Below are 117,017 nucleotides of genomic sequence, written 5' to 3'. Positions count from 1 at the left end.
AAAGTTTAAATCACTCAAATTATCAAAGTTAAACAGGATGACGATTCATTACAAAAAAGGCAATGCAAAAAACAATTTTATGTTGATATAAATAATTGATAAAGCTTTATTTTTAGTCTCTTCAAAGCTACCAAACTTTCTCCCAATCTATTTAGGCTTTAATAGCTTTTCATGACTTTTGAGGCTTATTGTCATCTCCGAAGTCCGTAATTGATGGGAAAGCGACATATGTTTGGAATCGTGATCTATTGCTTTCATCCCGGTCGACAGCTGGATCAAAAGATTGCTTCATAAAGTGTTTTGTAACTCTTTCTGTCTATGAATTAACAATATATTTAAAACTAAACTAACATTGTAAGTGACTTTATTTTACAATGTATGAAATTTAATTTGCATTGTGCCAAAGTTTTGTCATTTACTTAACTAAAAATTAGAAAAGGTACTTCTAATTTCACGTTATCTTTGAGCAAATCTTTCTGGAAATTGTGATGGGATGGGACAAGAAATATTAGCAGTTTCTCGGCATTATCCGTCTTTTGGGGTTATTAGTATATCAAAATTTTTTCCTTAAAATCCAAAAATCTACAAAATATCAGCCGTGCTGATCACAGCGGAAAAAGGACACATGGTCATTAAGTTTTAGGTACCTCAATGGTAGTACAATACAGAACGCAAATACGAAAACATAAGCATCGAATTTGTTAAATTTTATTCATAGGTGATGTGATTCTTCATGTAGCGACCACTATTTTGTTTAAAAAGGATATTACAAGCAATTAATAGCACAGGCAATTGAAAACTTTTTCAAACTACTTCCCTATTCGATGCTCTTTCCTTATTGTCTTTATTCTAGTTTTTTTTCTTTTGTGCAACAAAGCGATAAGATAGCATAAGGCGTTCAAAAGTTTTCGAAGCAAAAAATTTTCTCGTTTTTAATAAATCTGCATTAGAAACGGTCAATGTATGGGTAATAACACATTTGGCAGTCGTCTTTTCTTTGTATCTTAGATGTTTTGATGTCAAAACGACGGCATTGGATCAAGCAAAATTGCTTTGACAAATAATTTACATGCAGTTTTTTCTTAAGCTACCTAAAATCGTATGAATTGACTTGTATGTAGTTCGTAGCTAGAAAACATTCAGGTAGAAATGAATCCAAAAACAGTCAATAAAGAGGTTTTCGATAAATCTTTAAACCCTTTCTTTTTGCCTCGTTTTTCTTGAACTGTTTCACAGAACATGGATAATGTCTTTGTAGCAGGAAAACTGTTTGGAAATTCAGCCCACCATCCTTTCAATTAGTAATGTTATGTTAGGCAGGGGCGCTGGAAGCATTTTGAGGCGGCGGGGGCAGCAACTCAAAAAGGGCACATTGTCAATGACTAATATAAGAATAATTATAGAATATGACATTAAATATAATAGAATTCATATTAAATCAAAACTGAAATGTGACATAACGTAGTACTTTGGTACGGATAAAACGTTTCATTCAAAAGGTCTACAATTTTAGAAAATTTCGTCATTTAGATCTTGCAAAGAATTCACTGACAGCTTGCCTGCCATGTTTGACCTCATCCATGGCTTAACACGCTACATTGTGCTAAAGGCACGACCTGCAGTTGCAGATGAAAGTGCAAAAGCATTGTACAATTGCAATAACTTCTGTGGCTCTATCAGGCATTCTTGATGGCACTCCTCGAAGCAACGATTAAACAAATAGTTTCTACCTTTGTTAACTTTCCTTTTGGTTTAGCAACTTCTTTATTACAAATTTTGATGCACGTGGGGAGTGTAAGTTTTGATGTAAGTTTTTCTGACAAAGTAGGAAATTTGATGAGGTCGGAGATACAGGCCAACTTGTCCTTTATGACCCTTTTTTCATTTTTCATTTTAAAATATTTATACAGATTGTAGGTTTCATATCAAATTATGCTTTTCAAACTGCCCTGTTTTAACGAAAACACTTATCTAAGAACAAAGAAATTAATTTACCTATTTTACAATATAATATAATACAAAATCTATGAAAAAGAACGTAACAATGAAATTAAAGTTACAACCCCTTCTATAGTTCTTCTTTGAAGATTTTAAGGGAGGGTGCCAATTTTGTTTCTCGTTCTAGACTGTTCCAGAGCTTTGCACCGCGATGAGAAAAAGCCTTTTGGTCATTCATCGTTTTCAGTAACGGTATCCTAACATTAGTATCTGATTAGCGCAGAAACCGCTCCCTGTCATCTGAATATTTAAAGAATAATTTTCTCAAGTATTCAGGGGCAAGTGAATTCAGAGACTTGTATGTTAGCGTGGCAGTCTCTTTTCTCACAAGATTACTGATAGTTGACCAGCCAAGACTCCGAATTAGCGGGGCAGCTGAAGGATCGTATGGGATGTTTGTTACCATTCTTGCAGCTCTATTTTGGATTTTTTGCAGGATGCTAATTTTTGATTCACTCCAGCAGCCCCAAACAGAGCAACCGTAACTCAAATTGTGCTCAATAACTCCTCTATACATTTTATTGAAAACGTCAGATGGAAGATATTTCTTAGAATACTTAATAAGTTCAAGGGCTCGATTAGCCTTAGTTTTGACAGCATCGATATGTTTGTCCCATTTTAGTTGACTATCTATCTGAACACCAAAATACTTCGTATTGGTAATCATTTCAAATGATATTCTGTCATCCAAATGATATCATTTCAAATGATGTTCAAATGATAATATTTCCTTGATATTCTGTACGGCTAATCAAGCAATCATGCACTTTTTATGTTGATAAAATTTCTAACATCTTCCTGGTCAAGCAGTTCGTGATTACTTGGCTTATCGCAATGACCAATTTATAAAATTTCATGGGAAAACCATTCAGTTCACTGTAGTTTGACACAAAGTCTGCAAGGTGATTTGATGCTGTTCGCTTTCTCTTAGCAGCGCTTACTTTGTCAAGACCTTTTACAATTGGTAAACATGTGCACTTCCCTTACCTGGCGCTAAAACTCTTCATCTGAGCGAACTTCTTGCAGATCAATGCTGACGAGGGCTTGTTCTGCTGTCAGGGTTGAGCTCTGGAATAACTTTGAGTTTTTTTCAAGCAGTTCCTGCATAGCTACAAGGAAGAACATTTCTGAACAAGATTGTGTTTTTGCTAGCAACCCTCGTGCCCTTGCTTGCAAACAGTTCTCATCTTTTAAGTGAACGCTAGACTTAAAATAACAAACAATTGCTGCTGGTGCTCTGCTGATCCACCAAAATCCAGCAAAGAAATGAATACAGTATGATTTAACTAAATTGTACAAAAAACATCCTTGATATAAAAATCTACTTTTGCGCTGCAAACATGTCATAGTTTGGTTTCATTGACATGAGACATAAAACCCTTCAAAGGATTAAAGAAGAACATACCAAACCCCCGAAATTTCTTTCCTTCATTCGCATTATTGCAGATAAATCTATAAAAAGGCACTCAGTGATTTCGTTTTCATAACAGCAACATTGTTTTATTCTAGTCGCATAAATACAGTGAAATTCTCACAGGGGCACAGTGCTGCCCCCGCTGCCCCAGTGCTTCCGGCGCCCCTCATGTTAGGGATACCTTTCTTGAATAAAACCTTCGAAGAAAGGTAACAAAATAACTAAACAATGTAAATACAGAATAAAATTGCATCTGTTTACTGCAATACTTACTTATAACTGGATTTGCCTGCTGTGTTGACGTCATTTTTGCAATGAATCCTCAACTCCATCTATTGAATGAATAAAAATTGAGGTTTACTTGATAGTATTTATTTTCAACTTTTCAAAAAATTTTCAAGATAGTTGTATCTCGTATGCATGAAATCTAATTGAAACCTTCTGCTACAGTGAGCCAAAAATCTTTCGTATATTTCAATGCTGAGATCTCAATAAGGTGGCCTAGATAATTGTTTAATTGGTATGATGTAATCCATAAAAATTATCAAAAATATTTGCACCCCTGTTTAACAAGCCCAATGAAAACCGTCCACAGGGAAGTATTTCCGGGTCGGGGAGCCCCCTCTCGGAAAATCGAATGAATTTTCAGAGTTTTCATTTTTTAACTTTTGATAGAATGAAATTGCTACCAAGGTTATCAATGAAAATTTTATACGTTTATCTCAAATAAAAAAAACTTAAGAGGTATGCTAACAAAGTTTTTTTCGCTTTTCCGCTTGTTGGAAATAAAATATTTTTGTTTAATTTTCATCAATTTTTCAGCTGAAAAAACATGTTTCCAAACTTCAAAGCACATTTTTCGCAATAGAATTAAAAGATCTGGATCATTTCTTTCAGAGAGCAAAACAATTTCAGAGAAAGCACATTTCAGAATTATTGAATCTTGATTAAAAAAAATAGTTGGTTAAATGAAAATAGTAGTAGTGTTTACGTGGAATTGATCTGTATTTTTGCTCGGGCTTCCGTTAATAAAAGTTGCTTCCGGCTGTCACAGTATGACTGAAATTATGGACAAAATGAACTTCTCCATTGTTTGGAGTTGTCCTTGAATAGAAGATGTGAGTAAATTGAAATCTAAATGTGTGTTTAATACAGCATAATGTTGGCCACATAATAATTTCTTTCACAAGTTTTTATTTTTTCATTTCAGCAACCACGAATGATACATATCATTTATACACATCTTATCAAAATTTGAATGAAAACACAATCTTGTTGAACATTGATAAATTTGATCCCCAGACGACCAGTCTTTTTTGCTTCTTTTCTTTTTGTTTCAGTAATTTTACTATTTCTCACAGGCTTTAGGGAAAAATAGGATTATTATGTTGTTTGATATCAAACCGTGTTATGGGATTTAATTTCCCTGAACAAAAGGATTTCGATATGAAAGCTTGCTGTTCTTAAAACAGCTATCGAGTAATCTACGTAATTTCTAGCTATAAAAAACAGTTACAGAACAGCTGCCTTCGCTGGTAAAGGCTAATAGAGATGAACAGTGTGTCCAGTCTGGCCATCAATATTCTATTCTGCTCACATTTAAAGACTTTGAATACACATCATTTCCATTGTTTTGTGTGGGAACTCAACACTTGCTAGAGAGGGTTGTTCAAACATTGCCGTACATGTAATCATTAATTCCACTGTTATATGGTTTGTTTGACAAACTTGAATTTGTCCTCCAATTGCCGCTTCCGACAATGTAATAGCACATTGGAAAGGCATCAAATGTGTTCGGACAACATTCCTTGTGTTTCCAGCTTTCCGCACATCTACCTTCGAATTTGTTTCCATCAAGTCTGAACAAACATCAACTTAGCTTAACTCGAACTCATCAAGACCTGCTCTTGTTAGAATCAACAAAATCAAGTTCTTGATTCATTTTTTAATTCAAGAGATCCTAATAAAGTAAGGCTGACTTGATTTTAATTGAGATGGCGATTTGCAGTTTACTTATACATGGCTGTTCAACTTCTTTTGTCAACAATGAAAAAAAAAACCTCGATTTTATTTTACCATTTCCATGTTATGAAGTATCCATAGAAGATTTGATACAGAATATTTTTCCTATTCGCGCCAGACATAACAACTTTTCTGCATTCAAAATTAAATCCCTGTCGAAAGTGTATTAACTGTTGCTTTTTTTATTATAAAATATTAACTTATTTCTGCAGTCAATCAAGCAAGGGCTCGTTTTTGGCAAGGTTTGGTATAGTTTCAGCCTAGCTTTAATTCCATTCGAGGTAATTGAGACGAAAATTTATATTTGCTGCTGCTAAAAGCATTTAGTCATTCTGATAAAAAGTAAAGGGAATAATTTTAAATTTTGGCGTGTTTGGTATAAAAATCGAGAGCTTCTTGTTGATTGGCAGCCAATCATTGCTGTCATCACATGTTTGTTTAGGCCACGAAATTTGGTTTCCAAGAGAAAAGTCAAGAAAACTTTGTGAGTCCGTCTGAAAGATGCGTTAAACAATTCGAAAGCTTTGTTGATTGTTCCTGGACTTTCGACACGACAGCAATCGTGGAACCATTATGGAAGCTATCGATTGACCTTCTTTATTATAAGAACATGCTTAATAGAAGACTAAGACTCTAGGTTTAATGAAATGAAAACAACACACAAAAGCAAGATCAGCCTGAGATAAAAGAAATGAAGTAAATGCAGGGCCGTCGCGAGGAAAGCCTTGTTGGGTGGGGGGGGGGGTGTGGACTAGAAATTTACCTGATTAAAAAATTTTTGCCTGAAATTCTTTAGTTGCTGTCACAAACCTCTGCAATGCATTTTGTCAATCTAACTCTGTATATAACTCACAACTTTCATTTTAATTTGATAATAACGGAATTTTCCTAATAGTTTTGTCAAATCTCTATATCGGAACCGGCACAGATTGTCAATTTAGATCCCTCTTTCCATCTTAGCATGCCTTTTGAATGTTAAAAAAATCTGGAGCTCATAGTGAATTGCAGTTGACGCTTCTACCGAGAAAATTTAGGGGAAATGAACACAAGACACAATTTTACCTAAAAAGGGCCTGGATTTGTCGATCTAGTGCCAACAAGAAATCTTCAAATCTTCAAATCATTAGTTTGTTTACCTTCATTCATATCAAGCAATATCATATTTAACCAACGGAGTAACTACCTTTGCTTGATCCTTTATTGATTTTATGACATGAAGGTCTCTAAATTACCTAAAGCGTTTCTTCCACCGAGCGGATTTTACCTGAAATTTTCTATTGAGATACTATTGGGGGGTGTGACACCCCCCACACCCCCCCCGGTCGCGACGCCCCTGAGTAAATGCAATGTGTTTTTGACATTGATGCAACCATGTTACAAAAAATACAACTCACATTTGTAACTTAGTGGTTCTTGAAAAATCTATAGTATGTGAATGTAGAAAAATCATTGCTGAAATAAGCACAACATTCAAAACACCCAAGCGTCAGGTTTATCAAAAATAAGAACATTGAGCCGTGGCAAAATCATTCCGGTTCTTATAAAATGAGTGCAGCTAATGAGTCCAAATTACTTTTCAACGTATCAATCCGCCCCGTCTTAGTTTTCAAATATTCTTTACGCCACTGTCGAGAACGAGAGGATCATTAAGTATATGCAAAAAGGGGGAGTTTCAATATTATTTTTCGCGAATGTACCCTACTCGTGTCAGCAAAAACATTCTTATCATGTTAAATGAATCACTGACATCTCAGTTTTTCCATCCCAATTCATTTTTTTATGTAACGATTTACCGCACTAGAATAATGTGGCAAGAACTTTCACAATAGCATTTTTAGTGGTTTGCCCGCTTTTGAGAGCTGAAGATACCAACCATGTTACAATTGGATCTTGCGTCAAATTGATTGATCTCCTAGGCCAACTGGTGTTTCGTTGCACCCCATAACAAGCATTTTGAAAACCCTAAAACTTTTTGAGTTTTCTTTATGAACATATGTGACCAATTAAAATAAACAAGACTTATATCAGATGTTTTTATTGCACAATTAGTGATATCGCTTTTATTTATCTAAGTTGCGGTTTCATCTTGGTTGCCTTTCTCTAACCAATATGTTGTGCATCGAGACGCAACCGAATTCTCTGAACATATTCATCGAATTCTCTGTAACAGATTCTAAAACCCAATGACATAGAAACCTAATGAAACACCAGAAAATTTATAAGTTTGGTTCAAGTTGGAAAAGTCACTTTCCAACAAGATTGTTGCAAATACAAAAAAAAATTGTTCATCACACGCCCATTTTGAAATTACAGGATGTAGATCGTCACGAAATCAAGCCTTGAAGCTTTGCTTTTACTCATCGACTGTTTAATGCTCGGAAAGGACCTCTGAGGCATTTGAAATTTCAAAGAGGCTTTCACTATTAATGGCATGTGACAAAAGCCAAAAGTTCGGCAGTTCCAAAATGGTTTTCATGTAATGCACAAGTAATTCTTTTCTAAGCTTAAATTTGTCTGTATATTATATCCAAGTTTATGTTTTAACTGTAGCTACAGCGGCGTGATTGCGATACCTGCAGCAAAAATGCCTGTCCAGCACTGTCAAGGCTACAGGGGGACGATGATGCAGAATAACGAGAATTTAATTGATATAGCGCCACAGAATTCTGTGATAGCGCCGACTGGTTGACTAAAAACGCTTTTGTATCAATTATGTCTAGGAAGGCAGAGCTGTTGAGGCAAACAAGTAAATTTTGAATAAATTTAGACGGGTAAGGAATTCGTTTCCGGAACTCACTGGGAAACCATACCAACGAGTTCATCTCCACGCATTCTCACGGATTACAACCACTTGCTTCTTCGTATGAGTCTACAACAAATCCTTTTGTTTTAGACGATGAAACGTATCGTTGCAACAGATGCGAGACAATATGACCTTATCCATATAAATAAGCTTTAAATCATCGTTGGTGATCCAAAAGTTAGCGCGCAGTTGCACACAAAGCTTCGGTCTTTCATGTTCTGCCACTGGCCGCTGGTCTGGGTTTTACACGACGGGTAGCCGAGGTTGCTATGGCGTTTTACAGGGAAGCGAAAAGAGCAATCAATTTGTTTTTGGATAACAACTTAGGTTTTTAGCTGAAACACTGTGCACTGATTTTTACCGTTGCTAACAGGCTGCTTAAATGATGGAACAGGTCTGTATTCGACGTATTAAATTTATGTATAAGAGACAATATTTTGGATCTACTGCTTGCGCGCCAAATACAAAAGTTTCCTGCAGATAATGAATGGCCTAAAATAGCGATGTTACGTCGAACATTTTAACCACATTTTATCACTAACGTACCAGCCACCATATACACAGGTTTCAAAGGTAGTTGACTAACTAACCAAATGATATGATAAGTTTATCTTTGCCGCAAGTTTTTTTGCCTCACTCAGTGAAATCTCTTCCCTGTTGTGTGCTAATGTTTGTATAATATGTTAACATCTTTGTCATCAAACAAAGACAAGATAAAGTAAGGCGGGACAAGTTAAAAGTTCAAAATTATCTTATATGGTTCAACCATGATGTTTTATCACTATTTTTTTTAAGTAAAAAACTTCCCAAAATTTTAACTGATACTATCAGAATGGAGGATGGCTCAGTGGTTACGGATTGTGGACTTAAAATGCAATGTCTGTGGTTAAAGTCCATGACATGACCAAACTTTCCCTTAGAATGAGGAGAGTGCGGCCACATCAAGGGGAAGAACTGGGACACTGCCCAATAGGCATAGCTTTTCAGTATCCTTAAAACTACCTTTGAAACCTACAATCCCGAACAAAATAGTTGAGAATTTTCAAGAAAACTTTGTGTTTTCTCTTTCCTTTCAAAGATAGCTTCCCCCTCCCCAAATTAAACGTTGAATGAATGATTTTTGTAGCAAAAATGATAGAACTGCAAATTCAACATTGCTTTCGGGAAAAGGGGGGATTCACATTTACAGGGGCAAGGTAAAGTAGAAAATTACAAAAATTGCATTTTGTCTCAACATTTTTGTCCGGGATTGTAGGTAGTAACAGAGAACTGAGTGGTTGGCTGTTTTATTTTAAATACATTTCATTGCATTTTGTAATGTAGATCCCTATTTCACTTTATCTATTCAGGTTGTTGGTCTTAAAGTACACTCCACCATAGCATATTTTGTTAGGCTGGAACCTCCCCTTCATCAAATTTTTTTATGTTTTTCTTCATTACTGTTTCTTTCAACAAGAATGTCAAAATACTTCAAGACTGAATCCTAAGATAACTTCAAAGGCATTTTAGGGTTTGTGGGATCAGAGGTGTTCCATAATTTTGTACAAGTAATCTGGTTTATTTTTAAAAAAATATGAAATTTTAGAAATGTTTTTGCAATGAATAGGCTTAAATTGTGAGAGTTTGCAGATCTTCACTCCTGTACCCACCACAAGTCTTTTCTACCCCTGAGACCCCCAGAATTTAGCACCAACAGGGCTTAGTGCTATGTCTTTTGCATAACCTTTGCCTCCTATTACCATTCTCTGACCCCTTGAAATTCCTCCATGTAACTGAGGTTTGTAAAGCCGTATAGCTTTTAGAAAAGTGATAGATAATTTTTGAAGGGTTGCAGATTTTTGGAGTAAATGTACCTTCTGATTCTCTTTCCAAAATTAATCTTTCCGGATGAATTTCAGGTACTATACGTAGACACGTCCCTCTGTAGACTGCTGCAGTGGCATAATTCTTAGCCTTCGTCAACTGCTCGTCTTTGCCTGAGTAGAGTTGACACTTTTTTGTCATCCAAGTTTAGGAATACAATGGTATGATCACTTTCGGGAAAATTTTATATGAGTATCATAATGATATTTTAACTGTTAACATTTACTGTTAAGTTATTTTATTGGTTATTGTTAAGAAGTTTAATATTGTTTTGCTTGTTTTTCTTGTAAACATGCCTAACAACAGTTTGGATTTCAGCTCTAAAAATCTGTATTTGATTTATTCTTTTCAATTTGATTAACAATCTGCAATAGTGACACTGTTTAATGAATTATAGTTGCAAGATGTCTCTGCTTCAACAAAAATTTAAAAATCATTAATTTAACAGAATACAAGAAGGGAGTACAGTGATGTTACAGAAAATTTGCGGAGGTTGAGAGGGCTTTCAGAGGATGAAGTTTCTGAAGAAGGACTTCTTAGGTCAAGAATAGAACAACAATCAGAGTTGATTTGCATCCTAAAACAGAGAGCAGATGAATATCTCAAGAAATATATGGAAATAGAGAAGAGAACTGGTAACCAGCCGTTTTTGTAATGTTATCAGAAAGGTTTTCTGACAAATTCTGATTGTAAAATCAACAAAATATTCCAAATCGTTTTTGTAAATATGCAATGGTTGATACCAAAGACATGATTTTGCTGCTTTTTGGTGCAGATATTACTTTATTACTTAAAATATATGTTTGTGAATGGGGAAAGTGAACAAATGTATTTATTCAGAATGAGTTCCACATGCACCTGGTCAGGTTCCTTATTCATAGTTTGTTTTCAGGTGACTTGACCTTTCTACTCCCCTGGTAACTCTTTATATGCAAAAGGATGCCATGCAATTTTACGAGTGTGCCATAAACCATAAAATAGAAAATGCAGAAAGTGGATGAAGGTTAATAATAAGTGTAGGGAAGTTTCCTGAATACACTCACGTTGTCTGCCGAAATTTACCAATCTATCGATGGTATTTTGCTAATGATTTTTAATTTGATACTTCACATTTCAGAAAATGTTCGAAACGAAATCGCAGAGTCATTGAGCCGGTATGAAGCTGAGAAAAAAGACCATGAGATTTTAAAGAACAGATTCAACACTTTGGATCACAATCATGTTGAAATGATCAAATTGAAGGATGAGTACAAAAATGAGAACGCGAAGTTACGAAAAGAGAACATGAAACTGAAGCAGGACAATGAAAATATGTTCAGTGAAACGATTCGGGAGAAAGATCGTATTCTTGAAGAACTGAGCGTGGACGTGATAAGGTTCAAAAAAAGCTTAGAAGAAGCTGACGAAAAGGAAAGGTACGCTGAAAATAAGTCTTGAAATTCTTCCATGATTGCTTTGTTTTTGCTCAAATTTTAAAGCATTTTCTTTTCATAAATCTGTCGCTTGTATATTCCAAAGGCGCTCATCTAGAATGTTGTTTGAGAGTTTTACTCGGAGGGGGAGGGGGGGTTCTGAATTCTGGATAATGTTCGGCAGTTTGACGACGAATTTTCCAGAGCCACTTTGAGCTGAGATCAAAACTTCTACAGAGGGACACGAATGAATTAGTGCATTTCTTTTGGTTTGATATGTTTCTGTCCCACAAATTACACTCATCGCTTCATTTGGAAGCCGACTTTGTGATATTTTAAAATTTTCTAACTAAAGGGGGGTACAGCATGCCTGACCTTCTGAAGTGACCATCATGGCTCTCAGCGTGCCTGGCGACTAGAGTCAAAATTGATGATGACTTTTATGCTGTGCTGTATATGTGGTGGATATGGGGTATCGTATTGAATTTTTGCTAACAGTATGTAGTAACAGTATGTATTAAACTTTCAAAGTGCATTTTCTCAAATCTTGTTGGGCACTAACGTATTTCTCGAAACCTAGTCAGTCCAGTGCAACGAATGCCCTGCGTACTACGAAGAAGGGGGCGGTATTTGCGAGTGGCATGGCTTTGAGCTTTGATGTGAAAATGTTTCTGGGTAGCTCGATTACGGACGTACAGTGTCACTTTTCGTGGTTTTAAGTCCTCCCCTGGTTTGTCACTGGCTCACATTTTCTCTAAGTAAACTTTCAAAATTTAGTCCTAATGAATGAAATATAAAAACGTGTAAAGTAAGCTATTTCCAGTCGATTATTTCTCCTTATCTTCAAACTATTATGCAGTGTTGTCCTTGTATCTTGTGTTGGCTTTATGTCGCTAGTTGGTTAAACTTGCTAAGCATTTGACAGAATGTATGATTTTTACTCAGGGATCTCAAAGCCCAGCTTGATCAAATGAAAGAGCAAAACGAAAACCAACTTATCGAAATCAAAACTGCGCAAGATGATGAGCAATCTAATAACAAAGGTATGCTGTGATATTTATCAAAAGCCTGCGTGTTTAAATGAGTGCTTGATCATTTCGTTGCTGTGACCATTCATTATAATTTTGTAAAGATGGTCATGTGTACTTACATGATATACTGTTGTTGCTGTTGCCATTTTCTGTTGCTGTTGCTAAGGCTGGTTGCTAGGGAGAGTCTTTCTCAATGCCGATGGGAACAGCTCATTGCGCTTGGATTGTTCTCCTCCCACATAAGCATTAATACTTTGTATTTTAGAGACATTCAGACGACTTGAAGAGAAGTATTCAGCAGCTCAGAAACAGCTGACGTCACTACAAAGGCAGCTAGACGAATCCGACCAGCAAAAGACCGGGCTGCAAGATTTGCTGGAAGCTCAGCAGCTAGTTATCAAGGTATGTTTAATGCCTAGGCCTGGGGTTGCATTTCTGCCTCTTCGCTAAGCATAGATTCTTCAACTCTCTATTCTGAACGAAACCCAAATAACGAACGCAGAGCGATCTTTGCTTTTACGATTCCATGCCATCCTCGAAACGTATCAGATATATGGCACATCTTACCCGAAATCAACTTGAGTAAGTAAGATTCAACTTTCTTTCTTTGTTGTCAGCAGATGGCCCATGTTGTTTCAAAGTGGATATTCATTCATTAGTTTTTGTGAGAAATGCGAAGAAACTTAATCAAATTTAAGTAAGATTGGTTCAAATCAGGGATGCCAACTGTGATGATGTAGGAGGTGTCACACCGTCCCGTTAATTATTTGAAGTGGTTGATTCAAATTTATTCATGATAAAAGGGATTTGGCCATGATCCATGCTAGCGGTAGATTTTTGTCTCTATGCTTGCATTTATTCAGAAAATTGGTCCGCTCTCGTCAAAAGTTGGTTCCATTTGTGAACCCGCCTCCGGAATAAGTTTGGAACGATACTTAACTAAGTTTGATGTGACACTTGTTTAAATTATCCTAACTCCTAAGTGTGTTTAATATGATACTTAATGTTACCCTTTGGTCAGTTTTCAACAACTCCAAAGTTTGTGTAGTACGAAACTTGAGTAAATTCGGTGAGACACTTTATCCCCAACCGCTGCAAATTGTTCTGCATTTCATTTCTGCTCTTTCCAAACGCAGGAGAATGAGATAAAATTTAACGAGCTGCAAAGACTTCTAGAGGCTGAAAATGAAAAAGTGAGACATTTGGATCAAAGACTCAAGTAAGTGGATTTTACCTGAAATTTTGAATATTTTATCAATTGGAACCCTATCAAAATTATGCAAATTGAAAATGAATTTTTGGAAAGTTCAGTGTTAGTGTTTAAGGGCCAATGATATGCAGAAATATAAATTTTTGAGGGTGAATTTTCAAACTTAAGCGTAGAGCGCTCACGATTACGACTACTTGATTTTTTCATCTCAGAGATTTTTAAGCATGTTCAAAATGTAGCTTCCTATACTTTTTTGGGGAAGGCTCCTGCCCAAATTTTGCCTGAAGTCCCTCCAACCCAGGTAACAGGGCTTTCCGAGGACTTCAGTCAGTGATTATGACTGTATGCGATTTTGCTTTGCAGGAGATCTTAAAATGAAAAGCAGCAGTAGATAGTAATTGCTACTTCATAAAATTAATTGAATGTTTCTTATCTCTTTGATGCATTGGCTATTTTGATATAATTTCATTTTAGGAAAGAAAGCGAGTCCCTTTCTACTAATCAAACAATTCGGCGACTTAAGGTTGAAATAAACGAAGCAAAGCAGTCGAACACTCAATTACATAAGGTTGGTACCTTTAATAACCTATATTTTGGCAGAATTTTTAACATCACATGATACACAAAAAGAATTCGAATCTAAGGCTAATCTCCCCAATACTTATAATAAAATATTTTTTAAAATTTTTCGAATGCTTTTTCTCGAAATTTCCAATTTTTCAAAAAATACCAAACTTGAGTCAAGTTTTAAACTTCTCTAATGAAATCCGTTTGTTAAAGGAGTCAATTGTTATGACTTTTTGGCATTTTATTAAAAAATTCTGCAGCCCAATTTTAGAAACTGTACTAACTTCATGATGTGCTATTGTATTAGATACAGGTCTTTCATCGTCTGCTAAGCTATTCAAAATAGATAACAAGATTTAGATATAGCCTACAGTGGTAAACTGTATTCGCTTGTTAAAACACACTTCATTGAATAACGTACCTTTCCTTTTAGGAATTCGATGCCTATAAGAAACATACTTCAAATCTACTGAACAGGGAACGTGACCTAAATGTGAAGTTACGAAGACTAAACATTCCTTAAGCTTTAATGTTTCATTTACTTCCTGTCCTGTTGTCCTGCGTGTTAATATGTTTGCATCTACAGATAACAATTAACACTTTTTGCGAATCTGAAGTTGAAGTAGGCGTTCACGATGAAATGTTCATGTCTCACAATAAAGAGGCCTTCAGACCGTTAAGACGAAAACCGTTTCTGCAAAATACGCGAATAGCCAACACAATTATAGAACCATAGCATGGCAAAGAGCTGCTAAATGTACTAAGAATGTGTTCCAAGACTTTTTGCCAGTAATTGTATATTTTTCATATGCTTAGCTTTAAACGTTCCACAGATAACAAGACTCGTAGGAATCCACACATTTCCCGGGGGATTTTGGGGCCTAAAAAACTTTTTTGTGTCTTCAGTTTCAAAAGAAAAGAGAAAATCTTGAAAATTATTTGACTAATATATATCCTAACATAAAACATCTAAGCGTTTAGAATAAATTCATCTGGTTTTAAAGTCAAGAAGATTACCCTTGCCTTAACTGGATAGCAATTTTCTTGTTGAAATCAGAATCCCAAAAATAATAATTGCCTCCCTTGCAGTTTCACATACAAGTTTTAATTTTGTTTCATTTTGCTGACACATTTCACAATCGTTTGAGATTGAGTATACAATTAAGTTGGTTCAAATTGTCTATTTTGGTCCAGTAAGTTCATTTTAAATTTATTTGCAGTTTATTTTGTAATTAGGTTATAGGCCTTCTTGGCCTGTATACCTTTTTGTTTAAAGAAAACTAAATCCCTCCAAAAATTTCCCAATATGGTTTGTAAAATATCAATTTTGTATACTTTTGCTGGGTAAATGGCTGCTGGACGTAGTTTCGTTGGCTTCACAAAAACTGTTCGATTTTGATCAAACCCTTTAAGCTTTCTTTTTATAGACTTACTGAATTGATGGAATTTTGAAATGACTAGCTTTGGTCCGTTTTTGACAATAATATTCTGGTTTTATCACATGAATGTTTCATCAAATTTCTTGAAGCTGATCCAAATGATTTCAAATATGGATTATCCATAAATAATTTGCTACTTCCCTTTAACTTTAAGCTTGGGTGGTGTGGAGTTTAAATTTTGAATTTAGAAGGCGTCCGTTAGCCTGCTTTGAACTGTCGTGTCTTTAGTCACACATATTTTTCCCGCTATTTTGTGCCTATCTTTGTCGTAGAGCCCCGGTAAATATCGTTGCCATCGACTGTAAAGTTTGATAGAATTGTAAATTTATATCATTGCATTTTTGGAATGTCATGATTGGTGGATTGAATCAATGAATTTTTTTTGTTATCATAACTCTTCTTTTGGCATTTCAAATTATTTTTTTGTTGATTCTATAGTTTTAATTGCAATAAAGACCTCATAATTTCATCCTTTGCGAGATTTCGTTCTTGCAAAGGCTTGCTATTTTTGAAAATGTTATTATCACAAATTTATATAAATAGAAACTTGTAACGAATGAGAAACACAGTTAAAACAAGTGATTCTGCCTTCAGTCAACATCTTATAGACAACCCAGATTGTGCAAAACTCTAAAATGACGACATATTTCGGATAATTGGCAGAGCCCGGTCGTCCTTCCATCTACCAGTTTTGGAGTCTATCTACATAAAAACGAAAAAGCCGCCATTGTGTAGACAAAAGGAGTTCGTTTTCTCTCTTGGACTCCAGTAGTAATTTTTCTTTAGGCTCGCGGCACTGATTGGTCAACTATACCGGTCTTGTGCTTGCGTTTTTCTGATTGGCCTATTTCGATCCACAACTGGGTATATATTTTCCATCGTGTTCTTTTGGACCCTTATTCTGACGTTTATGCTCTGAGGAGTGTCAGACGAAAAAGCTTTTAGAATGTCGTAAAATGTTTGCTTTTCTCAAAGCCATTTTCAGATTCTGTAACGCAAAAAAATTGTTCACAGAAAATATATTGCTAGTTTCAACAAAATCGAAGTTATGGAATTGAATTTAATTATTACTAAAAATTTGTAATCATTTTTGTCGGAATAGTGACTAACATTCAGCTAGATGTTGAAGTCCTTATCTGTTGTTTTAGAAATGAAAACTTTTTGAAAAAGTAGGAAAGTAATTCAATAACAACTTTTGACACTATTCCTTTCTGAACTTTGCTTAATTGCTCAGCAGCGTGTTTCTTGTGATACTAGTTCGTATGTTTGTTGCAGTGACTGTGATGACATTGTATACTGTAACACTCCAGATTTGCAGAAAAAAGTATAAATTTGCAAAGTATAGATATCAACAGATTTCAGAGACTAAAGGAGAGGTTTTTAACAGAACTGCAAATAGGTTTAATTCGCACAGTAAAAGCAAGAGTCAGGTGTTGTTGCAGATTATTTTGGGGTTTTCCCCCATTTATTCTCGTTCATAGCAAACTACCCGACAAAAAACTGAAGCAAACATTTTTCTTCATTTTCGTTTTAAATCATTGAACAGGGTATACATAGTAATTAATTAAATGCATTGATTTTTTCAAAGTTGCCCTGTATAAAAAAACAAAACCTTATAATTTGCAATCCAAATATTAAATAAGTGATAAAAAAAGTAAAAGAAATAATTGGGCGTAAATTATAAGCTTGAAAATAATTGAGCGATCGGTAGGAATGAAACATGATTCTATCATGCTCTTGAGTTTTCAAGACGGAAACTTGATTGCTGCAGGTTTTTGATGAGTTTGAATTTGGGGAAAAACTCTTCCATAATTTCGCCACTCGAAAATAAAAGATTTTTTGGCCACATGTTGCTCGTGGATACGGGACACAAGTCTTTTCCTGGTGACATGGTAGCTTAATAAGCAGCAAATTGAAGCCAATAATTTAACAGAATTAAAGCTTAAATGACAACGTGTTAACTGTATTAATTGTTAAGTGGCTTAATTTACAACCATGTATGTTGATTGCTCACATGCTAGAATGCTTGGTGACAACGAATATTTTCATTGTCATCAAGGACACATCTTTTATCCCTTGATATAAAATTAAACATCAAATTTTCATGATTAGAACAGTCGTTTAAAGCAGCAAAAACCTTTTCATGTATCTTCCCCTTGGGTCCATTCGTTTCAGCATTCATCGAGAGGCTTAAGCAGCCATCATCTTTAGGGTAATTCCAGGGGCATTGAATACAGCCCTTACCTTATTCTTAGTTTATTTTGCTTAATACAAGGATTTTTTAGGTGCGAGGATGCAGTGATTAGGGTCACCGATTATAGATCCGAGGATCTCGAGTTTGAGTCCCTGCCAAACCATGCTTTCGTTTAAAGTAAGGAGATCTAGCAGCTCTCTGCAATTCCAGGCGTAGGAATTAGGATATGTGGCCACATCGAGAGGAAGGACCAGGACACTGCTCGATAAGCATAAGCTTCTCAGTGTCCTTAAAACTATCTTTGGATGCTAGGTAGTCACAAATACAAAGAAAAAATACAAAGAAAGCGAAATATGTCCATATTTCTTATTTCTTCGCAAATGTGCATAAAACAAAGGAATTTTAGATGATGCCATCAAGTGTGCCAGCAATAAAATACTTTTCAGTGAGAGGAAGACATTTCGAAGTTACTTTGGATTTAAAGAAGAAAACCTCTCAACAAATTTTTTATACACTTTATATTCTCAGTCTTTTTCGTTGTTAGTCACATTCAACGGCTTTTAGTGTCTATTTTTACAAATTTTGGTTTCTAATAAAAGTTTTATAAAATTGACTGAATTCTTGCGAATTGCTATGGGTTATTTTTCAATGTCTTTTGCATTTAAGAGATAGACACAGTATTCTAAAAATCATAGAGGTCATTTTCTCTATCAAAGAAAGTTCAGAAATTCTTCGCTTTGCAATAAATATATCATAGATACAAAGATATTATTTTCCGAAATTTCTGACAAATTTGGTAAAATGTGAAGGAAAGAAATATGTTTTGGAATAAAATATAGAGTGAGGCTATGTCTTTTTCAAAAACAGTATTATTGTAATTTAGCTTTGTTTAATCTCGAATTTTTTTAATGGAAGCAACCTGGTGATTGGAATGGACCTTATGATAACCCTACAGCTGGTCATCGACGAGACATCAACAACAACAACAAAACAAAAACTGTCGGAACAAGGTGCCCTTTTCTCACAAAGGTTTTCCAGGTTTTCCGCTTCATATTGTCGCAACGAAGGGCACCTGTCTAGAAGACAACATTTCTACACAGACTATTACTATCAGTTCCGTATGTTTTCGTTACATTGTGGCAGAAATTCCAAAAAAGACTTTATCTAGATTTAACTACACATTGGCTTATCAGCATTGTTAATGCGATTTCTAATCAGGTTTTTTGGAGACGGTTTTATCATGTCAATTGTCTTTTGTATTTATAGAATTCCAGGTTCTCTAATCATTAAAGTTTCTATTGAAACCCCCAAAAGGTCTGAAACCATAGCATCATCTGCACACACATACCCTCTCTCTCGCTGCTATCAGACTTTTTGTTGAGATAGGAACCTTCATTATTTTTTAAAATTTGTTTCAAATTGATGTGGTACAATTCATAAATGTCATCCAATAAATAATTATCATAAACATACTGTGGTTCAAAAAAAATATCTTCTTGGTGCAAAATTACTCGCCCTGCTTGGCAAATAAATATTATGACAAGTGACGCCTGACAAGTCAAATTTTTTAGGTCAGCTCTCTAGAGAAAGAGCTTAGAAATATTTGTCGAGCTTTAACAGCAGAGGCCCATAGCAACGCAGCTATATAGGACCGGTAATTTCGACCTCTCTAGTTAAAATTTTTGCAAAATTTTTGTCAAAGGCTATAGGGATGCATGCTTCAAATTTACTGTACAGAAAATTTTGTACCATTGACTTAACGTCAACCAAAGCACATTGGGCTTAGATTCAGTTGTTACGATGTCAGGTCTGGGCTTGTTTCTAACATTAACGCAAAGGAAGGCTGAAAGGTTTCTATTTAGCTACAGTTGCCCTACTTCAGTTGAAATGTAGTCCTGAATTCGACAGAAGAGCGACCATAAGCTAGGCCATTTTGATCCACAAGTGGGTATGTATATTTCTGAGCATAGAAACCTACGCTAAGTTTTTATACTCTTAAAAGTGTCAAATGGATGGCTTAAGTTTGTTTTAAAATATTTTTTCTTTTCCAGTACAATTTTTCAAACTTTACACCAGCAAAAATAAGTTGTTTAAAGGTATTCCTGCAAGAAAATCTGGAAGATTTCTCTTCTTAATTTTTGAGTTGGCACATTTCTGTAAATGACAAATTCAATAAAATAACAAATTCGTGCATTTTCTTTTGCTAATTGAGTATATTTTGAGCGTGATAGCTATTTTTCTGTAATATTTTTGTCTATTTTATAAAACTAGCAACAATTATCATTATTACATCGAAGAATTTCTATATTGCAACACGATCCAAGTGGAATTTAGAAAGTTAACAATTTAAATTAATTTAGATTATCATCAAAATTTCTCGACCTAGCGTCAACATTAGTTCACTGTTCACAAGCATCTAATAAACATATTTTACTTCGTGAATCGTGTGATATCTAAAAAATTTGTTTTTCTGCCGTTTCTTTATGTTTTCATGACCTGAAACTCATTGAAACTCAATATGAAATTTAATGCGAAGCATAACAAAAAAAGAAGGATGATATGAAATGATAAAACAGACACTACGACATTGTCTGTACCAATCACACTGACCACAAATTGTCTAGCATATTAGATAATTCAAAAAGGATTTTCGAAAATGGCGGCTTCCAGCACGGTTCTTGTTACTCTGTTTACTTTCGTGTTAAACTTGCAAGTTAAAAGAAGCTTATTCGTTAGCTCAGACTTTATTGGACTCACATTACTTAGAAATGAGATTGATGAAGTAAACCACAGAGAAATTTTTATCTATTCCAGTTTATTTCAAGTGAAAGGTGGCAAGTTTTGTTTTCGTATTCAAAGCTCGAAACAAAGTTTTTTCAACGTCCTTATCCTCATGTGCGGTGATGTGCAGCCATGCCCTGGCCCTGGGAACTGCACAAGGAACATACAGGAGTTGCATTCCCTAATCAAAACCAGAGGCATAGATATTTTCCATCAAAATGCGAGTGGTTTCAGTGGAAACTATGGTCATATTGCCGAATTGCTTCAAAGTTTTCCTGGTATCCATTTTCTGTCACTTAGTGAAACGCATATTGAGGCGAGAAGTAGCCAAGGGGGTGGGGTCTGTGATATTTCTGGTAACTCTTTCATTAGCCGCCCAAGGAAATCTGGAAAAGGCGGTGGGGTTGGAGCATACATTTTAGATAGAATCAGTTGGGATTGACGAGATGACCTGGAAAACGAAAATGTTGAAAAAATTCGGCTTGAATTTAGTTAGGCCCAGTCACTCGAATAGCTTTCAGTTGTGTATAAAGCCCTGGTCAAACGATCAAACATTTCACCCAACATTTCGCCCATCAAGATGTTACTGTCTACGGAGTTAGACAGCAACCCTGTTGTTAGATGAAATTCGGAACAATCTCGATCAAGGCAAACTGGTAGGCGCAACGTTTATAGATCTCACCAAAGCCTTCGATACCATTAGCCATTCAAACCTACTTCAAAAACTCCCTCAGTATGGTATCAATGAGGGTGAACTTTCTTGGTTCACAGATTATCTATTCCACCGTTCAGGAGCTGCAAGTTATGGCAGATCCTCATCAATGACAGCGAACATCCAAACAGGAGTACCTCAAGGCTCTATCTTGGGTCCGTTGCTATTTTTTCTAGTCTTCAATGATATCACTGATGTAATTGAGGGTGCCAGGATAGTCAAATATGCTGATGATACAGTGATCTACGTTGCTGATAAAGATTTGAACGTCATCAAAACCAAGCTCACAAAAGATATGGAGTCCATCGCTGATTGGTTTGATGAAAATGGTTTGATAATTAATTTGAAAAAGGCAAGACGGAATCTCTTCTTCTTGGAACTTCGCAAAGAATTTCAAAGCAAAGTGAGACACTTGATGTAATGTACCGAGGCTCTAAAATACTAAATACCAAGCAACACAAATATCTTGGTATTTAAATAGATAGTACACTAAGTATGAATACCCACTTTGAGAAGTGTTTCAAACGAGCATCATACCAGATTGCGATTATTTGCAAAGATAAAGGATTCCCTTGACCTGGACTCTGTAAAGGAGTGTATGACTCGATTATTCTACCAATCTTCACGTATTGCGGAGAACTGCTACTCAAGTTGACCTCAACTCAAGCAAAGAGACTCTCATCATTTCATGATCGCTGTTTGAAAATAACCAACGGAAACTCAAAAATCCCACAGCAACTCAATCAGTTACCAATGCCAAAAAGACCAGGGCATCTAAACTTGTGCGTAAATGTTTAGATAATGATATATGTGAGAGCTTTCAAGGTTATTTCGAGCTACAGCAGCACAAGACACGAACAAGAGACAGCGAATGTTTAATTAGGCTTTCAGGCATCAAAACAGAATATGCTAGGAAGTCGTTCCATTTTATGGGTGCAAAGCTGTACAACGAATTACCAATCGATCTTACAAAAACTGAATTTTTAAGCAAAACGATGGACTGTTAAAAAAACATTTTAGTTGAAAATTGTGATATTATAAGTATGGATCTTTTAAGTATTTTATTACTGCTAAGTTTTATAAAAGTTTATTTTTATAGGTTTCAATCTTTCTTTTCTTTTTTTACAGGACACATATTGATAACTGCATTTTTATGTTGAAATGTACATCCTGTATAAAGATTCGTTATATTATTATATAGTATATATCCCCTTTATTGTGTTTTAATGCATTCCCTTCATACTTTCATAAACAATAAGCAAAACATTTAGGTTAACATCCAGCGTGACAAACTATCTTAATTTTATCTCCTAATGCTGCAAAATGTGTTATAAATTCCCGCTGGGTCCACTCTCCTTGTCAAGTGTAAGCACCCGAGTCTTCAATATCTCTGAGAAAGGGGTTCAATTCTGCTATGTATCTAGGACATAGAACATAGAAAAAAGGCTGTTTGATATGGGAATCTTAACATAGTTTCTATTTTTTATTTGTTTGGCCTTATTGCAACTATTTAATTTCAGGAAAAGGAAATAAATTTTCTTTGGTTTCAAAGAAAAGGGGAATCAAATTGGAATCAAATATCAGAGATAAGGGTCAGTTTTCTAGACCCTCAGACACGACCCACCGTGTATAATTTCAACAATGATCTATACTCTAGTGTCTCTAATAGACGCCCCCCCCCCGTGTATTAATTCCACAAGAATTTGCCCTCCCCGCCGTCACTCATTAGCACAACCCCCCCTTCTGTTAAATTTTACAAATCAAGTCATTTGATTTTCATTATTCGTTGCTTTCCATAGTTTTTGTAAAACTCAACCGTACAAAGAAAACCGATGATTTTTGACTTGGAAGTTAAAAGCTGTGAATTTGATTTATCTTGGTATGATTGCAATTTTCTCTAAAAGTATGCAAGAAACTGAAACCAAATTTTGACAGTATATTCTAAAAGGTACTTCGATTTCAAAAAAGGATTGCCGACATGATCATCCTCTTCTATTAGCACCCCTTTCTTTTGAAAACTGGTCGACATGAACACCCCCTTCTATTGAAAATTGGTCGGAATGAACACCTCCCTTCTATTACCTCCCCCCTTCTATTAGAGACACTAGAGTAGGCCCCAGTGGCGCTCGGTTTGTTGCTGCGAAGGTGCATGACTGTTGTTGTTGTTAATTGCTTTTCTTGATCTTCGTCCTCTCCAAACTCGCCGGGTTTCAGTTGTTTGGAAACACGAAATGTGGTTTTTCTAGCAACAGGACACAAGTGGAACCGATGGTTTCAAAATACATTGAAGGCATAAAGATGGTAGCCGGCCATAATCAACGTTTAGCAGCCAAGGTAATGAAATGGCCGGCTGTTGCAGTGATTGCTGCTGCGAGCTCTTTGTACACCATGAATCATGCGAGAAACTGGTGGATGGATATAACTGATCGCCTGGGATTAACTGTTAATGCCCTTGATGGGTCGGGTATTTCTGAAGGAGGGACCAAGCAGCCTTGGTGGAAAAGCATTTTGGGTAGGGTGAAGGAAGAGATTCCTGCAATACCTGTCGAAGTTATGGACGAAGTTCTTAGAAAGGACGAGTTTTCTAAACCTATGAATGAAGGAATCGTTTCAGGATTTGATACAAATCAATATTCAGCCAACAGCCCAATTGAGGATCGTCATATAGAGTGCTTATTCAGTTCTTCCAAGTCGTTTATGTTTGGGGTATTCGATGGACACAGTGGTTATCACTGCTCGGAAACCCTGAGACAAAGAATGCCTCAATACATTTCTTGTGCTATAGCAAGTGATGATAAGGCTGAAAAAAAGATGGATAAAATTAAATCACGTAGTTATGATATTATAGGAAAAGAGCATGATGATAATCCTGTGATAGAACTTGCTAAAAACTTTGACAGGAAACAGAAAATGCTTCAGACTGGCTCTGATGAATTCTGTAACTTTTTGGATAAATCTGAAAATCGATTTTCTCAGAGTGAGTTGTTGAAGTTGGCTTTCTCCACACTTGATAGAGATATATGCAAAGAAGCAGTTCCAAGTGGGTTTGCAGATGAATCATTGCTAATTGGGTTGGCAGGATCATGTGCTATTGCTTCGGTTATCCAAGGAGATGATCTCTACATTGCTAATACAGGTATGAATAATTTGCTTCTGCACCTCAGATTTTAACATTAGGCCTGTCAACATAAAATTTTCAGAACCTGGAGATTTAGATTTTTCCAGGATGACCTGGCCAAAAACTATGATCACCTCAATTTGGTTGCATTGTATAAACAATTAGCAAAAAATATGATAGCAAAAAAATTAATGAAGGAAGTCTTTGTAATCATTTTTATTATAAGAATGTCTCGGGGAGAAAATTTGGAAAAACAGGGAGGGAATTTTAAAAAAACCAGCAAAACCTTAATTCTGCCAGTTAAACTTTGAGTGTTGAAGTGGCAAAGTACTACTCTTAGTAATGCATAGCTTGGAAATCAGAGTTATTTTGCATGAAATCACACAAGCTAATGTTGTGGCTGTTTAAAGTTGTTCCAACCATTTTAATTCTGCTATAATTGTGACCACACATTTGATCTTGCCCAAGTTTATGTTTTGTTGATGGATAAAATTAACTGTGATCTTGAGCAGTGGCAGACTGGCAGGGATGCTAGGTTGCGATCACAACCTGGGCCCTCTCAACTTCATAATAACCGGGCCCTCAAAAGATAAAACTGAGAAAATAACTCTGTTGATTTCAAAGATATCTATGTTCAAAAGAATACAAGTCACAGAAATGAAGATAAAATCCTTAGAAAGAAAACATTTCAGTATTGCTTACCAGGGGCTTGGGCCTAGGCCAGACACCCGGAAATTTCTCAGTGGGCCCCTTTCAAGTGAGTTTGTAAAACCCAGAAAAATATCTAATATGAACAAAATCTTTGGTGAGAAAATGCCTCAATTACATTTATACTCAAGTTAACTGTTCAGAATTAGAGGAGGTCAACATTTACAAACAGGCAACTGTGAAAGAGATGCGTGGAATATGAACAAGGCTTCCGAGAGGGGAACAAGAAAGGGCAAACTGTCCCAGGGCCTCGAGGTCTAGGGGTCCTCTTAAAGCAAGAAATTCCAATTTAAGAATTGAATTTTAACGAAACGCAAAAAAGTATGCCTAAAAATTTGTAAAACGAGGGAAACGACTGTAAAAACCATTCTGAAACGTGTTTAAAGCTAATTTAATGGGCAAGGCCAAAAAAATTTTCTGCTTCCTCCGCTCACAGTGCATATAAGTTTTCTGTTGCATTTTTGTTAGTATCAACTGTGCACTACAGCATTGGATTTGTTTCACATTTTTTGCAGTCTTAAAGAGACTATGGTTAGAGAAAAGGGGCTACACCCCAGCAAATATAGCAGATGAACCTTTGAAAATGATAAAAACTGGCATCTTTTTAAGATTTCATAGGTGCATGGTTTCCAGGTATATATCATTGGTGACTTGGGTTTGTGATTGGAGATATCATACACAAGCATGGGCCCCCTTATGATAATTTTCTCCCAGCCCTTTCCTAGGAGCCACAACGTCCCTGTTGCTTACATTATACGTAGTACGGGCCCCTTTTCTGTATATAGCAACCCGAGAGGTTTGCTGCCAGTCCGCCTCTGATCTTGAGCAAACATGGCAGACGCATACAGAAACAATTCAAAATTTATAAAGGTAATTGACAAAAGAATAGAAGCCTTTTATAGAGCTGTAAACTGTCCTCTATGTGAATGAAAATCAGAGTGCTTGATGAAGACCCTTTAAAATAATGACACAAATTGATGTGGCTAATGATTTAACTGAAAAGCCAAGATTAAACTTAAAGCCAGTGCAACAGAACTTTCAGTCAGGGTCTTTGCAATGTTGTAGGTGCTAAGGTACAGCTATGTCTAGTTGTACCCTTACTTTGAGTTAGAGTGAAGAGCAAGACAGAAATAGCATGCAACTCGTAATGAGAATATAAACTGACTGAAATCATTATCAATTGACTATAGATTATTTACAAGTGAAAGCGATATTAGCATAACATCGTGTGAAATACAGTTTTACTACAGCCCACTCCTTCTTACAAAAAAAAGCTTGTCTTCTTTTGTCGTTCTATGTGACATTACAGAGGGACATGAGTGTCTGGACTTTATCTAGTCCATGAAATAGATAATTTGATCGGATAGTCAGATTTCGGCATCAGGCTTTTAAAGATGGTTGTTTCCAAAGATGATGTCAGCAGAAAGGCGACAAAGACTGCCATTTGAAACTTGACAGTACCATTGTTCGCAAAAGTAATAAGAACAGGGATGGTTCCGTGAGGCATTGAAGTTGAGCCATCAGCATTCTTTAGAGTATACTTGCATGATTCCAATGGTTGAATGTCATTAGCATGCCAAAAAGATACTGGAGACAATGACAAACATGTTGCTATTGGCATCAAAAGTGATTTGTCTGCTGACACAGCAGGAAGTGCTAATAAGCCACCATTGGAGAAAAAAATAGCCAGTGTTTCTTGCTTGGTGAAAAGAAGTGTTTTCCCGTTGCTAGGTGTTGTAGGGACCTTGAGATATTTATCTTGTCAGTAATTTTTCTGTTTCTGATTTCAGTGAGAGGAAGGTTTCTGAGAGTTTATATATGGTTTCAACAATGTTCTGCAAAATTGTCACAGTTTTTCCAAATGGGCCTTTCATCAATTTGATGTGAAAGAAAGTCTTGCGAGTAGATTCTTTACAAAAGGTGCACAAGCCATTGACTTCACATTATAAATATTCAAATCTGTAAAAATCTTTACACACATCTTAAGCATCAGAAGTCTCTGTAAGACACTCCAGGCAAAATGCTATAAAATGGCCTTTGGCTTTACAGGGAGAACAATGGAACAAATCTTTGATCTTTAATCTTTGACCTATTACTTTGAGTAGACTTTAGAGCAAAGAGCAAGACAGAACAGCATGTAACTCATAGCGAGAATATAAACTGACTGAAATCATTATCAATTGACTGAAGGTTATTTACAAGTGAACCAGTGGCGGCTTACAGCGGTACTAGTGGTACCAATCAAGTACCATTTTATTTTTAAATCTTGAAATATTTTTGCTTTGTATGATTTTTCTTTTTTCTATGTTAATTGAATTAAGGCAAAAAAAGGGAAGAGCAGCTGAATACACCGATAATATACTCCTTATCTGAATTCTCCTTGAAAGACTGGCATTGAATAAGCCCTTTATGTACACCACAGTACTGGACCTCATTCACCCAGTGCTGCAGAAGTCTGTCCCATTATCATTTGTGACTCAATGATAGGTAAAATCGTTTGTCTTTTGACAATCCAACAATAAACAAATTGTTAGCAGTACTAGATTCCTCTTTTTAGTGATAAAATGCTGCTAGGCCCTTTAACCTTTGCAGCTGCCAATATCACGTGACATCAGACAAACCAAAGGTATTATATGAAAACTACTCACCCGCCATTAAAAGACAATTTGGCCATATTAGCTATGAAAACAAACATTTTTCAGGGATCAAGCCCCTATGCCACCCTCTCCTAGCTGTTTGGCTCTGCTAAAAAATTTGTTTGCTTTACTAGTACCATCTTATTTTCCCGCCAGCTGCCACTGAAGTAAACGCAAGGTTACCATGATTTCATGTGAAAAACAGTACTACACAGCACCCCCCCCCCCCCCCTAGGCCAAATCTCAGTCAGCAAATCAAGTAAAAAATTACATTCAGTTGGCAAATTGAGGCAGAACCTAGGCAATTCTCCTAGATAAGTCACAATCTGGTAATGCTTGTCATAAAACCGAGAAAAATGGTTTATTATCAAACCAAGGTGTATGCCAATTTAATCATAATTGGTACAAAATTCTAATAAGAGTGCCAATTTTTTCATAATTTGAACAATATGCCACAACATGTGTCAATTTTTCATAATTTGTACCATATTCTGTGTACCACCATTCTATAATTAAAGTAAAGTTCAATTTTACACCTTCCCCAGCCAGGAAAGCCAATGTACACCACTAGCTACAATACTAATGTCAGTCACGCTAAAATTTTCTCTAATAAAACCATATGAGGTCGTTTTTTCCTATAGTTTTTAATAGGTTCAGTGGTTAGGGTAACTACAGATTGGAAGGTCTTTGGTTTGAGACCCTGACATGACCAAACCTTTCACATAGAGTGAGGAAAGTTGCAAGCTCTCTGAATTCCTGGTCTAGAAAACACAAGTTGTGATCATAGGAAGAGGAAGGAGCAGGGCACTGCATCATTAACATAACTTCTCTGTGTCCAAGAAACTACCCTAGAATGTTAACTAAAAACAAATACAATTAAATGGCTTTGAAAAAAGCAAACATTTAGTAAACTAAAGCTTTTCGTCTGACACTCTTCAGAGTTTAAAACGTCGGAACATAGATCGAACATTCTACGCTAGGAAAAACTCCACGACGTTTTGAAAGCCAAATAACACAGGCCATTTCAAATTGTTACTTTGCGGTCAACCCACGTGTTGTTTATAGTACGAAAAAGGCCCTTCCGTCCATTCAAAAGGACTGCGTTCCTGCCAAACAAAAAAGTTCCGTCGTTTATGAATTTACGTGCCAGTGTGAGTCTTTTAAACTCTGAAGAGTGTCAGACGAAAAGCTTTAGTTTACTAAATGTTTGCTTTTTTCAAAGCCATTTACAAGTTTTGTACCACCAAAAGATTGTTTAAATACAATTAACAAGGTTATTCCCCTTAGCTAAAACTTTCCACTTTGATAATCATTTGTAGAATGCCCTACTTTTGTTGTCTTGCAGGAGACTGCAGAGCTGTGATTGGAAAGCATTCGTCATCCGGTAAGTGGATTGCCAACCAAATTACTCAGGATCAGACGGTTGAGAATATCAGTGAAGTTGAAAGAATAGAGCATGAACACCCAAATGAACAGAAAACTGTAATCCGCAACGGGCGTCTTTTAGGACAGCTGCAGCCATTGCGTTCTTTTGGTGATGTGCAATACAAATGGAGCAAGGAGCTGCACGAAAAAGTCATCAATGTAGTTTACGGTAGGCCTGTAGTTTCCCCTTTTAGTTACTTGACGCCGCCTTACCTCACAGCAGAGCCTGTTGTTAGTCATCGAAAGATAACAGACGAAGATAGGTTTCTTATAATTGCTACTGATGGACTTTGGGAAAAGGTTTCCAGTGAACAAGCAGTGAAGCTTGTTGGCTCGCATTTAGACAACATTAAGAAAAGTGAACAGGAAGAGAATGGCGCCACTTTGTTGATCAAATACGCGTTAGGAAAAGGAAGTTACAGTGCTCTAGCGAATATGATGTCATTACCTGTTGAATACAAACGTCATTTTCATGATGATATCACTGTCACAGTTGTTTATTTTAATAGCAATTTTAAGAATTCAAAACTTTAGATGATTTTATTGCCTAAATACGTATATACTATTTTTAGCAAGCTACTCGTCTATTGTGTGGTTTTAAAACTATATTTGCTATGTTCGCACACTTATTAAACTGATCTTATTTAAATGATAACTTAATATATGAGCTGTGTGTTTTTGTTATTTTTATATGTTTAGATTAAAGAATCAAATGAAGAGATATTGTTTTTGTTTTTCGTAAACGACTCACCAACCATGGCCTAGCAACAGTTGCACAGGTTCAATTATTGCTTTGGTTCTTAACATCTACCAAACAGGAATCCTTGTTTCTGTCGGAGGATTTATGTTAAACAAAACTCGTACAAAACTCTCGGACGCATTTTCTGTAATTTCGGAAACTGTACTTTCCGACAAGTAGTTTTTTCCTTATACAAAGATATTTGTTAAAGCTAACTGCAAATTTACGTTAATTTATCATGGCAAACATAAAACCTAACGAACCATTATCTTTGCACTGCATAAGAAGCACTGCACGGAAAAGAGCCTTGGAATTCTGATACAACGGAGTTTTGAATATATTGAAGCACCCAAAAACATTTTAAAAAGCTTATGTGCAATGTCTGAGAATTTCACAGAAATTGTTTTCGAAATTAGGTTTGCCATTAAAAATGTTAATTAACGTTGTCATGAACACCGTCCTGCCATGTAAAGGTAAGCGAATTTTGAACTTACCATGATATCGAAAACCTTTTAAATTGCTTACCCAATATCCAAAAACAATCCCATCATAATACGTTTCTTATACTATCTTATAAATGTAAATAATAGATCAGTTATGAGCAAAGGGGACCAAGACAAGATCCTTGAAGTACCCCCAATGTTTATAGCCTTGACATATCTATATATAAGAGAAGCCGAATGAATTCAATATTGTCGCGCCGCAATAATTCTATTTGCTTAGCAAGATTTAATGATCTAGTCAAGTTTCTTTTAACCGTTGAAAGCCACCACTGCATGACTAACAATCACTTTGCTGAAGCAGCAAAAGATAAAGTAAGCGCTTTACAGGCATCCTTCTATCCGCACCCACTCTAGTCCCCTCACCCATATTCTTAATGGAACAGCTGAGTGTCTAAATATTGCGTGAGATAGTGAAACAAAGAAGAATCTGCAAAAGTTTAGCGCTTTGGGTGATCACAAGAATCTCGTTAGTATCAGTAAAACCTTCTTAGAATGATAAATCAGCAGCCATTATCGAAACAAGTTTTTATGAATTATTTAATCGTGCATGTTTCATTTTACAGACAATTCTCCCGCTATTAAGTTGTTTCTTATGTTTTAATGCAACAGACAGTTGTCGCGTGGATTTGTGAAATTTTGTGTAGAAGCGATTGAAAATTTTGTGTGGAGCCGAATGAATGTTTTGACAGACTTTATCAATTGTCATTTTCTACGTCCTCTGTGGGAATGATGTTGTTTGTGCTATTTATGTAATAGCCCAGTGCTGCTAGCGTGCTTGTGCTTCTCCTTTGCCTGACTTCTATCACGATCAACATCTGTTTCCTAAGAAATCAATTCGACCAATTCAATGCAACGACATTTCAGCATGTAATATTGTCCTAAAGTAAGTGATAAAGATTCTAAACAAAAAGAGTTGTTCACTTTGCCATGTTTCAGCTATTTCCAGTCATCGTCAGATTTTGCAGTACCAGAAACATGTTTAGTTGAAACGAAGTAGTTTGATCTGCATGAAGTCGAACTCTGCTCCTATTGCATTATGGGAACTCTGTTCCTATTGGATTATGGGAACTCTGCTCCTATTGCATTTTTGTGAATGATAATCCTCGTCAAACCCCCTTCCCCCCCAAAGAAAGAGCCCGCTTTCATAAGATTTAATCAATTTCAATCTTATTTGCTCTTCGCTGTTCACAAATTTTTATAAGAATACCTTGATTATTTGCTGATCTTCGATATTTCTCAAAAAGTATTCTGAGCTTAAAATTTATTTTGAATTGTTCTAAAAGGGAATGTCCAAATCTTGGCTACTGGATTTCCTCATCACCAAAAATATTGTAGGAAATGAATACGTTTAAGCACGATAACAGCTTTATGTGTGTTCTTCAAGCTTTTTGTATGACACCTTTCCTTGCTTTACCCAAAATACACACGAATATTCAGGCCCAGAATCCTCCAATTTTCAAGATTTTTATAAGCAGATTGCTCAGCTCGCATAACCGTGTCTCATTTATCAGGAACTGCCTGTTTCACGATGTTCATAACAGGGAATTGCAGAACCGACATACCTCGTTTTTCCAAAAGCGTGGTTTTTTCTCAAGAGAAGACGATATCCCCCTGAAACTATGTATATCAGATTTGAAAAAATACTTCAAGAATAAAATCAGGCTTAAAACGAATGTCTTCAGAATATCAAGGCTGGAAAAAAGTTAAAGTATTCTTATAAAAAGATAAAAAGTCAATCTGTCTATTCAACCTGGTTATCATTCGGAATTGGCTCTTAAATCTAAAAAATGAAGACCTCAATATTATTTCAAAATTTCTTCTTATAAAAGACTGTGTATGCGATATGGTGATACGGGCACATGATTGTAAGCTGTGTTTTGCCGCGTGCAGTGTCTTACGGTTGAATACGCCAATTTGCTTTTTTGTATTTACTATTTGAGGCTAATTTAGAAACCTGCCGACACCAGACCTCTCAGCAGATCTGCATTCAATAAATTACAGGTCATTTGTTGTCCTCTGCTGTCTTGCTGACTTCAATTGCTATAATTTAACGAGATCTTGGCCGCTGTGTCATTTTTCTCGAGGTTTCCATCAGTTCATGTTATTGAATTTGATTGGCCTAAATCCTGCTGACGTCAAAGCTGAAATGACATACATCATTAAAATAAACTAAGAGCAAATTTAAAAGAGATTCCCAGTGAGAGCCGCAGGAGATACAGTCAAATTTTCGGGCAATTTAATTCAAGGTCGCTCTTTATTCCACTTGCCTCTTTTCCTCAGCCATCCCTGTGGGAAACCAAAGAGCTTTCGCTTCATCATCCGAAATTCTACTCTTGATTGCAGGCCCGTCGCTAGCTATTGTCCTCAAGGGGGGTCTCCAAGTTCCATTTGCCAACAAAGTGGGTGAGCCATCCTTTATTTGCCGATAGGTTTGAAAATTGCCAACTAAGCACCTCTAGATGGCAGCAACTCCTCGTTTTTCCAATGCAACTATTTTTCAATGCCCCGTGCACCTCCCTATAGCGACGGGCCTGCTTGAATGAGGTGTGTTACATAGAAGTAGCTATTATCATCAAAAATTTATACACTTCTCCATATTGTTCAGATGTTTTGAAATACATTAATATTTTCAAGAGAGTATCCGTGCTTTTATCATTTAAATAAATTGATTGCTCATAGCTTGCGTTACGTTGCAATTCCTTTTAAGTAAGAATGCGTTTGAAAACCAAATGAAGACCCTACAAAAAATAAAGACTGAAGAGTAAAGTCCAGAACTATTAAAGGTTAACAGGGTCCCTGAAAAAATCATCCATTTCTGGTATTATAGTTAAGCAATGTTTGCTAAAATCTTTCGAAGTAAACTTACAATTAAATCAGGACCAGCCTCAGCTGTAATATGAGATGAAGCCATGGCGGTGATGAGTTAGTAAAAGCAAATTCAGGTGAAAGTCCTACGGTGAAACCACTCCTGTGATGAGAGCACCCTTTTTAAGCATACACTCTTTTTTTATAAGAACAATTTTATAAGAACACGAGCCTCAAAACTGGTCAAAAGTTAAGAACAAAATAAGAACAAGCTGAGGCTGAGCTTCTGCAAAATGCAATTTTGAGCAACGTTTTTTCTCAAAATCGAGGATTTTTAGCGATGTGTGGGTGCTTTTTCGGTGAATATTCAAAATTTGTCAGCAAATTAAGGCTGTCTCACTCACTTTGTTGGCAAATGAGGCCTGAACACCTCCTTAGAGCGAAAAAGCTAGCAATAGCACTGCTTACACCCTCTTAATTTAAGAACAAATTAAGAACAATCCAGCCTCAGATTTTCGAAAAAATTAAGAACAGTCAGCCTGAACGTAAATTTACTGGTTCTTATAAAAAAGAGTGTTATCATGATTAAGAATGAGATATTAAAGTCATGTTTAAAAACTTTGTGCCGGGGAAAGCAAGAATAGTTTGGTTATATCCACAGAAGAGACAGTGAATACGTAGAAAAAAGGAAGCGAAGGGTGGATCTTGTAAGCAAAAGGAATGCAGGGAGTAAGAGGAGGCATGGGAACAAAGGAATGTATAAGGACGATCCACGCCTAGGGGTGCAGTTAACAGGAATTTAGAAGGTATGGCACCTCCAATATTCCATGAGTTTGTCAAGAAATCTTTTTTTGATCAATAAGATCATTAGTTTGTCGGTAAGATAAGTAAAATGAATTAAATCTGTTGCAGGTCGGCTGAGATATGACGATAGGCTCTTTCCCCTTCAATTCGCTGCAGTGTTGTCTCAGTTCACCTTTTTATACTGTGAATAACAGAATATTTCTAAAAAAACACTTTCTCTTTTTTTCTAGAGAGAGTCTTGTACTCAGGGAGTAAAAGCCTTGCATCAAGCCAGAGTTGAAATATCAAACTTTAGAAAACATTAAAAATATTCAAGATCGTTAGCTGATTTTGAATATTAAGATATATTTCATATTAGTCTTTTAGAATATGTAGTCAAAAGTAAGAAGTTCTAGAAATTTCTTTGTATGACGTCACATTTAAGCCAACAGAAGAAGAAGAAGGAAATCCTCTATAAAGCCAGCAGAAGAAGAAGCTGATTGCAACTTCGCAGATATGACATCTAGCCTTTGAAAACTGGTGACGATTGCTCGCTCCCAGACCCATGAGACCCCGACGAAAACTTGAAACAAAATTTAGAGGATGGAGATATGAGATGGAGCTGTAAAGGTCATGGCTCTTTCAGCCCAAAATGATACAGGACAAAGCGGAGCTGAAGAGCAAAAAATGGTCAAAAAGAATGCATTAAGTGCTGAAGTGAAGAGCAAGGTATGTTATTTGAGCCTAGCAGCGTATAAGGGCAGTTTTCAAGGGTTGTATTCAGGCCACCGGAAATTTTGGAGAACAGCTTTTTTGTGTTTACAACAACGTAATTGTTTTTCATTTGACTAAAAACCCTGGGTATTAAGTTGAACTCAATCATTAATTGACATTCTGTTAAAATATTGCTGCCATTTCTCAATCAAGCATCCGTTGTCCGTGTGATAGAAAGTAACCTGAGCAAGCGTTGTTGTCGATTCATGTTTTCCAAAACCAGAAGGCTTAGCGTAGGCCTATTTGATCTCTCGAAAAGCAGGCCATTTGTGTTCAAGGCCCGGGCTGTTGAAGCGATGAAGCTGCAACAAGAAATACTTGGGTGAATCATTTCCCTCAGTTGAAAGTAGTAAGTTGTTGGTTTTCTAGATACACTGCCAGTTGCTCTAGTTTTGTACATCAATGCTCTCCCTTATTGTTACAATGTTTTGGTCACTTTAATGATGAGAATTAGGTCCGGTGAACCAAATTTATTGTTAATTAATGTGTACCATACGAGGCTAAGAGCAGGCTTCAAGACATATAATTGTATCACATCTTTCACAATTTAATGGTTGTTACAACTTCAGTAAATGTATGCCAACCAAAAACTGCATGTTGCTAAGGAGGAATGGAAACATTTTTTTAAACAAAACAGTTCTTTGTAAAGAAGATTGAAATTTCTATTGTATAGGTTTTCTTTGCTGTGTTAATAAAGTTAATGTATGGATGTAATCTTATTTCAAAGGGAGTATCAATTAGCTTATAGATAGAAAATAAAAAATAGAATTTGCAATTCACCTGGTCTATTTTGATTTTAATATGTGGTTGAGGCTGTTCAAATTATCTCATGAAAAACTTAGCATTGTCTTTGCTGGAAACCTTTCTTTAGTTTGAAAGAAAAGCTGGACTGGGTATGAAAAACCTAAGGTACAGGATTGATTAAAAAAAGAAGGAATTCAGAGTAACAGGACCAGTTGATGGATTCTATATCTAATAAGGAAATCTTTCAAAAGAATGCGAATTCAAATCTTCATTATTGTTTGGTTAAGCAGGGATGATTATGAAGGAAAAGTATTTTTTCAAATAGGAAAAATGAATTATTAGGCAGGTGAGTGTTGAAAGTGGTTAGGGAGTTTTGAATTAAGATGAAGATAAAATAGTGTCTGTAACTAATTATTTTGAAGATTTAAAAACACCTTTTAAGACAGACATGTTACTAAATCATGGTAGTGTATTACATATATAACTTTACTGGGAATCAGTTTTATCAAAGGATTTTTATGTGGTCGGAGACCTCAATAGTTTGATGTTGTGTTGTCATAAGCTATTATGAATTGTAGTGACCAAATTTAACTCTGCACTCATAAAATTGTTGCAGAAGCTGCTATCAATGACTGAAATCTTGTGGATTTCTTAAACATTAAACATACTGTTCATAATATCACCAGTTATTGTTCTCGTTAACCAATCCACAAGAAGACAGATTGCCTTTAAGCCCTGTCTTGTAAAATCAATGTTTAAAGAGGCAGTTGCTTGGTAAACATGAGATAGGAAAAAGCTTGATGTTTGGCCCAAACATAAAAACACTTGGGTTGCAATTGAACAAATGTGTTCTTTTTTAAAAAAGTATGCTGTATATACATTATATTAACAAATAATAGGCAAAGAAATATAAAGCAGTTATCAGATTGTTAGCTTGGAGTGAATGTAAAAGTTATCATGCAAATTGATGTATTTATGGATGGAATTTTCAATAAGGAGAGACCATTAAACTGAGCTAGGCTGAATCAATAATATTTATAATGCCCTTAACACAGCAAATTGCCTGAAATCACTTTTGGCAAGGTTCTGATATGTTGAAAGCAAGGCTTATGATAGAATATTAATTTGAACCTCCATCATAATTTCTTTTAGCTTTAATGATAAAGATAAATGCCAATTTGTCACATCTATTTATTTGCCCTGGCACTCTTGATATTTCTTTAATGTTAAAAACCAGCTTTGTTACTATGAAACTATACTCATCAGATCACAGGTGATAATGTGATTTTTTGTCTTTGAGATAATATATCTTATTCAGAACCTCTTGCTTCCTTCAAAAATTTTAGACCTATATATACAGTCCTTACAGCAGCATTAATTTTCAGAAATTGACAAACAAATTCTTTTTTAATAAATTGTTTTCCATTAGATATCACTAAAAGAAACTCTGATCAATTGTACAGCAGAAAAATCTGTAGTCTTTGATTCAAAGGGATCTTTTCTAGCATTATGAACTTCTGTCTTGCTTGCATAATTCAGATTTTGTTATATTTCTGCTTGAGGATGTTGCATTTTGATGAAAATTTTTTGTGCACAGGATAAAAGTTAGTTATAGTTTGCTCTTGATAAAAATTTCATACCAAATACATAATTTATTCTTACCTTTGAGTGATAAAGCACAGAGACAAGATGTATGTCTCCCAACCCCTCTTAGATCATTTCAAGTAATGTATCCTTAACTTTTAATTTTCCTTAACCTTTTCATTAAGCCTTTTTTGAATTATCATAGTGAACATTGGCTTCATTTTTAAAAAAGGCCTTTGTCTAACTCTATTTTGAAATCATGCTTGTAATAAATCATGAATCTATGTAATTTTTCCCATTTTGAAATCATTTTGTACTTGGCATAATTTCTCCTTCTAAACACATAATTTCAATTTTTGTTTGATTATTTCCCTTTTTTCTTCACAAATTCTGCATTTCTATATTATCAAATTCTGTTATTTCTGTATTTTTCTATCATTTAGTTCCTATGATGCTACTAACTTAATTTTAGTTCCATTGTGTTCAAAAAATGAAGCCCTTAATTATTGCAATATGCCTGCAGCAAATGTTTTGGTAAAATCCTGTTCAGTCTTTCATGTACCAACAATTTCCTTCATTTCACTTCATCTTCTTTTAAATATGGTTACTCAAGCAATTATTATGTAAGGGGGGGGGGGGCCGCTAAGTATGGATCTTGCCAAAATATTGTAGCTTCATTGAGATAAAATTGTCTGAATGTTGTTGAAACTCAATAAATTTTGCCTGATTGGGGGACTGGTGCCCCTGCCCTATGACTATGTGCCAAAGTGTCACAAATCCTTGCCCCAAAGGGTCCGGTTTAACAGCAGCCTTTATTTTTATAAGTTATTCCTGTTTTCTTTGTCACATGCTTTCTCAGGTTGGGGGGGGGGGGGGTTATTTCTACTCTTCTGTTTCACCTTGCCCAGTTTTTATAAGATTCTCCTTAGCCACGAATGCCAACTACATTCATTTCAAGCATAAGGAACTATTTTTAAGAGCTATATTGTAAAACTCTGTAATGCAACATATTTGAGTCCTCTAGGCAGTGTCTACAGATTTAGAACATCCAGATGGTTATAGAAACTGACCATGCGGCATCCATGTGCAGATGTGCAGAAAAAATATCAGCAATTCACAGTACCCCCTGGCTCTTGTCTTTCGCACCCAATGCGTATTTTTATTAAGCAATTATCCAAAAACACAAAAGACCTTTCCCTTGGTCTGATATGACATCTAACATAACAGTTCATCGCTAGAGGCAGAACGGTAAATCCCGGATTGGACCCCTCAATTTGATAACTTTTACCGTCTGAGGTTGCCTTTGGCGTTTTGTTTTTGAATTTCCCTAAAATTGCTACTTTTGGTGATGATTAATTAAATGCTTTTTAAAGAGATTCCTACTCAAATAAATGAGGTCTTTAAATAATTTCTTCTTATTGTCTACAATAATTTTATAAGCCCCCCTCCTCTCGAATAGGCCCCCATCCAAATATATCAACGTGAATAAGCCCCCAGGGGTCTAATTCAAGGATTTACGGTATGTCAATTCCGGAAATCAAGCGATAAACGGAAATAAACACTACTAACATTATTTAAGCTTTTAACATCTATTAAACCATAAATTTATTTATACAGTCGCAATAATTTGTTTTTTTACGATCGGCTGTAAAAATTAAAATTTGTTCTTTATACGCACAGAACCAATAGGTAAAATTAGCTTCAGTTTGAATAGGCAAACAAGACGTTTAGATGCATTCTTGCATCAAATAAAAATAGGCATCCTTGCATCAACCTTTTTCGTTCATTCCTCTACATTTGTCACGTTCATCGTTTCACTTAAGTCCTTTCGTCGTTTATGTGTTTCAAAGCTTTCATAGTTCGCCTCGCGTTTTCTGGCTTTTGAAAACCTCACCTCACGTACCACGGTATTACCCCTTTCGTTAGTATTGTCATGCCCAAAATTTTTAGCCCATTACAAACCTCAATGCTCGAGTTTTTCTCCTTCAGGAGTTTGTTTGAAAGCCTAAACTTCAACTTTATCGTGTGAAGGCCTAAGTGGACCTTTGATTATTTGTATTTTGACATTGTCATTTGTCTCGGGTGCTCGAGTGTTTGTTACTGTCTTTTGAAGACAATTATTTACATTTGGCTTTTGTCTGTAAGTTTCCATGCTGCATCGATGACGTCAGCAAGTTTATTTACACTGCACGCGAAGCAGCTGAATTACCTGTAGGTACAGCTGAGGGCGAGGTCCGTTGTTTAATAGCTCTCTGGTATCAATATTTGATGTTTGCTTTTTATTCATGATTTATTGCTCATGTGCAAACTTTGGAAAAACAGTTTGTTAGCAAAATGAAATGGTTCTTTGTTTCATCTATTGACGATGCAATGTGTGAACTGTATTTTTACACTTCCCCGAATTCTATTGCAATATTCAAACAACAATTGGCTTTCATTTTCTCCTTTTTGTTTGACATGTCAAAGGTCATCAAACAAGGTTAATTAGAAGATATACATTTGATAGTTTACATCCTGAAGTAAAGGCCAATTAATATAGGCCATATGTTGCTGCTGGTGATTTTTGAAACGTCCTTTTCTTTTCAACAACTTTATTGCAATGTCTGTTTTTTGGGTATTGCGCAAATAAAATCACTTTAAGTTTATCGGTCTGTTTAAATGTGCTCCATGCTCCTTAAACACGGACAGTTGTCAAATGGTCTCATTAATCTTGTAACTTGGGAGTTGCAACGTTTAACTGACCCAATCCATATTGCCAAAAAGTCAATCTCATTCTGCATTGGTTAGCTCCCCTGTGTTCATCGCTGGTGTATTTACTTCCTTAATAAATATCTTCCTCGTTACTTTCTACCATAATTTCAATTTCAGCATGATTCGGGGATCTGCCTGGAAACTGGAATGTGTTTTCCACCTTTTGAGAAAATGGAAAGTATGAAGGTGCCAGGCTCAGTGCCAATATCGCTGGCCCACAGCACCCCTAATTCCGAAGAGAATGCACCGCCTTTGATGGATGTACAGTTTACTGGGCATTTTGATGATGAAAACCAACCATCGAAACAGCACATCGCTTACCACGTACTTTCAAACCTGCTAGATGACGAAATCAACGACGGAGGAGCGCAGCACACGGCAATTTCCAAAACAGAGCTGAATGATGTGTAAGCCTTAATTGATTAATTTCCTTTGGAACTCTTTCGGCCGTTATTTCGCATATCTTAAAACGTCGAATAAAGAGCAAAAAGTAAGCGGATGTTTATATCCACGTGTGAATCGAGAATGACTACAGCAGATATATTTTGTTTTCAATTGGTTCCGTGCTTTTGACCAGTCGCTGCCTGCTAACCTACTTTTCAATAAACAGCTAGATTCTGTGACAGAAGATACTGTTTCAATGGAAAGATAGGTGAAATTTCTACAGGCGTGTTTATTAAAGAAGATAATTTCAGCGTTTATTTTTAAAAGAATTCTTCACCTAAAGAACGTTTAAATCTTAGAATTCTTTACCTAAAGAACGTTTGAATCTTGTTCACAGTATCTTTAACGTTTCTTTCCAGCTATGAGACCTTTTTCATAGGCCTGTTAACTTTCCTGAATAGTACCCAGCTTTGTTCCACCAGTTATTAAAATACCTTTGGTTTTGAGACTTAAGTTTTTTCTAGAAATAATCTCAACTGGTGCCAATAGACTTCTAAACACCCTTGTTGATTTTACTCTTCTTCATACTAATCAACTGAAAACATAAAATCAAAATAATTTGGTAATATTACCAAAATGCGTGTTTTCATTTTATAGCAGCCTTTCTGATATGTATCAAATAGTATTGCCACATTGCAATCAAAAATTGTGTTGCTTTAACTCGATAGGTGATGTTTGGATCAATATTTTTCCGAGTAACAGATTGATACCAAAACATGATATTCCATTCTTTATCGCGATTTTGTTCAGTATACTGCTTCCCAAATCAGTAATGCTTTAGACATTAGTTTATACTTCAGAATAAAGAGATTATAAAATATACGGAAGGTGTAATACTTAACAATTGTCTGATCCAACTACAGAACTTAATGTACTAGAATAATGCAGTTGCGTTGTTTTGTTCTCTCCAATCTTGTAATATTCCAACAGCCATACTTTTTCAAAGGACATTTTAGTTACATTTTAATCATCACCAATTCATCTGTTATTGGATTGGACTTTGATATTTTGATTTTAGTGACCTAAAATGTAAACCAATTTGCAGCTTTAACGTAGCTGTTGGGAGAAATCAGTGTCATCTTACGTTTAGGCCTTTTCATCTCGATATAATTTACTTCTTTACTTTACTTTTTCCAACCACTTTGTTACTTCTACGGCCATATGCTTGAAACGAAACTGCTTTCCAATACCTTCATTGGCCCTTTTGCAGGTTTGACGCTGGCTCCTGGCCGCCAAGCATCTCTTCTTTGTCATCTAGTTTCAGTCTGAACCTTGACCTCCACGACAATGCCAACCAGGCTGGATTTCCAGGAAGAATCATTCACGACATTTGGTCGCCTAACCCCTCTCCCAAAGGCTCCTACCCATCAACCCCGAGTGAAGACAGCATTCCGTATTTTCCCAGTAGTCATGACAACCGTGAGTCCCCATATCACAACGGCAGTCCAGTAGATCTTCTTATGGGTAGGTGCAGTGGTTCTCCGATGCTTGCATCGCCGTGTTGCCTCTCATCTGACCAGTCGTTTTTGTCACACAATCAAAGGAAAGAGACATCCCCGTTCTATGGATCTGGCTACGTCAGCATGGATTCTTTCAACAACAACCACGGAGTAAGCAATGGCTTTGATAACGGACTTGATATTGAGCATGGCAAGCTTCAAAGGCAGAATATGCATGCCATCAGAGCCTTGCAGTTTGCCGACCCTGGTAATGATGGGCAGTTTGGTGGGCAGGACACAGGGGGGAGAGAACCAACTCCAACAGGGCTTTCAGATGATCTACACAAGCACGAAACAAGGTCTAGAAAACATCAGGTTCACTTCGAAGAAAGAGAGAAGAACGGTTTTGTGAGCAAGCATAAGAACGGACAAGTCATACCGTCGAGGGAGGAAATGATGTCTGCAGGAAAACGACTTGGATCAGGTCTGGATGAATGTTTGGAGCAACTTAGGCACTTGGAGAGGGAATGTCGTAAGGTAGGAGCTTCTATGCCTTTTAAGATATTAATTCATTATAATGACATTTAGCAATTCATTATAGAGTCAAACCATTCGTTAGCAATGAACCATCGCTGTATCATATATAAGCTAATTTCTCGGCATTCACTGTAAGCAAGATTTATCAAAATTTTGACAATCCATTTTGAGTACACCTATGTGTATGATAGTGACAAACATCAGTATGGCAATCACCAATCACGGATCATAAAAACTATATGTCAATGCACTAGTCGTGATTCCTCGCTCCTACCCAACAATCACCTCGGCTGAATTTTTGGCTTTAATCATTTTCAATCAATCAAACCACGAAAAGTCCAGGCAATCAACAGACACTAACGTGGCTTATACCATTGGCCAATCTGCAATTAGCCAATCAGTGAGCTAGGTACTACTCAGACGCTCATTGATTGGCTAATGTTGATTGACAGATGAATTAAGCCACTTTTCGTATATATCGATTGTCTTTAATATAAGCTATAATCAGGGTTGAAAAATGCCCCGCAGCGCAGGGAAACGTTTGGTACAAATTCATTGCAGGAAACTGTTGCTTTTGCCAGGAAATTTTTAGCGTGAAATCTCCATTGCTTGATTTTAATATGAACATCAAATTTATGTTACTCTCTTTCTACGGAAAGCTGTTTTCTTGTGATATACATACATTCTATATAACTTTAGTTCTGCACTACTAACTAAAAACGAAGTTTAGCTTTCAAAATACAATCATCTGGTATTAACAGCGTCTGTTATGCTGAATTTCCGGCGTATGGGCATGATTTCCAGCTACTGATTTAATCCAAGCAAGCTAAAACAAAGTGCATTTCTCTTTTTACATTAACCATTCTAGATAAGTAAAAACACTTGAATACAGCAAATCTTGTTACGTCATTTGCGAACATGCCCCAATGCGAACATGTGAACACACTGAAAGGTGAAAATTCCCCAAAAACTGTGTGGATGTGTCCATTATTATTCATACTTTCTACTGGCATTTGCATAAATGTTTCATCGCTAGCTTAAATAGAACGTAAGCGTTTTGGGCTTACATCTTTGACTCTTGCACCACCCCTGATTTAAAACATTAATTTTAACCATTGAAAAATAAAATAGTATCCAATGGTTGTATGAACTACTAGCTTTGATGACCAAATTGAGCAACAAACATGAAACCCAGGGTAGGGGGTAGGATACATCAATACTTAAATATTATCTAGTTTGCTAGTACTGATATGAAATTAAATCAAAGTTATTATAGATTTTCAGATCCACTAACTTCAACCTTGAAAACAAACATTGAGCTTTGTGCTCAATCTTGTTCTTCTTGATCCTCTTATAAAGTATAAACAAAATGATTGCTGTTCGAGTAGCTTTGATCAAATTTTTAGGACAAATGTTTAAACAAATCAGGCAACTTAAAATATTACTTTCAGTGGCTGGAAACTTTGTCGAAGCTTCGCAGGAAATTTTCATTTTTTTTTCCATTTTGCTGCCAGGAAGAAAAATCTCTTTTCAAGCCCTGGCTATAATTTTTCGGCATCAGAATAAAATTCTTTTAAATACCGCTTTACCACATGCTATTTACTGAGGTTATAGAAACTTGACTGTTGTCGAGTGCGGAGGAGATCTTCTTGTCAAGCCAGATGGTGGCAGCATGTTTAGATAAAGAGTATTGAGAATTGTCACCATGCGACGTTGTCCTCGGCATTGCCGCTGCAGGCAGACCTTTCATCCAACTTTAAGCTGTTAAATCTTCATTTCCCCTCAGATTGTTTATCTTTTCACAAATGTTTTTTGTATTACCTTTCATTCTATTTCTGGCGTAAAAGTTAAATTTTGGGTCCTATAAACCTTTCTTTGATGAATGACAACCCTCTCTAGAAAAGAAATCTGTATTTTTTACAATAGAAAAAATAGAAATTCGTTTTCTCGATACTAATCTGAATTGAAGCAACATTTAGCGTCTGTCCACTAATAGATAGCCCCGCCGTTGGAAAATTTCTCGCGCCACCATGTTGACTAAGTGTATTCTAAATTCCATTTTTCCATGCAGGCAGAACAAGAGCTGTCCAAGGTTTACCCTTCGAGACGCCGATCTTCATCAAGTGGTGGTGGCTATCATACCAGAATGTCGTCTAACCCAACAAGAGTGGATAAAATGATTCACGAACAAATCAAAGTTCATGATAAGGTATTCATTTAGTAATTGTGATCTCAATTTCGACCTTTGTTGAGCAGAATTGCTTTCTAAAATGGCTGTACTGCAAAAGTCAGTGGCCTACTTTTTGTCCAACGCTGGTAAAGTACTGCGATAACTAAACGTACAAATTTTTTTTGTTTGACCCCTGAACTGAGGCAATGTGAAGCAATTTAGGCTAAGAGGCAACACTTGTTTTCTAGGCCTGCCTAGCTCTATATCCAAAGGTTTTTTCTAAACTTTGGACCCAAAGTATATCTATAATTGAATTAGAAATGAAAAAATGTGGGCATGCTTTCAAAAAGTTTATCATAGTAAGTTCCCCTATCTATAGAGAATTTAATACCCCTAGACTTGCGATACTGCTTCTAATTTCTTTGGTATTAATGATGATGAAACAATGCTACAAGGCTGGAAAATTACTTTCTGACAGAGCAACTATACAGATATGCAATATTCTTGACATTTTCATTTAATGAACATAGACATGTGTTGTAGATTTTTAACTCAAGTGTAATTTTTCTCCAGGTTGAGTCTCTGATCGGTAGAATTGAACGGCTGGGAAGGAGGCCTTTGCATTCCAACGTAGGAGTTGCTTTAGACAAGTGGCTGGCGTGTATAAGAGAGCTGCAAAATTTGAGGAAAAACGAAATCAATAGCAGCCCAGGGTCGCATGTGGGAAGTTATGGCTGTAAGTCTTATGATGATCGAGGTACGTGAATTACAGTTGCAAACTGATATTTTTACAAAGCTCTAGCTCTCTCGTTTTCAAAGAGCCAATGAGCAAGGGGCACCACTTTCTACAGAATGTGCAAGATGGAGGACTGCTAATCGGTTAGGATCGTGGAATGCAGATCCAAGGGCTTAGGGTTCGAGTCACTAAGATGGCCAGCCTGTTACTTAGCGTGGGAAGAGTTGTTGACGCTCTGTAATTCCAGGCAGAGAAATCATCAGGTGTTGTCACATCGAGAGGAAGTGCCAGGGCACTGCTCAATAGGCACATACCTTCTCAGTTTCTCAAAACTACTTTTGAAAGTTCAGTTGCAACAAAAGGAAGCCAATATTATTTACTTGCCCTTTTTTCCTGAATAAAATAAACTTTGTTAAGTGACTTTTTTAATTCAAATTGATCTCTCGCTCTAAAATAGTGCTTCAGTGGATGCTTTTCATAACAAACTGTAAGGTGGTGTTCCCAAGAAATCGTGCCCTTTTTATTTCCATTTCGTATTTGTGTTCTGTCTTTAAATGTTTTGATAAGAGCACCGAAGGATTGTGATCAACTCTAGCCTGATCAAATGAAATTTTGCTGATTTTCATGTTCATGAAAAGAGTTCTTCAGTATGATTGCAAATTCACCAATTTTGAATCTGCGTCTCATAACGTGAAAAAGAATCCTGAAATACCTCTAAATACGCAAAATAAGTTGAATATGTTACGAATATGTCATGAAAATATTCAACTCATTTCTAGATTTACTGGCGTTAGGAAGCTGCATAAAGAGTCTGGTTACGCACACAAGAGAGGCTAGGACAACAGTGTGGTGTGCCACCCAGATGCTGCATGCTGAAGACTACTGGATGATGCGACCAAGCGAGAGCTGCACCAGCCTCGAGCACCACTCAGACCTGTCTAGCGAGAAGTCGTAGAGGGCAGAGGGCCTGACCAGTCAGTCTTGGGTATTTACGTGATGAGGACGTGGTTGTTTCCTCGGTTTAAAGATCTTTGCTATCACGTGTTGTTGGGTCATTTTATGGCACCCAGCCGTGATTCCTCGGCACTTGTTTGTCTTGCAAAATTCTCGTGGGATCAATATTTTCGCTTCATTAGTAGCAGCTAGCCTGCTACAAAAGCAATTTAATCGTGTTGTTGACTCGTGTTTTGCAGAGGAACTTTGAAACATTTTGAATGAGAAATTGAAGATTTTGGAGAGAAGAGATCGAGCTTGACAAGCCTGGAATTATCTTGGGACCTTTGGAATTTAATTGACTTTATTACGACACGTGTAGAAGTTTGCATGAAGAAGTCAAAAAACAGTCACAGCTTGCTACTGATGCACAATTTGCAGTTTGTTAGCAATGGGATTGCAGCTTTTTGCTAGTATTTTCATCTTTGTAGTTACCAAGTCATCATGAAGTTTTACTGCGGAGGATTTTAATGCAGTTACTGAAAATTGTCAACTTTAAATTGACTTTATTTACTTTTTTGTCTTGGAAATTAACACACTTCGCCAGCACTTAAAACTGATATTCCGAATCCCCATTTATTTACTCACGATTAATGTACTTGTTGTGATTGCAATTTTGATGTTTCAAATTTTTCTTCCCTTGATTTAGGATTGTCCAATTTCCAGACTTCTGTATAACATTTTGAATTTTTAAGAAGATTTCTGATAATATCAGCGATGTAATTGGGTTTTAGAGGAGGGAGACCGATGAGTTGGGGTTTATAAATATTCAACAATTATTTTTTCGATTATCAACATATGCTTCAAATTTTTCCCTGATTTTTGCTGACTTGATTATTTCGCTGATTATTATAAAGTTTTCACAATAGCCACTTAAAACCTTGTTAACCTCCATATTGCAATATTTTTCACTGAACTTGTGTAAGAGAAATTCGTGTTGTCAAACTCGTTTTACACCGGTAATTTCACTCATCCTATAATTGTTTTAAAAAGGTTGAATATCTCGATTGGCCTTCTGGCGGGTCAGATGTCTCCTCTGTTCGGTGGACCAAGATTGGAACATTTGACTCATTTTAATCTGACGTTCCCAATCTTTTCCTTATTTTCCAATGAAACACTTGCAATGCGGGTTTCATTAGATTTTGCCCCCTTATACCCCCTAGAGTATTTAAGCCCCCAGTCGATATGTTATTTTGATTTGTGAATCCTTTATGCAAGAACATCTCTGTAGCTAGCAGCCATTGTTTTAAGATGTCAGTTAAAGGGGTTCCTACTAATACTAGATCCTCTGTATTGCCTGAGAATTCGCGATGTTTCTTCCTAAATAAAGATTGCGTCATTTCACTTCGCTGCATGGTTCATGTCTATAGTCCCTAAACTGAGGATGGCATTGGATCCGTTTGAGGCATCATTGCCTAGTGTATTTATATCGCTGCATCAATGGTTTGTACGTTTTATTGTGTATCTCAAGTGTGCCTTGGAAGGAATTTATCAAATTATAGCGGGAGATAAATCAAAACCTATTGTCTTCTTTGAGTTTATATTTTGTGTTTTGTTTTTGTGGTTGTTGATTTAACTGTACGAGAGATATAAGGAAACAGCAAGCTGCAGTACTTGTGGTTTAGCTACTCACCTTGGACACCGATGCTTCGAATGAAAAGTCTAAATATCTTGTTGAACTTTATTATCGAACGTATGAAAATATGTCTAGCAATTAGCTGAGAATTATGCAGGTTGATGCAGTATCAGACAGTTAATGGTTTAGTACTAATGACAACAATTTCATCTCTCGAAAGCAACATAGTTTTTAAGATATCCTGCTTACTTGTTTCTGCTAGTTTACATTTTAAAAGTCAACCATGTTACGTCGACGTAATATGTTGAAACATTGGTCAATCTATTGCTCTTATCTTTACAGACCTGTGCGATATCCCTGTCATATATTCTGAATCTTCTGCTCTCAAGAACTTCTCTTCTCTTTAGGGTATCCTCACTCCCCCCCCCCACCCCCCTCCCAGTATGGAATGAAGCATGCCCAAATCGGTGCATTCTAAAAAGAGGAAAATAGTCTCTATCGAGCCAATGATATCAAATAGATTCTTTTTGAACACCACAATTTCCAGTCATATCTACGACACGGGATTATGCAAAGAAGACCTTTATGAGCTCTTCCCTCACTTGTTATTGTCAATTTGGTTTCTCAGTTCTGATACTGTCTCTCAGATCTGTGATTTCATGGCTTTTGTTACTGATTGCCACGATTCCCAAACCTTCAAGTTATCTACCTATGTATTCTTCAATCAGCTCGTTGATACAATTAAATATAATAAGCTACAATGCCTGCCAAAAGTCTTGGAACACTTGCTATAATTTACGTTGTGCACGAGCTGCAACATCCCCCCCTCCCCCCCCCCCCCTTTGTACAATGTTGTGCCACGGAAATATAAAAAATCATACATGTACAAGTGATACATTTTTACATAGCTATGGTTTTCAGCTAGCGATCAATATTGTATGAGGGGGAAGGGGGCAGCACCCTCCTTGTTGACATGGAAATAGAACGGGACACGCGAATTCACAGAAATCTCAGGGTGTTCCAAGGACTTTTGGTAGGCATTGTAGATATTTGCAGTTCTGGTAAGATACTTCCGAGTCTGCACGCAGGTTAAGATATGGTTGACATATCCCCCATCTCATAAAATTCAGATAACCGATGTTTTAGGAGACAGCAAGGCCAGTAAACACATTTTGATTGGGATTTACAAAGCAGGGCACACGCCACAGTGAAGGATGGGGTGGCCATGCCCCCTCCCCCACATTCTTGCAAAGCAAGTATTTTAAAGCTGTAGTATAAGGGGTGACAAGCCTTGGCCCCCTACTTCCCCCTCCCCACTTTCAAATTCGTGGCACAAATATTTGCTGTAGATATAATTATTAGGTGTAACTTTAAACGCCAGAGCTGTTACTGTACAAACATTATCAGAACTGGGATACTATGCTGCACCGCAAGAATCTCTTATGTTCTCAATCTTTTTCGGTATATCATCTTATGCTCTCTCAAAATTTCAATCCTGTTCTATGTATAGAAGAGTTTTCTTTTTACGTGTTAATTTATGTTTACATAAAGGTGACCACTTGTAGAGCAATTTTTTCCACTATTATAACTTTTCATTAACTTTTCAAAGCAATAGAAGACTGCTATTCCTTGACGTCAAATTGAAAATTTGTCAAAAGAGCTTTACGAGATATGGAGAATTAAATTCATGTTTACAAGCGATAGACTGCGCTAACTAAAACTTAAAGTTGCAAAAAATGACCTGAATCTTTAAAGATTAATCTCAAACAGGGTACGATAAATTCTGATTTTTAATAAAAAAAACTTTTTGATAGAGAATTGAATTCAGCAAAGAAGCAAAACTTTCCTGATCTATCACATGAATTTTTTTGCTCAAATTTTGTATGCTTGTAAGTTCTGATACGCATCTCATAGGTTGTATACAATCTGGATATAAATGAGAATTGTCTTTTTCGGTTTCTTTTCGAGAAAAGTTCATTCAGTGTTGTCTGAATCCTTTGCTGGATTCATCTTCAAACTCTGTGTCTTGAAGAGACTGACTAAACCGAGGCTTGACGACGATATTCTAGATGAGTTTTCCCCACACGAACATAAAGCCTCCCCAATTTTAACATTGCTGCTTGATTTCATAACATGACTGGATTCCCCCTGAATTAACAACGGCCTTGTTTTCCAGTTTAACGGCATCGTTGTCTTGCTGCCTGTCTGACTGGGACTGTCCTCCTGCTGTTGACTTTCATTTCCAGTTTGTGGTTCGGACATACCTTGCTCAGGTAGCTCCTACTCGCCAACAATCAGCTGATCTGGTATGCAAAACATTGCAACTTTAGTTTATACCAAAATAATAGAAATTCCTTTGACGTCATAAAATCAAATTTATCGATGTCACAATCAAAACGCCTAATCATAGATCTCAGTGAGCCCTCAAAGGAGCATGGGACGCGTACATTTGATGTGGGACATTTTCCTCTTTCAATAAACCAACGACTTAAATCTATAGTCAGTGGAGTTGTGTGTTTTGTACATCGAGTAATGAACAAAAATTGATACAATAAAATAACGACTTTGTACAATCCAGCTATAATTAATGTTTACCCTATCTAGTCTATACGCTTTCTACCCCCTCACCAAAGGATTCCGATTTGTGTAGATAGAAAGAATTAATTTATCTCTTGGACCTGCGGCCGCCGATTGGCCAAAAAACAAGGAACCAATCAAATGCACTATTCTTCCTCTCGAATTACTTTCGATCTATATTCCAGGGGGCTAGGATTCCAAGTAGGCAGTTTAACTTACCCCCCCCCCCCGAATTTTAAGTCTCAGTTTTCAGGAGCTCGAAAAGCGAGGGCCTATAATTTTTTGAGAATCTAAACATTGAAGAAATAGATTGTCATTCTGATATTTATCTAATTAAAGATATACATGTTGCTTTCCTCGTGCAATTTTCTTTAAATTCGCAGATCCCATAAAATCGTTTCAGTTTTGCAATTCACAGTCTCCCAAATGTCGAAAAGGTAGGGATTACCGCGGAGGTATTGGAAACGGCTTAAAATGTGGGGTAATACTCTTTTCCAATGCCACCCCCTCATCAGTCAAACAACATTCTTCTAAGTGTCGATTTAATTTCATTTGTGAGACACATATTTGGAGTATTTGTAGACTTGCTCCAAGTCTATTTCATGCTTGAGAGAGGAGTATTTATTTTCCTCCTGTGGACTTCTGCGAAGGAGACCGACGGCGGGAAATAATTACTCCTCTCTCAAGCATGAAATAGGCTTGGATCAAGTCTAGAGTACTTGCTACTCTTTGCTTGGGCCGCTATACCCAATATATAGCGCTTTCTCGAGCCATTGACCTGTCACCCACTTTATGCACTTGTTGAACCTAGAGATAGGCTGCTAAAGTTTTCGCGGCGGCTGTTCCGCTCCTTCGCACCGATAGCATTTGTGAGAAATACACGGAGTACCTGTGACTTTTTAGACTCCCGCCTAGAGCACGAGGTTTGGAGAGAGTTTGCCGAGTAAAATTATCAACCATTGCTACACAAGCTGTGAATACAAAAAATGTAAGTTAAACACTGTAAACAATTATTTGTTGAATTATGTTATTCAAATTCCAGCGCAATTTAATGATAGTAGAAGAAAATTTACTATGACGCTAACTTTTTGCTCGTAACTTTGGTTTTTCATGGAAAAATCTAGAAGTCTGAGGGCAGGGCCTAATAAAGAAACCCTTGCCTTGTGTTAAATTTTTGCAGAGCTGAAAAATCTCTAGTGAATGAGACAAGAAAGCATATTTTTTGGCTGCGTTGATAACTATACATACTAATGCAAGCAAAGAAAGACTATGTTTGATAACTGTGTCGTGTAGACTACTCTGCCGATCAGGCTGAAAGCAAGGTTTTTCCCCTCCATTGTCATTACATTGAAAATTTCTTGATATTGCGAAAGTTAAGCAAGGACAACTTTGTAAATTGTTACCTTAATTTTAGGTTCGATTCTATCCAGTGTTAATTGTTTATTGAAAACCAAACTTAGGAGTAATCTAACCGGTATGCAGGTTTTTCGACTCCACACCAAATTAGTATTTCCAAGAAATGAGATACACACTGGAGTCTTGCGTCTTGCATTATGTAGCAAAATTGGTTTATTTGTATATAGCCTAAACATTTGGCAATCGCTGGTTGACATTAATGAAATTTCTATACTAAACACATTTATCTAAAAGATACAAAAACCTCTGAAGACAAAAGATTTATCAAGAGACATCATGTTTGCTCCTTATCCAGTCTGCAGAGTGTGGCAAATGCATGGGAGGGGTCATTTTAGTATGGCTAGCTTTGCATGCCGAAATTCGAAATTGCACGCCAAATGTAATAGGAGGATATTAAATTTAATATGTTTATAGACATCCAGTGGCTTATGTGGATACTTAAATTGTATATCTTCAGATTCTTTATGTCGGTCTTTTACCCAAGGCAGCACTATGGTTGCCCCTTGGGTTGGAAAGGGTTGGAAAATGTTCAACTTTGGATGCTTTCCGTTCTCTGGAAAACACACCCTTTGAAGCAACTTTGGCTATATACAACCTTTTCTCCTGAATGAATATTAACAGGGAGAAAGCCATTTCAAGATTTTGATCGTCTTCTTTGTGTTACATTTTTATTGTTTAGCTTATTCAACATTATTAGATGGGTTTTCTTGAGATTGGGACAATATCTCTCAAATTGGGTTGTTGGGACAAAGTCTTGATATTGTGACTAGTTGGAAGGGTTGGAAGTTATTAATAAAAAGAGGTCAAATAATTTGAATGAGGCCTTTGCCTGCCATTACCCTTAGCTGTTATACCTTTAAGGGTTTATAAAAGGGCAAGGGACATGGAGATTAATGCTGAAATTGGTTTTAGCTAAAGTCCCCATCTGGTAGGGCAAGAAACAAAAAATAAACAAAAATATTTGAAAAGAGGAATTTTTTAAAAATCCATTCAAGGTCAAAATGAATATTTTTCAAAAATATTGAGGCTTAACAAAATCTATAGTATTCTTATAAGAAACTAAGCATAATGGTGGTGTCACAAATAGTTTATGCAAAGATCTTGTGGGCTGTTTATCAAATATCTTCTGTGCTTAGGTGATGGTTCTCCCTGTATTGTACTATAAAGCAGTCAGTGGCAACACACACTGTAACCTTCAAATCTGCTTGATTTGACAAAATATATACATAGTAATGTACAAATTAAAGAGTATACCTTTAAATCTGCTTGATTTGACAAAATACATGGTAATATACCAATTTAAGAGCACAAAAACACATTTCTTGGTTAAAGTTCTTTAAGGAGCATCTTTTTGTGACAGGTTAATCAAGTTGTTATTGTTGCTATAATATTTAATGGTTTTTATCGGGAGTTCTTCTCCATTTTAGTGCATTACATGCAGGTCTTGATTCTTTCAAATGTTTAATTTAAATGCACAGATAAACCACATATTCATGGTGGAAAGGCTAGAGAAACATGACTAAATGGGCTAAAACATCCGAAGATATTTTTGATTTTTAAAAGGCATAAGTTTAATCAATGAATTATTTTGTAATTTATCAAAGATTCATGGAAAATTCCATAATTGACAGAATTAACGCCCCCTGCTAAATAACCACCCCTAACAAATAAGTGCCCCGGGATAAGGCAATTTTTGCAATAGCACTCCCTGCTTGAAAAAGGCACCCCTTAGACAAATGGGGCACTAATTTGAATACAAAAAATCAGACCGGGTGCTTATTTGAATTTAGCAAAAACAACATATTTTGTTGTCAACATGTATTTCAATGTATTTAAAAACAAGAAATCATTTTATATATAATTGGTTGATATATATTGATGGAAACTGTTTTGTTAATACACCAATTCGACTTACGACCTCGTTTTGGAAATTTCTCCAAACTTAATTATACGACTTTTTTAAGCTCAGATTTGGTTTTATCGCCATAATTTTAGGCGGGATACCATTTTTCATATTGTTTCAGCTTGTATTTTAGATTTTACGGAGAAATTAAGTTTAAAAACTTGTAAGGGATTTGACTGCAAAAATCGTTCCGGGGGAAACTTTACCCCCCTAGTCGCAAATCACGGTCAAATCCTTTATAAAGTTTTTATCTTTATGTCGTCATAAAATCAATATCGTGAGCAATATGATAATGAAAACTTACAATTAGACTAAAATCATTGTTCTCAATCTGAATCTGAGGTCAAAAAATTTATACAAAAGAATTTTGAAGAATTTTTCAAAATGAGGCCGTAATTCAAATTGGTGTATCAAAATGAGGTAAGTTCATGTGCCCAGTTTCAGCAGTGGCAGACACCTGGGAGGGGGCAAGAGGGAGCAGTCACCTCCTTCCCCTTATATTTTGAAGGAGGGTAGTCTTTTCTTCTAAAAAAATGGGAAAATGTGACATCATGTTATCAAAACAATAGACTTGCCCCCAATATTTGACCAAGTGTCCCCCTGAGTTTCAGGTCAACCAATAGCAGGCATTGCTGTAAGCAGAATGGAGGTGCTCCATAAAAAGAGTCCCGTAGAAACTCTAGGCGCTCTATTTCACACCTCAAAATAGAATGTCCTTGAGAGCATCCTTGGAGAGCTTTGGGAGATCGAGATCTTCATATCTAGAGCTTCGAAAGATTGTTAAATATGAAATTCAATGATGATACCAAAAATCACAATAATATGAAATAACAAAACACGCAACAAACACTATGCTGATATAAATATAGAATTATGATAAAACAAAGCAATGCGATAATCTGGACAAAATTGTGATCTCTGATTTGCACAGGTAATTTTAAGTTATTAAGAAAAAAGCAGAAGATAATACTTCAACAGAACATTAACACTTGCTCGAAAATCAAGACATAATATTGAGGTCTGTTGAGAAGATTTTTTATGCTTGATCGAGTTTATTCAACAATGGCCAAAAAAATATTTTGTTCTGTGGTTATATCGTTTTTATGTTTCGAGGGGCTCTATAAATGGCCCTCACAAGGCTTTTTTTAGGGTGACACTAGGCACGCATGCTAGATTGAGCACCTTTCCGGGCAAGGCCTGCAAAAGTAAGCACGCAAATCATGACTCAGCAGATTTTATTACGTTTAGGTATACCACCCCTTAATATAATGACTGAGTGCCTTAAATTGTTAGTTAATAACTCTTGTAAAGCATTTGAAAGAAACCTAATAAGCAAGACAATATCAAAGAAGGTGCTTGCAACAGAACAGGAATTAAATATTGTATTTTCAACAACAAAATGTATTAATAAACAAGTTACCTATAAAACTTCATCATCATAATGTTGGTTATTGCTCAAACCTGATTCAGGTTATTCCTTTACTTTCCTCTATGATCTCGACTCCAGAGATGATCATTCTTGTGTAAGAGTTTTCTAACCAGACTGCTCTACCTAAACCAGACTGTTCTGTAGTTACTTACTTAGTTACTGTTGCATAGTTACTGTTGCTATGCTTCAGGCTTCATTTTTGCAAATAAAATTCATTTTCAGTGAGAATGCTTTCATTTTGACTGTTTTATGTTTCCAATGACATAAAATTGACTGCAGATGTATGTATGTAATGGGAGCCAAAATACATTTTGTCCTTTTTTGCTGGTCAAGATATGTATCTATGAGTTTGTGAAATTGTATTGTTTTGAATTTCAGTAGCATTTTGTTTACGTATATACATATAAATATATATATATATATCTATTATTTTAACAAAATTATTTTTGTTTCAGACATATATGTATGTTTCTTTCATTGTAGGGCACTACATCCTCCAGTCTATTGGGCACAGAGAAATGACAGAATTTTAGTCAGTGTACAACTTGAAGATGTGAACGATGAAAAAATTACTGTAAATAACACAATGTTAAGTTTCAGGTACATATCTTAGAGTGGTCTTTTCAATTCTACTTTTCAAATTATATGTAGAAGAATATATAGCTTATGTTTTTGGTTTTTTAAACAAGCGAAATACAGAAGGCTGTTTTTAGGACAGTAAGAAGCTATGCGGTGCCCTTTCCTTCCTCTCGATGTGACTACATTTTTGGTCATAATCTAATGTCTTGAATAGCAGAGGAGAGCTGATGACTCTTCTAACTCTAAGCAGAAATGTGGTCCTGACTGGGACTCAAACCTCAGAACTTTGGATTTGTAGTCCATGTTGCATGATGTATTGTGTTTGTTCTTGTGCACCCTTGGTATTCCTCAATCAACTTATAATGAGGGTCTTGTCCACCCTTTGTGTCAGGGACTCATATATCTCTTCATGATTGCAACTTTTTCTAATGTAGTGAAGTTTATTGGGCACCATTTGCCTTCCAATTATAGAATCATTGGTAACACCCTTTATTGCATAAATCCATGTCTGTGTTGCTTTTTTATCAGTCTCAGCATTTTACTACTGCCACATTGAGTTCCTTGATGATCACATTCTATTTAACATTGAGCCCTATGTGGCAATATTTCTTCCTTGCTTGTCTCTGTTCATGGTGATATTTATTCTCTTTGCAGTGGTAAAGGTGGTTCATCACAGAATCAGTATCATGTTGATTTAGAGTTTTTGAAAGACATAATTCCAGAGGTGAGATTTTCAGTTGAATTGAAATCTTCCTTGAATTATATATATGGGCCATTATAGCCTAATGATTTTGGTTTCCAGGTTCAAAATGAAAAAATTATGATTACCGACTGCACAACAAAGAGCTTCTTGTTCATTAGTGCTACTCAATCCTGTTGTTGAATTAAAATATTAGTTGTCATAGTTAAATTTTACAAATTGGTTGAAAAGGGGGGGATTTATTGCCAGTATGCCAAAAGAAAGAAAAAAGGGATGTTGTTTTTACACTGAGGCTCGACAAGTCTAGTTATAACAGCAAGTATGCAATTTTGTTGTCGGTGTTACTGTAGGCTGAAGTTGTAAGCAACAATGGTTTGTTACAGATAAAAAATATGTTGAGTTGAGTAAAAGGAATTCCTGATTTGTCTTGTAGGACAATTCTTGATATGAGATAGAAAATATGCAATGAAATTTATAAACATCAAATATATAATTCTGATTTTATCAATTTCACTGCATGGACCGCATGTAAAAGTTGTTTCTTCTGGAGAAAAATAGCACTTAGTAGTCACAGAAAAGATGTAGTAGGGGATTTTCTGTAAAAGATGGACCAGATATACAGCAGAATGCAAACCCAAGCAGAGACCAAGTTAGATTTGAGTTGCAATCTGATGGCCACACTTGGAGTAAAACAGCAACCCCATGTTAAGATTATTATCACTGAATGTGTTTTGCATTGTTTGTTGGAGAATGAAACATAAGATGGAACACTTTTTAAGAAAGCTGAACAGAAAATAGAAATAATTGGTTTCCTTTTTTAAAAGAATGACTAATGGTACAAATACATTGTTTCTAGTATATATTTAATTGATAAATATGTTATATAATGTATTTAAATATGTTAATGTATTTATGTATATTTGAGGCTACTACTTTTGTTTTTCTCAGGAATCGAAGCAAAGAAAAGGAGGAAGGGAATATTTCTTTGATCTAAAGAAAAAGGAAGAAGGATTTTGGCCACGACTACTAAAGGAGACAAAAAAGGTATTTTGTTATGTTTTTTACTTTCAATAAAACTGCTCTTTTTAAATCAACAACCTTGTCACAAATTTTACATCTGTGGAGAGATTTAGGTGATTAGGAAGGGGCTCTTGGCATAATCATTTTGTGCTGTCCATTCTTCTGCAGTTGAAAATCCTGTGATTGAGGATCAAAGTTTTTTATAGTAATTGCAAATAGGCAGGGGATAAAGAATAAAGGCGTTTTTCGCTAAAACCATCCTATTGAATGACAGCTCGAGATTCCATGCTAAGGCTGTTTATAGAAAATCTGGATCACTGTATTTACAGCCATGGGTATATTTACGATGCCTTTATTTAACTCTCCTGCTCCTTTTGATGCCATAATCTACGCCCCTCCATTGAACTTCGCTTAGTGACATGAACACTTCCTTTTAAACGTCTAAAGCTGAATTCACACTGGATGCATCACGGCGCGGCGCATCGTGACGCTAATCAAATATGGTTATCATTTTCTGCAGCTATGCGTACGCAGCAATTTTTTCAGCCACGCGTCACCAAACGTCAAAGTTAAATAAATTCAACTTTGACGCTTCAGAAAATTTAGAGAATAATGACAGCTAGAAATGTAAACAAGCAGCTTCTGAAATAGGCCATTATAAAACTGTGTTGCTTGTACGGTCAAGCATATTTTAATGAGTCTCTCTGAAAAAAGCATTCGGAAGCTAAATTCAAAAAGTAGCAAAAACAAATTACATTTATTAGTTTATAATAAAAAAACATTATTATTCGTGTTTTGAGTCTCTGTCTACAAAGTTACCTCGTTGATGTGCAATTCAAAAATGATGTTGAGTCATTGTATGTTCAGTTTTGGTAAAAAAATATTTCAGTCATTTCCCGTTAAGCTTTCAATACCTTCCAAAGGTGTACTTGCGAGGGATTTAATTCATGTAAATATGGGGAGTGTTGCTAAAATTAAGCTGTTTGATATTCCTCGAATTTCGGTGGAAAGAAAACCCTAAAAATTCGTAAAGCCAGCCATTTTGCTAATTGTAGTAGACCTTCCTAATCTTAAATATCAATAAAAATCTAGGTTCTCTAATGGATGATCTCTAAGAGAATGATCTTCCTGTCAAATAATAGGCCAGCCTATCAAACCGAAATGTCGAAGAAACCACATGAGACTGTATATGATATATTAGGTTCAGATAACTGTTTCATCCGTTTCTGTAGCAAACTTAAGTTTCCGGCTTGATTTTGCAATGCAAGGAATACAGTATAACTTGTTGAGAATTTCGCAAGTTTGCTTTGAACAGCATTGGAAAAAAGATGGCGGGCGCTTGATGACGCATCGTCTCTGAATAGCATGAAAAAGCACATGACGCGACGCTCGGTGACGCACCACGCCGTGACGCGTCCAGTGTGAATTCAGTTTAACCCATGGATCCAAGAGAGCCTTGATCCGAATTTATGGTGCTTTTAAAAGGAAGAAAAAACATGGAACAAACCTTTAATTCTGGTTGATAACGATTAACAAAAATGCCTTCACATTTTAAATGATTCACTTTCTGAACATCTGCCTCTTTTTAACGCCCGTCCTTTAGAGAGCAAGAATTTATAATTTAAAAAGGGATTACCGCTCTCCAAATAGTCGATTTTCAATTGACTGCTAAATCTGAGCATCTTACTTGAGCAGCTCTATTGGCTTTTTATCTTAGGCAATTCTCCTGTTGCTACAGGCGGACCGAAAGTTGGTACGCTGAAATCTTTCAATTATTGAGCTTCTGAATGAAAAAGAAGAAAAAATTGTTTATGTAGTGCTGGCATTGAGTCCAACAAGATACGTGGATAGTTTTAACTTGTATAATGAAAAATGAACAATGAATTATGTGGTCAATTAGATTTTTTGAAGCTCCATGACACCACTTTCTTTTAGCCACCATATTTGAAAGTTGATTTCAACAGATGGAAGGATGAAGACGATTCGGATTACGAAGGTGATTTTCACGAGCCAAATCTCGAAGATGTAAGTTCTCCAATTTTTCATTTTTGCCAAGTGTGACAAAGAGCACAATTGATTCCAAAGAATGAAAGCTTCAAGTTATTCAATGGAGGCTAATAGCCTTAATTTCACCAAAAGATTTCCCCATGATGCAATTTGCAAGTCTTGTGAGATTTCACGCAGGGCTTCTTGCAAATTGGGTCTACAACCAAATTTTGCCAGGGAATGGCGTGTCAAACCGTGTTCCTAGACTTTGTAGGGCCATTTTCAATTATGTATCTTTGAAGATTTTCTGGCCTAGTGATGCCGCTCGCTTTTTCTGATGAATTGTAGTACTGGCTTTTGTCTCACAAGCATTTTACTAAAACCCTGGGACAAATTAAATAAAGAGGATCATAACGGCCGAAAACAGCTCTAAAGTTTTGTAGTGTGAAGGTGTTATTTTCTTAAAAATGATATTTTTCAATTCAATTTGATATTTTTCAAAAGTAACAGTGTACCTAAGCTTCATTTTGTTATAATGCTATTTTGCTGCTTCCAAGGCCATCTATCGGCTGTTCGTTTATTCGAATTTCTTTTTCTCCTTCAGATGATGAAGAACATGGGAACGATCGACTCGAAGGTTTGTTCAGATTTAATGATGGTTCTTTATAATGTTCAAATATTTTACTGTAACTTTATCACAACTGGGACTTTTTTGAAGAACATCGACTATCCTGCGCCTCAAAGAGCACTGGTGCATCTTTACTAACACAAGAGAAGGCATTTTTCATATGCCCTGTAACGAGAACATATTTCATCTATCTTTATGACAAGAACTTTTTGAAAAATATATTCTCAGTTATTGAATATCAACTTTGCGCTTTATATCTTGAAAAATAAATCTTTATCTCGTTCTCCGCGATTTTTCTATTCGGATGAAACAAGAAGTGATAAGAATTACTTGAGCTAGTCCAATCTCGATCAGAACTTAGCAAGTCCCATTCATTTTACATTTTTAGATTATTTTAAATCTCTTTCCGTTTTTTCTCAACCGCAGTATTTAACTTAGCTGGCTGCATGTAAAATAACGCCTTAGAAATTTCAATTCTATCACGAGGCTATTAATTTTGTTTGTTAGTAAGCTTGATTAGAGGTCATTAGCATCGAACATTCGATTATGATTGGCCAAATTAATGGTGCATGCATTTCGGTAAGGCTTTTAGCAGGTTATTTGTTTTTTCTGTTAATCAGAGGTGCCTTTCAAGTCCGTTTGTGTGATCAATGTTGACTTGAAAGAGACAAAACTTTCCATATACTAAGAAACATAGACTTTACTCATTAAACTGTCTCCCAGACACGGTTTTAGATCATTAACACCTTGACAGAAAAAATAACCCGTTTTATTAGACAAGCATTTTTTCGCACTCTTTTTTTAAAGAAATTAACAACTATGTTGCTGAGATACTTGAGTCATAACAAATTTTTAAAATAGGCGTCTTTATTTAATCTTCTGTGGGAACTTTAAGCATGTCAGATATTTTACTTATTTCTGTATGGTTTTTTCAATTTTGCTTATTCCGGTCAGATCTTTGATAGGCACGTGGTGTGATTCTTGAAATGTAAATTACGATGAGTCAGCACCCTCTTTCGCCATTTGTACATTCGCCTAATTCTCTTTAAGTTTTTATGTATTTTGGCATTTAAGGTTTTTTCTACAATAAGTCTAGAAATGCATCGAAAATCTTCAATCAGGCAAAAATGCCCAAAGTAATGATTATGAAATATTGAAATAAAGATGAAATTGAATAAATGAAAGAACTTTGACACCTTTTCGTTTCATTATTATATTCATCGTATTCCATCTCAAATAGAGTTTCTTTAAAGCGCAGAATGCAACATTTTATTGCCAAAACTATCAAATTGACATGGGATTTCTTTGAGCTTCCATTACAGTTTTTGTCTTATAATATGTTTTCAATAAAGCTAAAAACATTTCCACATCTTGTTGTTTTCGATGTTGTTAACCTTGATTGTATTACCATCTAGGGCTTTGACCCGGAAGATGGCAATGCTGATGCTGATGCCGAAGACAGTGACGACGAAGGTAACTTTGGCAATTTTTAATTTTCTCTTCACATGCATTTCAAATTGCAATACTCGTAAGTCGTAGCAAAACTCTTTCAAGTCTCTGAATTTTATATTTTATGATGTTTATCTTCTCGTACTCTGTGTGATAGAAAACCAATTTTTTGTTTGCCATAAATGCTTCGACAAACCCTGTTTGTTCAAGCTTTTGCCTTTAGTTCATTTGTAGATAAAAAAATAATATTTTGATGATAGACTTGATATTTCCTACAATTATGTCTCTTCCTTTCAAAATATCAGTGCAAGTTATGCGTGCTAGGCATGGATTTGTTATGATTCTAAACAAATAATTTGTAAGAAGATCCTCGCCTTGGTTATTCAATAATCCACTAACTGTTCCTAAATCTAAGAACTTGATATGTCCAATCATAGTTATATTTCAAAGAAAGTAGGTCTTGTTTCCAAATGATTTAAATTGATAAAAAAAGGACAATTACTTTTTACTAGTTAATCGCAAAGTGTTCGATTCTGCATAGGCAGAATTTAACATGCTTTTATGTATGTTCTACACACCAAGGCGTAAATGTTAAAGGGTATATCAAATCTTATATTCGAATTACGTCACTCAATTGAAATTAATTGTTGTTGAAGTTTGAAGCGTTTAAAAAAGCCTGAGGCAAATGTGTAGAAACCTGCTTAGCGATCCTTCTTCTCAATGATAAAAGCTTGTTTGCTGACATTAGTAGATTTTTTGTTTTGTTTCTAATAGTACCCTGGGATAATTCTTTGCGAAGATAAAGAAATCGTTTTCACTCAAATTAACTTAAAAGTCATTACGAGATTGCTTAAATGATTACAGTAGAAAAACAATCTGCACGCAAGATTCCGTGTTTCGGCTAAAATGCTATTTTCGCTAAAGCAAATACTGAGAAGTAGCTTAGGGCCTGAACAGGGCTCCATTCGTCCCTTTGTTGTGTCTAAAGTCTTTAATGTTCATCATTGGAAATCCCTAATGATCTCATTAAGCGTGAAACCCAAAGTTCCAACTCTGGACCGATTTGTTCTACCGGCTAAACTGTTCTACCGGACCGATTTGTTCTACCGGCGGATGCTTTGCTCCAAGTTATGTATTTTCACTAAATTTTCGTAACGATTCCCAAGTTATTTTACTTTTAATGCGATTATTTGTAAAGGATTTCTAAATTAAAGTTCTGTAGGCATCTCTTGATCTATATTTTTTCATGGCGAAAGCAAACTTTTGAATAAAAAATTGCCTTTTTACTTTATAATAATAAATCTTATATATAAGAAACTCTTGAAACCCCATCTTTTTCACACTAATTTTATAGATGTTTGAAACATTAAACAATGTTTTAATGTTTTGTAGAACTGCCCGATTTAGAATGAACACAGCATGATGGTATATCGAAGTTGGTGCACAGACCAGACGAGAACTCAAGGAAGAATGCCCAGGCATGAATTCTTCTTAACGCCTTGTCAGTTTTCTGAAAGTCGCCAAACATTGTGATGTTTCTGTTTACACCTACGGTAGCACTGTAAATTACTCTATTTCGTCTCTTGCCCTAACATTTCGTCTGTATACAAATTTAAATGTGCTTTGTGAAAGAGAGAGGACTTGCTACTCTTTGTCGATTTTATTATTGTTGTTCCTCTTATTTAGTGTTTTGTGGTGCATTATTGGCACAAAATCATGATCAAGTTTATTATCTTTATTGTTCACTGGCGAAACCTTTTTTAATTGTTTTCGTTTCCATCTACGTCAGTGTGTTTTTCTCACCATAATTCTTGCCAGGCTGTTTTTTTTGAATTTCTAAACCGTTTTTTGAGACTCAAAAAAAAATAACTTTTGTGGGGTTTACATTTTTAACGGTAAATAAAAATGAAAAAACCTTCGCAGTATGATATATAGATATTGCGTGTTTTGATTCGGTTGCCAGTTTCTATCGATTTTTACTTCAACAGCAGCCAGAGAAAGAAAGATCCTTTTTCTTTTTTTTTTCTTTATTCAGATGAGACATTCGTAAACTTGTCTTTAATAAGATGAGACACTAAGGAATTCGAGTTATGTTGGGTCATAGATTCTTTTTTTTAATTTTAAGCTGTTAATGTTTTGTCCACAATCTAGAATGAGTATGTTTGCCACAGATAAAACAATAGATTTGACATGTTTCTTTTTCTTAGTTTTCACATGCCCAGTCGTTTTTATTTCCGTCTTCAACTTTACTAAGCGTCATTTTCCTTGCCTCGACCCTCTCCATTTTTCTTTAGTGGCTATTTCTGTTTGAGAAACCAATGCTGCTTTTTTCCGATTTGTTAACAATACTGAGGCTTTTCTGCCAATGAACACAAAAAAAGTTATCTTTGTTAGTGAACTGGAATTCTTAGGATTGCCGTTAAAAATTATATTGCTGGTAGGTGTAGCATTGCCCTGTCCAACAAGCCCCCTATCTGATAAGGCTGAGCACCCCCCCCCCTCCTTTACAAGCGAGCAAATATTTAGTTAGGCGAATTCTCTATTATGCTATAGATCTCCCCTGAATGAGTAATTTTCTGTCAGTCTCTTTGAGTCGGTGAAACGAATCACAACAAAGAAACTTTATCGCAAATGTAAGTATATTTGTGGATGTGGTCATCGGCGAAGTTGCCTACTGCAAAACCACCCTCCTCCTCATTCTATAAGACGGCAATCCTAGTCCCAATCCACCATGCCTGTTGTTTAGCATTGTCCCTATCCCTGTCGCTACAAGTTATTCCCCCTATCAAGTATAGCTCCTTTCTATGATCTACCATGGCCCTTACCTATCATAGCCCCTATCTAGTATTGCATGCTCTAACAAGGCTGAGATCTAATATGGCTTCTATCAAATATGCCATCTATCTTATTATGGCATCTATTTAGCATGGCCCCTATTTGGCATTGCCCCTATTTGTTATGGCCCCTTCCTAGTATGCCTCTATCTAGTATGACACCTACCCTAGAGTGATCATGATCTAAGATGGCCCTACCTAGCATGCCCCCTATCTAATCTGGTCCGTATCTAGCGTGTCTCTGTCTAGTACGGTTCCTACCCAACATGGCTGTGATCTATTATGGCGCTACCTAGCATGGCCCCTATCACTTGGCCATTGACAGCTGCGTGCATTAGAGGGCTACTGTAGCGTATGATCTAAACCTTGTTTGAACAGCATACAACTTGCATGGCCTGGCCACATCACAGCAGTTCATAACTATCTCTTTAGTGTGGTGATCCTGAGATGGTTCCACCTTCTAGCTAGCTCCTTTTGCTTGCTTTTTGGCAGCATTTTAATCCTTTCGGCAAGGATTACACGCTTTAATCTTGTAGATATACCGAGACTATTCAGCACCTTCTCGTTAGGGCGATAATATCTTAATATAGCCTCCAGCGCTTTACTTATTCGACTGTTTTCCACCTTTGCCTTGGCTAGAAAGCGAATCATCTGATTTCTCACTTCTTTCTCTGTGCGTATATTATCTCTCAACCGATTAATCTCCTCCAGATTACAGCACTTCGAGTTCTGCCCACAAGCCTCAACTACTTCTCTATTGCTGTTTAAAGTGTCGATACTTTGACTCGAGCCCGCCATTTCTGCCTTGCTTTTATTGCCTGAGCCATTTTTTGCATCAACCATAAGCGACTTATATAGTTTATCTATCTCCAAGGTTGTGTTAACAATTTGTACCTTCAAATCTTCCATCTGCCGCTCCACGTCCGTAGCTTTTGCATAACTTACACTGCTTGCGTGTTTCTCATTCCTCTTTCCTAGGTTGGATTCTTCCGTATTAAGTGAAGAAGAGCTAGCGAGATTCGGAATCGAGTAATCGCGTCTTCGAAATCCAGCATAGTTTCCTTTCAGATTTCTAATATTGTTAAAAAAGGCCTTAGCCTTGCGTAAACTGGAGACATCCAGGTTGCTGTACGTCTCGACATTTCGCAAACCTGATTCCTTATTTTTGTTTTGGTCAACGTCACTTGAAAATTCGTTGATGATTGGAAATTGGTTCAGTTCATTTTGAATTGTTTCCACGGACCCCAAATCATTGAGATAATCAACTTTTGCTCTTGCAATATTCGCTGTGAAAAGATAATTTGATACAAGCATCAGTTTATCCTGTCTTTGTAAAAATACACAATGTTTAAGTACATAATGCTTGAATATTGTTTATAAGTATTAAAATGTCTCGAAGAATCGCTCTAAATATCTCATAACTCAAATATAGTTTTGCATAAAGTGTGTTACAGCCAATTTTCATCATTTATTTAATCCTTTAAAGATAAAAGAAGCTACGCATTTGTTGGTTCATAGCTTTTGCGATTATTGCTGAAATTTAAAATTCATTGATTTTCCTAGCATTATTTTTTCATAAGTCGTCTGTTGGCAAACCTGGTACCGTTGAATTCTTGTCAAATATTTATAAAGATTGACCTTTTGGAGTTATTATCGAACAAATCGTCTCATTTTGAGTGCTATATTGCTAGCTATATAGACTATATTAAAGTACATATATACTAAATATTTTAACAGATCCAATGACTTTGGCGCCAAACTATGCTTGCCTTGATTTCCTGACCTATGACAGATTTGTGCAAAAATTTTATCGCTGTTTGTCGTCACAACCGTAAATATTGATAAGTGCCCTAGTCTTCGAAAATATTTCAAACTTCAGCGTTTTTTCGTGTGTTTTCTCATATATTTGGCATTGGCAAATTCTTATGTTTTCCATCTTGTGATATGGCAGATCCTGCGACATTGCATGAAATGGGAAGATCTCTCTTGAGACAATGTTTTCTTACATCAAATAAAGGTGCTATTGTCCTCGATGTCAATTTCACCGCTTTTTCAGTACTCTAGGGAGAGTTGCGAAGAATTTCCTTGTAATGGTCGTTTGATCTCTTCTAAATGTATTGTTATCATTGAAATTTCATCAGTTTTACAATGGTTGCCATGGAGATGTTGAGCTAGGCCTTCTCTACAGGTTCAATGTCGAATGAAATACAGAATTTACAACATTTCAAATGATAGTACGAAATATAGTATTGTTTAAATACTACTTTTTTTACATTGATATGAAAGCTACAATGATTTGAGTTTAATACATTCACAGTAAAAAAATATGGACAAGTAACTTTTACAATGACCAGTATTATACTGCAGTAATTATGAGAGATAAATAGAAAAATAGTTTATATTTGGTTATTATTTATTTCATCTTGTTTTCTATTTTCATATGACCTTCCCTTTGTTTTGGTATTTTTCTTACCCTTATAGTTTTTATTTTTATTCCAATTCGAACGATAAATCTTGACTAGACTATTTCTTAATCCTTTTCTTTAATTATCTGCACTTAATAAATTCTATGTTGTTGTTAAGATGTTTAAAATTGAGATTGATAATTTTTAAGAATGTTATACCGATTTTCTCTATATAAGCTAATTATTGGTAGGTTGTATTGCCTCCTTGAAATCCCTACCGATTGCTATAGTATTTGGAATTGTGTTATCAACAAATACGTGTTTTTTAATTATTTCGTTAAACATACCTTTCCCTGAAAGGACAGCTAGCACGATAGCAAGGCTGGCCAGGGCTGCAATCAACGCCATCGCTTGAAATATTGGTACAACATGACTTTACCGTTGGTTTTATCTCGGAAATCATCTACGCCTTTCACCCATTATCTAGGAAGTTAAAAGTCTGATTCATGGTGGCTATGAATAATCATGAGAGTGAAGGGACCTCTTTATCAAAAGCTACAGCCACATATGAATAATTTATCGAAAAGTACCCGTTGTGATCATCCTCTTCATGGCATATGTACTAGCGATTCACTTTAGCTTGTATAATTCATTGTTTTAACAATTATAGCAATACGATTATTGATTTGCATTGTTTTGAACACTTTTATTGGGGTTCATGTTAAGTGCTCTGTGTTGGTTTTATATTATTTCTATATCGTGGCTTTTTGAAAATCAAAAGCCAGATCTGGTTCGCACCAAACTTTGTTGAAATCTTTGCCCATAAGCCTATTTATCTTAAAATGTAACCGAATATAAAACCTTCCCCTTTTCTTTGGTTATTCCATTTTCTGTTGCGGTTTTGGCTTTTCTAAAGATAAACTTATCTTCAGACATCGACTATGTTTCGCAAATTTTTATAGGCCCACAAGTTTTTGCAGTGTTGGTTTCTTCATTAACTAGACAAAATAATTCATTTTCCCCTCTGTTTCAAACAAGTCCCCGCTCGTTCCACGTCTTCTTTAAACATCATCCTCCCCTGCTTTGAAGCTTTCCTAAAAAAACTTATAGTTAACAAATCCCCTAATTCTTTGTCAGATAAAAGGAATCCTTGTACTACCTATCCCTGTCTGTTTTTCATTGAGTATAATGGTTTCAAATTATTTCCAAACCATGAAGAAAAAGCAAATTCATGAAAAGCAACGCTCCCCAAACAAAAAACAAATAACTTTATAGGCAAAACTGTTTGAATTTCAAACAACTCATACTTCCTGCTACTTGGAAAAGGACATTGATTTTTGGTGATGACACAACAACCAAGAGGTTTAGTAACTCGACTGGTACCACAGTGATTCAGTGGAAACTCACACAGCTTATTCATCTTGGAAGCAGACAAATTAAACGACTTGCACGTCTGAAATTCAAATTGACGCACCACAGAGTAAAAACCAAATTTCGACTTTACAAGCCCTTATCAAGCGCCAAAGACTAAAATGACGGAATCCTATCAGCTGAAATGTAGATATAAAAGTTAACCATCCATGGACAACGTTAATCGTATCATTTATACCTGAACTTTACTAGCAATAGGCAAAGATGTGTTGGTCAATTGGTCTATCGAGGTACAAACATGTGACAATCCGACTTACAAAAATATGTGATGTGCAATTAACATGTATAGTGTTTATTCAAAATCAACTGGACCACGCATTTGTGTCCGAGTCACAAAATATCTAGCTTATGCGAGTCTAATTTATGCGAATCTGATACATCTTAGTCCTACTTATGCATGTCAGACTTATGCAAGCCTGATGCCAGTCCGACTTATGCAAGCCTGGCTCATGCGATTCCGACATAAGCAAGTCTGATTTATGCGAGTCCGACTTACGCAAGTCGGACCTGTGTGAGTCTGAATTATGCATGTCCGAGTTTGACTGCAAAATGGCTAGTTGCCGAAACCCTGTTGTGTAAAATTTAAGCAAGGATTTGAATTTACCAACGATGCACTACAGGCAATGTTTTGTAGATTTGTAAGCGTTGAAAGTTTGTAAGCGACAACAAATATATGACGTCAAGATTCCTCTCGGTGGACATCAAGCAACATATGTCAAGGCTTAGTGGAAAGGGACAAAATTTGAAGTATATACTTTGAACAAGAAAGAGAACATTTTTGTAAGTTACACATTGATTTATCAATAAAATCTCTTTTGACAAATACGACCCACACACGAGGTAGTTTTGTCATTTGCCAGCTGTTTGCTTACAGTACACTGTTTAAATTATCCTTATGAATTGTTATTTGTCTCAGCTATGTTCGAATAAAGCCAGCTGAGAGCAAGGGAGGGACAGAAAATGGTTTGCATTTATATCAACATTCCTTGCCTTGTAATTCAGTTTCCATGACGTCAAAGCTACAGTATCAGCGAGGTTGAAAACTTTGTTGACATTTTTTCTACTCAATTGAAATCATTTGTACAAATGACAGAGAAAAGACGGAGGAATTTAGAGTATAATCGATTATATATTTGTTATCTTCAATTTAGAATCCATTGAGTCGTTTTTAAAAGCAGCTAAAACTCTTTGAATCAACTGAACGCTTTGCAGAAATTGGTCATCAATGCATCTATGAATGGAAATTCCCAAAAAGGCAAAGATTTTGGTGGCATTTATCGTGAGCAAAACTTTGCTTTTTTCGCAAACTGTGCATAATTTTCAGGTAGATTCTAAATTTTTTTTCCTGCTTTTTACAATGTACGAATCCCATGTTATTATTTGGTCAAGTCACTTCCATCACATCTAACGTTAATGCAACCGAGAGCCAAAATTGCAGGGATTAGGAAGCAAGACAGTAATTGTTTATACTTTTCCCACCCTGGTTATTTCTCCCATTCAACTCACCCCGCATAAACAGAGTGTCACAAACTTTTCCATTATTCTGTCTACATTGTAAATCGCTTTAAAAAGTAAAAGTAAATTAGCAAATCTAAGCTGGTAGTAAGCTAATCTACTGGGCTGGATTTCCGATTGTGGACAGCGCTTGAGGCAAATTAATGGCCAATCGATTAGAAATCAAGCCAATTTGCGTTGCGAGGGTGGCATTGCATGGCCAAAGAAAGCGACTTCAATTATTGGATTCGGTTTAGGCAGTTTTGGCGCCCTTTCGTTTCCAGCTAGTCTTTCGGCAAAATAAAATGGCTCTTTGAACCAAATATAATAAAGAACTTGCTAATGTGTAGAATAAGGAATGCCTACTCTTTTTATGTGTAGATGTAAAACTTGATCTAAGTATGTCTGTCAAAGCTAAAAGAGAAAAATATAGTATTGCTTTTACATTGGTTTCTTTTTCAATTGGTACACAGCCAGTGGTTAAACCACGTGTTTTACTAAAGGTCAGAAATACGAATAATGGTATCAGATCATTACGTTTCCAAGGGCCTAAAATCTGGAATTCACTCCCAGAATCAATAAAGACAGCACAAAATGCTAGACAGTTAAAGAGTTTAATCAGAACTTGGTTCCTTGAAAAGAAGTGCGCGTGCTCGTTTTGCAGTAAATAATCTGGTATGTTTTCACTATTGTAAAAACTACATTGAATAATCTTCACAATACAATACAACAATTCAATACTAAGGGTTTGTCTGAACGCCAAGAACATTAAGTGCAAAAACCCTCGGACGAAAAACTATTGGAGAATAAACTTCGATGCAGATATTTTTAGAAGCTTTTTAGATTTTTAGAACAAATATCCACTTTCCTTGTTTAATCCGCTATATGGAACATATCAAACCTAACTTCAGTTAATTTTCGATTTTTTAGAAGCAGCAAACTTTTGGATTGTAGAAAGGAAAAATGCATTTTTGAAAATAAATTCTTCTGCATACCCATTATATTTTACTGTGAAACTATCACAGAATACATTGGCACGTTAGGCCATTCTCTTGAAAATTCAAAGAATACTAGATAGAATATTGAGAATGCATGTATATTTATGACATTGAGAGGTATCTTCTTGAATTGATAAGAGTCTCTTCATGACGCTTCTCGTTGATTATCCTAAGATCACCCAGAATGCAATAAATCTTTGCTACCGTGGTATCTTGCCGCTCTCATTATTAATGCTTTATCATTTTCAAGGGCCAAACTGCGTGAATATCAAGAAATCTATGGAGTAGGTGGTAACATTATTTTCTAGTCTTTCTTGTGTAATCATTTCATGAAAAGAATTGATCCATTAATCAGGGTGGCGTGTCCGTATCCACGCACCCCCTCCTGTCTTGCCACTATGATACCTTGGAATTGCAGTTTTTGTGCTTTTGCAATCATAGAATTGCCATTACAAAACCATTCTCGCAGAAAATTTCAATATTGATGTTTTCCAAGTTTTACCTAATTTCAACGTTTTGGGAAAGAGTGAAAAATAATGGGTGTGACCCATAGGACCACGCCTTTGTCCTTATTTTAGTGTTATAAACCAGCTATTTTTTCCAAAGGCAACTTTTAAAAAAATACATTACCTTCCCTAACCCAGTGTATTTTTATCAACTTTTTATAGAAATATGTGGACCATATTGAGATTATGTGGACCATATTGAAGAGTGAGGGACCCCCCTCCCCCCCCCTCCCCGCCCATACCATTCATTTGCGCCACCACTGAAAGCAATGTGATATTTGAAATGAATCTAGAATCTAAGGACACGCTTTTTATCTATATAACTAAAGAACACTGAACTACTTAACCACTTCACTGTGTTTCTCGGGACTTTCAAGTTGAGGTGGAGCATTCTTTAATTTTCCATTTATTGCGTTTGCTAAGGCCTCTTCAAGAGATGTATATGTTTGGGACTTCGGTATTCTTACTGCTTTTTTTATTTGCTGGGTATAATGCGGAGTTATTTCTGTTGTTTGAATCTACTGCCACCTGCCTCTCGCCAAGTAATGCCGCAATTTTTTCTTTAGCATACAAGATAAAAGTCATAGCGCCATATAAACCAAAGGCAGAATTTCCTGTGTTTGCTAAGCGAATTTCTTGAACTGGCAATTGATTTATAGAAAATTATATTTTTTTGTTTGCTTTGTACGAAACAAAAGGGCATAATAATTCTAGGTGGTTGAAAGTAGGAATGAAGAAAGTAAAAGTATTAGACTTGCTGCTTGCTACTTCAAACGAAAAGTTGTAATTTTTAAGACTCTGTACACATAAAAAATGGAGTGTTATCAGTCACTTTAAAATCATCCATCTTGTTTATCCAGGCACGATGTGGAGTTACTACGATCAAGATGGGTTTGCAGTGAAAGATACCGTTTTAAAGACCAAGTACGTCTGCTCTTATTATACTGTGTTTTTAAGTCTTCGATGAGTTCTAGTTGCATGTTCATATAAGCTGGATTTGAAGTTGGAGCATTTGGAAGTCAAAGATTCGATTATGCTGTTACACTTCAATTATCGTGCAATGTGGGTGCAATGGATTCACTGAAATATTTTCAATTGAGATCAAAATTAAAGGAAAATACATTGCAATATCTGTTATCTACTATAAGTCTAAGAAACGAGTTTTGGTGAAGTTTTTGATGCACTTTTTACTAAGGGAACACTGTAAAAGGAACTTACATATGAAGGCAAAACTTTTAAGAAACTGATACTTCTAAAGACAATTGAAATTTTCGGTTTGCAAATAAGGATGCCGGTTCTATTCATGTGGCCGGTTCTTCACTTTTTTGCCTTTCTTTAAGGGCACTTAATTTGCAGTTTGCGCTTCTTTAAGGGCACTTAATATGCAGTTAGAATTAAGAAATTATTTGGGTTTTTGGTACCTTAAGTGAGCGAAAGAGATCCAAAAATAAGGGACATAAGGAACTAGGCCTTGGGACAGGTCCTTTATTAAAAGTACAAAGCTGAAGAATAGCTGTATGTATAGAAAAGCTTCAAAAAACTGGGAAATTTACTGATGGACTCAACCTAATTTCTGCGTTGGATATTTCTGGCAATGTTCACAAATTCAATCGAAAGCTTAAATTTAAAGGATACAAAATGATAGTAGGGAGTGAGACTTATGGAAATTTCTTTCAAGTTCATCAGTTCAAATTCAAATGATGCAGCTGAGAAAGGCAATGTAAAATGCCATCTTTATACGAATGCCATTCCAACCGTTATATGCCATTCCATCTGATGCCATTCCAACCGTTATACATAATTTATTTTCGGATTTGGCAGCAGGCTGTTAATCCTATACAATCCTTGCAGATGCATGAAAAATGTGTCTTCATTTGTTTATTTTCAAACTCCGGCAACGACGCTCTTTGTTGGCAATTCTAGTGTTATTTCCTCATTTTCTATAGTTTGATATCAACATGTAGTACTTTTAAAGAACTTTGATCTTGTTTAAAGTCTTGCTCAGGGGAACAGCTGGATGATTCAGCCGGCTTTAAATATTATCAATAACATTGAATATTCGTCCTCTTTATGTTCGAGCAACACCTTGATATAGGCTCTTTGTCACGCGCTGAAAAATCAATTTTATAACAAATAAAATATTGGTTTAACAAAGGCTTCTAAAAAAACTTCAAGTCTTTTCTCATAAACTTCGTTTGCATTGCTGCAAAATTTATCATCTTCATTCTCAAGTAGGTAGATTGTGGAATACAAAGGTTTAGACGAAAGATTGTTTAATTATAAAAAATTAAAGGTTTGAAATTCAGTTGAAAATTTCTGTAGATATTGTATAATGAATTGTTAATTCGTAATATCTTTTGATACTAAAAGTTGTAAATTCATAATATCCCATATCTCAATTGTGAGACCAGGAGACTAGCCCCTGTTTACACGGGATCGATCCAGGCCGGGATCGATCCCAAACTGGTACAGATCGGCCTTCCGTTTACACGGGAACGCTCGGGATCGATCCGCTATCCGTGCTAATTTGGGTTCGCTTTGGAAAGCGTTCCAGTTTGGGATCGATCCCGTCTCGTGTAAACGTTTGGGATCGATCCCGTCATTTTGTTGTCAATCTTCCTACAAATTTGGCGCTATCTTCTTTAGGTGCTAATGACATAAGCAATACGCATGTGCGTCCCTCCCTAACCCTAAGGGACCGATCTGGGATCGATCCCATGTAAACACATGATGTTTTGGGATCGATCTCGTGTGAACGCAAACGAAATTTACGGATCGATCCAGTTTCTTCCGTGTAAACGGGGGTCTATAACGGCGAAACAGTCTCTTGCGAATCGAGAAAATGACATCATTTCCCGATGAATCAAGTCGCTTTGCAATTTGCAAACCCCGAGGGATTTTCTTTGCCATTGTCATCTGGAATCTCTAAGGTTTTAATCAGCTAGAATTTTCCGACTCGATCGTTTCTGTTCCTTGTTAGGTTTGATTCACCGAACAAAGCAATCTTTTCATGTTTAGTAAGCAAATATTTCCTATTGAAACCATCTTCGTTTGTTATCATTATTCGTTGACTGTACGTGACGAGGAAAGCAAACTTTTGATGATTTTAATGCTCATCCAAGCTAAAGCAGCAAGTCTTTTGTTGGTATCAAAAAATTTTCCAGTGATCGGTATTCTTTTATTTGCATCGATAAAATGAGACATTGTTATCTATCGGTTTTGGAAGTAGGAACAAAAATAAACGGAGATCCTGAGTAGCTAAAGCCAATTACTATTAATAGTTGCGGGTTCCTGAACCATATCCTGATCAGCCTCAGCCTCGTTAGCACTGAAGGGCCTCGCCCAATTATGGATTTTTGATTATCAAACGCTGATTGCGTCATGGTTTGTCAATGTACAATATAAAGTTATCGTTGATCAAATGGAACGCTATTATATTAAAGATATTATTGATTGCGTTTGGTTGCGTTTGGCGATCAATTTTTAACGAGTTTGTTTGATGAACAGGTGGGAAGAATACTATTTGTTGTTCCTTATTCTCATGCATTGCTCCTATTGTTTCAGGTCTTACATGACGAAGAGAATTTCGTGGTCATTGCGATCCTAGTTCATTTAAGCCCACTCACATCAGAAGCACATGAAGATCGGTTGGTAGTAGAATATTTGGGGTAAACATGACACTTTTCATCTGATCGATAATATTTGTTTTTTATCTCATTAATCTCTGGAAGATCGCAGTCACTGGACGTGTGTGGACAAATGCAAAAGCTGTTTTTCTTGAGTTGACAATATTGCAAGCTTGTTTGGTGTTATCAATGGGAATAAAAGGCGGATGAACATTTTTTATCGGAGTTATATTGCGCGAATCGTATCGGTGAATGGAAAATGAATTGTTCATGGTCAACATCGTGCTTGGTCGTCCCGGAGTACATGATATCTTGCACAGACGATGCTTTTAAATACAACATTCTTATCAACTGCATTGTCAACTTCCTCTTTGCTGTAATCTCAACCGTGCTTAATGGAAGTGTCATATGGGTCATATTTTCGCACGAACGTCTCTGGACAACCTATTACATGATACTCCTATCTTTAGCAATAACAGATTTTACTGCCGGAATTTTGGCGCAGCCGTTGCACATAGCAAGGCTTGCTGTTTTAGCCACGAAGGGACAGCCACCGTGTGCTCTTGACATTGCCACTGTAGCTATTGGATATACGTTACCAGCCACCTCGTTTTTTACTGTCTCCTACGTGACTCTCGAGCGTTTTCTCGCCATTTTTTATCCGTTTTATCACGAACGCCGTTGCACCAGCAAGAGCTCTCTGAAAATGATTTTACTGATATGGATAATTGGGGCCTCTTATGGGGCAGTTGGGTGTCTCCCGTACAAGCAAACCAGACTCGCATTTATCGTAATGGTCACTGTAATTGGGACGTTCTTTTTGCTATGGAACAGCTTTGCTTATTCAAAAATATTCATCATATCGAGAAAAATTAGAAGAAAAATTCGACAAGAGCAGCAACGTTTCGCAACAGACGAGAAGCTAGTGAAAGAGGCGAAGGCTGCCAAAACAACGTTCGTAGTAGTTGCAACGCTTTTCCTCTTCTATGGTCCTGCTTTTACCACGACTGCAGTGTCACATAGAATCGAACTTTTTCCAAAATTCATAAATATCTGGGCATACACCCTTATGCTTGTTAATTCGGCAGCAAATCCTCTTGTGTATTGCTTCTTTTGCCAGGACATTGGACGTGAAATGAAGAAACTCTGGTACCGTGTTAGAGTAAAGTCTGCATCACCTATTGAAGTAACTTCGAATAATCCTTCACAACAGTATTCTTAATAGTAAAGATGGGTCTTGTTAAAGAATGTCAAGTGTTCAAATCTATTTCATATCGACAAAGCTCCATTTTGTAGGTCCCTAAAATGCATAGTGTAATTTCCATGAAATCTGCGAATATTTTGACTGTTGCCGCCGAACTGAAATTCATGTAGATAATCGTTTTATTTGAAGTAGTAACTTTGAATTATCTATTTAGCCTACAAAAGAAACTCGCCCGTTCTTTTTCCTGAACAAATGATCTTTGGTTGACTCATTAATAATCTTAATTCAAGTCACCTGAATTATTTACAAGATCAAAACATCGATTCACAATTTTTCAAAACTGTCCTTTTTAGTTGATTTCAAGGTTAACAGTTTCTTAAAGGCTTCTTAAGTACGAAATGCCAAAGAGCCACTTTACAGTAACACCAAGACCTTGGACAAAGTAACTTGAAATAGAACCCTCAATAAGTCACGGAGCTCTTATTCTATTTAATTGTATCAATTAAACAGAAAGGAGAGTCGTCGAAGGAGTCATTTTCACCCCATCTTTAAGAGAAGGATTTTCGAGAACAGTACTTTGGTTTCCTAATTTTTTTATCTTCTTAAAACTCGGTTTTTAAAGACGATTTCTTTTAAAAAATGACTGTAAAAGACCTCATTTAAGGTGTTCTTGTGGCAAATTTTCGAAAAACGTGGTTAATGTTATAACATTTTCGAAATTTGAACCGTTTTTTATTTCTTTCATTTCATTTCGACCACGATTCAACGAACACTCTACCCGCAGCCTCCCAAAAATCGACATGAAAATGATTTTCTGGTGTCTGCCCTTTGCAAAAATTCGTTTCGTTTTTGATTCGTTCTTGCTCGATTTAATTTATTTCATAAGATTTTCTTATGTAAATTTCCAAAGTTCAAAAACTTGTTGGAAATTCAAAAACTTGAGTTTGTTTAACTTCGCTTAAAATAACCTTGAAATTCAGAGACTAAACCTTGGTTTGACCAAATAAATGATTTTAAAAGCAAAAATTGCTCAACTTCTTTCAGTCTTACTCAGCGAGAGTTATACTTTGCCAGCCAGTTTTACTAAGAACTACGAGAAATTTATGTTGCTTTTGTATATTTTTTGTTTCATTTCTCATAAGCTAACGCTCCCAAATCTCAAACGTTGTTTTATAAAAAAACGAACATTGTTGCCTGGGAAGAGGGAATGGCTAAATTTGTGCTCGAGGTCGTGACCTCAGACTTACGTTATTGTTCCCAGACTTTGGGCAGGGCTTGTTGATGCAGCCAAGAAGTTAAGAAATAATTTACAACCAAACTATCAATTAAACCTGAATTCCAGCTGAAGATAGAACGAACAATAAAACTACAAGAGCATTATAATGAACATGAACTTACTACGAATACAAAAAAAATACAGAAACAAAATTACTCGAAGAAAGAGCTCCCTCACTAGATAAACCTATCAAGGAGAGATCCACTTATCCAATTCTGAGATAATATTTATGAATTCTGATGAATCGAAATAGTTTAAAGAAATTTAATGATTCGTCTTTTCTAGCAGCAGTCACAAAAGTAGCCCAGGACACCCCTCAGACATGGCCGTTCTTCGTTCACACAAAATAACTGTAAAAACATTGAAAATAGCAAGCAAGACTGAAAAAAAGCTGAAAAAACAAGAAATGAATTGTGAGGATCGAAATATTTAGCTGGTTTGCCCTGCTCAACAAGTAGTTTTTTAGATTTACTTTGTTTAAGATGAATTCTGAGTACAACAGGTAGTGCTTAAACAAAAGCAAATCGCGGTAACTGGCTTGTTTTGTAGAATATTGATGAACTAAATTAGAAAAAGTTATAAAAGCAACAGGTTTACGTTTTGTTGGTAGAATTAAAAACAAAAGTAAAAAGTCGAAGTTTAGAAATCTTCGAAAGTTTCAAAAATTTGAGATCTTTTAAGATAGATGATGATATCGAAGCTGAAATGAAATTGCCTTTTTTCTGTAAATTGAAGCTGGTTAAATTCATCATTCATATGTTTGGCCCCAAACAATAAGGTCATGTTTCAAGAAGGACAGAAACAAAGAATTGTATAAGCAGAGTTAAATATCTTAGTTAAATATAATGGAAGTAAGCAGGGTCACCGACACAGGTTTGAAAGTAAGGAGGGCCAGAGAAAATTAAAGACCCAGTAACGATTTCACAAAAAATTCTATTCTTTTGCAGAAAAAATTGGGGCAAAGGCACCCCACCCCCCGTAATCAAGCACCCTGATAAGTCTCTTGTTTTTAAAAAGATTTCACATATTCTAGCTAACTTTTTAAATAGTTCTCTGAGTTGGTATTCCCAGCTAAGTCTATCAGAAGGCCTAAAAATCCAACAATTTTCACTCTATTGACACACCTGGTTACTCTCACAATAACAATCACAATAACATAATGTAGAATGAAAGATATCGTAGATAGTTTTATCAATATCTAGATATAGTTTATCAGCATCAAGCCATTTCTTTACTGGGCGTAGCTCTCTGTTATCAATTTGATTGGATTAGACAGATCACATGACTCATAAGATGTGCTTTTATCATCACCAAGTAGATAAAACTTGAATTTCTTAGACGCACTATAATCGTCACCAAGTAGATAAAACTTGAATTTTTTAGATGCATTAGGCAGTTCAGTGATATGTATAATGGAAAGTAATGAACCCAGCACAAACCATTGTGGAGCACCACAATTAATTTAGAGCAAGTCAGATTACTTCCGTTAGCAGAAACGTATTGCTTTCCAGATGTCATAGCAAAGACTCAAGGCCGCTATTTTTAATCATTTCGTCAAGAAAGATTTGATTCTTAAACTGCAGGATTCATCAAGAATTTGCCCAATAAGACTTAATCATGTCTTCCATTGTAACACTGTCCTTTAAATCTTGCATTATATTCTAATCCGCAGTAACGTAATCAATCACACGTTCGTAGCGTCCCCTTGTTTGTGTTTGCTGCACGTCAAATATAATCCTTCAAACGACTCTCAACACAAGCAAATTATATGAACCAGCGATATATAAGCATCATCTAGAGTTCTTATATTGGACTCAATCGAAAATATCTCTCATAGAGTGAATCCAAGGAGTTTTTTCTCTAGATTTCTGGTAGCCCCTGGTATTCGTTGTGAAAAACGATAGTAAGTTTGAGGGAAGATTGTACCAGATACCAGATATCAGGGTTGGAGAATTCACCGTACTTTAGGTTGTTCAGGAGTCTGCAAGCACCAAACTAAGTCTTTCCTGTGACAGTAAAGCACACGATAGAAAGACATTTTCGCTCGAAGATTTGAATATTCATTTACTATCCTTGTCATAATGACCACACACCGTGCTTACATTGGATCAAGAGTGCCCCAAGACTAACAGAAATTTATGAGAGACTAAATTTTCATCTCTGCTTGCGCATTTGTGAGTTGTTGCTCTTATGTTAAGAGGGTTTTTCTATAAGGAAAAGAAATCGAATAAACATAGGATTTGATTTCCAGAGACAAAAATTGAATTGAGACAACAACTAACTTAAATAGGTCAGCTGCACATTGTCTGCTTTATTTTTTCAGTCTAAAGTCTTTCCATAATCTGGAGTCTGTAATTCTGATTTCTAAGTTAGGAAATATATATAACCAATCGTGGTTGAAAATAGTCCAATTACTTCAAGGCGAACATCTGCTTGTTAATGAAAAGTCATTGAAATTTCAATGTTTTGTTCATCTTTAACAGTCTCCGCCTGAGCCGTGTTTTCATGAAATACGTGAGATAAGCTAACAGAAATATCAGCGACGTGGTCACAGTTTATGTTCCATAAATAGCAGCAAGAAGCTAATCAAATCGGATAAGTCTGTCTAGATCAGAAATTAGATCAAAATGTGACCAAATATAGAATTATTTATCCTCATAACCACTTTAACGAAGAGATTTAATTGTTAAGTCTATTGTATGGCCTTGGTTGTTGGAGAGTTCTCTGGGTAGTGTTAAATCAATTTAAGACGCTAAGTAGTCGGGTCCACGAAGAAAATTAGGGGTTGTTGCCAACTGAAAGCCAACGACAATACAATTACTCGTGTTAGAACAGAAAGATGTTTTATCTATCAATTTCTCCAGGATTTTGCTGCCCAAAGCGTCAATCAAGCAGAAAAAGAAAAGGAAAGATTAATGGTTTGCAGTTTAATGATTTCAAGAACTGAAAGGAAGACCATTGAAAAAGATAATTTTAAAAGCCACACCTTGGCTACGCCTATTTCTTTGCATGTTTGAAATATCTGTAAATTTGGGCCCATTTGTTACAGGAAGGATGAAGTCATTCTGAAGCTGATTGCTTGCAAAGAGAAAATACAAAAAGGAATCCTTTCCTTGATGCATTAGACACTTGAGAAGATTATGAGATACCAGGCCCAGGTTTGAACTAGCAATCATGTTATCCAGGGATCAATTTGCTTACCCCAGGTTTCATTTAACGATTCTATCGCTGTTGAATCTAACGTACACTTGTTATTACAACAGGCACCGCACACCAGTCTAAAAGTGGGTGGGCTGAGAAGGGTGTGACGGAAAATCTGATTAGGCCACGCCCTTAAGAACGCCGGAAAGATAATAATTACTGTGAAACAGATAAACAAGATAAGACGCCAAGAAAATGAACAAAGAAGGTTCCCAGTCTAGAAAAATTGCTACGACTTAGGATCCGTCAAAGTAAATTTTACAAAAGTTGCGCTAGAGTAAACTTCTAAAAATTTTCTAACCTATTATTGCAAAAGGAGGGGGGGTCTTTAGCCCCTGCTAGCCCAATGGCTGCGCGGTGCCTGTCTACAATGCAGTCGCAACAAGAGGTAAAATTAGTCAGTTTCTTGATCTTACCTAAGCTTTTGACACCGACAATCAGGAAATTTTGAAGAAACTATTGGTGGACACAAAATGAGCAATCGTCGAACAGAGCTCGTAAAAACAAACCAAGCTGCCGTATTCCACAAGCATCGTGTTTGGGACTGCTCTTGTTTATTATGAAGAGAAAATGTTTGTACACATTTGCGGGTAGTATGCATTTGTACACAGCACACTTGTTTCCTTCAATATTCCGAATTATAAAGGGGCAGTTATGAAGATTATTACTTTTTTGATAATAATGGTTTATCTGATAGAGCATCTATGAGAAGAATATTGAATCACGAATTATCGAGGGTGAGCGGAATGTTTGCCAGGATGGTGGTATCAGCTTTTATCGAATTTGAAAAATATGGCGATTGGATACGCTATAGGCCAAAACATAGCTACGATTCGGCATCTTTATATTGCGGTTGTGAGCTTGCAGCGTATCCAACAATCGTCAGAGGATCATGGGATTGCATGGCCATGTTTGATTTGTTTTATTAATTCCATGGCTTGTTTGAAACATTATCACGTTTATACCATATTGGTGTTTTTTCTTTACCATTACCTAACAAATTAAGATATTCATGGCATGCAAGTCGAAGATGTTTTTCATTCGTCTTCACGGCAGTTGCCTCTGCAGAGCGAAAACTCGCAAACTTCTTTCACGAGCAAACTGAGATATGTTGATTAATATTGTTACATTTTGCATATGAAGTCGCAGGGCCTATTTTAGTGTGGTTTTTCCCACATTTTGTGGTCTTGGAAATCCAAAATGTGGTCTTGGAAATTCAAAATTGTGGAATGAGGTTTGTCATGTTAGCTATGATAAGTACATGGTAATTCGAACAGCCCTCGCGAAGATCGTAGCAGCAAAGCCACATTCTGCAGACGTTGAACGTTTGATCAGCAAATACAACAAAAATAAAAACAAATGGCCGTGCCTCCCTGTCTCCGCAAACGATGTTCAGTTATCTGTATATGTCTCAAAACATGCCAAGCGTATCAGAATTTGACCCAACTTAAGCTGCTTTGTTTTGGATAAACAAAAAGCAACGACGGGAACATTCGGTATCGAAAGCAAAGGAGCAAGAATGGTTCCTTAAAGTGTTTTTCGGAAGCAGATGATGCCTACAAAGAGAGAAGGATAAGAAAATAATAAGAAAGGCAAACCTGATGTCGATTTCTGAAACCTGGAATAATTGAAACTGATCAGCTTACTCTAAGGCCCCCAATAAATGGATTCCCCCCATTTTTAATTTTTCAAAAATCTTTTAGCCCCCTGCTCTTATTAGAACCCCCCGCTTTTTAAATTTTTTGGCTCAGCGTGTTCTTCAATATCAAAGTAAGTATGAATTATAGAGCTTTTAGCAATGTTAACCTTGAACTACTGTTACTGTCGGAGTCCATAAAGAATAGGCTATAATAGAAACATATTTGTAATCGTGTTACATTGAATATTTTTGTTTTACACGAATAAAGAAAAATGCTTTCTACGGCAACGGTCGATATTTTGAAATTCCATGCTTCATATACAGCTTTCTTTTCTTAAAGTGTGGTCTTTTCATGAAAATTTCCATAAAATAGGCTCTGTGAATTCACAATAAAAACCTTTAGAAACCCTTATTGAACAGTCAAACACTCTGAACACAAATCGTCTAATATTCTGATTTAAAGGGGTTAGTGAATGAAAAACGTGTTAAAGTTTTAATAAGTTAAATGTACCATTGATTAAGTAATTTTATATTGATAAAAACAAACAGTTAAAGAAGCTAAACATTGCGCACTTTTTAAAGCACACTTTTTAAAGCACACTTTTTAAAAGGTGTTTTTTAAGTGAAGTTAGTGACGCAAGTTTTGAAGATAAGGAAATGTTTTGGTTGGTCGGAAATTTGTTTTTTGAATTAAATGATCGCAGCTATAATCAATCGGAAAGATTGAAATAAGAAGGAAAACATCAAACTAAGCGAATTAAGGCAAAGGGGGACTCCCTGTCGAAGGAACAAATTAAATGAAATTTTATCAGATACAAATGAGTTTGTTATTTCACCCAGGCAATGTTTATACAGAATAATGATTCTTTGTTGCTTAAGGCCATCAATTCAGAAAAAGCTTCTGATCCTTGAATCGTTTCAAAGTTTCTTAAATCCTACCATTATTCCAGGTTCAAAAGCGTGATACAATTAATATAAGCTTTCTGTGATCAAGACATTTAACAAACGTCTGCTGTATGCCTGCTGTCTTTGCCCTGTATAAAGGTTTCGAAAACATTGCCACTCTCTAATTTCAGGCAAATACATACATTACAACAATATAATGATTGCAACAGCCGACAATAACGAGCCGACAACAATATATTGATATTTTATCGAGAAATCTTTTTGGATAATTTTTGCCGACAAATTAGAAAAATTTATTCTAGTATTTTGAAACGTATTGCAACGACCCCGTCCCATAAAAAGACCTTGGTTATTTTCAAAGATTCCCAAGTTAAATATCACGGCATTTAGTCAAATTACTTGTTCCAAGTTAAATATTCACCGCATCGAGTTAAATTGGCAAATTTTTTCGGTAGTTTTTCTACCATTATATTTGTTGCCACAACCTGAAAATCATACTTCGGCAAAAGTGAGGTGGCCATAGCCCCCCCCCCCCCAGCCCCCGCCTCCGGCGTGCCTGTAGTGTTCTTCTGTGCTAGTATAATTTATTTTTCATACCTAAGTGGCCGTGGCCCCGTCCGTCATTGGCTCTTTTGCAGGGGGCTGTGAAAACTTTGAAAATTGTAATCTTTTATAGGTTAAAAATACATGATACAATAGACTAAATTAAACACATATGTAGTAGTATGTTTTTTACTGTTTACTCAAGTTATATTTTTTCATATCCAATGAATCACATTACATGTGCTTTGTTCGGCTATTTTGTTACAGCCTCCCTTTCAAGGAAAATATTATTTGATCACTTGAAGGCCACTTGTTAGAATCTCTGTTATTTGAAAATTGTTTATACTTATTATCATGGAAATCACATTTTTTCCTTTATCTTTCTATCTTTTAATTGTGTTTCCAATTGCTGTCAATTCTTATGACACAACAGATCTAGAAATTTTCGATTTGGTCGAAGAAATTGGGATTGGAAACTCTTTTTATGACGTGCTTCAAATTTCACAGGTGAGTAAATTTTCTTGAAATCTTTTTCATTGCGTAAGATCATCGAAGATTATTTGAATACGATGGTCCTTTTCAGCTAGAAAGTTTTGTTCAGTACAGTTTGACATCTTTGATATCTTTTTTGTCAAGGGCTTTGTGCGTGAAGATAGGCCACAAGAACGACAATTGTTAGTCAAAGCATTCCGCAGGCCAGGAAGACAATCAATAAAACTCTTCCGTTTAGTGAAAATTAGCCAAATTAAAAAAGCTCTATCTTTCACCAATTTCTACGATCTCATTTTGTTTTTTACAATCTGAATTTAACAATCTCAATTTTACAAGACACTGCATTCTGGTGGTATCATTAATGTAGAATTGTGTAAGGATTGAGTGATAAGTAAATGAAACTGACTGATCAACCTTCATTTTGTTTTATATTTTTGGATTAAAGTAAACTTTCAAGATTTCAGATATTTTTGATAATGTTTTTGTCCTCGCAGGCTGTCTAGCATCCTCTAGATTCTAAAATCTGTAGCGTAAAGCCAGAGTCAAATGTACCTATTCTAATGGGCAATATCTATTTGTTGACATATGTGCACAAGACAGTGGCATAACAGAGGCAGCAGAGACCCCTAATGATTTTTCATTTTGCCCCCCCCCCCAAACATTAGCATCCTCCCAAACATTAGCATTAGAAAGCTACATAGACAAATATTAATAAACAGACTTTCCACCCTGTTTGGACTGATATATCATACCAGCCAAAGAAGATATATCATATTTGGTTGGAGGTTCCACCCAAAGAACAGCTAAAATCAGGAGTTTTGTAATCAATTCCTGTGAAAATTTGACTTTGGCACATCCACCAAAATTAATTCCTTGATATGTCGAAAAGAATTCAGACCCGAGGAATAAAGTAATACATTATCCATTACAAACATTCAGTACTTTTTGGACAATCCTTACCTTAATATGAATCCACTTTCTAACATATGTTGAAAAATTTACTATAAAGAGGTTTTAAGAGACAAACACGCTGGAATGAAAATCTAAAGTTGAACTTAAATGTTCTCTGTTATAAATCATAAATGCAGATTTACATTTAGGAATTCAATTATTTCCTCAACATGTCTTTGGAAATAAAATTTTATTACAGAATCATATATCACTTCTGAAAGCGTGAGGTTCCATCTGAAATCGGGAGAGCGGGAAAAGAATACTAAAGTCAAATACTCATGCCCAAATTGGGAGAGTTGGAACCTTTGAATGTGACACTGAACAGATTTAATTTAAACATCATACTTATGTACAGCATCTAAAGCATATGTAATATATACATACTGATTATAAAAGTTAGCGCTCAGGTCATGGTAAAAAGATGCTGGTATTTCATTTTAAACTTGTTATTCTGAGTCACAAACTACAACCAACAATGGGGTCATTTTGCTGTAAAAAAAGCTTAACAAAGGATTTTTTCTAAAATATCTGGCTTTATTGCAAGTGGTTTAAACAATTGCAAGTTTATCTACTGAAAGAGCTCATCTTTTTTAAGATTTCTCACTCTCTAATCTCCGTAATCTAATCTAATATCAGTTTATTTTTTGTAATATCATATTAGTATATGTAACTTATTGTTTTATTTTTAAGGTTTAATGTTTGTGTGATAAACCAAAATTGATCCATTTAGTTCACTTTCATGAGAGAAATTATTTCTCTTGCTTTGAAGCAAGGGGAACTTGGAGATTTTAAGACTGTTTGTGGTGCTATCAATTGCTGGGATTTGTAGTGAAATGTTACTGAGAACTGTCAACAGGAATGATTTCAAAAAATTTTAATAGCTATGTCCGTTATTTTTAAAGCCTTTATTGAAAAATGGGTAAAAGTAACAGTGAAAAGAGCCCTTTTATGAGCTATTTTAATCAGCTATAAAAGAAGCAAATTTTGTGTTGTGATTAAATTGTGATTAAGTATTGGCAAAGCAAATTAGCTAACCAGGCATCTTTCTGCATACACACCCATTTTAAACATTAGTGTTAAAGTTTGTTTTGCTGTTCTATCTTAGTCAGCCAAAGTTTCAGAAGTCAGAAGGGCATACAGGAAGCTGTCCTTAGTATGGCATCCAGACAAAAATGATAGCCCAGATGCAGAAACCAAGTTCAGACAGGTGAAAGCAGCAATTATAATAAAAATTATGTAAATTTTCATGGCTGCAGATATTTGCTCAAATACATTATTGCCACTGTCTAGCATTTTACAATGCATTTAGTAATAAGATAATAAATGACACATGAAATTTTAAAGAGTCATGATTCATTTGTCACTTTTGCAATCACAAAATTACTGCTGATTTATGAAGTCAAAACAAAATAAAATCAATTTGGCATTTTGGTTGCTTCGTCAAATGAAACAATCAATGGGAACATCTTTGCAAAATTAGTTTAGACTCATTTGATCATACCATCACAAACCAGTTTAATTATAAATATCTTTATTTAATAATAGCAGGTCAGCTTTTTACGAAACAGCTGGTAGATTCATAATTTCATTTTCAAGTAATTCCTTTATTGTAGCTGGTTGCTATATATGACGTACTTAAAGATGAAGAAAAAAGAAAAAAGTAGGTCAAACTACTTTTATTATTACTGTGACAATGTATTATGGTTATAAGAAGCTATAAAGTATAGAGTGCTTTTATAATGCAGTTTTGAAGTGGTTTTGAAGCCAATTGTTTCAGCAAAGTGGGTCAATCACCAGGCAGCTGCCATGCAATATTTTTGCATCAACCGAAGCAAGTACCATAATGAATGAAGTACAGTCGACTCCACTTAAAATTTAGACCCAAATAAGCAAAACTATTAAATATAGCTTAGCTTACAGTCACAAATTTTAGAGCATCATTTTATGTGAATATAACCAGAGTCTCCTGTAGCAGCAAATTTTCCCTTCACTGAAAAACTCTTGGCATATCTTTTTATTTTTTCAGACATTTTCTCACTACTTATAAAGGTTGCTTCTTCTTTTTTGTCAAATTATCAAATTTTGTCAAATAATAAAACACAAAAACTACCATCTACTTCTATAGAAGATTTAGGGCTCTGTCTTTCAACTTGGCTTTCATTAGATGTCAAGTGAACGACCTAAGAACAGGCTGATAATTTTGATTTTTTATATGCAAACTTTTCTACGTTTAGGCCAGTTGTTGATTATTCAAAAATTCGAAAATTGAAAACTCCTGCTCTCCTAGAAAGTTTGAATCAAAGAAAACTGCCTGTATCTTAATGAATCAAAAATGTTTGTAATGTTTAGCCAAGTGATTTATCTAATTTTTTCTAGGTATGATCAGGTTCTTCAAGATGGATTACCTGACTGGAGACAGCCAATATACTACTACCGAAAGGTCAAGAAAATGGGACTGGCTGAGCTGGCGGTTCTCCTATTCTTTGTTTTAACGCTTGGCCATTATATAGTTTCATGGGCCGTCTATTTGGAAAAAGCATTTGAGTTAGTAAGTATATCTTTAGTCTTTAGGATGGTTCCAATGACGGATTTTGATGGCTTATACTTCAGGTTTTATTTGTGTTTCTGTTATGTTCGAAATGGGGATGGGCAGGCATTACTGTACGAGGATTGTTGCTATTGAGAATATGGTAGCCCTGGAAATCTGATTAAGATAACCCAATTTAGGGCCCTTAAATGTATGTATAGAGGGTGGCCAAGGGAGGGATCGCATGCAAATGTCCTTTGCAAGTCCACCACTGGAGTTGAAAATTCTCGATATTGTTAAAGTAAAGTTTGATAAAAGGACAATTATTATGGTTCTCTGCTTCTGTTTCGCCAGCATGTATGTAACCTTACGAGATTATGGCTCCTTAGCGTAATGTAGTTCCACTATATAACGCATGATAATTTAGTCAAAATATAAAGTAATAGATACCTAATTTTGTTGTTAACATAGCAAAGAACAAGTTCATTGGAGCCATATTTCATATCCGCACAAATTTTTATCCGGATTATCCGCATAAATTTTTATCCGGATGAAAATTTATCCGGATAAAACACTCTAGTGTAAACGGGGTCTTAGAAGAAACTCAACTTGAAAAAATCATAATTAAGTAGAACAGTATAATTAATATTTGATTTCTTTATATTTATGTTTTGAACGTTAATTTCTTTGTTCTGGAAAGAGTCTTGATGGTGTTAAAAGTGTTCCAGTGCGAATGTCTTATTTGTAAATCGTCTGCAATGTTGTTCAGGGTTATTAATTTTCTAAAGCTTGACCTAGCATAATTCTGTGCTACTAGTTGTCAACGAACGGACGTTATCTTTTATAGGAAGAAATATTGGCCCCTGTGAAAAAGCGGCGGGAGAAGAAGCGAGCAAAAGGAAAGATCGTTGCAGATGACATCGATATAACCCCAACTGCAGATTTGCTAGGTGCTCATGATTTAGGCATCTGGAATAAGTACATTATGCTTGTCAAAAAGCAATGTCAAGTTTCGAAAGTAAAGAGAGCATATCAGACTTGAATTTTGATCTATAGTTGAGCAGAAAAGGATGTGAACTAGATTTTGAGTTGTAATAGCGTTTATAATGATGATGAAATAAGCCTGTTGTTGATCGCTTATATACTTTGACAAGCCTTCATGGAACAGAAATGGCCCTTCAGGAAAGATTCTTTTTTTGTATCGATAAATTAAACTCAATTTCTCTATTGTAGAAAAGAACTATGGGTACAAGAAGCCAGAACTACGAAATCTTTTGCCATTTTTGATATATAGAGGAACAGTGTCAACCGTTGTAGGCATTCCTCAAACATACCGTGATTTGAAGCAGAAATATCATGATTACAAGGAAAGGAAAAGATTGGAAGAAGAAGAGGCCAAAGAAGCAGAAGAAGAACCGGCTGAAGGTAACTAGCTATTGAACCAAAAGCTTGCTCATTGCCTTTTAAACCACCGGGGGGTACTCCCATTATGACCTGACAGGGAGGTCGAGTCAAGGTCGAAGAGGGCCAAAGCTAAAATGTTAAAAAATTACGCTCAAATGGTAGTCTTTTTTGTAATAACCCTCAAATGTTAGCATAAGGACGGAAATTATATTATTGATAGCAACCAAATCATGTTATTGATAGCATCCATATCTTTGTGTGCGCCTGGTCCTTCTTTTACAAATTTCTTCACAATTGACTGCTGTTGTTTCAAGTAAGATAAAATCTTGTTCACAATCTTTAATGAATCGTAAGCTAAACTAAGCCGTTGTGTTATGATCGAAACTTAGCCATTTGGGAGCCATTTGGTAAGACCCTCAAATCAACTGGACCCCCCCCCCCGTCAGGCTTTAATGGGAGTACCCCCTGGGTTTTATGCATGACATATGTTTACTTTTCTTGTAGTTTAATTCAGATAATTTTTGTTCATTTTCTCATGTTCATTTAAATAATTTTGCATTGATGGAAAAGCATCCTTTTGATCTTAATGGCTGTTTCCAGTTTCAAAGCTTGCGGTTTCTGAATATGAAGAAATATGTAGACCATGTTTTGACAAAAGTGGGGGGGGGGGATATTACCTCCCTTGGCACCGCAACTGTTAAAGATATTTTTTTGTAATGACGGGTTTGGATTTTCTAAGTTACTTCTCTGAGTTGATCAATGAGGTCATCAGGCAAGTGTTCCATGCATTAGTACGACTATAAAAAGATAAAGGTAGAATTAAGTATAATAACATGTCTAAAAAGCAGCTGATCTTCTAGGAGATATGTTTTAAGTCAATTTCAGCTTGTGAGGTAAACTTTTATCTAAAAATTGTGTTTTTAATTCATAACGTGTAGATCTCTCATTATAAATGGGAATATCATGAATATGCTTTAAAAGCCAAATGGCACACGACTTTTGATTTATTTAAGATCATCTCTTCGAATTTTTAGGTTCCTGCAATTTCTTGTTTATAGTTATAGGGTTTGGCCCTATAATTATATTTATCCTTAAGGCTACCAGGACATTGTCTGTTTATTCTTTTGTTTTTAAGATATGATCGATCGAATTTTATTAAAAAGATGCCGTGAAAGACTCTGGTGTTCAGGGGGGGGGGGGGGTGGAGCTGGTGGGGCTAGGCCCACTCTAACAAGTGTGCATATGTTGTGTTCGACGAATTCTGTGTAGACAATCTTTTATTATGCTGGGACTATTTTCCGCGAAAGAGCAATTCCTATCAGTCTTTGAGCTGTTGAAGGACTTAAATGATTTCAAATAAACGACAGAGAAACTTCAACATAAGAGTGTGGAAATGGGTTTGGTCACTGATGTGGCTTCTTGCAGTTGCATACAGCAAAGTCCCCTCCAAGCTTTATAGGACAGCACCACTGTTTATCCCAATACCTTTAAATATCAATTGTTTATTTCATAGAAAAACCGCGGCCAGTAAAGAAGAAGCCTGTAGTTAAACTGCGAGATGCTTCAGAAATTGACGACAGTTTGCCAGTGATGTCAGCTGCCTATATGAACCGACAAAATGAAGATGATGTGGAAAGCGACGATCAAGTAAATCGCAAGGTGAGAAGCATCTTTTAAAGCATGAAATAAACAAACTTCGTCAGGAAAGCATTTATCGACGTATCATACTTCATGAACTGATAATATCTGATTTCATTCCTGCTAAGCCCTATCTATGCTGGTGCCCTTAAAGAACGTTTCCACATCAACTCTCCATTTCAGTCGAATTTAAAGCGTCCATTTGACATTTAGAAACGGATAGAGATTTCTGTTCCAACGTTGATCTGTTTTCCATTTTGGCTGGAGCTGTTTGTGTCACTTCTGGAATACCGCTAGTGAGATTTTTCGTGCCAGAGAGGTCTGGGAAGATCTTTTAGTTCTAAGCTGCAGCCCTGATTTAGTTTGTAGTCTACATTGTTGTGGAATAAAGCAAATAGATAAGCCAATGATGATGACGCAAAGGGGTCTTTTACATCGATTATCAGGACTGCTAACAAAGAAGATTGCTATTTCAAATCTCAATTAAGTGTCAGGCTCCTTCCGCGACGCTGATTAGCAACCGTTACAGCCATGTGCTCGCTTTACTAATTGGCCTATTTCAATCCAGAACTGGATATGTATATAAATATATATATATCATATATGTTTTCTAGCTTAGAGTTCTCGAGTGTCAGGCCGAAGTATTAAAAATTTTTGTCGATGTAAGCTATTTTATATTCTTTACCGCCAAAACTTTGTTTGGATGTATGTTTATAATTTTTGTTTGCTGGCTCAGCACTGAACTAAATGAATCTCTGTAATGACTTTAGAATTCCGAATGGACCGAAGAAGATTTGTCAGCCCTTGCAAAAGCCATGGCCAAGTTCCCTGGAGGGACACCAGGTCGATGGGATCGCATTGCGCACCAGATTGGCCGTACTGTTCAAGAGGTTAGTTTCGTTATTGGCTACAGTTTTTGTCGTTGCATTTTGCATTGTAGTGGATGCCATTTTCATCAAGAGGGAAGAGATCATACACGATAAAACCGCTCTCTTTGGCAGAAAAACTTGCTTATTATCCAACAAACAGATTCCTTTCATAGTTGATTGGGTCCTTTTGAATCAGGTCCTTTACAACAACTGATGGCAGCCAAGAACACTTCTTCCCTTTATTTTTTGTTAGTATTTTCACTAAAGTTTTGCAGAACAGTAATATATTCTCATATTTCCATCAAATTTAAGTCGTTAATGCTGCTGACTGTGTAGCCTCTTTGCTACCTTGAATTTTTTAATACACTTACCCTTAATAATTTTAGATATTTTATAGTCGAACTTTAATGTATAGTAATCAACATTTCAATATATATTTGAACTGGCAATGATTATTCCGGTTAATAGCGATTAAGTAACATGTTTCATCTTTATTTGTTTTTGTTAAGGTTACAAAGAAGGTCAAAGAAATGAAGACTTCTTTATGTGATTCTGGGACAATCGCTTCAGGTATTACTCAATAGTTCTTGAATTTATTTGTCATATAAATAGATTTGATTGTCATATAGTAATTTATACCTTGTTAAAATTCCATCAGTTTTTGACAGTAAAGCGATGGAAGCATTTTATTAAGAGTAGTATAGTTGTACCTTCTTGTGCTTATTTGATTAAGACAGAAACAACACTAAAAGAAACACTTTATAGAATCCACCTAAACACAAGTTTTTGCTCAAGGATTAAAAGCAACATGAATCAAATACATAAATATTTGCACCCAGGGCTAGGCCAAGAGTGTGCTCACTAACCAGCATGACCCAATCCGGAAAATTGTGAATTATTCTTCAATCAAAGAAATCTATATAAAACGAGCAGGAACCTGGAGGCTCTTTTCCATAAACTGTGGAAACAAATCTGGGAGGACAGTTTCCTGGCCCATGAAGTGCGGAAATGCATATTAGATTGTTCTAGAAAAAGTATCTGATAATACAGAAAATTGGGTGGCTTTTCTCCGTTTTGATAGTAAATTGCCCTAAAATAATTATTTACAGGGTGGAAAGCATGAAAAGATGGTTTTCTACTGTAAACTTTTTCCAAACAAAGTAATGGTGGAGGGTGGAGTTTATGTGAAAATAGGGGTAGTGTAATTGGGTTTGACTGCAGTTTCAATAACACGCTCTTTAATATTGATTCATAGGCTATAAAGATTCCTAGAAATTCACGAAGAAAGTGCTCTTATTAAGATATCCAAAGAAAAACATGGATATTTATAAAGCGTTGTAATCTGCTACTAGCTGTGTATCACATACTATAGTTTATTTTCATCTTACAATTACATTTGAATTACGTTTTAAATGATAAATATTCATTAGTTTGTTGAATGTTATTTTTTTGTTTTTATCAGGCAACCAAACATCAGTGGCAGTTGGCAAGCGAGCTGCATTCCAAATCAGCGATAATATAATTTCAAAGGCGATAGAATCTGAGCTGAGTACCAAACCAATCATCACGGTCACTCAGAACGAGCTGTACATGACCCAGGATGATATACCAGATGATTACGACCAGGGGTTTTCGAACAATGATGACGAAGATTCAGACATTGAGCAATACAGACAAGTCAGGAAGCGGAAGGTCAAGACGAGAAAAGAAGTACCCAAAGAAGAAGAGCAGCCGGAAGACTCAACTGAGGAAGAAAATAAGACGCAATGCAAAGAAGATGAGAAGGAAGAAAATAAACAGGAAGATGCTACCAAGGAAAAAGAGAATTTAGCAGATGTTTGGAGCCAAGTACAGCAGAAATGCTTGGAGAATGCATTGGCTCAGATACCGAAAAGTAGAACCGATCGCTGGACACACATTGCACGTGCTGTTCCAGGTAAAACGAAGGTAAGCAGGATGGGCTTTTCAATATTGAGTTATTCTTGTATCTAGAACAAAGAAATGATCTTGAATTTCTCAAATCAATAAAGTTTTGGAGCGTCATTTTGAAGGAAATATTTTCAACAGTATGATCAATATAAAGAAAAATTTCAGTGTTGAAAGAAATTTCAAGAATGGTTTTTCCAACTGATGTTGCAGTTTTTCTCTCTTGCTTTGATGAGGGAAATTGGCTTTCTATGACTTTCTTTTTCTTATCATGTTTAGCGAATATACAGCAAACCTTCAAGCAACATTTTTGTCTAAAATTAAAGAAGATTATTAATGTAAATTTAGCAGAAACAAAAAATTCAAATGGGTTGAAATAATTCAATTACTTTTCAGCACGTTTACTCAAAATGAAATAATTAATCGTTTGTAAACTCCATAGATCTTTTCAATGCAGTGAGTTGCATGTTGATAACTCAAAATTGATACAGAAGTGTATCCACGATTCTTTTCAAATGAGTGTTTTTTATTGTATGATAATCGAAAGATTTATCTTTAATTCCTGAATTGCATTCACTAATTATGTGGTAAATCTATTGTAGCTGGTAAAGTTTCATTTTTTTAATTGCCAATAATAATTGGCTGGCATTGTGGCGATTCTAGTATTTTTGTGTATCAAAGTTTGATTTCAATCATGCATTACTTATTGTTATGATATATAATGCAGCTGCTTCAATGATATAAATATTTTTTATAAGGCTTAATTATACGGTATAAAATTACTGCTGAAAGTTGTGTCGACTTTCTCAAAAACCGATAGATAACGTACATAGGCCTTCTTGCCCTATCATTTTTTCCATTGTTCATTCCTCGTGTTGCTTGATAGCCTTCAAGGCTCAGAGGCCTCGAGCCAGTACATAACTCCACACAATGGCGTGATCAACCTAAGAATTTGCAAATAAGAATGTAGCAGGAATGCATTTTGCTTCAAATTTTCATTTGACAAAAATTGTTTTTTTACAGGAAGAGTGTATTCAACGATATAAAATTCTCGTGGAACACATAAAGAAGATGAAAGTATCAGGAACTACAAACACAGTAACTAAAGGGAAAAAAGTTGAATAGAAGTATAGAAGCTTGAAGCAATTCTAGTTTTTGCATTATTGCTCTTAATACAGGTATTGCAATGCGCGATGCTCAAAGCTGGGACCAATCATTTTTCTGCAAATTTGAAAAATGTTTAGAAACTAATAAATGCAAATGTATAGTTCTCCTGGGGCATGCCCAACTGTTGAGCCAACTTTCGGAAATTAAGTTGGTTCCTGCATGGGGATGTACGCACATGCATCCACACTCCTTTGTAAACTTGATAGTCAGTGATAAAATAAGTAATTTGAAGTATGGAACTTGTTTTGTCTCATCTGGTTAAAATAATCTAAAAACCACAAGCCTTTGGACAAGTAATCTGCTATCAACAAGTCCAGGATTTTCGAAGAGTTTCTTTGGTGTGTGGGCACTATAAGCTCGATTTATGGATTTGAAGAAAATCTCTGAACAATTTTTTTAAAGGAGCGTTGCTTACATGAAATGCAAAAATGGGTTTATTCCAGGGCTTATTTTAACGTGCAGTGATAACCAATTTGTGCAGTGATAAATCGTTATTGTGCAGTGATTAGCTCAAATTTTGTGCAGTGACAAAACTAAAATAAAGAGATTTGGTATTGAAAAAGCATAATTGCAGCAGATGCCAGTACACATTTAAAAGAAGCATTACAGTATTAACAACGAGAACATAACAGCACCAATGATCATAGTCTGTGAAATCTCTCTAAAATTTGTTCATTATTTAAAAGCTATCTAGTTTGTTTCGCTCTTCATCATTTTCCGTGAGATCTCTCTTCTCGAAAACATGTTTAAACCTAGACTGCTTCTCCTTATCGAAATTTCTTGTGAGGCCTTAAAATATACCCTGGTTTATTCTGTCCTGCTTGGTTATCTTCACACGCAGACGTTTTAGCATGACGTTTGTAGTGAGATGAAATTGAGCTTGCCAGGGGCCCGGAAAACATGGCGACCATACGATCAAAAACAACAAGGGAGGCTAATAAATAAGAATATTAAACGCCACACCGAAACAGTACTTTATTTTCCTTGTTTTTTATGGAAAGTTTTGAAAACTTAAAGATTTTGCCTGGAGCTTAAGCTTGTAAATTTTCATTATATCTTTAAAATTCGCCTGAGATATTGCCAATAGCGATGAACTGGTATTTCGCAAACTGACTGGCATACTTTGTAGTGCTTATGAGTGAAACATCTTAATGCTTAGCGAGTGAAAATTGTTTGCCAATTAAGAAATCCTGTGCCATTTATTCGATATTGCTGTCCGTTGCCGGGAAAGTAATTTTAAAGTTCACGTTAATTGAATGTAATGAATGTAGATGTGTCCATATGTGCTCACAGTGGTTTGTTGATACAGATAAAAAATGTTTTATGTCATTTTGAGGACCAAGGATAATAATGAAAAATAAAGCCAGAATTTGATTCTATTGCATTCATTTATTGGATTTAAGAGAGGGGGGGGGGGAACTCAGTTCAGTTCAGTTCATTCATTCATTTCAAATTCCACTACATACAGATACTCTAATAATAAACTACTTACAACAATTATAATAAAAAAATGAGACAATAAACATAGAAAGTTGCCCCTCCCCCGACGAGTTGAAGCAAGTACGTTGTCCTTTTTTTGGAAATTGTGCGCCCCTTTTGTAGAATGAGAATCAGGTGAAAAAGTTTCTGAGACCAATAGATTGATTTGCTTCAAGGATTACTTCAAAGTTATGTTGTTTAGTCCGAAAATGGATCTGAAATTGTTGTATACAACGTTCTCTCGTCATCAATTTTTGAAAATTTTTCAGCGCCCCTACTACCAACTGCCCTCTTCTTCAAGTTGTCTCTGGATCCACCCCTGCAAGATTAAAACTTGGCATGTGTGGAAGTATGGCAGGCTACAAAACTTTAAGTGGTTGTAATTATTGTCATATCAATTCTAGTTTAACAAGGCTGTAGTTTCTTTAATTATTACACATAAAATATAACATCAAAACTTCGTGGCAATAGAAGACATTGAATAACTTGAAATTTAAAAAAACGTTTTTAAATAATATTATATACTAGAATAATTTGGTTAGGCTTCCATCCCAAACGAGTCACCCTTTCCCTCCTCTTTTGCATCGAGCTTTGAATGAGCCCCCCCCCTCAAATTAATCTCCCTATTATGCTGTCATCTTATCACAAAGACACCAATTAATTATAACTCCTTTAAGACTGCATGTCATTTTATTTAGGAGCTTTTATATCAACTTTCTTGGGTTATAAATCTTTTTGTTTTTAGATAAACTCTTCATGCCAAATAAACCTCCCAATGATGAAGTTTTAAATAAATATCTTCTCAAATACCTCCCCCAAGGCTTATTCAAATTATTTTGATACTCTTGTGATGATGCCTTAACTAATGGAATTTAGCTGCAAGAGACCAAATTAGGATGTTGAATGGCAACTATGTTACTTTCAGTCTAAAACGTTTAGTTGCTTATGAATCTTGTGGCAATGTAAAGCTCTGTACAGGACATACTACTCTGAAATTGGTAGAGAAAATTAAAAATCGTTTTCACAGGCATCATGCAAAATAGCATAATAGTGTCAAAAAGACAAGCCATACCATTTTTGCAACAGTCACAATTTTGAAATAAAATATCATTTTATATTAGGCCGGCATTTGATCAAGAATCCAGAGTGCACCAAAACATTATGACAAAAATTTTGAAAGCATTGGGCAAACAAGTGATCTTTCCGCTTGAGCATTTCGGAAAATAAATTCACTTTAATAAAAGGTCCTGTCTTGTGCAGATCAAAAAAGTTTTTTTTGCTTTGGAATTCTCTATGGATTTAAAAGACAAAAACTAATCAAACACAAACTTAAATATTGTTTTTGGCAACAAGAAATTAATCACAATATACATTGAATAAGACAAAAAAGATTACTAACCATACCACCCAACATTTTATATTTTGAAAAGCATCTGATAAAAACTTTCTTTACACATTTATATGATTTTTGCCTATTTTTGTAATCTACAAAATAAAAAATAATGTATCTAGACAACTCTTCTTGGCTTAGTTTTAAGACATATACCTGATAAAAGCTCTCAATGAAAGCTATTATTAAAAACAAAAAATTCATGGCTGTATCTTTAGGAAGATAAAGAGAGAAAGTGACTTTGCCGTGCTAGGTTTTCTTACGAAAGGAAATAGATTTACTTTGATGGACTTATGATAAGTGAAACAGCCATGAAACAATAAATAAATGAAACTTGCAAAGACAATTAAAAGTTAAATTTTTGAAAACATTGTAAACTATGCACATTTATACCAGTATTTTAACAGAATGTGTGATACAATGCATGTGTTGTTGAGTTGTATGTTGTTTTGGGTCATTTGGTGATCAATGTGATGATTTGCTGATCTGTTTAATCACTGCAAATATATCAACAATGCTATCAATAATGAAATCAGGGTTTTCTTCCATTAAATTTGATCTTTTTTGAGTCCCAGTCAGTACAGCAACTGTCCAGCAACCAGCATTCTTTCCTTCCTGGATGTCAATCCGTGTATCACCAACCTTGACAACTTCCTTTGACTCTGTTACATTGAAATCTCTCATCGCTGACTGTATCAGATGAGGATGTGGACGACCATGGCCTTCTTTCTCCGCGCTGGAAACAAAATCGACATAGCTCTCCCACTTAAGATTCTGCACAATTTTCACAACAACAGCATGAGGAAAGCCACTACCAACCCCAATCAAAATACCAAGTTCTTTTAATTTCTTGAAAACATCAGTTGTTCCAGGTATCTCTTGATTAATGCTGTTAAGATTACGGTCTAAGGCTAACTTGAAATCTGCAAAAATCTTATCGATTAGCTTCTCTTCTTTATTAATATTAAGTTTTCTCAAAAGAGACGCTATGGCTTCGCGTTTTTCCATCCCTCTAACATCATTGACTAGGTCTGGTTTCACTGCTGGAAAACCAGCTTTTGCGAATGCCTCTTGGATTGCCACAGTAACAAGAGGTAGGCCATTGATATTGTCATCTACCGTCGTGCCTGCTAGATCAAATATTACAAGTTTAATTGTCGACGGCATCTCACAAACTGCCGTTTGCTAAAATATGGCAGCTGTTGTGGTCCGTGCAAAAAGTGTGGACGTCAGCAGCGAGCCTCTTCTATCTTTTTCTTGGAATTAGTTGAAAAGAGGCTAGTGAAATCGACAGACAACATGGCGGCCGAGAAAGGAAAGCTTCTGAGGGTAAGTTGGTCCTACGGGGAGGGGGGGGGGTGTTGCTTCGTAAACAGCCAGTTTTAATGGTTGATTAATAGCAAAAGAATAAATTCTCTGTCATTTATCAACTGTAATTCGTCTAAAAAATTGTCATCATCGGGCATTAATGATAATATGAGCATGTACCACCCAAAAGCATTGCATTTTTTAGTTTATTTGCCTGACTAATTTTAACCAGATGCCTGAAATATAGTAAAAATAGATCGAAATACTTCAGATAGATGCTTATAAGATCTTTTGATAAAAGCCCATAAAACAAATCATGACAACTCCCGTTGAAAGCAATCATGTGACCATGCAACATTTTACACCTGGAATGCTGCAGGCCACTGTAAAGATGTGTTTGATTTCCCACAGAAGCCTGATAGATCATCATCTGTTGTGCAACTTTGATTAATAACTTGTATGTCTAGTGGCTATTTTGTCTTGATTAGATGAATAGCAAATATTACACTCTCCTATCAAAAGTATTGCACCACTTCAAAGGAGGAGAAATTCATGTGAAAGATCAAACACCATTGTTATGCAAATTTATTGTGTTTTTTATGGCAAATGGCAATTGGTCCAAAGCAAACAACAAATCAAACTTCAATCAATTTAGAGTATTTGTCATCATTGTTTGTTGTGCGCCCCTAGAGGGATTATTGTGCGTTGTTGTTTAGGAGTGTTATTGTTTTCAGTGTGAGCCTGAAGTGTTTTTTTTGCGTATGTGTGGGCAAGTTTGGGTGTGTTTTTTCGCTTTTGTTTGAGAATCGTTTCAAAAAATATACCAACACTTTTCTCACCGAATTTGCCCCAAGATATGCCTTTTTCTTCCAGTTCATGCATTCAAATCTTTTGTATTTCCAAAAAGTTGACCGAAAGTGCCACAATTTTGAGCAACGTGGTGCAATACCTTTGATACTCTGGTGTATTTGCCAAGCTTTCAATCCAATTAGATAACAGCATGTCCAATAATTATTTTGCGAATATTTTCAAAAAATTGAAACAAAATGTTGTGCCATTGAATTGATCAAATTGAAATTGATTAAAGTTCTCATGTTGGTAATGTTTACCTTTTTTATGTTAGCATGGAGATTAATAATTGTTTTGGAAACATAATTAGACTCATAATTTTGTAAAATAATTTTGTGGTATGATTAATCTTGTGCAATGACCTTAAGATAATTATATATATAGCGCAAGTGAACGATTACCTATTTTTAAATGGTTTTTTCTTTTTTTAGATTTTGGTGATACATGGCTACAGGTATAGCAATTTTGACTAGTTTTTAAAAACTTGCATATTTTCATCTGCCCTTTTCATCTTGACAGCAAAGTTTAGTGTTGATGTGGCTTATGCATCTTTCTCATCATTGTATCCATATTTGTATTACATCGTTATTCAGAATAATTGAGCAATATATATTTCAAACTTGATGCCATATTTCAGGAATCCTCTCTAGGGCAGCCCTGTTTTCTTGGGGAGTGACTTGAAACTGGAACATTGCTTAGCAAGAATTTGCCCCTAGCAGCCCCGAAATAGTTTGAGTTTGAGACCCCTGTTCTAAAGAAAAGCACCTGATTATATTTTACCACATGTGATGTTTAGTTTTGGTAAATTCAAACCTCCTTATATACTTTATTCATTGATGGGTGATAATCTTCAATTTTTCACTTTTTAATCTTTATTTCCATGATGATAATGGAAGTAGTTTTGTGGAGTAAATTAGCCTTTTTTTTTCTTTGTATGACATTTAATCTTTTTTAGGCAAAGCTCTTCCTTGTCTTATGAAAAAACTGGTGCATTTAGAAAAGGCTTGAAGAAACTGATTGAGTTAGGTAAGTATTTCTTTGCAGAATTTTTGCAATATGCTTTTTGCAATATGCAAAGTGTCAATCCCCTGTTTTTGTGTGCTTTGTTATTTATCTTCACATATGAAAGACAATAAAGATTTGCACGTCAACAATGTGTTCAATTGTCTTGAAAATCATCAGATCTCTTGTTTATGCGTTTAGTGAATGATTTCTAGCTGTTAGTTCTCCGTGGCTTGTTTTTCAGTGTATATAACAGCCCCGCACAAAGTGCCTGACCAACTGCAGAAAGAGGATGAAAATTCTGAAAAGCGTAAGTTCGTTTTTCTTATTTGTTACTTGCTTGAGTTAACGAATCAAACACTCTTTATAAATGTTTTTACAAAAAAGTTTGGAATTACCCCCAATTCTCAAATTGTCTTACCAACTTTAGGATTTCAGTATTAAAACTTTGAGGGTAACATAAACAATTGGAAACATAACATGCTAAGGTACTCTCCAGATTTTAAACGTTGTGTTGAAAGACTTTCTAACGACATTGTTATTATGTCATTTTTAGCGTCAACCTAGAATTGGCAATAATCTTGTTCCTCTTTGGGAAATTCCCGAATCCTTGTTGTGACATTTTAGATGGATGAAAGTTCCAATAAAAACAGCTAAACAGTGAAGCTGACGAGAAAATTATACTAGATTTTCAATTCAGCGACATATTCTGCATAAAATAATTGCAGACTATTTTTGCGTGACAGTTCTTCTTTAGCTTTTTAAAGGAGCTCAATACTGCTATCTCATAAACCACTTTCTTATACAAAACGTGCACCTGAATTGACTACATTTTTATCAGTGATTGTAAATGTTTATTTTTATTGCCAGGTGAAGAATATGGGTGGTGGTTTTCGTCCGAAGATCCATTGTCTTTTAGCTCACTGCAGACGAGTGATGTTGACTGTGGACACGATGAATCAATCAAACTAATAGAAGATACGTTCAAAGAGAAAGTAAATGTTTCGGAGTGTTCTTTCTGTGGCACCATGTACATTAATTCATATTCATTTTTCCAAACCTCATGAGCTTTATATCTTAATTCATTACTTATGTAAATGGCAACAGTTTGATGGCAACAGTTTGTTTACATTTAATTTTTTTAATTGTTTAGAATCGATATGATTTCTCAAGGGCTTTGACTTAACAAGCCATTTGGGGTTTGAGTTCACATCCCTCCCTTCATGATCACTCCCCCCCCGGTCACTTTTCGTTATCAAAATCTTTCAGAGTCTTATCAAGCAGTTTATTGTCGTATTGGTATTATATTTGAAATAAACTTTGCTAAACATTTGTGTAAATGTATTAACATTCTGACAAATGCGGTAATACTCTCCCGATCAGTGTTTTTTATAAACTTCAGTTGTTCGAATCTTTGTTTAGTTCTTTCTTTTCTTGTAACGTTGATGACACATATCTTATCTTTTCGCCAGGGACCATTTGATGGTAAGTCCTTTGAAATATTCCTTGAACTGCTTTTAATTATTCGTAAATGGTTTATTGGAGGTTTCTTATATTCTGAAAGTTTGAAGAATCATTCACTTGTGCAACAGAAATCTTCTGTAGCCAAGTTTATGAAATCTTCACGCCCCGTTATGTTGATCTGCCTGAAAAACAGTATTATAATTATACAACAATTATAATATTCTTTCTTTATCTTTATTTTACCGTATTTATGGTTACTCTGTCAAAGATCCCTACTTCCTTACTTCATTTTTATAATGTACTTTGTATAAACAGCAAGAACCATGTACCTCCATGAATTTTTCCTCCGATTTTAAAGACAATTTATTTTCTCCTGATTTTCATAATATTCTATCTACCGTTGACCAATTGCAGGAATATTAGGATTCAGTCAAGGTGCGACTGTCGTCTCTCATATTTGTGCATTGAGTGAAGAACCAGGTATTTATCAATCAGCTAATCGTATCTTGCTTGCTGAACCCTGTGAACGAAATCGCTAAAGATATGAAAAAATAGCGAGATGTTGCATCTTTCAACAATTTTCTTCGGAGCTTTGATTAAGAAGAATTTATTTTGCATCTCTTTGGATTTTGTTTCACTAGAGGTTTTCTCGCTTGTAAAATTACTGTAGACTTCTTTTCAACATAATAAATCTGTGAGAATATTTTGTCACAACGTCAATTGCCACAAATTCTTTGTCTTTCTCATAGATTCGCCTTTCAAGTTTCGGTTTGCAATTTTGTGTGCTGGATTCAAATCGAAATCAAGCAAGCACGAGGGATTTTATCAAAAACAAATAAATTGTCCATCATTGCACATATTTGGTGACACTGACAAAGTTATAGCCAAAGGTACGGGCTTATTGTTTTGAACTACGCATTGCAAGGTTATTCTTTTTAACAAAATGTTTGAAACTTGAGTTTGAAAGTTTTTGTTTTGTGTTTATAGTGAAATGTTTTATAGTGAAATGACTGCATTGCATCCGGGAACTTTATACCCACTTTCAAATCTAAATATCAATTTGTATCAATATCTATCTGCACAAAACGAGCGGGGTTATGCACAGGAAGTGACCAAGTTATGTATCTGGGTCCAGAAAAATTCACAATGCAATGTATGTGTCTCATTTCATATAGAATATTGATGTATTAATTCTATAGTATAAGTTGTGAATCGTTTTTTAGTTCTCGTATTCTTTATTTTATTTATAGAAAGAAGTGAAGAACTTAGTCATCTATACAATAATCGAACTGTACTTTCTCACGCAGGAGGTAAGAAATACTGAAATTATTACACATTGCTTAAACTTAAGAAAAATTGTTGATGTTTTCAAATGGTTAAGTCTTGTCCCTCTCATAGCATTGGTGACAACAATTCATTTGGGTGAATTTAGCTCAGTGGTTGTCATGCTTTTGCTGTTGTTTCTGGAGGTGTTCCCCGGAGTTGTTTAATAGGGGGAGGATATAGCAACAGCGTTGATGATTTAGAAAAGTAATTGTCAACTTTTGTGAATGAATATTGTTGCGTTTCGTCTATTTTTGTAGATATTTTTTGACGTAACTTTTGGTTTATCTTTATTGATTCTTCTCTTACAGGTCACTTCCTACCAGCGACCTCCAAGGAAAAGAAGATTTACCAAGACTTTCTTCAAGGTTTTGTAGCGAGCGTATAAACCTTTAAGTCAATTTTTATACCTTTTAACAAATTAAATTTATAATCAAACGTTATATGAATTGAAAAGAGAAAAAGAAACAGCATGACAAACATTTGGTTTGAGATAATTTTATAGCATACTTTGAAATTCTTTTTTGTGATTTATTTGGTGTCTTTTTGTACATTTAATGTGCAATTTTTAAGCAAGAACGTTTAACTCTAATATTTGTTGTTGTGGAAATTGAGCATGAGAGGAACATTTGTCATTCACTATCTTGTATTTAGTTTTCAACTCGTAAGTAACATCTTTCAAGTAGCCACAATATATTTTACCAGCGACAGCTTCTTGAAATTTATTATTGTGTTAAATGATAATTGTTATAAGTGCTGGAAGTATCTGAAACCCTTAACTGATACTGATGTTGACAGAAATTGATATATTTTTGTCCGTCTTTCTATTATGTTGATAAATATTCTACTTTAGTTGGGGCTTTTGATACCTTCAAGATTAACTATACTGTTATTAGATTCGGCAATGCGAACAACTTCCAAAGAGGCTCTCTGAAGCCACCTCAAACGGAAGGACTGATATTCAAAGATTGTCAAGGAATTTCTCAATGTTGCCACTTAAGAGACTTGATATGATTTGAGCTGTATCTTGCATAATGGCCCTATTAGCTATTCTTGACATCACTTTGCTGAAGAAAGTATAAGTTTTGTTTGATTAATATGTTAGTTTTATCAACTCATTGGGCTATAAAGCTTATAATAAAGCCAGCCATAAGCATGAATTCAAATGCGATATCAGTCAAATTTTCAAAGGGTGAAAACCGTTGATTTAAAAACACAATCCTTTGCACAAACGGAATCCTGGTAACAGGTCACCCATGAACTGTAAATTTTCATAGATAATTTAAAGTCATGGAAAAATCTTGTAAAAGGAGATTCAGATATTTTATCCAAGATTCCAGTTAGCTTGAGAATTATCAGTATCATGCTTATTATGCTTATGAATTATCAGTATCAACTATGAATGTATTTCAACGTATAAATATGTACCCTACCGCTTTTCACTTTTATTGACATTTATTGATCACAATAAGTCATCACTTCTGAGAAGATAATAGTTGAATTCCCAGGCATAATATATTGAAGGAATATGCTGGATTGTCATATGGTTTGCTCAAGTATTGGTAAAACCAGTTTTTTCCTGTGCCCGCTTTCACTCGCTTCAGAAGTCGGGATGTATTTGTGTTCAGTGTCTTTTTAATTCCTGATTAATATTGTGGACCGAGAAGTTCCATGATTGTCACTCTATTTTCTTTGATTTTCACCAGTTCTTTGACGATGTTTATGGCAACAGCTACTTGCTCACTTTTTGCATTTTGTGACAAAAGCCTCTCCAGTTCGTCAAAAAATTCTGGCGAAAGTTTCTTCTTCGGTAAATACTTCCAAGCCATTTGTAAGGGTACCGATTTCTCCCTGCCAAAAGCTTCCTGTATGAACAATGCAAGTGCTTTGTTTACTAATGCAAAGCTTATTTCCTCTTGGTTTAAAACTTTGTGTAAAATGAAACCTGGCAATTCATTAGATGCCATAATATTGGTTACTAGATCTTTAAATTGCACAAGTGCTTCATTTGAAGCGACAAAAGTATCCTTTTCTGATTCTAGAAACGAAGATCTCTCAAAGTTGAGGTTTCTTTGCAGAGCGTCCAGAATTATGAAAAGTGCATCTTCTTTGGTGCAGTCTCCATTGGCAATGTTTTCCCGTATTGTTGTCGCTAGCAGGTTGAAAAAGAACCCCGCATATTCAATTTCCCTTTGTGATGCCTTCTGTTGGATGACCTTACGTATCATCCTTTTCGTTTCCCTTTCACTTAACGGGATTTGAGCGAATTTCAGTAGATTCTCCTTTCGGATCTTTTCTGCAAGACCCGATTTAATTACAAATTCCTCAACGTTTGATTCTAGTTTGTCAGCACTTTTATCCTTCACGAGATTCAATGTCTCCTGAAACGGTATAATCGCAAGAGATTCTCTTCTGTTTGGCATCTCTGTTTCATGATCATTTTGCATCGCCTTAATATCTATCAGTAAGGCAGCTCTAACACTGTCGATATTGCTAACGATATCCTCTTTCATGTTTTCTACTTTCAAAGTTGCATTTTCGATAACCGGTACAAGCTCCTTCATGTTTACGTCATATTTTATGTTCAATTTTAAGTTCAAATTTCGTAAATCACCTTTTTTGATGATTTTCTCAAGAGCTGCATTAAACTTCGCCATGCACGGGGAGTATTTTTCATTTTCTACCTGAAAAATGTCTCCTCCTTCAATAATTCTTTTAATAAACACAGACCTAACTGGATCGAGCATCTTACCCTTTTGTTTTGCTAAATGATCATTTAAACGAGAATGAAGCTCATTTTGGTGCTTCAGCAAATCGCAAAATACTTCCAGGTTTTTCATTTTCTTTGCTGCATTTTGTAACTGTTTTTGTTTCAATTTCCAAATTCTGACTCCCTTACGTTGACGACACTGCTGCCTTTCTTTTGCCATTTTTGATCTGTAACTGAACGACTTCTTATTTTCAAGTAGATTCATAGGTATCCACTCTTCATCTTTTGCTTCAATATCGCATTGCTCTTCAAAATCGGCGGAACAGCTTTTCTCGACAGCTTTGTAGGTGCTATCTAAATTAGACTCCATTGTTGTGTTCTCACCAAATGAAGTGAAGGTATCGATGCGAAAACGCAGGCTTTCGTCAAGAAATTTTTCTAGCCCTAGCAACAATTCAAATTTCGTCTTGTCTTTCATCCACTGTTCTTCGTACTCCCTTATCCTTGCTAAAGTTTCATTAAATAGATGTGCAAGGAAGTCTCCTGATGAAATTGTTCCATCAATTTTCTGCATCTCATTCAGTTTACTAATAAACTCATCATAAAACACAATGTTGCTTAAATTCTCGATATCTTCATCGGAGAATTGCTTGTAGATTTGCTCACATAAAGTTCTGTGTATCTCCATGGAACATTGGCTCACTGTTTCCTTGACTTCAAACGATATCGTGTGCAAATTGTTGACCATTCGAACTATGTCCCTTGTGCAATGTTGGACGTCAGAAAGGTTCTGTCTCATTTCAGATACAGTTCTCTTGAAACGCGAGACGGACTCAAGTCCCCTTTTTATTGAGGATATCATAGAACCCATAGCTTTATTTTTAGTTACGATTGTTTATATCCATGCCCCAAACTAGAAATTTTAAGCTTATCTTGCATCTGCGACCAGAATATTTTCCGATCTTCCTGAAGAAGAAGCTTTAATCATGCCGCGGATCAGTCACATGATACTGGTTACTTCGCAGTGTGCAGCGAAGCGTGAAGACAACCAGTTGATCACGTGATTTGCTCCAAGTATGCAAGCCAAGGATAAATGATCACACTGCGCATGCCCAATACATTTAAAGATATTGAATATCAATTTTTGACATTGAGTTACAATTCAAAAGAAATAAAGGACATTGTTAAAATCAAGAACTATTTAGTTCAGTGTTTTCAACCTTGAGGATAATTTTTGGTAGAAAATGAACTTTTGGGGGATTTCATTCCGTGCCCAAAAATATTTCAGGTTCACTGTTGTGAGTCGGAGGAAGGTTGTCCAACGATCTGTAGCTTCGAGCAAGGCAAATAGATTATCAAGAGTAAATAAAGTGAGAAGAATTTACCATTATGGACTTTTTTCTTTCCTGAAAAAGCGTAAAGTCCAAATCATAGACGATTTTTCTTAAATTCCATTTGTAAAAAAAATTATTCAAAGAATGCAAAGAGCAAATTTGAGGAAGGCTAACAAGGCCAAGTTTCATCGAGAGGAAGGTTGGGTCTTTTCTAGACTCTGCAAAATGGCTCGCACGTTTATGGTTTGTGTCAGCCCTTCCTTTGAACTTAAAGACTGTTGATTTGCGATGTTTTTTAGTAGCATTGATAGTTTTAGACGAAGAACTACTGTATCTGTAAAGAAGTCCATCTAGGTGCACAATCATATGTAAACATATGCACGAAATCACTGGATTCCATGTTTGCTAATGCAAAAAATCAGCGAAGGAGGGAGGGGGGGGAGGGCTATTTTGCATGCTCGGGTAATGTAAAGTTGCTTGTTGGATCTTCAACATAAAGCAACAAATATAACTTTTTCTATTTGTTTCACTCCACAGCTTATGTTATGTTTTGATAGGCAACATCTTTCTTAAATAACATCTGACTTTATCGTATTCCCGTTATCAGAGAAAGGAGTTTTACAAATTAAAAAGCTCACATTTTTACAAAAAGCACACATATTTAAAGTTTTCTTCAATGTAGAATGGGACTGTAAAAATTGATTATCAAATCCTCTGAAATTAAACCTCGATGTTCAAAACCTTTTCTCTTGGCAAATTCATTTTTTTACAATTGCACAAACCCTTAAAGAAACTTTCAGCAAAAAAATCAGTGACTGAGTACAATTCCAGAACTTAGTTTCTATAAAAATTTGTCCATACAGTAATTATCTGTATGGACAGGCCTTTCTGTCAAATGGGCCCTTTTAAGCTGAAATAATAAACAGGTATAATGTTCTGAAAGTAACACGTATCTTCACAATTGCCAATTTGCAATTGCGTATATTCAAGGGCGCCGGAGAGGGGGCATGAGGGGGTGGGGGGCGACCGCCCTTACCCTTTGATAGGAGGGGAAATGGGGGCTAAAGTGCCCTTGAAGCCGGCTTTTTGTAGGAAATTCATGAGATTCATATTAAATTCTGACTGTAGTGCCTTATTTATGTTGATATTTCTCGAAACTTGTGAAAAGTTTCTTATGCCAAAATTTAACCGATTTTCAAGATACCGATAGAAGATCGAAACAAAATGACAGTTACGAAAGCATTGTTGGTAGCTGGGAATAAGGGTTCCTTTGTTTTTGAAACACCCTTTATTTTTTGTTTATAATAGGGTTGAGACAAAAAGACAGATTGCATTCTCCTCTGTTACTCAGAATCAGAGAAAGTCGTCCTCTGTGAGAGATTTTCCAGCCGGGGAGTCCCCTTTCGAAGAATCGAATGATCTGAGAATTTTTCAATTAACCCGAGTCCCATGCAAGCAAAAAGTTGTTGTCCTCAGTCATATATTCTCTTTGGTACTACATCCAATCCCCTGCCACCCCAACACAAATTTTGATGTCCCTGCCATTTTAACTTTTGTGGTCCCCCACCTTTACCCCCCCCCCCCCTCCTCGTGAAAGAAAACCCTTACCGGGCTTGTGGCACAGGAAAGTACAATACACGCACTAGTTGCGATACGAGATGGGGTCGATTTCCCTAGAGTTCATTTGCAGATCAACTCCCATTGGCTGTTTTTTTTAATGCTTCCTATTGCATCGATAGCATAATATTATCTAATGATATCTTATAAAAAGCATATGATATTTCGAAAAAAATATGCTTTGCTGTTTGAATTGCTCGGGGTATGTGAACCGTAACTGCCATGGCCTTTACAGCCCTCTATGCTAAAAAAACCAAGTCTCACCTCGACCCAAGCATACTGTCCCTCTTTATTCCCCATTCTGTGCCCAAAATTTTTTTTCTCGAATTTTCAATGCCAATTAACAGTTGACTCGATTTGAAGAGGAGGTCTAGTTTTTTGTTGTCGTGGAAACCCGATGACAAATCTTCCCAATAAAACAAGTGCAACTAAGAAAGGCATGAAAACATTGAATTAAGCTCGTAGTCGACCATAGTTGGTAAAAACTTAAAGAAACAAGAATTTTGTGGAATGGCAACAAGAGTGATGTATGGAAGAAGAGAAGGACAAGTTAAAGATAACGGTAACTATTTTATTCTCTCGCATTTAAATACTGTTTGCAGTTAGGCCTTTCGGTCGCTTTTACCCTTAGAAACGCAAGGTAACACTCATATAAACTTTCAGCAAATTAAGCATTAAATTGTTTTTAAACCTAAGTATGTAAATGATGATTTCTTATCCACTACAATTATGCAAATGAGCACACGGAAATGACTTTAAGACAGTATGAAGGATTGAATGAAAAGGAAAATGTGATAGGGTCTGTTGGAAATAAACAATTACTTTGAAAAACGGCATTTCCTTTAAGATATATTCCTCAGAGAACGAATATATAGTTTTCATCGATAGAATTACAAGCATTTTACGATCATAATCTACTAGTTGTATGTGAATTTACTAAGCCCTTGTCCATTGTTGTTTTTTAGATGCCACTGCATACAACAACCAAGATCAGAGGATTGGTTTTGCTGCTCAAGGAATAGATCCTAAAAGTGTAAGAATAAATGTTTTTCTTTCGAATTCTTAATTTTCTCATAACATTGAGGCTTGTTTCATGTTTTAAGTAACATTATTGGATAAATCAATATTGAATTCTTTCCTTATTTTTTCAGGTTCTGGTTATCCAGCCAAAGGACTGGAAAAGAATACAAGATAATTTATCAAGGTACAACAAGGAGGCAGAGGAGGCAAAAATTCGAAGAGATGAGAGAGAGAGACTCCATGAAACGTCAAAAAGTATGGTGAAGAATTGGGACAACACAAATGAGGTACATTTTAAATGTAAAATTTAAAGTTGTTATTTAACTTCTTGGCAAAGAAAAATTTCAATCAGAATAATTGAACTTGATTTGTAATTATTTTTTTTGAAACAGTATTTCTTTTCTTTTATATTAGAAAGATTGCTTTAAAAAATAATGAAGTTGTTAAGATATTTTCTCTAAAGAATGCTGTGGCATTTATTACAAAATCCAACTTTTGTATAAAGTTTTTAAAAGAGGTAGAAGGGTAGCATTAATTACAGATGGTTGGCTGAAAGTGTGATGTAAATAGATGGAGGCGTTTATCAAAGGGCAGGATTCGAAAGAGGAAATATAGTATTGCCTTCCATATATGTAATATTGTATAGTGAATACCATTTGTCTTTTGTTTGGTTTTTAAGAACTGACAAATGAAAAATTTACCTGCTAGGGTATAAGGCAGAAAAAACTCCATGCAAGGAAGCTGAAAGAAGAAAAAGAGGAGGTATGTATAGACGTTATATGAATTTTTCCATTTGTTAGTCAAGAACTTCTTTTAAATTGGCATATATATATATTTATTAGTCTTTATATATAAATGTTTATTTTTTTCTATTCACAATTCACCTAGAACTTTTTTATCAGTTATGATATTTTAAATGTTTGAAAGACCATGCTTTAGTGACTTAATCTTGAGTATCTTTTTTGCAGGAAGAAAGAGTTAAATTAGACATTGAAGAGGCTAAGTTGCAAGCCGAGAAAAGGAAGGAGGCAATTGAAAGAGCCAAAACATTGCAATATTATCAAACAGACAGAGTGAAAGAATTCCATGTATGTTTTATTGCAGATTATTGCAGATTATTGCAGATTGTTTAATAAGTCAAAATCATTACTTTTTGTTATAATTTTTTATGATGAGTAAAATTTAGATATGTAATTTTTTCTATTTTTTAAAAGGGAGCCTTGCTGTTAACTGAAGTGATGAAAGAAAGAGATGCACAAATAGAGTTAAAGAAAAGCAAACAGAATTGGGAGAAGGACAGAGATGCCTATTTGCATCAGCTTCATCAAAGGGTATGTACAAGCTGGATATATAAAGCACTGCACCTTCAAAATCTAGAATATCAAGCTTTGTTTTTTAAGATTTTTATTATAAGAAAACTAATTGCTTCTCCACATTGTAATGCTGGTTCATTGTTAGGTTGCCAAGTATCCTATATATTGCAGGTGCTTCTATATAATGGTATATTCAAGGCCAATCAATAATTAAATGAACATATTTGATGCTTCATGCTAATTGTAGGTTATGGTCAAACCTCAATGATAAATAGATACTTCATTGCCTTCTTCCAAATATTGTCAGATTTTTGAAAAGTGCTGTCAAGAATTTCCAGAATAAAATTATTGATTGGCCGATATTTTCAGCTTCTCATTTTCTACCTAGTCAAGAATAAACTAATTGCTCTAGTAAAATTTTCCAGGAAATTATTCTGTTAGGTCATCAGGATACTTAATAAACACTAGCTCTGTCTAAATTGACTAATTTTTGGAAAACGTTTTTCCTTATGTATGATCTAATTTCTTATTTCACTTATCACAGGAAATAGAGGAAAGCATCAAAAGAGACCAAGATAAAGCAGCCGAAAGATACAACCAAAAGCGAACCATTGCACAGTTTCAATTGATGCAGTAAGTAACATTGAAAATGTCTCTTTGTTGTTTTTGAAACACTTCCATTGGAATCAGACTTTCTGTTTGCAACATTTGATGATCCAAATCAGCAGTCAGTGTGAGTTATATTAGAGCAAATGCCTTTTTAAATTGTAGCTCTTAAATTAATGATAATAACTTGTTACTTTGTGTAGGGTAACAGACCATATACAGGAGCAGGAAAAAGTCAAAGTTGAAGATATAAAAGAAGGGGAGAATATTAAGCAGCAAGTTGTGAGTATAGATGTTCAGATTTAGATATTCCAATTTTAAGGTTAGTCAAAAGATCTGTAATTGTTAGAATGCATATTGTGAAGTATATTTTTGAAATATTAATTATATATTTTCAGTAATTGTGCAATTGAGATTTGCTGTTCTTTTTGCAGGAAATGTATGAAGCTGCCAAAGTTGCCATTGTCAAGCAAAAGCGAGCTGTAAGTGTTTTCTGTATATTTATTAATTGTATCTTTTTACATGTTTGTTAAAAAACGCTATTGAAAAATGCTGTTAAAAAAGGATTGGGAATATTTGCTGCTTCTTCTTTTATAAGTTTTTAATATGAGATCTACTTTTTTTGAAACATAATTGTTTTTTGTATCGCTACAGGATAAAGTAGCTTTGAAAGGAACATACAAAAAAGACCTTGAGCTGAAAAAGGTGACTAAATGTCTTCTTTATTTAATGTGAAGATCTATGTACTAGATTAATATGAAAATGCATTTTTCACAAATCTCCTAATTTTAGAACTTTGGTTTACCATGGTGCAATATATGAAAATTTATGAAATATTTTGCTTTTTTTAGATTCACCTGGAGCAAGAAAAGGAGAAAGAATATCTTGAAGATGTAGAAATTGGAAAATTTGTAGATGCTAAAAAGGTACTAATTAGTTTTTACTGTTTGCTTCTTTTTTATTGATTTATGAGCAGATTATAATAGTTAATTGTCTTCAAATAAATTATTGATGCCTTGTATAACTGCAAGCCTGCATAAGTTTCAGGAAGCTTTTCCGTTACTTTATAGTTTCTGTTGATGTTTTGAAAGCTTTACTTTTGCATTGCATCACCTTTTTGTGATTTCTTAAGAAAGTGGTTTCTCAATGCCATCTCTTTTTTGTAGAAAATGATACAAATGCGCAAGAAGAAGGAAGTTGAACTTTTCCAGTGAGTACCTTTTTAGAAAGCTTTATGTAATTTTTTTCAGCTTGGAACTTCTGATGATCCATGAACGATATTACCAAGTAGAAAAAATTTGTTGCTGTTAATTGAAAATTATCTTTGTAAGCTAATACTCTTTTGAATCATTGCTTTTAAAAGCTTTAAGATTAACAGTTATCTTTAAAGGATTCAATTTAAAGAGGCAAAAAACAGTTTAGAAATTACATTTGATGAGTAAGGCCTTTGTTGATTTCAAGTTTCCTAATTAAAACATAAATCTATCATCTTTTTTGATCCTAGGGCTTTCCAGAATCACACTGAGAACATGAGGAAAAAACTGCATGAACAAATGAAGCAAAAAGTAGACGATGAAGATGACAGAATAGCAAAGGCTGTTGCTGAGCAAGAGAAAAAGAGACTGGTATGTTTTCTACTTTTAATTGACAAAGTAGCTAACTTCTAATAAAGGATCATCAGACATTTTATATTTAGATGTAGAACGAAAGTAGCGTAGGAGGTAGAATATCGCATATCCTACGTTCACGTTACTTTCGATCCGGATCTGGATACACATTTTAGGAGCACCAGGTATTTTGGCGTGATTGCGTGATCGGCGTATTGTCGACGCGTGAATTCGTGAAACAAATTTTATCATCATTAATGGCGTGATTGTGTGAAAATGAGTGCTGCAAGCGAATTTTGAAATGGAGTGGTATCGTTTCTATATGTAGAAAGTCTTGTTTTCCTGTACCAGGCCAAATGAATGTCTACATTATTCAGAGATTCCAACACCGATGGCTCTGCCAACAAGAAATATTAGATAGTTATTAAAAATTTAGAGAGATTCTAGAGGGCGTGATCGTGAAAGTTAATTTCCGGTATCGTGAAAGCGTGATTTCCAATTTTTTACGCGTGGTAGCGCGATTCAGGCTGGATACCTGGTGGCCCCCATTTTCTGTCTTTCTTTGGACATTATACAACGTCTTTGCTCCAAGGAGTGTCGAAAAAAAAATTCTTTAACATGATATGTTTCCGCTTTTCAATGCTTTTGTCAAATTTTGCTTATATTGATAATTAATTTCCGCGTGACACTGGAAAACTTGTCACATTTTGAAAAAGCAATCATAATTCTGAAAATAGAAAACTTCTTGAAGCTGTTGATTTTCTGCAGCATGAAAAAAAGAATTATTGTCGAGGCTCTGTGCTTTGTTATTGTATGTTTTGCTCATATCACTTATGTCGGGAACCTTGCACGAAAATTGTTATGAAGGCATGAAACTGTTCTATGTTGTTTATCAATGCTTGCAGACGATTATCCTTTTGCTGTTTAGGCGATAGATACTTGGGATTAATTCTATTTGTCATATATTTGCTTATTGTGGTTCTAAATTGCTATCTGATCTTATCTCTAGGAAGAAGAACAGCGAAAAGACGCGCAAAGAGAACAAGAGCTCCAGTCCATAAGGGATCACCGAGTCAACATGGTAGGTATTCTGTTAAATTGGTGCACGGTTTTCTACGTTGTTCGTTTCATATGATACAAGATGTTTAGAAGAGAACTGCAAGCTGTAATTTGAATATTTTAAGTGTTGTCGTTTACGCTTTGATGAGCAGAAAAAGACTAGGGTGTCCTCATACAGTTGGACATCGATTCATCGTACCCCCATCCCATTTCATTAAATACCACGGTATAAGGAACCAAAGATCTGCCTCCTCTCTGCCCCCTTGTTCCGCTGTAATGGACCCTCGGTTACAAATATCTCCTATATCACAGCCTTTCGGGTACAACGAGCTCAAGCCGGTTCTTACTATTTACCCTTCGATAACGAACTCTCCGGTAGGACGAAATAAATATCCGGTCCTTTAAATTATGCTTAAATGTAATACCTTTTTAATGGACTTCCATTCTCGAGCACTATTTTTTGGTTTACCTAAAGAAATCTTTCTATCGATATATTGCTCTAGATTTATATTACAAAACAAATTTTGAATTGCGCTTCTTTCATTGTCAGTTTTGTTTGGATAAAAACAAGTTATTCACCGTTATGTTCCGTGTTTTAGATTGAGTACGCGGAGAATGTGAAAGAACAAGAACGGACAAAGGACGAGGAACTTTTAAAGATCCGTGTCCTGGAAGATCAAGAGGTAAATACCTTATCTGGCTTTCTTCAGATGCCTAGTCTTGCTCGATCTAATTTTCCATCCGAGTCAATGTTTTTTTAGATTTCTCGTTAGGGAAAGCAAAATAAACAACCAAACCTATAATTTTCATCTTTGCTTTTTAAGACTTTTTTGAAGATATACTGTCGTTGAAGTTTTGTCAATTTCAGTTAATTGCTCCTTTGCATCTATATGTTCATTTGAAACAACAATTCAGCATTGAAAGTGACTTAACAATGATTCTTCTTTTAGTATGAAAAGCAGATGGAAGAAAAGAGATTGAACAATCGAGTAAAATCACAAAAAAATCAGAAGACACTTAAGGATCAAATGGTTAGTGCCTTCACGTCTTCAATTCTTTAAGAGGTCCTTTTATCGACAGAATTGGTGAAATTTTATCTGCTGGTGAATTTGCATATTTTGATATTTCATGTATTTTCAGTAACAAAGCTCTTGCATTTTGACTAATAAGTTGGATTACGAGAAAATAAAGTTTCAATTTTGTGGAGTTTTTCGGTAGTGGAATTCGGAAATGCTGACACAATACTTTGATAGGATATCCTCATGTTTTACTTCCACACCCCTGGCAAAAAATGCTGAGACACTCGCAGAAAATTGAGCTAGTTTCAAATCATCCAGCCCCCGTCCCCCCAATTACGGATGCAGGATACTTTTCAGGATTCCTGTAATCTAACTTTGGCATTGATTTTTTTTTAAAAATTGAGTCTTTTTCAACTGACATGATTTTAGTAAGGTTTTAAAACATTTTCTCTTCAGAATCATAAGAAGGAAAAGAAACAAGTTGCTCGCAAACAACAGCTCAAATATGACAAGAAAATCCTCGAATTAGTTGTCAAAGAAGAAGAGCAGTTTCAAGATTACGCCCAGAAGGTTATTGGTGAGGCAAAGTCGAAAGGTAGAAACCCCTATCCGCTTGTCAAAGCTGCAGCATCAGGTCCAGGTGGAGGAACTGGACCCAAGTTTGACGGGATTGGAGGCCTAAGGCCGAGTTATCCGACTTGTGACGCAACGGGAGTCCAGCTACCGTATTATCGAAAGGACGGTTTGACTCATGACAAGGCGTATGGACATGTTGGCAAATCAGGAAAGCGTCTAGGTTTTAATTGGTGAAAATACTACTTGATTTTCGTATTTTATAAGTTTAATATGGATCTTCAGGTGTATGTCATAAAACGCCAGTGTTATTTTTACAAAATATGTTAGACAATTTTGCTGAAAATTTGTAAATAGAGTATCGTTTTGGTTTTAAAAATATGTCAGATAGAAAATGATTGCATTTGTTCTTTCGTCTCTATCTTGCATTTCTGAGAGATTCATAGGAAATCATAGGTTAAAATTTTTATCTGTAGGATGATAATCTCGAGGTTAAACTCAGTTTATAACTCGTGAGATTATAGTCCCTTGATTTTTGCAGATAATCGCATCTTAAAAAATTGAGGAAATGGCTTAAAATTTTCAAATCAGTTCGTGAAATTTCCTTTTCCTTACCTTCTAATTTAAAAAAAAAATCTGAAAAAGTGAATTCAAATGAGATCTCTTTAAGCTGTTTACTTTAATTCTTTTGTAAAATAGCTTTTCTGCT

The 117,017-nt window shown here is 35.6% G+C and overlaps 10 protein-coding genes across 16 annotated transcripts; 8 read left to right on the top strand and 2 right to left on the bottom strand.

The window, feature by feature from the left end:
• The first annotated feature begins 8,086 nt into the window (after nucleotides 1–8,086).
• On the top strand, nucleotides 8,087–16,150 carry LOC148958372 (coiled-coil domain-containing protein 89-like). Its single transcript, XM_089113154.1, has 8 exons — nucleotides 8,087–8,631; nucleotides 10,549–10,735; nucleotides 11,218–11,515; nucleotides 12,458–12,555; nucleotides 12,809–12,945; nucleotides 13,680–13,762; nucleotides 14,228–14,321; nucleotides 14,754–16,150. The coding sequence occupies exons 1-8, from the start codon at nucleotides 8,620–8,622 to the stop codon at nucleotides 14,841–14,843; spliced, it is 999 nt and encodes a 332-aa protein (XP_088969280.1). The 5' UTR covers nucleotides 8,087–8,619; the 3' UTR covers nucleotides 14,844–16,150.
• Nucleotides 16,151–23,610: 7,460 nt separating this feature from the next.
• Nucleotides 23,611–30,052, top strand: LOC135682226 (pyruvate dehydrogenase [acetyl-transferring]-phosphatase 1, mitochondrial). The gene is made up of 2 exons (XM_065197018.2): nucleotides 23,611–24,582; nucleotides 29,254–30,052. The coding sequence occupies exons 1-2, from the start codon at nucleotides 23,715–23,717 to the stop codon at nucleotides 29,865–29,867; spliced, it is 1,482 nt and encodes a 493-aa protein (XP_065053090.2). The 5' UTR covers nucleotides 23,611–23,714; the 3' UTR covers nucleotides 29,868–30,052.
• Nucleotides 30,053–34,731: 4,679 nt separating this feature from the next.
• LOC135682225 (uncharacterized) lies at nucleotides 34,732–47,876 on the top strand. Its single transcript, XM_065197017.2, has 6 exons — nucleotides 34,732–34,892; nucleotides 40,134–40,423; nucleotides 41,671–42,436; nucleotides 44,508–44,645; nucleotides 45,180–45,363; nucleotides 46,122–47,876. The coding sequence occupies exons 1-6, from the start codon at nucleotides 34,797–34,799 to the stop codon at nucleotides 46,295–46,297; spliced, it is 1,650 nt and encodes a 549-aa protein (XP_065053089.2). The 5' UTR covers nucleotides 34,732–34,796; the 3' UTR covers nucleotides 46,298–47,876.
• A 3,491-nt stretch (nucleotides 47,877–51,367) lies between these two features.
• On the top strand, nucleotides 51,368–63,245 carry LOC148958371 (prostaglandin E synthase 3-like). The gene is made up of 8 exons (XM_089113004.1): nucleotides 51,368–51,476; nucleotides 55,720–55,836; nucleotides 56,470–56,539; nucleotides 57,464–57,559; nucleotides 59,471–59,560; nucleotides 60,126–60,158; nucleotides 61,565–61,622; nucleotides 62,991–63,245. Coding segments are annotated over exons 1-8 (486 nt in total). The 5' UTR covers nucleotides 51,368–51,474; the 3' UTR covers nucleotides 63,011–63,245.
• Nucleotides 63,246–64,451: 1,206 nt separating this feature from the next.
• On the bottom strand, nucleotides 64,452–67,364 carry LOC148958370 (uncharacterized). Of its 2 annotated transcripts, none has more exons than XM_089113003.1 (2): nucleotides 67,185–67,311; nucleotides 64,452–66,614 (listed from the first exon to the last, which is right to left on the bottom strand). In XM_089113003.1, exon 2 carries the CDS (start codon nucleotides 65,744–65,746, stop codon nucleotides 64,853–64,855), a length of 894 nt encoding a protein of 297 aa, XP_088969129.1. In that variant the 5' UTR covers nucleotides 65,747–66,614; nucleotides 67,185–67,311; the 3' UTR covers nucleotides 64,452–64,852. The 2 variants fall into 2 exon arrangements, with proteins under 2 accessions (XP_088969129.1, XP_088969128.1); XM_089113002.1 differs by having other exon boundaries at nucleotides 64,453–65,718; nucleotides 67,185–67,364.
• A 21-nt stretch (nucleotides 67,365–67,385) lies between these two features.
• Nucleotides 67,386–81,933, top strand: LOC148958369 (trace amine-associated receptor 1-like). 6 transcript variants are annotated; one of them, XM_089112999.1, is made up of 4 exons: nucleotides 67,386–69,547; nucleotides 71,011–71,044; nucleotides 72,127–72,190; nucleotides 74,831–75,152. In XM_089112999.1, the coding sequence occupies exons 1-4, from the start codon at nucleotides 69,502–69,504 to the stop codon at nucleotides 74,936–74,938; spliced, it is 252 nt and encodes an 83-aa protein (XP_088969125.1). In that variant the 5' UTR covers nucleotides 67,386–69,501; the 3' UTR covers nucleotides 74,939–75,152. The 6 variants fall into 6 exon arrangements, with proteins under 6 accessions (XP_088969125.1, XP_088969121.1, XP_088969123.1 ...); XM_089112995.1 differs by having other exon boundaries at nucleotides 68,769–69,547; nucleotides 74,831–81,933; XM_089113000.1 differs by lacking the exon at nucleotides 67,386–69,547 and adding an exon at nucleotides 69,561–70,437.
• Nucleotides 81,934–83,940: 2,007 nt separating this feature from the next.
• Nucleotides 83,941–94,610, top strand: LOC135685201 (dnaJ homolog subfamily C member 1-like). The gene is made up of 11 exons (XM_089112994.1): nucleotides 83,941–84,168; nucleotides 86,210–86,311; nucleotides 86,718–86,764; nucleotides 87,481–87,652; nucleotides 88,479–88,581; nucleotides 88,865–89,056; nucleotides 90,549–90,694; nucleotides 91,444–91,563; nucleotides 92,052–92,112; nucleotides 93,005–93,489; nucleotides 94,492–94,610. Exons 1-11 carry the CDS (start codon nucleotides 84,016–84,018, stop codon nucleotides 94,591–94,593), a joined length of 1,683 nt encoding a protein of 560 aa, XP_088969120.1. The 5' UTR covers nucleotides 83,941–84,015; the 3' UTR covers nucleotides 94,594–94,610.
• Nucleotides 94,611–96,436: 1,826 nt separating this feature from the next.
• LOC135682354 (uncharacterized) lies at nucleotides 96,437–98,744 on the bottom strand. The gene has a single exon (XM_065197214.2). It carries the CDS (start codon nucleotides 98,669–98,671, stop codon nucleotides 97,970–97,972), a length of 702 nt encoding a protein of 233 aa, XP_065053286.1. The 5' UTR covers nucleotides 98,672–98,744; the 3' UTR covers nucleotides 96,437–97,969.
• A 32-nt stretch (nucleotides 98,745–98,776) lies between these two features.
• On the top strand, nucleotides 98,777–104,784 carry LOC135682355 (esterase OVCA2). Its single transcript, XM_065197215.2, has 10 exons — nucleotides 98,777–98,833; nucleotides 100,093–100,115; nucleotides 100,617–100,687; nucleotides 100,908–100,973; nucleotides 101,534–101,658; nucleotides 102,136–102,148; nucleotides 102,542–102,607; nucleotides 102,877–103,017; nucleotides 103,378–103,437; nucleotides 103,762–104,784. The coding sequence occupies exons 1-10, from the start codon at nucleotides 98,804–98,806 to the stop codon at nucleotides 103,836–103,838; spliced, it is 672 nt and encodes a 223-aa protein (XP_065053287.2). The 5' UTR covers nucleotides 98,777–98,803; the 3' UTR covers nucleotides 103,839–104,784.
• Nucleotides 104,785–109,508: 4,724 nt separating this feature from the next.
• On the top strand, nucleotides 109,509–116,703 carry LOC135682583 (cilia- and flagella- associated protein 210). Its single transcript, XM_065197546.2, has 17 exons — nucleotides 109,509–109,673; nucleotides 110,077–110,144; nucleotides 110,263–110,418; nucleotides 110,840–110,893; nucleotides 111,100–111,219; nucleotides 111,346–111,462; nucleotides 111,989–112,077; nucleotides 112,254–112,332; nucleotides 112,485–112,532; nucleotides 112,705–112,755; nucleotides 112,902–112,976; nucleotides 113,217–113,260; nucleotides 113,555–113,675; nucleotides 114,667–114,738; nucleotides 115,316–115,399; nucleotides 115,667–115,747; nucleotides 116,192–116,703. Exons 1-17 carry the CDS (start codon nucleotides 109,622–109,624, stop codon nucleotides 116,543–116,545), a joined length of 1,665 nt encoding a protein of 554 aa, XP_065053618.1. The 5' UTR covers nucleotides 109,509–109,621; the 3' UTR covers nucleotides 116,546–116,703.
• Nucleotides 116,704–117,017: the final 314 nt, after the last annotated feature.

Source organism: Rhopilema esculentum, chromosome 16, assembly GCF_057945365.1.
Source record: "Rhopilema esculentum isolate cy_ngs chromosome 16, ASM5794536v1, whole genome shotgun sequence".
NCBI classification, from domain to species: domain Eukaryota; kingdom Metazoa; phylum Cnidaria; class Scyphozoa; order Rhizostomeae; family Rhizostomatidae; genus Rhopilema; species Rhopilema esculentum.
Note: the sequence above shows the minus strand (reverse complement) of the source record. Positions and strands in the feature narration are given on the sequence as shown.

Coding starts and splice junctions, on each gene's coding strand:
- LOC135685201 (XM_089112994.1), top strand. CDS start 84,016: ATGGAAATCACATTTTTTCCTTTATCTTTCTATCTTTTAATTGTGTTT. Junction 87,653..88,478: donor TGGAAAAAGCATTTGAGTTA/GTAAGTATATCT, acceptor TATCTTTTATAG/GAAGAAATATTGGCCCCTGT. Junction 92,113..93,004: donor TTCTGGGACAATCGCTTCAG/GTATTACTCAAT, acceptor TGTTTTTATCAG/GCAACCAAACATCAGTGGCA.
- LOC135682225 (XM_065197017.2), top strand. CDS start 34,797: ATGGCTCTTTCAGCCCAAAATGATACAGGACAAAGCGGAGCTGAAGAG. Junction 40,424..41,670: donor AAAACAGAGCTGAATGATGT/GTAAGCCTTAAT, acceptor GCCCTTTTGCAG/GTTTGACGCTGGCTCCTGGC. Junction 45,364..46,121: donor TAAGTCTTATGATGATCGAG/GTACGTGAATTA, acceptor ACTCATTTCTAG/ATTTACTGGCGTTAGGAAGC.
- LOC148958372 (XM_089113154.1), top strand. Junction 12,556..12,808: donor TGAGCAATCTAATAACAAAG/GTATGCTGTGAT, acceptor TTTGTATTTTAG/AGACATTCAGACGACTTGAA. Junction 12,946..13,679: donor CTCAGCAGCTAGTTATCAAG/GTATGTTTAATG, acceptor TTCCAAACGCAG/GAGAATGAGATAAAATTTAA.
- LOC148958369 (XM_089112997.1), top strand. CDS start 75,152: ATGAATTGTTCATGGTCAACATCGTGCTTGGTCGTCCCGGAGTACATG.
- LOC135682226 (XM_065197018.2), top strand. CDS start 23,715: ATGGTTTCAAAATACATTGAAGGCATAAAGATGGTAGCCGGCCATAAT. Junction 24,583..29,253: donor TCTCTACATTGCTAATACAG/GTATGAATAATT, acceptor GTTGTCTTGCAG/GAGACTGCAGAGCTGTGATT.
- LOC135682355 (XM_065197215.2), top strand. CDS start 98,804: ATGGCGGCCGAGAAAGGAAAGCTTCTGAGG. Junction 100,974..101,533: donor GGATGAAAATTCTGAAAAGC/GTAAGTTCGTTT, acceptor TTTTATTGCCAG/GTGAAGAATATGGGTGGTGG. Junction 103,438..103,761: donor TGTACTTTCTCACGCAGGAG/GTAAGAAATACT, acceptor CTTCTCTTACAG/GTCACTTCCTACCAGCGACC.
- LOC135682583 (XM_065197546.2), top strand. CDS start 109,622: ATGGCAACAAGAGTGATGTATGGAAGAAGAGAAGGACAAGTTAAAGAT. Junction 111,220..111,345: donor ACAGAGTGAAAGAATTCCAT/GTATGTTTTATT, acceptor ATTTTTTAAAAG/GGAGCCTTGCTGTTAACTGA. Junction 111,463..111,988: donor TGCATCAGCTTCATCAAAGG/GTATGTACAAGC, acceptor CACTTATCACAG/GAAATAGAGGAAAGCATCAA.
- LOC148958371 (XM_089113004.1), top strand. Junction 57,560..59,470: donor TACTAAAGGAGACAAAAAAG/GTATTTTGTTAT, acceptor ACTTTCTTTTAG/CCACCATATTTGAAAGTTGA. Junction 59,561..60,125: donor ACGAGCCAAATCTCGAAGAT/GTAAGTTCTCCA, acceptor TTTCTCCTTCAG/ATGATGAAGAACATGGGAAC.
- LOC135682354 (XM_065197214.2), bottom strand. CDS start 98,671: ATGCCGTCGACAATTAAACTTGTAATATTTGATCTAGCAGGCACGACG.
- LOC148958370 (XM_089113002.1), bottom strand. CDS start 67,245: ATGGCGTTGATTGCAGCCCTGGCCAGCCTTGCTATCGTGCTAGCTGTC. Junction 65,719..67,184: donor AGCTGTCCTTTCAGGGAAAG/GTATGTTTAACG, acceptor ATCTTTTCACAG/CGAATATTGCAAGAGCAAAA.